Here is a 143,365-nt window from a genome sequence, read left to right as displayed (position 1 = left end):
TCGGTATTTGGCCGAATCTTTCGTGAAGGATTCGGTGGTTCGGCCCAATCCAAAAAAGTGGATTCGGTGCATCCCTACTTGTTTCCAATTATTTTCTATTTGTGACCATTTTTCTAATATCGAAGATTAAAGTATAAATTTTTCACCTTATGTCTTTCTAAAGCATCTTTGGGGGGAGGGTCGCCGATTATTAATTCTTCTAAATTGATATCAAAATATATTAAATTGTAACAGTTTAGAATCAGCTCCTGGATTACTGAGCTGCCAGACTGAAACACCAGAGACAGGAATATTTAACTTAAATTTTGGAAAATCTGTAATAAAAAAAATAAAAGATGGAAAGCAATTGAAAAATGTATTTATCTGAAAACAACTGAACTAAAAAAAGTGTTGTTAAACAACCCCTAAACATATTTCTGCTGCTGTTTCATACCTTGTTCTTTTGAATGAGACTGCTTCATGGTCCTTTATCTTCAAGCTATAGTCCCTGCATTAAATGAGAAAGTAAAAAAACGAATGCTAAGTGCCAAATGCTAAGTGAGGGATGGGGAGGGGGGGTTGACTAAACGCCTATAATTTTACAGTGGAGTATTAGCCCCTAGCAGCCAATTAGCAATTAGCTCTTATCAGCTGATCTGGGGTAAACTGGGTACAAGTGTTTTGTTATTGAGTGCTAGCATATGCAGAAGTGTTGCATAATATAAGGGAGTTAAAGTTGTCCAGTGATGTTCCACACTATATTGTTAGAAGGTTGATGGGTTAGCAGGATCTTACCAAGGCTAAATACTGTATTTTAAATATTTGAGTTACATAGAGTGAGTACCAGCACCCCCACCCACCACATCAGCTTCTACTCTAGAAGGACAATAGAACAGCTAGCCCTTCAGGTGCCGGTTGGTATTGGATTGCATTTGCACTCAGTGCCAGACATGTTTGGAACATTTTGTGCTCTCACTTTAGGGGCATTACCTGCAATGGAGGAGAGAAGTTTAAAGGTGCCTACATCAGCGTTGCCTATTCAGCCATTAGACTTTTGACACTTAGGCAGTATATTCCAGCCCAGGGGGCGGCCATTTCAGCACAAACATAAATCGTATAACAAACTCCTGCCCACCGGGCACTAACTTCTCACTTTTGAAGAGGTCCCTTACTAAACTGGGCCCCTTGTGGGCTGCCAGCAAAACTAAGAAAGTTTGACTCACCCTGAAACGTCGATCCACACGGTATGTTTTTAAGATTTTGATAATAAATAAGTGAACTTTTTATAAACTCCGGTGTGTGCTGCTTACAACAATATGATTTTGTTTTATACACACACACACGTATGTATGCATACATATACAGTACATACAACATAAGTTTTCTACATCAAACTGAATGTTTGTGTGACTATCATATAGGCACGTTTAAGGGTCCCACTGTCAATTATTTGGCAATAAAAAAGAAGTTTGGGTACCAGCATAAGATGTTGTGGGGTCATGTGCAGGACTGCCACCTAAAGTAATGGGCTCATACAGACGGCTCCTGCAATACCACCCCCTCACCCTCTTACCTGTCCGTAGGGGGGGGGGCGAAACACTACTGTGGAGAGCAAAATTGCGATGGGGGTGGGGTCACAGCACACTACGGTGTAGTCGAGAAATCAGGAGCGGAACTATAAGATCGAGAATGGCTGATCGCCGCATCAGTCATAGGGAATCCTGCCCAGTTTTCCTAATTTGGAAAACTGTGCAGGCAGTTTTGATCAGGGCAGTAGTGATGTGAGGGCTGGCCCGATACCCATGGGTCAATTGGGTTCGGGCAGACCCTAACACCCTATTTGCGGGTTGGGTCCGGGCTCTTCGTCCTGCTCTTCGTCCTGCCACCTTACACTCAGGGTCGTATCTACTGTTAGGTACATGAGGGCCTGTGGCTAGGGTGGCAAGATCTAGGGGTGGCACAACTAAAGATGCTTTTTAAAATTGTATTCATTAAAAAAAAAAATAGCATAGACCATCTCACTGCCATTATATTAAAAACCGTTGAGAAATGGGGGGGTGTGGGGGCATGGCCGGTCTTCTTAGGCTGATTGGGTCAGTACACCCACATTTATTTTTAAGCCTGGTTTTGCCCAAGCGCAGGCTGCACTGCGCACACAAGTATTGGTCGGCGTCAGCGAAACATGATGACGGCCCTCAACGCGACGTTGAGTATGTGGGTGGGATTGTTACCAGTGGTATATACTGCAGCCGCAGCCTAACATTCCTCCCAGGCAGCTGTCAGAAGTTATAGATGGCTCTCAGGGCAAGCTGGATATACATACACTATAATTTAAAAGCAATGCCTTAAGTCCTTAATGTGTTGTTACTAGCTGTAGCAGCAAAATCACAAAATCACTACAAAGATCAACGTTTTGGGGGGTTCAACCTCCCTTCATCAGGAGGCTGAACCCACCGATAGTTGATCTTTGTAGTGATACATTAATAAAAAGATGGGCCACGTCCCCGACTGCAGATATATAGAGTGTGTGCGGACCTGTGATTTTGCTGCTACTGTTGAGGGGCCTTGAAGGGGCCGACGAAGAACCAGCACCACCATTGCAGGAAAGTGAAGTGGCGGTTGGGCGGTAGATATAACACATTATTATATTATTATATAATAATTATATAGCTGTCCCTTTAGTGAAGCAAATCTAGTACGGGGGGTGGGACTTGGGCTACTACTGGAGAACTCTTGATTGTCACTCACAGTTATGATTGCTTCCTGAGGGAGACTGAAAGGACACGGTCACCTCTCATTGGAGAAACAATCTCTCTGCAGCTTTAGTATAATGGCAGGTAAAACATTTTGAAAAATATATATATTTTTTTTTTAGAAGCACTATACATTTTAGAGAAAGGGGAATATACTGCTTAAATAGGAGTATAATGCAATATATGTCCCTTAAAGGACCAAATATTCACATTCCCCTTACAATGATTCTGTGTAGTGTAGCTTCAGGTCTGCTGTAAATTTACTGTACTTTGAAGCTTATACCATATACCAAACATGCAGGTGTATAATGCAATAATGGCTTTACACTTTACATAATTGTCTTAACTAAATAAAGCTTTGCTTCTTTCTCCTGTAGAAGGCATCTGCTTTCTTCACAATTTTGGCCAAATATTATTCTCATTGTTCCAAGGTGGTATTTCCTACATAAGGGTAACTCCTCCCAGCTTGTGGATACTATGGGGATTTGGTGATAGTGCAGTTTTGTTATGCAATCCTTTATGGGACTTGACATTCTGCTATGTTGTGTCTAAGAGGATAAAGAAAATATAAATTGACTTAGAATTACTGTGGCACTGAAGGTTCTGAAATAAGATTTTTTTAGGGATTATTGCAATGCTTGTTTGATCCAACTTTACTTTTGCAATGGGCACCATAAAGCCTACAGTCTTGCCTGAATATGCCTTAATATAGTGATCCCCAACCAGTAGCTCATGAGCAACATGTTGCTCTCCAACCCCTTGGATGTTGCTCCCAGTGGACTCACATTGAGTGCTTATTTTCGAATTACTGATTTGGAGGCAAGTTTTTGTTGCATAAAAACCGCATGTACTGCCAAACAGAGTTGACAGTTGACATTCCACATAGGGGCTACTAAATGGCCAATCACAGCCCTTATTTGGCACCCCAAGAACATTTTTCATGCTAGTGTTGCTCCCCAACTCCTTTCACATCTGAATGTTGCTCACGGGTTCAAAAGGTTGGGGATTCCTGCCTTAATACATCACCCTACTTGGGTGTATAATTTGGGACCAAATCCCTTCAAAGAAATTGACAGTGCTTTTGTCATTCCATTAGGTGGGTCTCTATCACTGACCATATATGCACATGGCTTGGCACTTAATGTTTGGACATCCCAGCTTCACCCAAGTGAAGTGACAAACCATAAATATTTATAAATGGTATTGGCTTGGTTGGCTTTCAGTGAAAAAAGCAAACTAATCTGCTGGATTCTGAAATGGAAAAGATCCTCCATGTCACTTTCTGTCAAAATCTTAAACTCAGCCTTGTTGAATTGTGTTACCTCAGTGGTATGACATTTACAGTATGTCCCAGATGCAGTGACTAACACAATGGCTCAAATTCTGGACAAGGCTTCTCCTAACAATTGTGCACAAATAGTCATTTTTGTGGTTGTATTCAGTTATCTGTGTGAATAAAAAGGATTTTTTATTTGAAACAAAATTAATACTACTGCAGCTTGCCCCTGTAGGTTCATAGCTAAAAACAAAGTAAAACCTGGGGGTGGGATAGGGGGTATCATCAATCAGAGTGCCTAGGGCAGCACAAACTGTAAATACAGCCATTCTTCAGCCGTCAGTCTAACACTTGTTGGGCCTTGTGTTGTTTAGAACTGGCTTTAAAAGGGTTGTTCACCTTCCAACACTTTTTCAATTCAGCTGGTTTCCGAGAGTTCACCAGAAATAGACTTTTTACAATTACTTTCTATTTTTGACTGTTTTTTTTTTTTTGATTTTCAAATGTAAAGTGTCATTTTTCACCTTCTAAAGCAGCTCTGGGAAGGGGGGTCGCCGACCCTGTAAACTGTTCTTAATGGATACATTTAGTTGATACATTTGTTATCTTTGTCAATGCTGAGCAGAATCCATGAGTTTCATTAAAGAGGAACTCCGGCTTCCAAACCAAAATTTGATAAAGAGCCCTGCATAACATAGAAACCCCTAATATACCAATCACAGCTGAAATCCAGCTGTTTAACAGTTCTTCTCTTTCTGCATCATTTGAAATCCTGGCAGGGAAGGAGGGACTAAAACATTGATATTATAAATTGTAACAACTTCTCCATAGTAGTGATGTGCCCAACCCTAACCCACCCTAGCCGACTTCCTTTCCAAGGGGCAGGAGGCACGCGTCTTTAAAAAATGAAGTTGGAAGCCGTCAGTTCCGGTGCGGGGTTGGCCCGAACCGGCCGACCCGTGGGTATTGGGCCTACCCGCACATCACTACTCCACAGCTTACAGACAGCATGCAGGAACTACATAACCCACAATGCATTGCACTGTGATGTTCCTTTTCTTATTGAAATCACATGTGAAGGGAGTGGTGTGGGTCGGAGAATGCAGGCTAAGGACAGAAGGCTGTTGATACAAAGTAACAGTAGTCAGACAGCTCAGCAAAGTAGTCAGACAGATCAGCAGGGGGCTAGGTTTAGGGAACTGTGCCCTTTTCCGAAGGAAAAATACCTACAGTAGATCCCTAGAGTGTCCACAAGATACTTTATTGCAGAAATCCAGGTTTCATTGCAGGCGTTTGATCCAATGCCAAGATTCTCTTTTTCTGAACCCAAACTGTTAATCAGAGCAACAGAAACATTACATTCATTAACATTCATTCATGGATATTAAAGGAGAAGGAAAGTCTTCTTCCATTGGGGGTGCCAAATGTTTGGTATCCCCAAATGTTTGTATTTGCTTACCTGAAACCCCGGGCCAGTGGTCCTATCAGCAGAAAACTGCACCGGCCCGGGTGAAATAGCTGACTTTTTAGTTTGGCTTTCCGCTCTACTGCGCATGCCCAGCTGCGAGAAGAAAGAAGAAGCCGGAAGATGATCGATCCATGGTGATCGCTAGATGAACCCCGGGCCGGTGCAGTTAACACATTTAACTAGCAATGTATTTGCTCATGAATTTATAATTCCCTGATGTATCACCCCTGTCCTGTCCCTCCCCAATCCCTGCCTCCAGCACTGCTTCTTTCCCGTCTTCCTATAATCCCCCGCTCCTATATCGACCATATTTTTTCCCAATCCACCCCCTCATTGTCTCTCCCCTTTCTGTACAGCCAGATTTTTTTTCCAAAATGGTGACAACACTAGATATTGGTCAGGCAGGACCTTCTGAGGGTCCATGTATGATAATGTCCCTGGCACAGCACAAGCCCAGTATAATACCTCTTCGGAGCTGACTTGACTGTGCTGGCACCCAGCCTAAATCAGTGCAATGGACTGTGAAAACCTGTTGGTGGCGCCAACTCCTACGAGCAGCGTCGCCTATTTCCCCATCTCATGTATGTCAGTGGGCGTGGGTACTACTTTATTCTAAAGCATGGGGACAACACCATCCAGCAGGGAGGCAGCAAGATCAACATGTGATTCCTAAAAGGCCTAAGCCCAACAGAACTGACAGTCTTGATAAGGCTGTACCCTGCAATTACATAAACTTAACCCTTGCTCTGTCTACCCCCCATCCTGTCTCTTAAAGGGCAAGTAAATCCAGGGCTAAACATAAACTGCATAGATTAATATCAGGACAGGGGGGCTGCTGTACTGCCTCTCAGCCGTGTCATTGGTAAAGTTACACTTCAGCAGATACAGTTTATTTACACTATATGTCATTTGTGTGTGATTGATTGACCAAACCTCTGACATCAGTGCAGATCAGTAGGACTGGGACCAGACATGGCTTATCCCCTTCTTATATTTCTTCATGCTAAGCATCTCCTTTCACCAATTTCTCCCACCCCTGCCTCTTGATTCCACCTTTACTTTTCAGTGACCCTTTTCCCTTGCACTAGAGGTCTCCCTCCTCTGTAATGTTCCCTGGCAATACTATAGAACTATAAAAAAATGCAAGAACACCAATAAAATGTGTATTAACATATTTATTTATAAATTATATTTATTTATAGATGTTATATTTATGCATTTTAGATTAATTCATACTAATTTAAGTTGGGAAGGACTCGCATCCATTAGGTTCAAGTTTTAGTGTAAATGGGATCTTCCTATTTAGTAGTTGATCCAGAGGAAGGCAAAAAACCCCCATCTGAAGTCAAAGCCAATTTGCTTCACAGTGGGAAAAAATTCCTTCCTGACTCCCAAAGGGCAATCGGACAAGTCCCTGGATCAACTTGTACTATGAGTTTATGTCAGTATTAGTACTAAGAGTTTATGTCAGGGTTTAGAGTAGGAGATGTGACTGGTTGTTGAGTGGATTGAAAGGATAGGAAGACAATTTGAATAGGAAGAACCACTGAGGAACTGAGATTGCAGGGGGGGGAGGCAAAAGAAAAAAGAGAAGCCTCTGTGTAGGGGGCATAATTTTTAGCGTGTGGTGGTAACTAAATGTCTTGGTGGAATGGAAGAACCAATGGAGGTGCAGGAAGAAGAGCAAGGATTAAAAGATATTTTAAAGAGGAGAAACTCCTGACAATATGTAAATAAAAGAAGATATTGGTGGAGGTGTGTTAGCACAAGGACAGAGCTTGCTGGTAGAGGTAAAATATGGGATAAGGGCTGGTGGTGGAGCTAAAGTTAAATGAATAGTCCTTGGGTGGAGATTTGGTAATTTGATAGTAATGAAAACTAAGGTCCTAATAGTGAAACTATGGTTTGAAAAAGATGTTGGAGTTGCAGTAGTCTGCAAGAAAAGGAAGATGGATGGAACTATGGCAGTTGGAAAGTGAGGTGGAGATGTGGCCCTTGAATGTGAGACTTCTGGTGGAGTGATGTTAACTGAAGACACCACTGGTGGTGATGTGGTAGTCTGAAAAGAATATAAATATGGAGCTACAGAAGGATATGAAGTCCCTGCTGGTGGAGTTGCAGGAGTTGAAGTCACAACTGGCTGAACTGCAGTAGCCTGAAAGGAGATGTTGGTGATGGAGCTGTAGACATCACTGAATCTGTATGACAAAAAAATGTCAGTAATAGATCATCATGAATTCTCATTCAGAGGCATGGCATTTAAGCACAAGCCTTATTCATTAGGGGTGGCAACATGTTTTTCTCCCAGGCTGATGCTCCTTTTAGAAATAAATGCACTGGCTATGGGAATAGGAAATAATGCCTGAGACTTCTCAATCACATTCTACCCTGTTGTGTTATTGTGTGGCTGCTGCAGTGAGGCTAATGTCCATCAGCACAGAAAACCTTGATTCAGCCCCTACTGCCCGGTGTGTTTATTTGCTTCACACATGGGGAGGATTGTGACCAAGAAATGCAAACTTGAGCATCTTCTAGCCGAAACCCACCTCTTGTGCACAGTGAGAATTCGGGTCATACTAATGTATATACACACCAGGCAGCAGCAGCAGCAAATTGCTATTTGTCTTCCAGCTAAGATCCATTGTGCAGGGATACTGAATTGAGATGGGACCTTACCCTTCTGGGCTGTTGATGTTATTGGCCACAAGATCAATAACAGGAGAAGCCCTCCAGGGCCATTTGCAGAGCTGCTTCTTGTTCTGCCGATGTCTGTGCACAGAAGTCACAAGCATGCCGCAGCTGTTTCAGGGTCCAGAGAGTTACTCCCTTCTTGGCCGGCAGGTTCTGCAGAGTCCGGAGATGTTCTTCAATCTCAACCTTGATGATCTTCTTAGGTGGCAGTTGGGTGACAAATGGGTGCTGCAGGAGTTCTTCAGCACTCCCTCTCTCCGAAGGATCCTTCTTCAGACAGGACTCCAAGAAGGACACAAAACGTTGTGACCTGGAATAAAAGAGAAAATCCCCAGGTCATTATTTCCAGATTCTAGAAGCTTTTACCAAGTAACCATTAGCTATACCCCAGAATATACATATATTTTGCAGTATATCTATCTATCTATCTATCTATCTATTAATTATCTATCTATCCATGAATTATCTATCTATCTATCTATTGATCCATCTATCATCTATGTATCTCTCTCTATATCTATCTATCTATCTATCTATCTATCTATCTATCTATCTATCATCTATTTATCTATCTATCTATCTATCTATCTATCTATCTATCTATCTATCTATTAATCCCTCTATCTATCTATTAATCTCTCTATCTATCATCTATCCATCTGTCCCTCTATTTATCTATCTATCTATCCACTATCTATCTATCTATCTATCTATCTATCTATCTATCTATCTATCTATCTATCCCTCTATTTCTATATCATCTATCATCTATCTATCTATCTATCTATCTATCTATCTATCTATCTATCTATCTATCTATCCCTGTATCTATCAATATATCAAACTATCTATCCCTCAATCTATCATCTATCTATCCCTCTATTTATCTATCTATCTATTTTGATTTGATCTCTTTAGGGAGAAGTGAGACCCATAGTATTACAGCATTACACATTATAGAAATCTTTTCCCAAAGTCTTGTCCCTACTAACTATGCCTTACCTTGTGCACTTTTTCATCTCCAATTTGTATCTGTATGTTAGCTTCCCATCCACTTAGACTGTAAGCTCTACGGGGCAGGGACCTCCTTCCCACTATGTTTCTTACCGCATAGCACTTAAGCTCTTTGTCCTATGATTCTGTATCTATTCATTATGTGATTTGTCTCCCCCATGGATACTTTTATATATATATATTGTACTTTTATGCACTGTACAGCGCTGCGGCTCCTTAACAGCACTTTACAAATAAAGTTATACATACATACAAGGGTTCCCCAACCTAAGATTCCCCACCACTATCCCAAACTGGTCAACAAGGGTATAACAAAGGATATCAGTGGCAAATCTAGATGTCTATAAGGCTATGAGGGACAAGGTAAGGTCCTGTGATTTTCCCACACCCTCTCCTGACTGCACCATAGTGCACATAGCCTGTAATCTCACAGTAGTGGGGCCCATAGTTATACTGTTATGCCCCTAAAACATAGACAGTGATTATATACATAAAATAGATCATATCTGCTCTGCATTCACCTATATTTCCCTGAAAACACATATATCCCTGACTGCATCGCATGGGCCACATTTAAAGTCTGCAGTAGAAAAACCTCTATTGATATTTAGGAGTTTAAACAAAATACACATCCCCCTGAGCTGAGACTGAAATCTCCCATTATCCCAAATTTGTACAGACAAGGGGCATGGTGAGGGCAGACTGTGGAAGCGGCTAAGTGGAAATAGGAGTTGCCAAATGTCCTAAGTGTTAATATGAAAATGTGGGGAGTTCCATGTCTGCAAGCATAGGTACAATGTACAGTGACACAAGCTGGGACCGACTCACCATCGGTTTGACTGAAGCTTCGGTGGTTGGGCTTCTCTTATCAGGTGCTCCACTGGGTATTGATCTGCATATGCTAAAAGTGAAAAACATATATATCAGGCCCATCAAACATGTCTAGAAGTTATTTATTTAATCTATAGAAAAAGTTATTTTTTTGCTGGAAATAGCAAATCACCCCAAATTCCTCCCATTCTGATATAGAACCTCTGCTTCTCAAGGTATAAAATAAAGTAGCCACAATTGTTGTGATTCACTTACGTGGTTTTCCCTCGGCCATTTCGATGGCGGTTATCCCCAGCGACCAGATGTCACACTGCAAAAGACACACAACAGACCATTAGAAGGAGAGAATTTGGTTAGTGGGTGTTTAATAAAATCTATGTAAAAACGCTACACTTATACAATTCTCTTTTAGAAACATATATATATATAATACACAAAAGTCATGAATATCCTGTAAATTATATCCTTATAAACGGTGAGTTCTGATGTCATCAGTTATAAACGGTGAGTTCTGATGTCATTTCTGTCACATGACTCATTGAAACTTGTGTATTATAATAAATAAAGTACCCCCAGTTGCAAAATATGAGGATATTAGAAGTTACCTCGGAGTTCCATGACCATATAAAAACACTCGGCCGAAACTCCTCGGTAACTTATAATATCCCTATATTTTACAAGAGGGGGTACTTTATTCACTATATTATCATGGGTGCAAAAGTACACGCCATTCTCCTTAGCTCAATTATGGCCAAAACAGAACAGAATACAACTTCTAAAATAGCCCAATGCACACTCTAGTAAATGAACACACCGTGGTATATGTAAAAGTGAAAAAATGCTTTATTATATATAAACGTGTATACAGCAATACATCTCCATTACAAACAATAGCAGTTACAGTACATAACACCAGCGTCACAATGCAAATGAGGAAATATATTAAAGCAGACACATTGTGCAAAACGTTAAGAAACCCAACATTTTGGAAAAACTCCTTTCTCTCCATGAGAAAATGACTGCTTCTATGTCCCATTAACACTGATTTACTGAGTAAATGCTCGGTGTTGTTACAAGTATTATAAGTACAACATACTTTGGTGTCGTACGCCAGGCGCTGGCCCTTCTGCCTTATGGCCTCGGGTGCCATCCAATGTGCAGTCCCTTCCGCTTCGTAGCACAATCCAGTCTGCGGGTCCAGGTCCCAGCTGTTTCCAAAGTCGACTGAAATGACAAATAAAATCTATTAATGGAAAATAACTTGTTTAACCACAATAAGATAGAAACATGAATTATGAAACCCCCGACTCCATATTCACAGAAGCTCCTCACCATCCATTACTCTTATAAGTGTAAGTTTTACTCACTGATCTTCACTTTGGCCGTCTCTGTGAGCATGATGTTCAGGCTCTTGATGTCTCTATGAACGGCCCGGTTCTTGTGGATGTGGTTCAGCCCCTGGGGAGATTGAGATGTAGGTTATAAGACTATAACAGACATAAGACTAAACATTCCCAATAAAGAGATTGTATATATAAGTTATGCAATTAAAGAAGAGTAAATCTGGCCTTACCTTTAAAACCTCCTTGCAGACATAGCCAATCCAGGTCTCCTTCAGGGATTGGCCATTGGTCTTGCTGATGAGGTTGTCAAGAGAGCCTCCACCACAGTACTCGAGAACAATCTGCAATATATAGAAATTATTTAAGGTCATGTAGTCTATCACTTCCAGTGGAGATGGCTTTGGCACAAGAGGAATGAACACGATATAGTAAATAATTTCTTACTTCCAAGAGCTCCGATGAGCACTCCGTGAGTGGAGCCCTGTAGTAGGCTCCATAGTAAGAGGCGATGTTCTTGTGGCCTCCAAACTGCTGGAGAAACTTCAGCTCCCTCATGACTGACTCTTCATCCTGGAGTGGAATATTAGAAATCCCTTAAGCTCACATAGGCAACTACACAAATAGGATTGATATATAGAGAATGGAATTATAAAGATACAGTACTCGGCTGATGTTGGCGATCTTCACCGCTACCACGCCTTTACGATGGTGTCGTCCCTGTAATACAGACAGAAAGGTTGACTTGTATACAAGTAGGAAAGAGAGGGTCTAATGCAGCCCCCAAATCCGAAGCTTGATATGTCTGCCTAAATCATTGTGTGATTGTGTGTAGTGATCACTATCTTGTTCAGTTCCCCTACTCTCTAGGAATTGGTTGGTCCCTTACCTTGTACACGTCTCCGGTGCCGCCCACTCCAAGAAGCACATCCTTGGTCAGCCGACCATCAGGAGGCTGGAAAATAAAATAGGAAAAAGGATTTTATTGATAACATAATATTCCTCAGAGTACAAAATACGTCTCACTTCCGGCAGTAGCGGCGAGTGTTTTAACCTCCTTTCTACTCACCTTATGAATCTCGGAGAGGGATCTGGATTCCGCCTGTGGCTGAAGGAGAAGAGAAAGATTCTATTACATTCTATACTTTATCTGTTCTCTATACAGCAAAACCCTAAATTCAGATAAAACAATAGCAGTTGCCTTACCTTCCTCCAGGGGGTGCAGAATGTCATTGCGCCCAAGTTTTTTAGCTCTTAAAAGAGCTGTTGGGTTATAAAGAAGATATCAGCTGACGTCAAAGGAAGATGTTTTTTCCAAACGCCAAAAATCAGATGGAATATCGCTGAATATCTCTATAAAACAATCGCTGTGAAATCACTTGGAAAATCACTCTGAAATTCGCTTCGAAAACGCTATGAAAACGCTTCGTCGCTCGGCAATTCACTGTGTGGGGACACAGAAAGAAAGAAGAGATTGTAAGCTCACATGCACCAGCCCTCTCTGCTACACATATCAGGATTCACTGCCTTATATAAGTATTCACACCCTCAACCAATTCTCCCATTGTACCAAAAACAAACCCTAAACTTATATTTCTTCCCTCTATTATAATATGAGGCCCAGTCTCTAATGAAATGCAGCCTTTCAACATCATGATATCACAGTTAAAGGACGAGTAAAGGCTGCAGGTCTGACAAGGGATGCTGGGATTTGTACTATAGGCTATAGGTCTGACAAGGGATGTTGGAATTTATAGGTCAGTAACAGTTAGAAGACTAAAGGCTGCAGGTCTAACAAGGGATGCTGGGATTAGTACTACAGGCTGCAGGTCTGACAAGGGATGTTGGAATTTATAGGTCAGTAACAGTTAGAAGACTAAAGGCTGCAGGTCTAACAAGGGATGCTGGGATTAGTACTACAGGCTGCAGGTCTGACAAGGGATGCTGGGATTTGTACTACAGGCTGCAGGTCTGACAAGGGATGATGGGATTTGTAGGTCAGTAACAGCTAGAAGACTACAGGCTGCAGGTCTGACAAGGAATGCTGGGATTTGTACTATAGGCTACAGGTCTGACAAGGGATGCTGGGATTTGTAGGTCAGTAACAGTTAGAAGACTACAGGCTGCAGGTCTGTCAAGGGATGCTGGGATTTGTACTATAGGCTACAGGTCTCACAAGGGATGCTCGGATTTGTACTACAGGCTGCAGGTCTGACAAGGGATGCTGGGATTTGTACTACAGGCTGCAGGTCTGACAAGGGATGCTGGGATTTGTACTACAGGCTGCAGGTCTGACAAGGGATGCTGGGATTTGTACTACAGGCTGCAGGTCTGACAAGGGATGCTGGGATTTGTACTACAGGCTGCAGGTCTGACAAGGGATGCTGGGATTTGTACTACAGGCTACAGGTCTGACAAGGGATGCTGGGATTTGTACTACAGGCTGCAAGTCTGACAAGGGATGCTGGGATTTGTAGGTCAGTAACAGCTAGAAAACTACAGACTGCAGGTCTGACAAGGGATGCTGGGATTTGTAGGTCAGTAACAGTTAGAAGACTACAGGCTGCAGGTCTGACAAGGGATGCTGGGATTTGTACTATAGGCTACAGGTCTGACAAGGGATGCTGGGATTTGTAGGTCAGTAACAGCTAGAAAACTACAGACTGCAGGTCTGACAAGGGATGCTGGGATTTGTAGGTCAGTAACAGTTAGAAGACTACAGGCTGCAGGTCTGACAAGGGATGCTGGGATTTGTACTATAGGCTACAGGTCTGACAAGGGATGCTGGGATTAGTACTACAGGCTGCAGGTCTGACAAGGGATGTTGGAATTTATAGGTCAGTAACAGTTAGAAGACTAAAGGCTGCAGGTCTAACAAGGGATGCTGGGATTAGTACTACAGGCTGCAGGTCTGACAAGGGATGCTGGGATTTGTACTACAGGCTGCAGGTCTGACAAGGGATGATGGGATTTGTAGGTCAGTAACAGCTAGAAGACTACAGGCTGCAGGTCTGACAAGGAATGCTGGGATTTGTACTATAGGCTACAGGTCTGACAAGGGATGCTGGGATTTGTAGGTCAGTAACAGTTAGAAGACTACAGGCTGCAGGTCTGTCAAGGGATGCTGGGATTTGTACTATAGGCTACAGGTCTCACAAGGGATGCTCGGATTTGTACTACAGGCTGCAGGTCTGACAAGGGATGCTGGGATTTGTACTACAGGCTGCAGGTCTGACAAGGGATGCTGGGATTTGTACTACAGGCTGCAGGTCTGACAAGGGATGCTGGGATTTGTACTACAGGCTGCAGGTCTGACAAGGGATGCTGGGATTTGTACTACAGGCTGCAGGTCTGACAAGGGATGCTGGGATTTGTACTACAGGCTACAGGTCTGACAAGGGATGCTGGGATTTGTACTACAGGCTGCAAGTCTGACAAGGGATGCTGGGATTTGTAGGTCAGTAACAGCTAGAAAACTACAGACTGCAGGTCTGACAAGGGATGCTGGGATTTGTAGGTCAGTAACAGTTAGAAGACTACAGGCTGCAGGTCTGACAAGGGATGCTGGGATTTGTACTATAGGCTACAGGTCTGACAAGGGATGCTGGGATTTGTACTACAGGCTGCAGGTCTGACAAGGGATGTTGGAATTTATAGGTCAGTAACAGTTAGAAGACTACAGGCTGCAGGTCTGACAAGGGATGCTGGGATTTGTACTACAGGCTGCAGGTCTGACAAGGGATACTGGGATTTGTACTACAGGCTGCAGGTCTGATGAGGGATGCTGGGATTAGTACTACAGGCTGCAGGTCTGACAAGGGATGCTGGGATTTGTACTACAGGCTGCAGGTCTGACAAGGATTGCTGGGATTTGTTACTACAGGCTGCAGGTCTGACAAAGGATGCTGGGATTTGTACTACAAGGCTGCAGGTCTGACAAGGGATGCTGGGATTTTGTACAACAGGCTGCAGGTCTGACAAGGGATGCTGGGATTTGTAACTACAGGCCTGGCAGGTCTGACACAAGGATGCTGGGATTCTGTAGGGTCAGTAACAGCATTAGAAGACTACAGGCTGCAGGTCTGACAAGGAAATGCTGGGATTTGGTACTATAGGCTACAGGTCTGACAAGGTGATGCTGGGATTGTACTATGATGGCTAACAGGTCTGGACAAGGGATGCTGGGATTTGTACTACAGGCTGCAGGTCCTGACAAGGGATGCTGGGATTCTGTAGGTCAGTAACAGCTAGAGGACTACAGACTGCAGGACTGACAAGGAAATGCTTGGGAAATTTGTACTATTTACAGGTCTGACAGCAGGTGCGGGATTTGTACTACTCAACAAGGGATGCTGGGATTTGTGTTAGTAACAGGGACTACTTGCTACTACAGGTCTTGATACGGCTACAACTGGGATGCTGGGATTTTGTAGGTCTATGCGTGGGGTTTACAAGAAGACTAGCTACAGGCTGCAGGTCTTGTCAAGGGATGCATTTTAGGTATATGCTCACCGAACTGGATCTACTCATTTCAAGGATATCTGGAATTGTACTACAGGCTGCAAAGTCTGACAAGGTACTGGAATGTCTTGCGAGTGCTGTGGGATTCGCTGATTTTACTAGTAGGATGTGACTGATGCTGGGCACTTGTAGGAGTAACAGGGCTACAGGCTGCAAGGTTCTAACAAGGGGATGCTTTGTACTACAGGCTGCAGGTCTGACAAGGGATGCTGGAACTACAGGCTACAGGTCTGACAAGGGAATGCAGTCAGTAACAGTTTAGAAGACTACAGGCTTGTCTTCTGTACTACAGGGCTGCAATTCTTGTCGGGTTCTGACAGTAAGGTCTGGCTGTGGCAATAGGGACTGTTCATGGATGCCAGCTGAAGGATACAGCTGCCTGTAAGGGTAACCTACCAGGCTTGCTAGGGATTTAGAGTGTCTGGTTTAGGCAGGTGCAGGCAGCATGGAGATCAGGCTGCGGGCTGGCGATTTGCTAGGTGACTACTAAGGTACACAGTGCAAGAGGGTACTAGAGGCTGCTGGACATGGGTATGCATTTCTGCTGATGGTCTGGCCGGATATGTGTAGCTGGGATGTAGGGTATGATAACAAGGTGAGCTACACGGCTGGCAGGTCTGACAAGGGTATGACTGCGGGATTTGTACTACAGGCTGCAGGTCTGACAAGGGACATGCTGGTTTGGTCAGTAACATTGTACCTACAGTTCTGCAGGGATGCTGGGCTTGTACTACAGGCTGCCAGGTCTGACAAGGGTGCTGGGATTTGTAGGTCAGGTAACAGTTAGAAGACTACAGGCTGCAGGTCTGACAAGGGATGCTGGGATTTGTACTATAGGCTGCAGGTCTGACAAGGGATGCTGGGATTTGTACTACAGGCTGCAGGTCTGACAAGGGATGCTGGGATTTGTACTACAGGCTGCAAGTCTGACAAGGGATGCTGGGATTTGTAGGTCAGTAACAGCTAGAAGACTACAGACTGCAGGTCTGACAAGGGATGCTGGGATTTGTACTATAGGCTGCAGGTCTGACAAGGGATGCTGGGATTTGTACTACAGGCTGCAGGTCTGACAAGGGATGCTGGGATTTGTAGGTCAGTAACAGTTAGAAGACTACAGGCTGCAGGTCTGACAAGGGATGCTGGGATTTGTACTACAGGCTGCAGGTCTGACAAGGGATCTTGGGATTTGTACTACAGGCTGCAGGTCTGACAAGGGATTCTGGGATTTGTAGGTTAGTGACAGAAGACCACAAGCTGCTGGTCTGACAAGGGATGCTAGGATTTGTAGGTTAGTAACAGTTAGAAGTCCACAGGCTGCAGGTGTGACAAGGGATGCTGGGACATTCAGGAGATGAGTAACAGTGACTGGGAAGTTGCAGCTCCAAAACTTTTTCCTTTAAAGCTTTTTAAGAAGTCAGTTTTATATACAAAGTAGGATGCAAAGAGAAATATGGATATTAATAGTATTGGAGGAGAAACAGCAAGTGGCCAACTGTCACTCCAAACACTGGGTGAGCCCTGTTATATGGGAACATGGGGGATTTCAGACTTTTGCCCTTAATAATTTCTTGCTTTTAAAGAAGTAAATATTATATACAAAGTGAGATATAGAGAGAAATATAAATATTAATAGCATTAGAGGAGAAACCTGAACAGCAAGTGGCCAACTGTCAACTGTCACTCCAAACACTGTCAGTGACCCCTGTTTTATGGGAACATGGGAGATTTCAGACTTTTCCCCTTAATAATTGCTTAACTTTCCCTTAAAAGCTTTTTTAAGAATTCAATGTTATATAAAAAGTGAGATTCAGAGAGAAATATAAACATTAATAGCATTAGAGGAGAAACCTGAACAGCAAGTGGCCAACTGTTACTCCAAACACTGTCAGTGACCCCTGTTATATGTTAACATAGGAGATTTCAGACTTTTTATAATTTCTTACCTTGCACTTATTTTAAATATAAAGCAATTGGAATCCCAAATGTTATTTTATACTTTCTGTATTTAGCCTGACAGGTGTGTAGTCTCCCTGCATCCCTGTTCCTTCCCCCAACCCCAACTCTCCTATAATCTTTTAAAATGACAAAACCAAGGCTAATATCCCAGGCGCTACCTAGTGACTCAATTTAGTAGTGATTTTCTTCATTTATATCATTATTTTCCATAAATTGTCCCCCCAGTGTGTGATGTGCATCCACTCACCTCTGATCCCAGAAATGAAAGTGAGAAATCCGTTATTTAACTGTCACTTAGCCGTGCGGCCAAATGCCAGTATGTACTTCTGTGTATTTATCCTGAGTTGTCTGTAGTCTCCCTGTTTCCCCATTTCTCCCATAATGATATTTTCTATTAGAATATGCACAAAACCAAGGCTAATATCCCAGGCACTAGCCAGTGTCACAGTCAAATAGTGATTTCCTTCATTTCTGCCATTATTTCCCTTAAAGCCCCCGTGTATCAATGCTCCACTCACCTCTGATCCCAGAAATAAAAAAGTGAGTTTACAGCCAATCACGTTTTATGTTTATATCCTGATAGTGATTGGCTGCAAGTTCAGCACGTGTTTACATGCTGCTTAGATAAGTGGGACCTCAGTAAGTAGATGTGGGGTTTCAGCTCATGAATCTTTGATAAGGAATATTAATTCTAATGGCCAATGTAAGAAGTCTCAATGAGCAGTGTTGGACTGGCCCACCAGGATACCAGGTAATCTCCCGGTGGGCCCAGGTGTTGGTGGGCCCTCATGCTGCTAATTTGGCCTATTTCATGATCAATACTTATTTCTATGAGAACAAAGAGACTAAATAGATGGAGTAATAGGTTATAGTATGTAAAGAAAAGAGACTAGGAGAATAGAGGTTGAGTGACTAGAGGAAGAAAATAGTACTGAGGGTGGGCCCTCAGTCTAAATTTTTTTGGTGGGCCCCTGGTATGTTTTTTGGTGGGCCCTTGGTATGTTTTTTGGTGGGCCCTTGGTGTCCCAGTCCGACACTGTGAGTGAGCCCTATTGAAACCTCCAATGAGCCTCTATGGATACGAAGCTTACACAGAAGATAATTACCTCCCCTGGGATGTTGCACCAGCTGCTGACGGAGCCCCATTCTGCCATCTTTAATACTGGCATCAATATTCTCTCCCACTGTGCGTTTGCCAGTGACGGCCCCACAGTAGCCATTATGCTGTACTGTCGTAGATCTCCCTTTCTGATTGAAGGTCTCCAGTGGTGTCTCACCTCTACCAAAGGTTCCCATCCTTCTTGTACCTCTGTGCTACTGAGAGGTAAAGTCCTCACACCATTGGAGAGCAGGTCTGACTGAGACACTGGCAAATTGGGGTTACAACAAAGGTAAAATGTATAATGTTCATCTTTAATTCTTATCACACAGACCAACAGGGGCGTATCTACTGTTAGCCACATGAGGGCAGAAGATTTAGGGGGTGGCACAACTACAGATGCTTTTTAAAATATTAAAAAAAAAAAAAAAAAGCGTGGACTGACTCGCTGGCATTATATTAACAACTGTTGAGAAACGGGGGGTGTGGGGGCATGGCCGGTCTTCTTAGGCCGATTGGGTCAGTACACCCCCATTTATTTTTTAGCACGGTTTGGCCCAAGCGCAGGCTGCACTGCGCACACAAGTTTTGGCCGGCGTCAGCGACACATGATGACGGCCCTCAATGCGACATTGCGTATGTGGGTGGGATTGTTACCAGTGGTACCATATATACTGCAGCCACAGCACATACATCACGGTCGGCGCGCAGACTGCAGGAACAGGTACATTCAGTACACAGTGGGCATTCAGTTATGGAGGACTTGGGCTGTGAGGGGAGGGAGGTGCTTCTAGTGATATCAGCACTCTGCTCAGTGCTTCACAGCCTATCTGCCCTTACCCGCACGCTGATCCCCTCCTCAACCTCTTGCCTGCCAGCCAGCCCTGATCAGCTCTTACCCGCCTAGCCCTGAGCATTGTCTTGCTTTCTTGAAAACCATAACTTCTGACGGCTTCTTTTGTGTTTTTCATAAGAAATGTTTGGCTCCTTGCTCCTCTACTCAAAACTGTGGCTGTCTGTTTCTCGTCAAGGCTTCTGTTGAAAGGCTTTACAGGAGCAATATTCATTCTTTCAGACTTGAGGAGCACAGAGAAGAACATACAGTACCTTCCAGGCAGCAGTTACATACACTATAAGTGGCTCATGCTATTATTAGTTTGCAGGACTCTCCCCTCAGGGGGGGGCACAATTATTAGCCACTGGTAAAGTGTACGGAACACATTTTAGGACATCCTGCTGCGAAATACATCTCCTTCCTGCGATGTCCTATGCCTTTTGAAATGGCGCATCTGTTGCTTTTACAGTCACTCATCGTCCAAATCTGCAGTCACACCTCTGTCCTCTACCCTCCCTTCTCAGCCGTCAGTCATACAAACTCCGACCTCAGCCTTCTTCCCTCAGCCCTACATCCTCCTCCCTCAGTCCTCTGCCTTCCGCCCTCAGTCCTCTTCCTTTTAGTCCTCTTCCTTCCGCCCTCGCTGCTCAGCACTCCCCGATCAGATCTCTCTTTTCAGCCGACAGTCTTATCCATCAGTTTCTAAAGTGGTGAGCGAGGGCGGAAGGAAGAGGACTGAGGGAGGAGGAGGATGGAGGGCTGAGGGCAGAAGACTGAGGGTGGAAAGCTGAGGGCGGAGTTCGTATGACTGACGGCTGAGAAGGGAGGGTAGAGGACGGAGGTGTGATTGCATATTTGGACGATGTGTGACGATAAAAGCAACCGATGCGCCATTCAGAAGGCCTAGGACATCGCAGAAAGGAGATGTATTTCGCAGCAGGATGTCCTAAAATGCCTTCCGTACACCTGGCCCTCGGGCTGTGGGCCCTGATAAAGATTTGGTCCCACTGAAAAAAAATATACATCCCATTTACTGCTACACCCCCGGCAAATTCAACTTTTGTCTAAACCCCACCTACTACTCCCTGACAAGCCCCGCCCCATCTGCAAGCCACAAATCAGAGGCTTTTAGCGTCTCGTATTGGAATACATGTGGGCCCCTATGTTAGAGATTTGATGCATAAGATAGTGGGGGTACGTTAGGTAATTAGCGGCGGGTACCAGCGGGAGATAATGGTGTTGTAAGGAAAAATGGGTGGGGTAGGATCAGCAGCAGACATAGCGATATACGAACAAATATATATTTCCAACCCGAGACTGAATCTTCGTCGTCCAGTTGCCGCCACTTCCAGGCCCCACCCACTGAACCTAAACCCGTCCTTCCCTCGCTACCCAGAATGCAGTGTGGACTGTTCCCGCGAATTCAGTTCATAGAAGGGAAGGGGCGAGATTGCCGGCCGGGGCATAGGGATGGTTCCCAAGTGAACGGCGGGCGGTGCAACCAATGAGTGGTAGGCGGTGCGGAGGCATAGCCAATAGAGCACGATGTAGAGCGGGAAGGGGCGGGGTGTAGCGCTGAGGGAGGTAGTGCGCGCCATTGGGGACAGGCCAGACTGGAGCGCTCCGGGGCCCGGGATTATCACTCGTAGTATCCCGCATGGCTCCCCCTCTGGTCCGGTCTCAGTAATTACCCCGTATGGCCCCTCAGAAGCACGGGGGCAGCTCGGGACCCACCAGCAAATCCAACGCCACAGCCTCCCTCCTGCCCGTCCGGAAACCCAAGATGGAGCAGATCCAGGCGGACCATGAGCTCTTCCTGCAGGCCTTTGAGAGTGAGTATGGCCCTCAGGGGCCACTCCCCTCATAACTCGCTATCGGGGTCATTGTCAAAGGCTACCGGCGTGAGATATTGGTCCCAAGGGGCCACTTTATGCCTCCTTCACGCTCTACAGCCCTTTCTCTTGTCCTCGTGTAGTGAATATGTATAAGGGCCTCCTGGGCCACTCCCCCAGCCAGTTGCACCAGAGCCCTTCCTTGTTTGACTATGGCATAACCCTCCTCCCCTGCTGCTCTATTATTCCTCTTTTATACCAGATAAGGTTTCTTGCCCCTGGGATGTACAATTTACACTTTTGTCTATTCCCCCTCCCCTCATCTCTCTGGGGCTTTTTGTGTTGGAGAAAAGATATCCAAGTGTTCACAGTTATATAGAATAACAACGTATATTGATATTCCTGGCCCCTATGGTAACAGACTGAGAACTGATCTGTAAAGTAGCAAAGTATATTGGGTCCCAGAGTGCTGGGAAATTCTCCTTGTCCCATTGATAAGAGCTGGTTAAGAACTGATACACAGAGTAAAGGTGGCCATACACGGAGAGATACGCTCGTTTGGCAATGTCGCCAAACGAGCGTATCTCTCCCTGATATGCCCACCTTAATGTGGGCAATATCGGGCTGATCCGATCGTGGGCCCTAGGGCCCAACGATTGGATCCTAACGGTGGCTTTACAAGCGGTCGGATCGCAGGACTGCATCAACGAACAGATGCGGCCGCGATCTGACGAGATTTTTAGTCCCATCCGATTGAGATCTGCCCGACTTTCGGCCAGATCTCGATCGGGGAAGCCCGTCGGGGGGGGGGCCCATACATGGGCCAATAAGCTGCCGACTCTGCCTGTCAGTATCTTTTATCGGCCCTTGTATGGCCACCTTAAAACAGTGGATTTGTATTCTGCTCTCCAGGGTATACAGGCACACACAGGGTTACAGTGCTGGGAAATAACTCGTTGCTAACAACTGGCTGAGAATTGATACACAAAGCAAACAAGTGTATTTGTACTGCACTCCCCATGGTGTCCTCTGGTACCCAGGCACACAGTGGGTTATAGTGTCCCATTGCGAAGGGCTGGTCCAGGATTCATTCACAGATTTAAAAAAAAAAAAAGTATATTGGTACTACACTCACACTTTTACTCATTGCTATATACCATAAAATCTGCAGAGAACCAAACTGCACAAATATTCATTATTATCACATAAGCACCAACGTAACTGCACTGCTGTGCAATAAATGGTTCTATACATTAAACATACACATTTACATACAAAGTTGCCAAAAACCAATACAAAGGTAAAAAGGGCCCTTTAGCTTTACGCAGAACACACCAGGTCCCAATCATCTGGATAATAGATCCTTTAGGAAAGGGGGGAACTTATTGCTTTGTAACATGGTGCCAGGGACACAACTGTTTCCCTCTTGTGTAAAGCACTATGTATTTATTATTGTTTCTTCTTAGTCTATCTGTTTATCAGGATAGGAGAGTAACCATGTTCAGTGCTTTGCATAGATGTTCACTCCCCTTGGCCAATGTGCTCATGTTGCTCAATAACATTTACAGGACTGATGCTCGAAATTGACTTTCTTGGCCGTCCCCCGTCAACATGAAAATTCACTAATGGATTTTCATCTTGGCGATCAGGATAAGGTTCTTTCAGGTCCATAGTTGTAGTCCCAAGATCTCCCAAACCTTCCTCAAAAGCTCACTTACAGTCACTCCATCCAGCCTACCCCAGGTTGCTCACCTTTCAAGAAGTCTCGGCCAGAAAGGTTCAAGATTCATGGGTGAAAACTTTTGTATGTTTCAATTAGTGAATTTTCATGTTGACATGGAGGATGGCCAGGAAAAGAAAATTCCGGTAATTATGATATTAACTTTTTTTTTCCTGGCCGTCCCCCATCAACATGAAAATTCACTAATTGAAACATACATAAGTTTTCACTCATGAATCTTGAACCTTTCTGGCCAAGACTTCCTGAAAGGTGAACAACCTGGGGTAGGCTGGACGGAGTGGATGGCCAGGAAAAGAAAATTCCGGTAATTATATTAACTTTTTTTTTTCCTGGCCATCCCCCATCAACATGAAAATTCACTAACTGAAACATACATACGTTTTCACCCAACCTGGAGTAGGCTGGACGGAGTGACTGTAAGTGAGCTTTTGAGGAAGGTTTGGGAGATCTTGGGACTACAACTCTGGACCTGAAAGAAAAAATGAAAATCCATTAGTGAATTTTCATGTTGACGGGGAGGATGGCCAGGAAAAGAAAATTCCGGTAAGTATGATATTAATTTTCTTTTTTCATCTTGGTGCTGTGGCTCTGAGTTTCTATAAGTGAGAATCACTGGCCCCAATGCTTTACATTTGACCTCTGCCTTTTGGTTATTAAAATTTGTTGTGCTCCCTGGCCTTTATTCTTGTAATTAAATGTATTGGCTTTTGGATTCCATTTTACTCCACTTGGTTATACCCACAAGCATTCAGATTTGCTTTACTGCATAGTCTAATCCCTGTTCCTCGGCAGCACGCTACATCTTTATTCATTTGGCACATTTCACAATACCTGTACAGTAAAACAAACATACATGTAGGGATGAGTAAAGAACTTCCCAAAGCAGTTCCAGATAAGCGCCACAAAATTATGTCTGGTTCTTTAAATGAGCTTCACCCACTGGTTTTAACCAAACTGGATGGTTTTTAGATAATGGAACCTGTCAAAAGTCTCGGCGTAAACTTCTAGACCTACGAGAGAAGCCACAGGAAGACCTGCTGTTCTTTAGGGTAGGAGGTCAGACTTTTGCAGCTGAGACTGAGCTATGTTAACCATGCCAAGAATGCCACATATTTGCCTGTATTAGGAGAGTGGCACAAGAGAAGCCATTGCTTAAAAAACTAGACAAGCACCTCAGGAGTTTATCAGTATCAGTTGGACCCAGTTGTCCTATGGGAAATGTCTTGCAGGCATCTGGTTGAACAAGAAGGAAGAATGGCTGGTTTAAATAACAGTAAAGTATTTGTTTGAGGCAGCTAATAATCTGATGATTGGCCAAATATTCATCAATCAGCAGGAAATTGATTTTCAAAACCAAGGCCAAAGTAGCGATGTGGCTGAAGGTCAAAATTGGGAATGTCCTGCATGGCCCAGTCACAATGGAGAATCTGAGTTCAGGTGCACCATCTGGGGTAAATGTTTGGGAGGAAAGTTGGATGTTCCCCAGACATAGTGTGCAGAGTGGGACTGAATACTTACTGAAAGCAAGAGTAGATTTTGGAGGGGCAGGGAGTGCAGTTTTTCTTGCAATAAAGTCTGAATATCCGGGTACTCTGCTTTATTATAGAAATTGACATTTAAAAAGTGTTGGACTTGCATGCCTTTCACCGTCCCTCGCTATCGTTTTAGCAGCTATTTATATAAGCAACTGTGGATGCGGAATGAGATTACTGTTTGCCATGTAATGGTTACCAGCTTTGCATCTAATGCCTGATGTTCTAGGCTTAATGAGCACAACAGCATTTTTTTCTTTTTGCCGTATTTCCCCTTTATTTATATAACTGATAGGGATCTTAGTGACACGTGGCACTATAGTTGTAATGTGGGTGGCACAGGTGCTTCCTGTTCGACTCACTCCCTGTACTAAACTTAATCAGAATAACTGCAGTCTTGCTACAATATTGTCTGAGCTAGCATTCAAGCTGTAGGCTTGACCGCGGTTTTAACTAATATTCGTTTTTGGTATGGTGTCTGTCGTCTTTGGTATGTCTCTGATCTGTAGTGTTGACTATAACTTTGGGGGTTAGCCTTATGAAATTTCTTACTGTTGCACATATGCTGCCTGTATTCTCTACTCACTGTGTCTTGCTGTTGGACTAAGCATGCCATGGGTACAGCTCTATATCTTAGTGTGCTATACATCTATTTGATACACTTCTGGTATCCGGATATCCGTATCTCTGTAGCACCTATCCATGGCACTGTGAGTTATTGTTACTGGGAGCACCTAAATAGCCCATTACTATTCTTTACTGCTAGCCTCTGTTTGTATTTACCTAGTTTATAAGTCACATTTGTGTGTCTAGCTAATTAGGCTTTGTGCTGATGAAGAAGCATTTCCTAGTGCATTTGTTGATCACCCCATTTTGTCATTGGGAACGGTGGTGTGGCCTTCTGTCTCAAACAATCTCACTGTTTTGTCATTTTATATGTTACCCATTTTTCCAAGCACTGAGTCTGTTTTTGCATTTAAAAATGTTGACCACATGGATGCTGTATCTTGTGTTTTTGGTTCTTTGTATCTGCCGAAATGGGATGTATAGTTTTGCTGTGTTGGCACAAGTGAGTTGCCAAGGTTGCTTGCAGCAATTTCTCTGATAGTAACATTGCAAATAAGGTAAACATCCACAAGGCTGCTCATCAAGGCCCCCTCCTAAATTATGGCATTAGCTAACTTTCTAAGGCTTTTGTAGCCACAGACTTTTACCCATCTATAAAGTCTTATATTTAGCAGTCTCTCACTGTGGCAGATGTTCTTACTGTTTTCATACTTCCTTAAATATACATAATACTAAAGACAAAAAGCTAATAAACTTGCTATATGGGTTCTGCTATACTCCATGATTTATTAGCCCAGTGTGAGCATTCAGTCTCCAGTATACATACCACTAAAGAAATGGGTCAGCATTGGAAGTGCATGTCTCAAGGGCCTGTATCAGTAGTTTCTTCAGTTGGAACTTTGTCACATGCCAGATCATGTTTATGTCCTGCTTTTGAGTGATCTTCAGCCATTAGCCAAATTTTTAACAGGATATTGTGGTGTATTTATTTTCTTGCAGAACCAACACAGATTTATAGATTTTTGCGAACAAGGAATCTCATAGCTGTAAGTAACCGTGCATGTGTGTGTGGTTGGTTATGTAGCCTCATTATTTCACAATTAATAGCCCATTCTTTTCTTTGTAGCCAATTTTTTTGCACAGAACCCTCACCTACATGTCGCACAGGAATTCCAGATCAAATGCCAAAAGGTAATCATTCTGTTGATTAATTAGTATTTTGCCTGTATTTTTTAATTCAGTTCTAGCTAGTATAAATGGTAATAAACTATAGTCATGTAAGGATTCACAGTGCCGGCAGAGTAGTAGCCTGTACTTTTATTGTTCCACAACTTACTTTAGTGGTGTTCCCACAGGGGCATAAGTGCCTATTGCTGGATACATATGAGTGTGTATAGCAGTTCAGTAGCTGGCATGGAATATTCATGTGTAGGTCTGTAATTGTAAGCAGTTTTCCATGTCCTTATTTTGTCTTTACACATCAATTTTGTCCAAGTAAAATAATTCACCCCCAACTGGTTTATACTGACTCCTGAATTCTTAGAATTGCAAAATAACACTGGCCACTAGATGAAAAGTAAAGGCATTGTGTTGGAATTGTCTGTAAGGCTTTACTATGGTAAGAGCTGAGATTTATTTATGATTAAAGCCATGGCTACCAGCACTTGCTATAGAAATAAAATTAACCAATTCTGACCTACATTTGCTTTGGCTGATGTAACGCATGAGGCCTATGAGATCCTGTGACAGTAATATTCCCTGGGGCTCCGTGAGCAGGTGGTGTCTGTTGCATAGGCCAAGTGTAAAGGATATTTGTGAGTCGGCCATGTATATACAGTTACTCCCCAACAGAGGCTCATTACACATTCCCTTCTGTTGGGTTCAGATTAGCAATTCCCATAGTGTATCCTCAGGTGCAGGAACTGTATTATACTTAGAAGTACAGAGATGGCTGTAGTGGTGCCATTCATTGTCTTCCTGCTAATTTGGGAGTTTCCTGTGCTATTTGGTTGACCCACTCATACTTAATATTAACTGCTCTATGTGTTTCTGACATAGTGATTATAGCAGGCACGTACCTCCTGCCTGTAGATGTCCTTACTTTAGCATTTGCACCCCCAGTTATGAGGCACTGCCCACCTTCTGCTGGCTGACATTTCATAACATGCAGTAAGATTCCTATAGGAACCACAGGATTATGCCTCAGAGTAGAGGACACAGCCCAATTTATGGCAATTAAAAGAGCCACAAGCAGTTCCCATGTTTCCCCATGAGGATTTATGCTGCCTCCTTTAACCAACCCCAGCCTTACACAGTAAACTGGTTTATAATACAAAATACCAACATTCTATGCAATGGGTAAGCAGGATAATTACTACGATTATGTTTATTCAATAACCATGTTTTTATCTAGCATGCAAATGACCTGATACTATGCAATACCCTTTAATGTTTGCTTCAGTGCTTGCCTCGTTTGTTGCCTGATACACACAGTTAAGCAGGTGTTAAGTATGGCAACTTTATATTTCATTTTGTTCTTTCCGCTACTGTTTCTTTAATTTCTAGGAAAAGCTTCAAAGTTAATGACCTGCTGTTGAAAGTGGAAAAAATGAAGGGAGATCAGGAATCCCACAGGTAATGTGCTGAAATCTGTTTTGGCTGTAGCCTGTGGTATTTCTCCAGACAGATTCTTGATTATTATGAACAGATGAATTTGAATGTCCGGACTCTGCCATCATCCTTCCATGTTTCTTTTGCTAATAGCTTGGATTAATAGGTCACTTCTCTGTTCTAATAAAAACCTTTGTGACCCCTCCACTCCACAGCTATTGAGGTTACTGGAATTTTTTTTTAAAGCTGCTTAATGCTTCTAAACTGTACATTTGTGTTCTAGATTTACCATTATCAGTGTTCCTAACTGTATATAGAGTATTTCATTTTGCCAAACTGAAATTTATTTTATTTTTTTATATAGTGTATCCGCTCATTTACAGCTGACATTTACTGGTTTCTTCCATAAAATTGGTAAGTATGGTCCAGAGATGTTAGAATTGTCAATGTGATAATGCTACATCCCTGAAAAGCTTATGTAATATCCAGAGTGGCACACGGTACAATGTAAAAACCTGCCCCAGCTGAAAGTGTCCATTGCATACTTGCAGAAAAGTGAAATTATCTATTTAATTATCAATGTTTTTGTCCTACACAAAGGACTTTTTTTTTTTTTTTTAAATCGCTAATAAATGTCACTTCCACCCCCCATGGGTGCTGCCATCATTTACCATATGAATATATATTCACTGTGGATGCACCTGGAGAATTAATATTGTAATACTTTTCGGGAGTATGTTACTACTACTTCACACATTCATTCTCTCACTCTCTCTCTCTCGTCTGCCTTCTCTCTGCAGATAAGCCATCGCAAAACTCAGAAAATGATCAAAGCTCTGTGACTCTGGAGGTTCTGCTTGTTAAAGTTTGTCACAAGAAACGAAAGGTAAGCTTTTTGTCCAGTGTATTTAGGCTGCAAAAAACACTCACTGGATATTTATAGACGGTATGGCAGTGGTGAGTGCCCCAGTAAGGAAAGTTTTACAGCAACTGGGCCCGTATTTCTACTTAGAAGTGTCCAGTGAAAATATGGTTTTGTTTTCTCCCTCCAGTCACTCATCCTGGCATTGTCCATTTGAACCATCACTAGCAAAATTGCCATCAGGGTTACATTGCACTCATGAATGCAATCGTCCATAGGTTTGGTTGTATACAGAACAGTTGCAGTGCAGTATTTTGAATCTGTACTTTAGATTTGAGTAGAGTTTGTAGCCGTTGAATTAGGCAGAGTATTGCAAGTAAGCAATATTAAAAAAAATATATATATATCTTTTTTTTTTTTTTTAAATCACATGAAATTCTTGTCTTTGCATCTCTTTTGCTTTACATTGTGCAATACAGCCTTGTCTAAACCAGGATATCTATTGCTTTCCTTATCTTGCTTAGTGTGCACACATGGAAATGGCAGCAGCTCTTGATGAAATCTGATGGAGGTTTTTTGTTTTTAAATCCGCAGGGCAGGTACAATGATTCAGTGGCAGTGCAAGCTTCCCCACGCAGTGCTGGTAATGACCCCAAGCTGGAGGGCCAGCACTTTCTAGGGGTGAGAATAGTTACAGACTGATAGTAAAACTTGCAGCATATGAAGTCCTGGGCCTTAACCATATGGTTACACCCTCTGACCCTATTGCAGGAAGTGATTTCCCAGATGGTTAGACATTTTTACAAGTACCAGTAACATACACAGACTAGAACTAGTTTGTATCGATGTACCAGTTCAATGCTTGCAAAAATGTTTTCTTAGGAAACTAAATTCTTATTTGTATTGTAGAGCCTGCTTCTTGAAATGTCCATGCTTGTTGTGAAGTTTGTATTTCCACCTATGTTTCAAATGTGTTGTAGTAGGTATCTGTGGAAAATAATCAACATTCTTTAGAGCACTTTTCCAAGATTTAAGAAATGGGCTTAACAATGTTGACTGATTGCACTGTTCATGGACTAGCATGACTGGCTGGCACACAAACCCTGTCTGTGCAGGTCTTTGTTCAAGTCCTAAGCTATCTCTGTGCAGGGCATGCTAAAGGAAAAATGCCCTGCACAGCCTGTTTAGTGCTACTGACATAGTTGGTATCAAGTACCCCTTCATTAATTGACTAATTGATGTAAAAAAGATGTTATCTTGATAATAAGAAAGCACCTGCCCGGCTAATCTGTCATTTTGTGGAAATCTGATGTCTGTAACAGCAGCAAACCACATGTAAATTACGGACTGGTCTTTAAGAGCAGTAACTGACAGCAGTCCAGAGCAGGTGCAGTGAATCAGCAGAAAAGAAGATGGGGAGCTACTGGGGCATATATGGAGGCACAGATATTCACTACTAAAGGGCGGTGGTTGCCTTGGGCTGCTACAGAACCCCAAAACATAATGTACAACAAATCTTAGCCTGCTTCTTTGGTTAAGCTTTAGTTCTCATTTAAAGGCACAAATGAAGATGGCTTCTACCTGGCTAAAGGAGCAGCAGGACAGGAGGGTGAAATAATATAAATATAGCAAGAGCTAGCTGAAACCACAAATGAAAGTCATGGGAAGATTGAGAGAAAGGGACAAAGCAAAAGTAAGTTAAACAGCTGGTAAAAGGGTGAGACATGGAAGATCAGCAACAAGGTGACAGGCAAAGGCTGCAGAATATTAAGAGTCAAAAGTATGGTAGAAAACGCTAAAAAAAGGTAGACTTTTGATTTTATATATTTATTTAATGTTAACTGATGCATTTGATGTTTATATGAATTGTGCAGCTCCTAAACAGTGATTTACAAATAAAGTTATACATACATACGTACGTTTCATTATCCTGACCCTCAAACTATTATGTATTTTGCAGGATGTAAACTGTCCCATACGCCAGGTTCCTACTGGGAAAAAGCAGGTGCCTCTCAATCCAGAGCTGAACCCAGCAAAACCATCCAGTTTTCCTTCACTCGCTGTATCCAGCAATGAATTTGAACCCAGCAACAGCCATATGGTCAAATCCTACTCTCTGCTTTTCCGGGTGACCCGTCAGGGGCGAAGGGATTTCAATGGATTAACCAATGGAGAGACTAATGAAAACATAGGTATACTAGGAGTTAAACAAGAAAAGGGATATGGGTCCAGGTATCCGAACCTTGTATTGTGTGGGGATATAAGCCATTTAGTGTGTAAAAAATTACACAAGCACAGCATAATAAATGGTGTATGTTTGCTGGTAGGTGTATTCTAGAGGTGAACTTGTCTGTGTCATTGTGGAGGGATAAGGCAATTAAATGGTGTTATCCTCTCCGATGTTTAGATGTCTCTGAGGAGCTTCCAACTCGTAGAAAGCGCAATTCATCCAGCATAGATGAAGGAGAGAAGACATTTGTGGCACAGATGACTGTATTTGACAAAAACAGGTGAGTAACAGCATCTGTAACATTACCAGGTCCATACTTATATGCTGGAGGGGAAGGCAAAAACTGGTTGACATTGTTCTATGGTGAGTTCTAAGCGCTTATTATGCATTATTATAAATTCCTTCTGCTACAGGCGCTTGCAGCTACTGGATGGGGAATACGAAGTTGCAATGCAGGAAATGGAGGACTGTCCTGTAAACAAGAAAAGGGCCTCGTGGGAAACCATACTGGATGGAAAGGTAACAAATTTTTCCTGAGCAAGCGTGTTTCTGCCAACAAAATGCTGTAATATTGTTAATTCCTTGCATACTTATAGGCTACTTGATGGGAGTAGTGTCAGTGTCACAGGACCTTTACTATTGTAGTATATGCACCTATCTTTCACTGTCTGGGTGATTTTACCTGTTGGTCGCCCACCTACATTTTACAGGCCTTTAAAGGAGAAGGAAAGCTATGGAGGCATTTTATTGCCAATAGATTAGCTGCAATAGTGCAAGCTATAATGCTATATTTATTCTGTATAATGTTTTACCATACCTGAGTAAAAAGCTCTAGAAACTCTCTGTTTGTTTAGGATAGGAGCTGCAGTATTAACATGGTGTGACATCACTTCCTGCCTGAGTCTCTCCCTGCTCTGGGCTCAGATTACTGTAGAGAAGGGAGGGGGAGGGGGAAGAGGAGCAAACTGAGCATGCTCTTGCCCAGGGCAAGGAGGTATAAGCTGAAGGCAGGAAGTCTGATACAGAAGCCCATGTGTACACAATAGAAGGAAAGAAATGCTGTGTTTCTTTGGACAGGGGACTCAGAGCAGCACCACTTTGGGGGTTTACTGATATATATAGATGGACCTTTCTGATAAGGCTTACTTAATTTTAACCTTTCCTTCTCCTTTAATGTTGTTAACCAGGCTCTGTCTTCTTACCTGTAAGGGATGGGTTGAGAAGTATAATATACATGAATTAAAGCAGACCTGCCTATATAAAGCTACTCCGCTAATCACTTATTTAAATGGTGCCCCTGGCACTATCTCTAGTTTAAACTTCTGAAGTGATCCCTTGTAATGCCTCGGTGCGGAGGATCAAACGAATCAGAAAGAGACAAGTTTAGCGTGATATGTTTAGAACGTCTATACTAAATACAAAGAAAAATTATCTACTTACAAACTTGCGTAATAGTCTGACTATACAAGGTGTCTTGTGAATGACCACTTTGGGTGTTTTTTTTTTCACACTGAACTTTAGCATAATGTTGCACTACAGTGTTTTACACTAAAACTTGGGCACATAAAACCTCTCTTAGTTTTGCTTTTTATGTTTTTAATGCCATTGCACATCCCCACCTTTCATAGGTTTGCTATTAATATTTTACCTGGGAAATGGAATGATCCACTGTTTTTAACTTTTGGTTAAGCTTGTGATTGTTTAATGCTTATTGCATTGTCCTCTTAAAACTGGAACTTTAATATGCCCATAGAAAACAAATTTTGAATTTCTCTGCATCAAAATAAGTATCTAAGAGCAAAATGCAGTGTAGCATTTGTTGGCAAATTGAGAGAATTTGTCAAGGGTGTGAATATTTTTACATAGAGCCACCGTGTTATGCCAGTATTAACACAGAATTGTTTCAATCCCATCAGTCCCTGGCCCAGTTGAGCATACACTCTAAGGTCGCTAACATATATGGTAGGGCTGATTTCTACTGAAGTCCTTTGGCTTGACTATATGGCTTTGCATTATTGAGGGAAAAAACTGCACAGCCAACTTATAGACTTGATTTAGTACCCAATTAAAGCTCAGACTCTAACCAGTACAAACCCCTGAGACCCTGTGCAGCTCCCTTGTTCATTTAACTTAAGACGGCTTGGCTGATTCTTCCTCCATTTGCTTGCTCCATTTGGGCTCCCATTGAGTATTGTTGGAACATACCTACCAAATTTGTAAAGCCTTAATGAACCCGAAACTTGCAAATTAATGATGAAATGTCTCCCCCTGTAGTTTTGCTATACCTTCTCATGGTGTAATGTCTGCCCTTCTAGGCTTACAGTACTGACCCATAGTGTAATGTCTGCCCCTCCAGGCTTGCTATAGCCACCCATAGTGTAATGTCTGCTTGCTATACCCAGCCACGGTGTACTGTCTATTCAGTGCAATGTCTGTGAGCACTGTTGATCTGTGAAGCTCTGTCTGAAAAACTGATTGTAGGAAATGTATATTTGCAGAGGCTGCCTCCGTTTGAAACATTTTCTCATGGACCAACCCTTCAATTTACACTTCGGTGGACAAGTGACACCCCTGATAAATCTACTGCCCCTATTGCCAAGCCTCTAGCCACCCGCAACTCAGAGTCTCTCCCTCAAGAGCATAAACCTTCATCTGTCAAACCTGCACAGACAATTGGTAAGAGGAACATGTGCATGATTATATGTCAACTTCTGCATTCTCTTTGCTTGGGGACTATCAGGAATTTGCTGAAATGATTTGAGTTGTAGCATCCTTTGCATATTTTGAAATTTGATTCAGGCATCTGGCCATTCTTTGATCTGTTTCCACAAATATTTGTTCCTGCTGAATAAACATAACCAATGCTCTGTGTCAGTTATAACGCTATAATCAGTGTAAGATCAGTATAGAAACAATTTAGCAGTAGGGGACATTTCTGTTTTAAAGGAGAACTTAACTTACCCCCCCACACACACCCACCCACCAAAAGCCCTCCTTGCAGACATTTCACCCTTCACCTCGTAATGTGCTTTAGTTTAAAAAGAAAAAAGAGGAGGAAGATGGCAATGAGCTTTGCTGCGCTTCTCTCCATTTAAGGGTCTGAATTTTTTAAAGGTTTTTTTTTGTAAACTAAAGCACATTGCAGGGAGGGGGGCAATGCCTGCAATTTTAGGTGAGATATTGTTTAATCTTATGCAGGTGAGTGTTTTGCACTGACCCAACAGATCTACTGCTTAGCAGAATGCCCTTCCCTTGCAGATCCCAGATAACCAGACTTTCCTTGTAACCATTCAGCAGTAAATGGACAACCCCTGAGTTGGAAGTCAGGTCTTCAACCCCTGAGCATCAAACAAATGTAAAAAGAGTTGGGGAGCAACACGAGCATGAAAAAAATCCCATGGGTGCCAAATAGGGGCTACTAAAGCGCCATCACAGATGTTATGTGGACTGGCAGCTTACAGAAGTCTTTTAAGCAGTACACCTGTTTTTTATGCAACTTAAACCTGCCTCCAAGCCAGGGATTTAAAAATAAGCACCTGATTTGAGGCCACTGATTGCAACATTCAAAAGGCTGGTAGCTCACGTGCTACTGGCCACTGCCATAAAGTGATTGGTAGCAGTTGCACATATTAACCAGTTAAGTATATAGTTCATTGGAAATTGTTTTTGTTGTTTTTTTTTGTAAATCTTTTACAACAGTGCAATATTTATGAAGTTGCTACAGTAGCTGTACATAATCCTTTTGGAGTAGTTTGTTGTGGATATTATCTAAAAAAAAAAAAAACTTACTATAATGCCTTATAATAATTACAAAATGAGTGACCAAGAAAAATGAAAATATTATTAAATATGTATTATAAGTTGGCAGGGGGGGGCTAAGAAAATTACAACTTTTTAAGTAATAGCCTGTGGATAACAAATTTAAAAAGAGCAGAAGCCTCAATATCACCAGCCCATCTTCCTTTATTATTCATATCTTCCTGAATGAGGGTGGTAGTCTTTTGGCCATTTGCTACTTATCACTCTCTACCACCCTGTTTGACATGACCAGTATAATCTGCATGGTCTTGCCAGTTTCATTTAAGCAGTTACCTGTGAGGTTTGTAATGCCATGGCCATGCTTGGGCCAAAATCAGGGATCTGATTTCAGCCCTACCGCAGGCAATAGCCTCCTCACTTTTCTGCACTGAATCAGTTTGTCGTGAACAGCTACGAGTCAAGCTGATTTAATGCGGAAAAAAGAAAGGAGGCTACTGCCCACTGTAGGCCAGAAATCGACTAGCGGATTTCAGCTAGCAGATTTCGGTCACTGTGTTGCCTTAGCCTAAGGTCTCAAGGCCTTTAGTGAATTCTTGTCTTTCCTTCTAGGTTTCTGTATATCTTCTATTGGTTCCCTCTGATGGGGAAAAAAATAATTTCACCCATGGATATTTTAGGGTTAAAACACAGGAAGCCTATGAGTTTCCTTAGAGTATGTGTTCTACACTTCCATTACTATGCCACTGGATATATCTATTTATTTATGTTTTAAAGCTGTGAAGGAATCCTTTTCCTCTGATTTGCAAGCCAGAAAGGAACGTGACGTTTCCACTGAACAACGGCAGAAGCTAAGGATATTTTACCAGGTACTGTACTAGGTAGTCCTGGGTTATAGGCATATTTAGTAAATGTGCAATGAGCTGCCTAGTCAGTAATTTGTTACTTATTCTGCTCCCCTTTTTCTTTAGTTCCTGTACAATAACAACACCAGGCAGCAGACTGAAGCCAGAGATGACCTGCACTGCCCATGGTGTACATTAAATTGTCGCAAACTCTATAGTTTGATCAAACACCTAAAACTCTGTCACAGCAGATTCATCTTCAACTATGTGGTAATGTATTTGAGTGATCTCTATTTGGTATACTTTCATCCTTACTAGCGCTTTCCCAGAATAAGTAAACAAAAAATACTTTTATTCCCTACACTATGAAAGAAAGGAATAAGTATCTGTGGATACATCAGGTCTATGGCTGTGAGCTATAGGAATCAATTATCAGTTGGCATTTACCGTTTTCCTGAGAAGACTCTTTAACTGGTTGCTATGGTGTTCTAACCCTGGTCCAAACTTTGCCAAATGTATTATTTTAAGCATTTGTCAGCTTAGGTGCTAAATATTGGCCAAACACAATATGTAACTGTTGCATATATAAACATTTCACTAGAAAAGATGCACATGTATACACATACACATTTATTATGAAGCGACCAGGTATCCATCTCCAGTAGCAGAGACTGTGAGGCCACTTTTTAAGGGCTGGATCAATGATGCCACCAGAAATTCTGGGGTCCTCCATTAATGGTAAAGACAAAATACATTCAAGTAGGGTTATAGGAGGAATCCCATTCCTTAACTTACAATGAGCACAATAGCTCATTCCTCATATAAAGAGGGTAATTTGTTCAGAGGGTGATAATGAGCTGTAAATAAACATTTTTCCTGAAGCTGCAGCCTTTGTAACAAGGATCAGTTTGTTGGGTTTATGTGTAATGTCTCAGTAGTTCTACCTTTTGGGAACTCTGGATGGTGCCATCAGAAACATCTAGGCACTTAGACATCTATTCTATTACAGTATCATCCCAAAGGTGCTCGGATCGATGTTTCGATCAATGAATGCTATGATGGCTCTTATGCGGGAAATCCGCAGGACATTCATCGCCAACCAGGCTTTGCCTTTAGCCGCAACGGGCCAGTTAAAAGGACTCCAATCACTCACATCCTTGTCTGCAGGTAAGCGATTTGGGCCTTCTGAACTGTGGGAGTTACCAAGTAGTTTTAGGAACAGTCCACCAGCGCTTATCTAAAAATAAAGGACTAAAGAAATGCAGAGAGAGGAAAAGGAAAAGTTTGTAGGAAAATGTGAAGAGGCAAAGGGAGTTAGGGCTAAAAAAAGACATGGGCCCATAGAAATGAGAGAAGCAAATATTCAGGGAATGAGAGGAAAAAAATTAGGTTAGCAATGAATTGGGTGGTCATGTATATGTCAGCAGTAATGTGGCAAAGTTTGATCAGTGACACTGGAGATGCATGGCGAGCAATTGTCCAAAGACATTTGATAACATTTTAGCATGTGTGTTTGCTGCAACCTCAATCTCAAGTAGTATGAAGTAATATGAATACACTGACATATCTGGCAGCCAACATAATGCTCTGTAAGGAATGTGTACCCTTGGCTTTTCAAGTATTTTGAATGTAATGAATAAAACCTTTTCGAAATATTATTGATGAACGTTTAAAAAATGTTTACAATAGTAAACATTTAATATGTGGACATATTAAAGAATATTCTGTGTTTCTTAATATTTTTGCATTTATAAATTGAAAATTTTGCCGTTATACAGTTTCAAGAAGCAAGTTGCAAGTATGAGGTTACAGGGATTAACACTTTTCGATCAGTGTTGATCCAGAAACTGGTCATATTGTGAGCTCATTTCTCACAACACATTTTGGTTTGCATCTGAGCCTACACACACGTGGCTAATAAGGCTGGAGACTCTACCTTTCGGTGAAAATGAAACCGTAAACAGTGCGTAAGAAGGCAGCATGCATTTTTCTCCTTATTGTGGTGCTGAAGTGTTTTCTCATTCCCAGACCAAAGAGGACAAAAGCAAGTATGTCTGAATTCCTGGAGTCTGAAGATGGTGAGGTGGAACAGCAGCGAACATACAGCAGTGGCCACAATCGCTTGTATTTCCATAGTGACACGTGCCTTCCTCTCCGGCCCCAGGAAATGGAGGTGGACAGCGAGGATGAGAAGGATCCAGAGTGGTTAAGGGAGAAAACCATAACTGTAAGTAAACTCTTGCAACAGATCTTTATGAACTGGTGTATTAGCAGGAATAGCATGTTTTTATTCCTGTCTAAGAATAATAGCAATGGATGTTCTGGGTTCTGTTCCTTTGCACTGATTAGTATATTGCTTCACCCTCTACAGTCTAGAATCTTTGTCCATTTACAATAATTGTTGCTAACTGCATCATTGTTTCAAGTTAGAAACTAAGAAATGGGTATACTTCCAGTAGAAGCAGGTTACTGGTTTCTGGTAACATGCAGAATAGTATTATGGAAAGTGATTTTTTTTTTTATTGTATGGTATAGTAAAGCCCGTCTCTTCCTTGTGAAAGTGACAAATTGTTCTGCAGGGAAAGTGTAAAGTGATGAACAATTCTTTAGGGATAAATTACAGGCTAAAGCCATGGGCACAAACGCTGTTGGCTCTGGCTGTTGTCAGCCTGTGTATTTTTGCTGGCTGAGAAGCAATACACAGGCTGACAACAGCTAGAGCCAACAGCCGGTGTCCATAGCCTTAAAGGGGTTGTTCACCTTTAAACAAGAAAGAGATTTTTTTTTTCGAAATATTTTCTAAATTCTAAATATGTTAATGTAAAGTTTCATTTTTCACCTAAAGCAGCTGGAGGGGGTTGGCAAATCTTTTATTGTTCTAAATTGCTACATTTAGGTGATACATTTGTTATTTTTAGCCCTGCTGAGCAGAATCCCTGAGTTTTATTAAAGGCAGCTGTTAGAATTGATATAATAGTTGCTAATATGCCAGAGATACTGTGGAAAAATGTATCAACTAGTTATATAAACTAAATGTAGCAAATTGTAACCGTTCAGATGCTCCTGAATCACTGAGCTGCCAGACTGAAACACTAAAGACAGGAACATTCAACTTTAAACTTAACTTGGGACCGTCACCCAAAAAAATTATTCAAAATCCTATTTTATCACATTAGTCAAGCAAAATAAACTATAATTACACTATATACATTATTTGAATCTTGTTTCCTTCAGTCTGGGAATTCATAATTATAGCAAGCAGGCAGGAGCCATTTTGTGGACACTGTTATTAAGACAAGCCTTGCATATTCTTAAAATCTTGTTTGTGCACCAGAATAGGGGAGCTGATGTCCATCCCCATGCCGTGGCTACACAATTAAACAGTGAAGAGAACGGGGGAATGTGTAGAGAGCAGTGACATCTAAGAAATGCTAAATGGAAAGTGAAATAAATTTTCTGCCCTGCCTCTATGCCTAAGGCATATAGAAGGGTCAGACAATATTTGATTGACAGCTGAGATTTTGGAATGTGCTTACAACAGCTATGAATACTTTAATATAAAATAGAAATTGGATTTCATATTTAATTTAAAGGTGAGCCCCGTAATGCTAACATCCAGACTAACCTTTCAGCGTGAGTTTTTCTCAGTTTGGCTGTATAAAGTCTATTGATTCCCTGGGATGTACTGTATGTCAGCACCCTCCATTCTGGGACTGGTGTTGCTCCATTTCTCTATCATGTCCCTGGTCAATGTAAGACACTCCCCTCTTCAGGATGGCCAGCGGTTTCCGCATCCGTTGGATCACTTCAGTATGGCTGACGGGTTTCCCCTAACATCGCTTTCCCCTACTGCTGGGCTGTGATCGTGCACCCAGGTTTCTGGCAGTCACTGCTAGCAAAAACCACAGTAGGCGCAACTTCCGCCCTTATGCCGCGCCATTTCCTGTTGAGTCTGGCTCCAAATTACCTGCGCTTCTTCTTGACAGCGTATCGCGAGGTCACCACCTGATGATCAATCTATTCTACTGAATCAGATGCTGACCTAGATCATCCTAAATCCCTTTCTGCCATAGTCCATGATACACAAGAACCGACCATCCTGCCCCCCCCCCCTCAATTTTCACCTGGACCATCATGTCCAACACATAACTCTCCTCAAACTAAACCAACAGAGGCATCTATACCTACTGATCTTACTAATCACACTGTTTTTACAGTTTATGGGATGGTTGCAGTCACATATTCATTCCTTGGTACAGCAAGCCATAGCCAAGCAAACACAAGTCTCAGCACTGTCCAAAACCAAGCACAAGACCAACACTACTTTGTCGGATGCATCTGACTCTAACTCTTGAGTCTGGTTCAGTCTGACCCACAAGACCGTAATGCATCAGATTCAGATGATTCTATATCAGATGAGTGTACCTCTCCAAAACAGCCTGATGTGATCAAATTACTACTTAAATACCTTTGTGACATATTAGAAACCAAAGAGACACATATGCCCTTCTGGGTAACACTCCCAAAAGACCCAGATCTTTCCCTACTAGCAGATCTGTTACTCAAGTTACCTCTGGCGAATGGTCTGACCTGGACAAGCGTAATACTATTCCAAGAAATTGCACTGCAGCCAGTAGCTGAAGAGCTTAAGCAGATTTGGGGGAAATCTCCCAAGGTTGACTCAGCAATTGTTAACCTATCTAGAAATACCACACTACATTCTGAAGATGCTGGCTCATTTCGTGATCCCATTGACAAAAAGATGGAGTCTGCACTCAATCACAATTTAATTCACTCAGCAGCTATTCTGCGGCCAGCCTCTGCACTCGTTCGCTATAGAATCCCCAATGTCTAAATAAAGATAGAAATTCTATATAGTGTATTAGTTTTTCCCGACAGATAAGTAGGTTATTCGGATCTACTCACAAATTAGCTGCTTGATTTTATGCTTCTCACAGGGATCGTTGCAGCGTGCACTCGAAGTTATGTCCGGTATACCTAGGGGGAAACAGCAATAGTATAATGTCGCCGGAGCTTGTGTTTCGCCCTACGGGCAAGTTGCACTTACCGAGCCTTTTGTATGTAATGCACCTGGTTCAAAAAGATTTTTGTGTGGGAGGTGGACTGTCAGTTTGTGATGATTACAGGTAGAGCTCCTGTCTCAGCGTGTCTGGCGTCCTGTGTTGATGTCGGCAGGGGTCTGTTGCCGGACTCCCTTTAGATGTGTTGGTTCGGCAGTCTGGTATGCGACTTTGGGGAAAATATAATCTACTTCACTCGTAATTTGTAAGATAATATAATTTATTTAGTAGCAGAGGCCCAACGCGTTTCGTAAATTGAAAAAAAAAATCTGTATATGTTGAAGAACCTGAAAACAACTGAACTGGGAAAAAAAGGGTTTGGAAGGTGAACAATCCCTATAAACTGTAAACTGTTGTGCAATGTCATTAATGTCCCTTTGCTTTCCAAATGATATGTCGCACACTCACTGGAAAGCAGGCGGACTTCAAGTCTCAGAAACCACTTCACAATGGATCAAGGTGAGGGATGGGGCTGCCTTAAAGGAGCAGTAACATGAACAAAAAAAGTGTTTTAAAGTAATACAAATATAATGCAGTGTTGCCCTGCACTGGTAAAACTGGTGTGTTTGCTTCAGAAACACTACTATTGTTTATATAAATAAGCTGCTGTGAATGGTTGTAATGGGGACAGCCATTCAAAGTATGAAAGGCTCAGGTTAAACCGCAGATGAGCTCTGTAGAGCATAATGGTGTTATCTGTTATCCACTATTGAACCTGTGCCATATAGCCATTTTTCAATTTCCACCATTGCTACACAGCAGCTTGTTTATATGAACTATAGTAGTGTTTCTGAAGCAAATAGATTAGTTTTGCCAGTGCAGGGCAACATCACATTATATTTTCATTACTTTAAAACGCTTTCATTTTTTTGTGTTACTATTCCTTTAAGCGATGTTGATAACACATATTGAAAGGAATGTCCGTGTTAAAAACAGAACCGAGCAGAGAAGCTTTAGGAAACCTGAACACTGAAACTAAATTTTCGCTGTTGATTTTTGCATTTGTAACAATTTTTTCTGTTTCTACCATCTTGATTACTGCTTTACAATGCATCCTAAAAGATTTTTGTCCCCTCTGACTTGCTTGGTTCCTTCATAATAATGTCTTTAATCAAAGTAGTTGGGTTCTTATTGCCTTATCTTATTTTACCAGCAAATTGAGGAATTCTCTGATGTCAATGAAGGGGAAAAGGAGGTGATGAAAATGTGGAATCTGCATGTTATGAAACATGGGTAAGTGTTCTGTTTCTCTAAGCTCATATGTCAGAGGATTTTGATCTTTCTTATATATAAATCTAAATAAAAATGCTTCTCTACTATTCTGGTCCCCTGAATAATATCATATGAACCAATCAGTGGGTAGCATTTACTGATCAGCTTTTTGAAACATACCTGGTCGGTATATTACTATGCCGGGGGTAGCTTTGTACTTTTTACTAACATTATGTTCCATCGCTGTGACCTATGAGAGAATTTAACACTGATGCATAATACTCCTTATAAAGAGAGCAGGTGTTTGAAAAATGCAGCCAGATAGGAACCAAGTTTTGTTTATATGTTCCTCCCTCTTTCCCTTGAAAACTAAAAAAAAAAAAAAAAACTAAAAAAAAAAAAGGTTTCTGCCTAGCAAAGTGAAAGCTTGGCTTGCTGCAGTACCTGGCCACCTTACCTTAGCTTTATATTGTTTTTTAAAGGTAGATTTTTATTTATTTTCAAAACAACAAAATTACATTAACAAAAAGACAACATTAAACTCAAAATAATTATCAGTAAGGAGTATGTAGTTTTTAAGTCACGTATACAAGTAAGCAATTTGCCTGACTCTATGGGGGGAATTCACAAAAGTGGAGAGAGTTCATATTTGGTGGTAAACTGGTGTAAAATACTTTCTCCATATTCACAAACTGAAATCTGCCTAAATTCCGACTCAATTACAACTTTTAATTTTTTAGTGAAAAAAGGACAGTCTACAGACACTTTTATGAATTTGTCTTTTAAATTTGTCTTTCTCCTGACATTTTAGAAATGGATTAAAACTTACTAAAACCCTTCCCCATGTGTCAGATCAATTCTAAAACTATTTGCTCTGCTTTGGTTCACCCAATCTTCATTTCACACCTCTTGTAGGTGCCCCATTGGGATTGGGATTTACTATCATATTAACAGGGATTAGCATGTTAGTCGGGGCACAAGTTTCTGTCTAACCCTATAGGTGTAAAAGCCTCATTAACAAAACAAAAAAGTGTGTTTTATACAATTTTATGTATAAAAAGTTTTTAACTCACACTTGCGTTATTTTACTTGTTTTAGCTTAATGAATGAGGCAATATAAGCAATTTAAGTTAATATATTATCAAAAAGAAAAGCCTCCCAGACATTTTTTTTGTTTTTAGTTTTAGCAGCACTTAGACACTTGATGTAAGATAATAAAATACAAATCCCTATATTATGCAAAATAAAAATTTTTGTATTTAGACCCTTATATATTGTTACAGAAGTGGAATTACACAAACATGTAGGCAGATTTAAAAAGCCCAGGTTATCCTGAAAAAAAATGTATAATTTTCCTAGGTAAAATAACCCCCTCCCCCGTAAATTCCAATTTGATGGCTGACTCACAGGTTTAGTAAGAGCTAAAGACAAATTCAGAAGAAAATGTCTTTAAAATGTTGCGTGAAAGACAAAATCGGAAAACTGCCTGTTTTGTGAATTTGTCTTTTAAAGTGGAGAGGTTTGTGAATTTGGTGGGAAATCCGACATTTTTTATCTCCATTTCTATTTTGTCTCTTTCACCACTTTTGTGGATTCTCCCTATATATATCTTTTATTTTTTGTCAGTCCCTTCCCTGTTCTTCCCCTTAGTGGGAAATGCTAATATTGGGTTTTGCATTGGGAGTAGTTGTGCCCTATTTTAAATAATAATTCTGTATTTAATCTGATCTTTCCATTCTCTCGCTGCTCATCATGATTATACTAGGGTCCCCAGATCTTATCAAATTTTTTTAAAGGTAAAATTTTTATTGTTTTATAACACATTAAACATAAAACAAAGTATATGCCCTAAATGCAGTTGAGTTACCATTACAGATGGAATAAAACGTGTACATACCAATTTGTGTAGTAATTTGTTTGAACTGTGTTTTAACTCGAGTGTATCAAACAGTCATATAGGCTGATGTGAGTATTGCCTCCAAGATTCCTATCATTGACATTGACATCAGGTACTAACTAGGTTTAGGGATTTCTGCCTTTAACAGTATAAGTAAACGTTTCTTTTATGTTCGGGAGCCCTGGCCCCCAAGTCCCGCTTCCCACCATGGACTCCATATTTTCTCAAATCTTTTCAGTGAGCCTCTAGCTAGTAAAGTGAGTTTAATGAGAGGCAGATTCTGATTCACCAAAATTATCCAATTTTGTACCGTGGGCGGTTGAGGACCCATCCATGCCATAGCAATTACTTTCTTAGCATAGTATAGCAGTGTTCGGTATCTAACTCTGGCATGATTAGAGTATATGATTTCATCTATGACTCCTAATATGCACACCTGTGGGGTCAGCAGCCTAGGGAAATCTAATTTATCTGCTAAGATATCCATGACTTCGGTCCAAAACATGGAGACTGGTGGACACGACCAAGCCATGTGTAAAAAGTTGGCCCCTTCAGCCACGCACCTATGACATCTTGCAGTTGGGTTATTTCCCATGACTTTTAATCGCACAGGGGTGATATAGAATTGATGAAGCCATTTAAATTGAACCAATTTGTCGCGTATAGAGTAGAGATGACTATAACCTTTGTCTGTTGCTTCCTCCCATTCATCGTCTTCAAGGTCTGGGATGGCAGCTAGCCATTTTTGATATGCTGCCTTAAACGGGGGGGGGGGGGGGGCGTTTGTAACAAGGTCTTATATAAGGTGGATGTAATTTGGTTGTGGCAGGGGACCATAACACAGTTTCAAATTGTGGTTGTGAGGTTTGTATTTCAGATCCTCCAAATTGTGCTAGAAATACTTGCCGCAGTTGGAAATACCTAAAGTGAGATAGATTGGGCTCCGCAAGTTTTTCTTTAAAGAACTCATATGAGCCAAACTTGGCACCGTCTAGTACATCCTGTAATCGCCTAATGTGTTTACGTGACCAGTAGAGAAAATCGGGGAATTTATGGAATTGGGGAAGACTGGAGTTAGCCCACAACGGAACATTGGGTGTTAGAATGGGGGAACACTGGATACAGCTTGAGTGCCAAATTCCAGGCCTTCCTTGGGGTTGTTAGGACCGCTGGGAGTTTGTCATGATCTGCAATTGACTGGCTAGATAGTAGAGGTATAACTCTGGCAAGCCCAGTCCCCCATCTCCCGTGGCGGGAGTAAGTTTCCACCAGGCCAACCTGGGCTTTTTACCTACCCATATAATAAACCTTACCACAATTTGATGCACAGTCTTAAAGAAACTCTTTGGAATATGAGTTGGCGAGTTGTGGAATATGTGTAGAAATCGTGGCAGATACACCATCTTAAAAATGTTAATCCTCCCCCAGAGTGTCAATGGAAGCTTGGACCACTCAGACAGAGTAGTATTGAGAGAGGATACAACTGGGTCCAGGTTGCGAGGTATAAAGGTAGATAATTCTGGGTTAATATTAATTCCGAGATATGTAAATTCCCTCACCACTACTACTGGAATCTCCTGTGGCAAGGCAGGAAGGGGGGTTGGGTCTACTTGCAATAAGGCAGACTTATCCCAATTGACCCGCAGCCCTGACAATCTCCCAAAATCCGTTATAATGGAGGCTAACGTAGCTAACGATGGACCCGCATCTGCCAGATAGATCAGATCATCTGCATAAAGCGATATTCTCTCTTCCACTGGTCCCAAGCGCCATCCCTCTAATGTAGGAGCCTGTCTAATGTGGATTGCTAATGGTTCAATGGCCAGAGCAAATAGTAAGGGGGAGAGGGGCATCCTTGCCTTGTACCCCTAGCCAATGGAAAGGGTCCAGATGTCGTTCCATTTGCCCTGACCCATGCTACAGGAGCCGAATATAGCAGTTTGATCCAGTTTATAAAGTTGGGTCCAATGCCAAATTTAGAAAGTGTTGCCCATAGATAATTCCATTCCACTGAATCAAAGGCTTTAGCTGAATCCAATGTTAGTATTATTCTCGAGCCCGCATTGTCATGTGTAGTTTGTAGGTTAAAGAACAATCTTCTTAAGTTAATGTGTGTGGTTTTGCCCGCCATGAACCCAGATTGGTCTGGATGAATCGGGTCTGGTATAACTAGGGCCAGTCTACTGGCTAGGATCTTGGCCATTATTTTAGCATCTGTATTGAGTAAAGAAATCGGCATGTAAGAGCTACAGGATTGCGGGTCTTTCTGGGATTTCAGTATCAGGACAATGATAGCTTCTAGAAAGGAAGGTGGGGATAAATCTTGCGTCACCGTTGTGAGTGTATTTAGTAGGTGGGGAGTAAGCTTGTCCAAAAGACTTTTATATAGATCTGCTGGGATACCATCAGGACCCGGGGACTTACCAGGGGCTAAGGCATTGATGGCTTGCTGAATCTCCTGCTTAGTAATAGGGGAGTCTAGAGTATCCCTCTGCGCTGCCGTTAGAACAAGAGTGGTGGTTTGTGTAAGGTATTGTTGTATCTTTAAAAACTTTTTATTGTTGTATCTCCGCCTCTGTGCACATGCTCTGGGTAGCATACAATGTTTTAAAGTACGTTGCAAAGGTTTCTACTATATCTTGGGGCATGGATTGGAGAGTCCCGTCTGTGGTTGCTATGGCTGCAATTGCAGTGGAGGGGGCCTGTAATTTTGCTAAGTAGGCCAGTGTCCTGCTACTTCTATCTCCAGTTTCAAACGTACGCTGGTAGGTGTACAGTCGCGCTTTCCGCGTAAGGAGTGTTTGTTCTCTAGCCAGTGAATGGTGGGAGTCTACTAGTTTATTGTAGGTCAGTGGAGAGGGATCAGATACATTCAGATTCAGCCTCCTCTAACTCCTTTTCCGCCTCCATTACTTGGGCTTTAGATTCCATTCTGGCCCTAGCGACTGCGTTACTAAGTTGCCCTCTCATATAAGCTTTCGAAGCATCCCACAGTATACGAGGGGGGGCTGATCCTGCATTCAATTCCCAATAGTCCTTAACTGCTGCAATAGCCTTGTCTTTTACCACAGTGTTTTTAAGCCACAATGGGCTAAATCTCCAAAGATTAGTTTGAGGGGAGTTTACCACACTTAAAGTAAGAGCAAGTGGAGAATGGTCGGAGAGAGCACGTGGAAGATATTCTATCTTGACCACTTTGGATAAGAGGTCGGGTGTCACTAATGCCAAGTCAATCCGTGAGAGTGAGTGATGAGTAGCGGAGTGGCAAGAAAAGGCCTTTTGATTAGAATATTTCCACCTCCACACATCTGTTAAACCCAGTGCATTGGCCCATGTCATTAATTTATCTCCAGAAGGAAAGGGGGGGGTTTAATTTATCCATCTGTGGGTCCATTAGGGCGTTAAAGTCACCCATATAACAAGTAGGAGCCGTAGGAAGATCTGCCAACTTTTTATCAATTGTATTTAGGAGATTCATATTAAATGGAGGAGGTATGTACAAATTGACTATAATCAGGGGGAAATTGGCTATTGTGCAATGAAGGATAACAAATCTACCATAGTAATCCGTTTTGAGAGTAAGTAAATTAAATTGGAGAGATTTCTTTACCAAGATCGAGACCCCCCCTAGCATATGTTAAGTAGGTAGAGTGGTAAGCCTGACCTACCCAATGTCTTTTTAAGGCTAGTATTTTTTGGCCCGTCAGATGAGTTTCCTGAAGTAGGAGCAGGGAGGGAGGATGCCTTTTAAGGTAGTACATTTGTGCTCTCTTAAATTTATCATTTAATCCCCAGATGTTCCAGGAAGTTAGCGTAATGTCAGCCATGGATCAGCCCTGTATAGGAAGTGGCGGAGGAGTTTGTATATGTAAATGAGGAAAAAGTATAGGCATATACATATTTTTCTGTGTCGCTATTATAGTGAGGGCTGCACAGTGTATCAATCAACAATTCATAGGATTTCGGCATATTGACATAACAAAACCAATAGACAAACAAAAAACTTAATAGAATTCCCTTACCTTTACCCTCCCTACCCGCCCTCCAAACCTGGGCAGGTCTTGTACCCTGTAACATATTAAATTGGGGGAACATGCAACCAAATCATCACATATGTGTGCATTATACCAACCATTTTAGTATGAACTGTGCTGCGCGACTGTTAAGCAGCATTAACCAAGATAGTTCAAAGGTGATTGTGGGCGATCCCTTCAGTGTCCAACAGTGGCCTCCCCATCAAGTTATTAGGACTTATAGAGAGGAACCTGGGAATGTCATTTTAATAAAATACTACAATATAGGTAGCTATGAGTCCCTTTGCATTTCTGTAAAGCCATAGAACGTTGAGTCTGGGCTAGTGCAAGATAGTCCATAAGGAGTGAGAATTACGTATTGTGAGTGTAAATTGTAAAGTTACCTTCCTTGTGACCACTGTGGACCATGTATCGAGATCCGGGGAATCGCCCTCATTTCTGCAAAGAAGTTATATCCTACTTAGGGCTATTAGGAGGAGTTCTCCTCAGACCTTATCAAATTTAATGTGTGATCCTCTATTTTCATGTTAATTTGTACAGTGGAATCACATTGTTAATTAGTTGTTTACAGGCTTTCCGCGTCAGAGGTGTAGTGCCCATCCAATACATAGCTACGTTTTTTTTGGGTAGAAGAGTTGGTCTAAATAGCTTTATATTTAACTGGTATAAGATGCACTTGTTGAAGAATGAGAACTGTCCTGTGCAGGTTTTATTAGAGCTGGTAATATAAATAATAAATGTCCAAGCTCGCACCATTTAATAACTCGGGGTTAATTGCCTCCCATGAGCCTCTCAATCTGCATGTGTTTTTCTAAGCTAAAGCTTGAGAGCAACGGGATGCATATCCTATAGGCAGAGAGATCACCCATCTTATATCACAGTGGAAGAGTGAAAGAAATGGTGGAACAGGAGCCAGTCCAGTGAAATTCAAACTTTGTCCTTTAGTTTGTGCATGTATTAATAAGTAGTGTTTGTAGTGACACTGCTTTATGTGAAAGCTCATTAGGGCAAGATTTACTCTAATATACAGTCTCCAAAAGAATACAGATCTCAAGGTAAGGAGATACCAGTGCAACGTGTGTGGCGCCACTTAGTGAAATAGACTTTACATGTCTTTTTAATGGCTTGGTTCCCAGTTGGCCAGAAATTAATTCCAAAAAATTCTTTGAGTGTATAGGAGTTGAGGAGGCAACTGTAGTTGCATGGAGTCTTGCAGACATACAGATTTGATTGGTGTCTTTGCTGTGATTGATTGGGATGTTTTTCTCCACTGACTTTCTTTGGTATTTGCAGGTTCATTGCAGACAATCAAATGAATCATGGCTGCATGCAATTTGTAGAGAACTATGGACCCGAAATCGTTCAGAAAAACCTGTGTCGAAACTTTATGCTTCACTTGGTGAGCATGCACGATTTCAATCTAATCAGCATCGCAACCATAGACAAAGCAGTGACGAGATTGCGAGAAATCCAACAAAAACTGGAGAAGGATGTGTGTGTGGCTCCCCCTAGTGAAGAGCCCCCCGAAGAGCCAAACAGAACCACAAACAGCTTCATGGAATCGAATGGAAAAGACCAAGCACTAGAGAATGATTGTGTCTCAGGGCCACCCAAACACAGCAAAAAGCAAAAGCCCTGAAGGGAAAAGGTGCACTGAATGGGGGGTGGGGTGGATATGTGATCCAGCAAAGGGAATATCCAAAAGCTCTTGGCTCCCAGGGTTTGTGTGCAAACGAACTAACGGCTATTAGAAGAGCAATACCACCTACACCTTTGTATCTTTAGTATCTAGCGTCTTCTACACAGTTTATCAACTTAATTTAAAGCTCCAAGACTGTTTTAATATGACCTGTTTGCATCAGTGATCAATTTCTCCTCCTGCCACTAGGCGTGACTTTATATATATTTGACTATATATATATATATATATATATTTGACTACAGACTGTCCGTTTTTACTTTTGTTATATTTTTCCTGTGTTTTTTGCTTCCAGCCTGACTGCTCAGTTTGTCTTTCGCCACAGCACAATATTAGTGAAAGACGTAGGCGACAATAGCACTTGTACTGTGCATCTTCATATCCAAACACCGCTCTGTCAGTCTGTGTTGTACCCCTGGAGGAGAAAGGCACCTTTTCTCTCTATGCTCTCTTCTAAGGTGCTCCGAGCAGACATGGGCATTCGCTCCTGCTGAAGAACTGGATCTCCTGCCCAAGCTAGCAGGGGATGCTGGGGTTTGTAGTGTCGTCGTGTCTTTAAGGCCTTGCTTTTCTGTGGATGCTACACATTTACATAAAAGTGTATTTGAAAGGTTTTCATCTGCGCAATGAATTAGTATTTGTTAAAGGTAAAACGGAGCTGTAACAAGGTGATTTCTGACTGACCCCAGAACAGCACAGACCTGAGAAATAGTCTATTGTGTGCAAACGGCCACTGTTTCCGTGGCTGCCCACATGTGAGAGGCGTCTTCCACAAACTGCCACTTGGTATCTCCCACCAAACTATCCGGAATGTTCCTTTTGCAATGGAAAGTGCAGGGGGTTGCATGTGACCTGTTACAAAGATATTCGCCTTGGATGACAGAGCTGTTCATTGTATAAGAGATCTGTGATACCTTTAGTATGTGTCTGCAGTATGCAACCTGTCGCAGCAGGACTAGGATTTGGAGTTTAATAATGGCAGGGGCCATAAACTTGGCCCCCTTTCTCCAAGCCTTTCTGCACTGCCAGGTAGCCCCCCCCCCCATTCTCCATATGTGGCTGTGAGATAAGTCTGAGCTCCTGCCAGTCACATCGTTTGCGTTTCCTTTTCTCTGCATGTTTACAGAATGGTCTTTACTGGAAAGCTGGCTCCATTTCTTTTCATCTGCCCGTCTTCACACTCTTATTTATGAATCAAAACCATGCTGCTCTTGCTATTTTACAGGTTACCCACCCATGAAAGTGAGGCTCCAAGCTTGTTTTAATTCTCTGTGACTGTGACCATGAGTTTATACAACTGTACAGAAATATTCCAATGGTTTTAAAGATAAATGTTAATTGTCAGGCTATTTAACTAATTGTGTGGGCGTTTTTTGATTTATCATCGGTATGAATACCCTGCCGCTGTTACTTGTGTAATAGGAAGAAATATCGGCTGATGTTTGTTAGATGGATTAGATTTTCCTGCTAATTTTCGGTCATAGTGGCCTCAATATATTCCTCCTTCACTGTGGTCCCCCTAAAGGTTCTGGACAGTGATTTTTCAGTTTCTTACAAGATTAAATTTTTTTTCTGGTTCAGATCAGGAGCAAGGTGCATTTTTTTTTTGGCTTTGTTGGTTTGGTTATTGGGGCAGTCTGTGTGGCACATGAATACAAATGCAGTTTCAGAGCTGGATTTCATGCTACACCTGACTGACATTGTTTGCACAGCTTGTTGGGGTGACACCCTCCCCTACTCCCTTCATGAAATTTCGTCTAATGAACTTGTCATGTTGTCACTTTCTAATAAAAGCTGAAAACATCTGATTGCTTTCTTTCTCTTCTAAAGCCTGTATGTTAAATATGAACCTAAAATAAGCTTCCACCCTGAGCAGATGTGGATCGGATGCGCAATACAAGGGTTCTACCCCCCAAAGAGTTAAAAAACTAGTTTGAAATGAATGCGCTTCCTGTAATAAATAATCATACAAACTTTGAGTCTCTCCCAATCTGTACTGGCTTTTAGTGTCTCTTAATATGGCCATACAAGAAGAGATCCACTCATCTAGCGCCATCGCCAAACGAGCGGATCTTTCACCGATATGCCCACCAACAGCAGTATTGTATTGGGGTAATCCAAACATTTGACGATCGGATTAGAATGAGGGTCAGTCGGCAGGAAAATTAAACCTTCCCGATCAATATCGATTGGGAAGCCCCCGTACACGGGTAGATAAATTGCCGAATTGGTCTAAAGGACCGATATCAGCAGCTTTATCTGCCCATGTATGGCCACCTTTAGGCATGTAGGATTTATGTGTAGAAGCAGTTGCGAGCTGCTGTAATATCAACAGAGCCCTGCTTGATTTATACTCACAGGAGACTCCGGAGAACAACAGCATGTATATTCCAATATATGACACAGCTCCATTCAGGATATTGCATTTAAAAAGCCTTTATTAGCATGTGGCTTTTAGATCTTAGACGTGTAAATTCTACACGCCTGAGAGACACTAAAAGCCGCTGGAGAGTGGGAGAGACTGTTTGAAAGGTATGTGCTTCCTGAAAGAAATTTTCAAACTACTTTTGTATGTTAAATAATAGCACTTACCCACGCACTGAATATAAAAATCTACAGAAGATTCTACCCAAGGGCCAGACATTCTGTTCTTAGTGTGGTTTTGATATGGTTTCTCTGGGGATGCAGTGTCAGGGCTGGGAGGGGAAATATCCTATTGTTATTTACAACACTAGCAAACCCATCGGTCACAGTATGAACAATGTCCCCATCACCCGACTGTCCTTATTTCAGTTTCCGTGTTATTAAAGGAAATAAGACAAATGTTTATCCAGTTGTTCTAGCCCACCTCATCAATCTAGAGCAGTGCTTAGTCCATTGAGGGGAAGGGCAAGATCTTTTGCCCCCTTATTTTAGGTACTATTCACTAGTAAAGGAAGTCAGTTAATATTTGTATGATTTTGGTCCCTATTGTTAACTGCTTTGTACCAGTTGTACTATGGATTTTATTTGCTAACTCCCTTCAATGCTGGGGCCTGCTTGCTCTCTATCATATCTGTGCTTTTGCTTCCAGGGGTTTAGATGAAGCCACTTCCTGGTCCCCACTTTTATGGCACCTGCAGCGATTGTTTCAACATCTGTATATCAAAATATAAAGGAAACCAAGGCTCGAAAAAAAGCATTTTATTTATAAAATAAGAATGCAACACATGGAAAAGCTGTTTAAGTTTCTTGGTCTCCCTATCAAAACCTTACTTTTATATTACTTCTTATTAATGCACAATAAACAGCCCTTAACTTTGTGGTGAGGTTTTGGTTGATAGAAGCAATAATGGTAAAAGCTCAGAGAATGTGGAAAAAATATCACCTGTATGGCTTAGCACCTTCATCTTTGCATACTAAATGTCAGCTCTTGGGCAGAAGCACCAATCTGTGACTTTCAAATCCCTCTAAAGCTGGCGATAGATGCAAAGATCCAATCGTAAGAATCATCGTACGATTGGACTTTCCCATCTCCCGACCCGCCACTAACCATTCAGATCAAAGTCTTACCAGTCAGATTAGTTAAAGAACAGATCAGCAATGTTCTGCCCCTGACAGCAATCGTACGATATCTATGTCCGACCAAAGCTAGTGACAGTCTCCCACTGAAAATCGTACGATCGGCAATACACGCAGAGATATTATCGGCAGCCGACAGAAATTTTCTAACCTGTCTGATCGACCAAACGACCGATCTCCGCCGGACGAATGATGTCGGGACTCTCCACACACGGTCCGAAAATCGTACGAATCCTTGATTCGTACAATCAGATCTTTGCGTCTATGGCCAGCTTAAGAGAACAGACCTGTACTACTAATGCTACTTATTCTGATGAGCAATCTGTCACACATTGTTGTCTTCCCATGGTAGCAGTTGTACTACACTACATGCAGCAGGCACAGCCACTAAATACCCAGTACAACAATTTATCCCCAAACTTCCCCTGCTCCCTCCTTTGAAAAAGATGTACCCTGGAATATCACACATGGTAGATGCAGGACAGAATATTGAAGCATAGCAGTCAAACATATAAGGAAAGGCAATAGTTACAAAACTGTGATCACTAAAATTCACATTTAAAGGTTAATAAAACCAGGCACGAGTCTGTAACACCTGCAGCTAACACTGTATTAGGAGGCATCAAGAAGAAATGGAGTGATACTAACACACAGTCCAGCTTTCAGTTTGGGAAGCAGAAACAGCGCTGGCAGGGGCATTTACTACCCTTTAGAGCTTTGCCAGAGTGAAAATAGTCTGAAGATTTTCATGCTACAAGTGGAAGAACAGATGGCACACACAAAAGCATTCGTGCTAAATGGTTGTGATTTTATTGAGATCCCCACAACATGTAGGAACAATTTTTAAACCCTGAGCTGCACTCGCAAACAATTCATGAGCAAAGCAACTGGGCTAGCATTGTCTCATCCCGGGGGTCCCATGCAACATAGGGAGACAGAGGGAATGACCGGAGAGTGAGTTGCATAGTACCAAAAGGATTCATTAGCAGAGCTCTATTCACTCTACCAGGGCGTGGTACAGAACTACACCTCCCAGCACATCTACACTGAGCTAGAAGGCATTACTGAGACCTGTAGTTTTCTATATATAATTTAGATATGTTCGCAAGACCTTGGCCAGTCTGATCCCTGTTGTGTCCTTGTGAGGGTAAATCCCCTGGGATTCTCGAAACAATCTTCTTGTTTGGGGGGGTCACTTAAAACACCAGCACCTTCCAGCCAGAGTGAACAAACGAACAACCAAAGAAGAGGGAGTCATATGACTGTTCTAGCAACCAATCAAAGACCACCTCCCGATTGCTGGAACTGATTGTTACTCTCCGTTTCTGGGAGGGTCCCTCATTGGTTTGTCCCAAGATTTCCATATCAAACGTGATGGTGGATCCAGGGGAAACAGGTGGGAGCTGGTTGGTCATTTATTTTCCGTTCACATAAACAGCACCTGATGGGGAAAGAGGAGCCAATCATCCAGGAACAACACTCAGCATTAAAGGACCAGTAACAGCAAAAATACATTTTTAAAAATTCGTTAGTATGCTACGAAAAAAAGACACCAACACATATTAGACGTTAAAGTTGCTAAATCTTTATTAAGAAATAACTTACTGAAACTGCGCTTGCGCTCCTCTTCAGAAAATATATGGGATCCATTATCCGGAAAACCCTTTATCCAGAAACTTTCGGATTACGGAAAGGCCATCTCCCATAGACACCATTATAACCAAATAATCCAAATATTTAAAAATGATTTCCTTTTTTCTGTAATAATAAAACAGTAGCTTGTACTTGATCCCAACTAAGATATAATAAATCCTTATTGGAAGCAAAACCTGCCTATTGGGTTTATTTAATGTTTACATGATTATTATGGAAAGATCCGTTATCCGGCAAACCCATGGTCCCAAGCATTCTGGAGAACAGGTCCCATACCTGTAGTACAAAAAATATTGGCTCATTTTAAATGTGATGCCTGCGAAACATGTAAAAAAAAATAAGGGTGAGGGGCAGGTTTCCCACTGTGTTGCATCAGCTTTTCTTCTAACAACATCTGTGACTGGGACCAGAGGAGACCAATTGCTGGAGTTTTGTACAAAGGATTTCAGCTCCCCAACAGTTTGGGGACACCTTTGTTTTTCCTTTCATAATGTGAAAAAATGTTTGGGCAACAGGACTGGGCCACTTTATCACCTGGACTCACTTACTAGAAAGCAATGCTGGTATAATACATGCAGAATGCTGCACTTTTGAAAATAAACAAGGCCTTCCCTGTAAAAAGGGGGTTGTCTGGATGGCAACATATTTTGTTCCAAAATCAGTATATGTGGTTCTGTATATGCCATGTGCACTTATGCACCCCCATACCACCACAGACGTGCAAGCACCCCATGCCATATGCCCTAATGCACCCCCTATACCAGCACAGATGCAGCTGGCTTTTGAACTGTGCACTAACAAGACACATGATCCTTTTCCTTTCTAGTGCGACGTCCATGATTACAAAAAGAAATTCACATTTCGATTGGTCAGAGTACAGGATAGTTTCCCACTTGGCTTCACTCTGTGCATCAGGTATAAATATGGGATTTCTTCAGAATTTAAGGGGCCCCGTACAAGTAAAAGAAAAAACATTGGTGTCCAGGGACTGGTACAAGTTAAAAAAAAAACATCAGCTGCCAGCCCCCCCACCCCAAGTTTTTTTTTATTATTATTTTAAAGGAGAAGGAAAGCTACGGAGGCATTTTATTGCCAATAGATTAGCTGCAATAGTGCAAGCTAGAATGCTATATTTATTCTGTAGAATGTTTTACCATACCTGAGTAAAAAGCTCTAGAAACTCTCTGTTTGTTTAGGAGAGGAGCTGCAGTATTAACATGGTTTGACATCACTTCCTGCCTGAGTCTCTCCCTGCTCTGGGCTCAGATTACAGTAGAGAAGGGAGGGGTGGGGGGAGTGGAGCAAACTGAGCATGCTCTTGCCCAGGGCAATGAGGTTTAAGCTGAAGGCAGGAAGTCTGATACAGAAGCCCATGTGTACACAATAGAAGGAAAGAAATGCAGTGTTTCTTTTGACAGGGGACTCAGAGCAGCACTACTTTGGGGGTTTACTGGTATATTTAGATGGACCTTTCTGATAAGGCTTACTTAGTTTTAACCTTTCCTTCTCCTTTAAATTTAGGTAAATACAATGAAAAATGACAAACAAAAATCCTTATCAGGATAATTAAGGTAAGTAATACATACATTTTCAAGAATTATATAACTGTAAATAACAATTTAGTACAATGAGTAATAAGTTGGTAATAAAAGTAAACCTAGATAAGAATTAAATTGGGTTAGCTTAACTTGCAAATGATAGAATAGACTCCATAAATCTTTGGAATTTAAGAGAAAGAATATAGAATCTTGTCCAACTGTTCTTTGTCAATTTGAGATACAAAGTACATATAAATAATTTCCATTCAAACCAGAATTTCGATCGATGTTGTCAAAAGTAAAGTCAATTGCTTCATTAAAACAAAGGATTTTCAACTCAGAAGACATATATTTTATAGAAGGAGGGTTGCTATCAATCCATTTATTGAAAATGGCTCTCTTAGCTGCTGCTAATATTAATTCAGTATATCTAATCGAATATAATTTATGCCTTAAATTTAGGCTGCCGTAACGTTGATAGAAGATCCAAGCCATTAAAGTTATTCAATAAAGCTGTTTTAGATGACAATGTAACTTGGGAAAGTAGATTTGAATTCAAGAAATTTTCAATCTCCTTCCAAAATTTTCTAATAAAGGAACAATCCCAAATTAAGTGAAAAAAGTTGGGTAGCTGCGAATCACATTTAGGACATTTGTTTAAAAGATTTTTATTTTTTGAAACAAAATTAAAATAGTTTTGCTCTCTCCAAATTTCTGTATGTATAAGTTTGTCAAATCTATTTATACCATTTACTAGGGATTCAGGAGAAATTTCTGTTTGTAAATATTTAACCCACCCCAAGTTTAAAAAAAAATAGTGGCCGAAGGTTTAAAAAAAAAATGTTCGCCATGGCTCGGCTCCTACTTCAGCAGTTCAAGGGGGGGCCGACTAATCCAGGAAAGCAGCACAGCCGCCCCCCCCCCTTTAACATATAGAAGTCATTGGGTCTGGGACAATCGTCCCCCCAGTGCCCCAATGGTGGCCCTGGATTTCTTTGCATGGTGTGCAGGGCCACCATTAGAAATCACGGGGGCCCATACAACAACATTTTCAGGGCCCACCCAGCACCCACCCTGGCACCAAAACCCCACCCCAGATCCCGCCCTCTCCACATCACAGTTAATAGACCACACAGACATCAGCGCTAAAAAAGGTTACCACCCACACACACAAGTTATAAAAAGCTATTGATGGCCAGGGCCCCCTTATAAACATTGCACCAGGGCCCCCATAAAAGTTTTTTTTAAAGAGCATTGGTGCCAGAGCCCCCCTTACAAGTTAAAAAAATTGGGGCCCCAAAAAATATTTTTGAAAAAAAACATTGGTGGCAAGGGCCTATAGAATATTAAAATAATACATTGGTGGCCAGTGGATTAAAAAAAAAACAAATTGGTGTTCAGTAGAATTGAACTCGTGGCTTCAGGACTTCAACTTTGCCTCCTTTCGTGACTTTGGGATTTTTCGCCGCTTCAGGACTTCGGCTATTTTTGTGACTTCGGGTCTTTTTACCGCTTCCGTAGCTCGGCTGTTTTCGTGGCTTCGGGTCTTTTTGCGACTACGGCTGTTCGGCACTTCCGCATTTCACCTGTTTGGGACTTCAAAAATGGCCGCAAAGCTTTGGCGCTCTCAAGGGGGGCCCGGCTCTTTCAAAAGTGCAGCACTGCAGGGCCCGGGACACTTGTCCATCCTGATGGCGGCCCTGATGGTGTGTTCCCAGACAATGATTTTGGGAAGTATTCTGGGCCTGTACAGTGATTTCCACTACACAATGTCGGCCTTGTCCCATACAAAGATCTCTCTAGATTCTCTAAATCTTTTAAAGTTATTGTTAAATTGTTGCAATATGTGCCCCCAGCACAGTGTTTCACAGAGGTTCCCTTCCCCATCTGCTCTTTACACCCACTCATGTTACTGGCCTGTTACCAACTGCAGGGATGTGCCACCAGGTTACTACCTATCATTGCACTACTTTTCCAGTCTTTTGTTGGCCGTCCCATCTTTTTTGGAAATGTGTTGCTGGCATCCAATAGAAAATGAGCAGAAATTCTGCAGAAAACAATAAGATTTTTCAGTTTCAGTATTTGATAGGTTGTCTTTGTACTATTTGCAATTAACTATAGGATTTAATTGATTTGCAAATCATCCCATTCTCTTTTTATTCACATTTTACAGTGTCCAAACTTTTTTTCGTAAATGGCTTGTAGACTGAATTTGTGCATTACCTGTTCCTCATACCTACCGCTTGTACAGACACACACGGCCTTATCCCGTTGCAGTGATTCACAGTCAACTGCTCCTCCACACACACCCCGATGCCGACACTCTTATCCGTCTGACCGACAGTCTCAACCCTGCTCATCAAATGCTCCTTTCAAGTTACAGTACCCATGGTTATGTAACGTACCCACAAGGGGCCCTGTATTTATTATAGACCAGGCCCAACCTCTGGACGGACATCTAGATAAATGTGCTGCTCATGCAAGCTATCACTAGATCACCTAAGTTGTTTCTCAGAGATGATTAAAGAAAGTCATTCACAATATTGTGCTCAGGCTGGAAGAGTGTATTCTGTCAGTAATCTCTCCAAAAGGAAAGCTACTGAAGCATTGTATTTCCAATATATAAGCCACAATAGTGCAAGCTATAAAACTATTTATTCTGCAGAATGCTTTACCATACCTGGAAGGATATGCCTAAATCTATGATCCTTCCCTTACATAGTTAATTCTTACAAATCCCCTTCTACTTGATTTACCCTTTCTCAGAATCCCTTTTTAGCATACTAGTTTAATTATTACATAGTTATTGGCTTGTAACGGCTAAAGCAAGGTTAAATGATACTTCAGGCTTCATGGCTACGTGCAGCACATGACATGTCTCCATGAGAGCAGACATATGTCAACCCGAATATATCACACTTATGTTATTTCTGTAAGTCTGACATCCTGTTATCTCTCTTGCATACTCTTGTACAAGGACGTGCTAAAGTATATAAGCCTGTTTCACTGTACAATAAAGCGAACAAGTATTAGCATCACGTCTCGTGTGTATTCTTGTGCTTGTTCCCCGGAGATCTCTGGATCCTGAGTGGGGTACTCCAAGGGTGTGGCAGTTCTGAGTTAGCCAGGAACCCCAACAATACCCGAGTAAACCGCTCTAGAAATTCCCTGTTTGTTTAGGATAGCAGTTGCCATATTAGCTTGGTGTGACATCACTTCCTGCCCATCTCCCTGCTCACTCATAGCTCTGAGCTCAGATTACATCAGAGAGGAGCAAACTGAGCATGCTCAAGCCCTAGCCCTGGATGTTTAAGCTAAAAAAAACAGGAAGTCTGATTCAGAAGCCCATGTGTACACAATAGAAGGTGTTTCTTTTGACAGAGGACTCTGAGCAGCATTACTTTGAGGGTTTACTGGTGTATTTATATAGACCTTTCTGATAAAGCTTACTTAGTTTTAGCCTTTCCTCCTTTAAGCCATGATACTTAGTAAAAATGGTGAAACACGTGTAGGTGCAAACGCCAAAAATGGAGTGAGGAGCAAGTCTCAAGCTATCCAGCAAGAATGCATCATGAAGATGCCATGAAAATTTGGCAGCTGAATGGTGACCGGTAACAAAAGATTTGTGAGCCTGTGAGAGTATCGGATAGTCCTGAAGAACAGTGCAATTAAGATAACTTCCAAATAACAAAGCATGTGAAGTAAGGACACTATGCATTAAAAGGACGGATACTTTGAGGGGCAGATTTATCAAGGGTCGAAGTCAAAATATATTTTAAAAAATTTTTGTTTTTTTTTTAAAAACGGGTGAATAGGACCAATCTGCAAATTCGAATCAAATTCGAACAAATTCAATTCAAGGCTTTTCACCCCAAAAAAAATTATTTGTTTATCAAAAGTCCACCAAATGACTCCAAATTGATTGTAGAAGGTCCCCCATACGCTAAACCACCAGGTTTTAGATGGCAAAGTCGAATTCAAATTCTTAAAGGGACAGTACATGATAAATTTCAAAATTTGAATCGAGTTTGGACTATTCCCTAGTTGAAGTACACAAAAATAACTCGAAATTCAAATTTTTTGAATTCAAAAATTCCCCTCGACCTTTGATAAATCTGCCCCTGAGTGTACAAGCCCCAAAGAACGATGCGGTAATACTGACTTCAAGCTACAAGGACCGTTATGTTATCTCTTTCAGAAAGTTAATTTACAACTCTCTAAAGGAACTTTCTTGATATAGAACAGACGGGTTTGCTGACCAAAGGTTTTTTGAGACGTAACCTCCCACTCCTATTAGAATTTTTAACAGCAATTGGACAACATGGTTCATTAAATTCATTTATGGACAATTTGGTTAATCAATTCCCATTGAACGATTAAGGTTTTTTGATTAAGTTTGATGTTGTTTTTTTTTTTTGTTGAATTTTCTTGAGTTAATGTGTACTTGAATTTAACTATTTATAAAATTCGGCAGTCATTTATGATATTTAACTAAATGATTATAATAAATGATTTTTTTTGATTAATTTGGGAGTTCATAATAATAACATTTCATGAATTAAGACTTAATTCACTGAGTGGGGTTTTTGAGATTCTTTTTTCTAAATTTAATTCAGTTCATCCTTATCTCACGCACCGCTGGTGATTTGCCGGCTAATGTGAATGTCACTAATGCGGGTGAGTGCACAGCCCTTTAAATATTTGTATCAGTAAATAAGCATGTAATGCACTGATACAGTGCAACATAATGGTACCACTGCCAGCAAACACAAACAGTAGCACTGCAACTTCTAAATTTAAACTATGAGGAGAAGGTAGTCTGATTAGAGGGTATTGAGTAACAGCAAAGACCTACATACAACGAGAGCCCAAGGGACTGTCTGCTTTGTGCCTATTACATGCCAGCTATGTGATAGGAGAGTCTCCGTGTCAGCTCTGTACTGAGCCCCTGTGCTTAAACCAGTCACTTTAGATTCTGTTCTGTAACATGAACAGTAGATGGACGCTTTGTGGAAAGCCTGTGTGATTATCCAGAACAGCCATTTAATTGATCACATGAACCCCAAGCCTCTGTCAATATGTCATTATGAAACCAAAAGTCCAGGGAGCTTTTTTCTCTGTTATAATGAATTTTCCCTTAAAGGAAAACTATACCCCCAAAATGAACACTTAAGCAACAGATTTATTTAAAATTAAGTGGCATATTAAAGAATCTTATAAAACTGGTATCTATATTTAAGTAAATATTGCCCTTTTACACCTCTTGCCTTGAACCCCCATTTCGTGATGGACTGTGTGTCCCTCAGAGATCAGCTGACCAAAAATATTACAACTCTAACTGTAATAGGAAGAAGTGTTGAAGCAAAAGACAGAACTCTGTCCAATAACTGGCTCATGTGACCTAACAAGTATGGTATGTATATGGTACGATCCCAGGGGGAGGCCCTTATTCTTTAAAATGGCAATTTTCTATTTATGATTACCCAATGGCACACACTACTAACATTTATATTATTATGAAAATGGTTTATTTACATGAAGCAGGGTTGTTTTATGCAAAATATTTTTATAGAGACCTACATTGTTTGAGGGGTATAGTTTTCCTTTAAGTAGTAGTTTTGACAGACCACCCTGTGATCCCATTGGATCCCAATCATTCTGTTCACATTGAAGAGGTCATCAGCCAGTCTCACTGCTTAGCCCCCGGCCAATCAGGCAGATACCCCCAGCAAGTCATACATGGGGGATAAATTTGGCTAATAAATGCATGGAAACAGGTCAGGCTCTACCTTTTCCCTCAATCTCATCGCACAGTTTAGACTAGAGCTTTCTATAAGAAGAGACTCAGGGGATATTTCAGGCCACTATTGTTGCAAGTGTCAGTTGTACTCACACGAAGAAAGCAAATAAAGTTTATCATATAAATACTATCAATATGCTCTAGACCTAGCACTTTCCCTACGGCAAACCTAAGGTCCACATTTGCAGGATGCCTGATTCAGGGTGATAGGGTGCTAGGTCTAGAGCAAATGGGCTCACATTTACTCTTCCTCTTTCCTTTCAGCTAAATATCAGGCCGACAGGAAATGAGCACACTGATTACAATTGAGCTGCAGGTTGCACAGGTCAAGTCTTTAGTCAAGTTTAGCAGTGAAGCAGAATGAGTGCTGCTTTACTATTAGAGCAGGAAACGTTTTCCCACAGAGACACAAAGGGAAAACATGAAGTCCCGTGTCCTGATTGGCTTATGATTGAGGTGCTTGTCCCATACATGCAAAGTCCCATAAGAATCGCTGACCGCGAGCACAAACATTACTTGTCTTTCTATTTAAGTGGATGTGCCATTGTTATACCCATATTTAGCTACACTTTTGGGTACATGATACCAGCTTTTAGCAGATCAGGTCTCTCAAGAAGCTGATGAGATAACATTACAGTCCTGTGCCAATTGCCGAAGCTGGGCTTGACCCGCTACAAGACATAGGAGAGTTGCCCAAGAGCATGAAGTTGGCAGGGGAAGTGAGGCTGGAAGGTGTATATACAGGATAACTGTGCCATTAATGGGGAGACGGTTTCCCTCTGACTCTTCTCGATATAACGGACTAAAAAATAAACAGACAGACAAAATTGCCAACCTGGCTTTTGTTTCTGTACAAAGGGACAGCAAAATATAGGAGGTCAGCTCAAATAGAGGCAGTAAAACAATGACATGGTGGCGTATGTACACCCACAGCCACAGTACCATGGGGACTTGTTTTTAAGTCTCCAGATACAGCAGCATTCTGTCACAGCAGCACAGATCCAATCTGATACCCATTGTAAGCACCAGTCCTGCCCTACTTTATGGCTGGGATTCTAGCTATCTTTATAACAGAGCACTATGTCACAGTGGCACAAATCCTATTTGATACCCACTGTAAAGGCAACAGTCCTGCTCTGCTTTATGGGTGAGATTCTAGCTATATTTCACAGCAGCACAGATCCTATCAGGATACCAGTTGTAAGCAGCAGTCCTGCCCTGCTTTATGGCAGAGATTCTATCTTTCTTTATAACAGAGCATTCTGTCACAGTGGCACAGATCCTATCTAATCCCCTAGTAAGCAGCAGTCCTGTCCTGCTTTATGGCTGAGATTATATGTATAACAGAGCATTCTATCACAGTGACACATCTGATACCCACTGAGAGTGCTATTCATAGCCAGTGCTGCCAGTGTTTAGGAGTCCACAGTGTGCTGTAGGCATTTCCATCGTCGTAATCCCCTTTGTGCCATTAGCTGTACTAGTACCAATCTAATGCCAGTGGCGGTTTTTCCTAAACTAATACTGATGCTTGTCCAGTTCAGTCAAACTCCAGTGCTGCCATTTCTCACCTGCTTGTGAGCCAGTTCCAGTACGAGCATTCACTGCTGCAGTTCATTCTTGTAGTTGTAAGCTGCCTCTATACTTTCCCAGGCCTCTTGCATCAGGGTCCCTACCTCTGCCCCCTCCATGCCAAGCCCTGACAGCCCACACATCCCTCAATCCCCTCCCTACCCCAAGTGGATGTGGAAGCACCGGGAACTACAAGCCCCATAATTCCTTGCGCTGTTGGGCGGAGCCAGAAGTGCAGGCGCTTCACTCTACTTTATTTTGTTGGTGGGGAGGGTTTCCCAGGTAGAGTGAGGTGTTTTAGGATGGCAGAGCTTAAGCTGGCCACAGACGCAAAGATCCAATCGTACAAATCAATGTACGATCGGACTTTCCCATCTCCCGACCTGCCACTAACCATTCCGACCAAATAAAGTAGTTAAAGAACAGATCAGCCAATGTTCTGCCATTGACAGCAATCGTATGATAGACAAAGCTAGTGACAATCTCCCACTGAAAATCGTACGATTGGCAATACGCACAGAGATATTACCCACAGCCAACAGAAATTTTCTAACCTGTCCAATCAACCAAACGACCGATCACCGCCGGACGAAAAATGTGCGGACTCTCCACACGCGTTCCGAAAATCGTATGAATCCTCGATTCATACGATGAGGTATTTGTGTCTATGTCCAGCTTTAGACTGAGGGGACACTGTGTTTAATAGTATATCCACTAATTCTTCCCCCAAATGATCTCAATATATCCCCAGATCATGTGTTACCCCAAATCATTCCATGAAGTACACTTAGTAGTAGAATAAGAGCAGTGTGTGATCCAAACAGCAGGGTGTATTCAGCTAATGGCCAACTGCCTGGCCAGCAAACCTCAATCCACAAATTCACTTTCATTTACATTCTATTATTCACCCAAATGAAAGTGATACCCACAATTTATATATATATTGGTCACAGCACAATGTGGAAAGTGAGCTGAAAGCAGCACCTATAAATAACCAGGGAATAGCTAAAATGAGCTGCCATTGCCAGAGATTCCTTAGCTGGAAGGGGACATTGGCTTGTCAGACAATACAGAGGCCACTTAACATGAGGCTATTATTCTGAGCTTTATCCCTTTTCTTTCCTGATTACTACACGCTACACACGTCCTCACTGTACTGCACCACCCCACACATGTAGGCTCTCCAACTGACAATAAAAATAATGCTTGATGGAGAAGAAAATATTTTCTTCCCGAATAACTATGCATTTAGCCCTTCTGCACCTCTATCTTTCACACTTTCCACTACACATCACAATGCAATAGTTCCCCTCTTGCACCCCTATCCCATTCAGATGTCACTGCATATTAAAAAATCACATCATACTCAGCTTTCTGGAACATCGACCTTTAAGTCAACTCATTTCTGCAATTCTTCTTTTCAGCATACACGTCACAAGCAAATTTCTAATCCTCCTAGAGGTTTCAAGCCAATGAATGGCCCACAATATACACACCCACTGGTTATTACATCAGGAGTGACTGAAGTGGCCACTGCCACCCCAATCATCCCTTGTGTCACTGTACAGATCTCTGCACTCACCATATATCAAGTGAGCTAGGTAGTCTCTAGGTGCTGCTAACTCCCTGCATTCTGGCAAGTGCAGTAATACACTTATTGAATAAATGGACACAAGCAGCCCAGAATGTTACATTGGTAATTAATACACTAGAAAGCCTCCAAGTACACCTTCAGCTGTATAATTACAGCCACCAGTATTATCTCCCAGTACCTACAGCCATACACACACCACTATGATTTTATTTGATTCATATGGCATAACTAGACTTTAGTGGGTAACCGATGGCTTCTGTGTCAGCCCCTGTGCTAAGATTATAAGTACCATGGGGCACAGATCCAGTGAGTAGGGATATGTATATGTACTGCACTAATCCCTCCCAACTGTCTTCTTTTCAGTCCAGATTTTGACAGCTCAGTCTGCAGTGCCCAGTTTTTATTAAAAAGTCCAGAGTTTCTCTTTAATCTCCTGCACTGACCCCAGAAAAAGATACTGAAACATAATTAAATGAGTGGCTTTTTGGCAGAGTCCAGAACATTCAACACCTGCACTTTGATACATTTATAAAAATCTAATATAAGCAAAGAAACAATTGTAACTAGTCTCAAGAAACTAAGCAAGTCTCTTGAGAAAACTGTGACTCATTATTTAAAGGGCGATTCTCCTTCATTAGCAAAACTGTTATAATAACACAAAACATGGACCAAAAAACTTCCATAAATGTGTTCAGACTTTCATAACCTGCCAAATTTTGTAAAATGGACATGGTAATTAGGGTTCTGGCCACAAAACAGGCGTTGTCAATAATTCACTGCTAGTAAGCATATAGCGTGGCAGATCTTTTTGTCCCTTTTTCAAATGCTGGGAGGTTTAGGCTAAAAGCAATATAATGCATATGTACATATGGCCAATGGTTGCACTTAGGGTCGCCATCTGGCCGGTAAAAATGATGGCTGATCTCAATGTTATTAATAGGGAAAAAGATAAATATATAGGAAGGCCAGTATTTTTTTTCCAAAAAGGTGGCAACCCTAGTAATATTTTCTATTAGAATATGCACAAAACCAAGGCTAATATCCCAGGCACTAGCCAGTGTCACAGTCAAATAGTGATTTCCTTCATTTCTGCCATTATTTCCCTTAATGCCCCCGTGTATCAATGCTCCACTCACCTCTGATCCCAGAAATAAAAAAGTGAGTTTACAGCCAATCACGTTTTATGTTTATATCCTGATAGTGATTGGCTGTAAGTTCAGCACATGTTTACATGCTGCTTAGATAAGTGGGACCTCAGTAAGGATATGTGGGGGTTCAGCTCATGAATCTTTGATAAGGAATATTAATTCTAATGGCCAATGTAAGAAGTCTCAATGAGTGAGCCCTATTGAAACCTCCCATGAGCCTCTATGGATATGAAGCTTACACAGAAGATAATTACCTCCCCTGGGATGTTGCACCAGCTGCTGAGGGAGCCCCATTCTGCCATCTTTAATACTGGCATCAATATTCTCTCCCACTGTGCGTTTTCCAGTGACGGCCCCACAGTAGCCATTATGCTACTCTGTCATAGATCTCCTTTTCTGATTGAAGGTCTCCAGTGGTGTCCCACCTCTACCAAAGGTTCCCATCCTTCTTGTACCTCTGTCCTACTAAGAGGTAAAGTCATCACACCATTGGAGAGCAGGTCTGACACTGTGAAATTGGGGTTACAACAAAGGTAAAATGTATAATGTTCATCTTTAATTCTTATCACACAGACCAACTGCAGGAAGTTTATACTTTGCTTCGCTGCAAGTTGTGCAGATTCAGATATGAGCAAGACCTTTATAGAGCTGAATAAATAAAATAGTTAACATTTACTCCTCCGTATCCTTTCCATTGGAGTCAATAATCTCTCCCAGTGGGCTCCTAATATACTGGATTAGGGGATAATTTCCTATCCTGGGACTGTGGCAGCAAGCTGTAATGGGCATTTAATGCAGACTGACACAGTCAAGACCCCATTGCAAAATCTCCCCAGTACTCCAATCAATGTGCGGGTTATATTGCCTTAACCAGGGCAGGCCTAACAGCACAGGAGTGGATGCACAGTGGATAAGGTGGAAATCAATGTATTCAGAACATGTGCCTCCCACACACACCTCAAGTTTAGGGGTTACTGATGTAACTAAGCCATTGCCAAGGGGATTTCCATCTATTGACAGGAGAGGAATGGAAGGGACAGATGTTTTACCAGCAAAAGTTGTGTCAACAAAATTCCCAGCAGCCCCTGAATCAATGAAAGCCTTAACAGAAACAGGTGTGGTATTCCAGGACAGAGAAACATGAACACAAATCCTAGAACCAGTTTTACAGGGAGCAGAAATACAGCCCAAATGAATCTCCCCAACCTCATACAGGCTCAGTAGTTTTCCCAATTTAAGGGAAAACTCAGACGCTGAGGCAGTTCGGGGAGATAGTTGCGCAAAAGACGTGGCGATAAGTCGCCAGGCGACAAAATCTCCCCGAATCTCCTCGTCTTGCCTTACCCTTACTGGGCAGGTATAGACAAAATGGCCTTTAGTACCACAGTATATGCAGATGCCCTGGGAACGTCTGCAAAAGGGCAAGTGACAGCTCAGCGGTCCCAAACTGTATGGGATCAGGGGTTTGAAGAGTAAAAGATTCAGAGGAAATAAAGAACTTGCTGCTAGGAACATAACCAGGCTGTGAAATCTTCCCCTGATGCCTTTTCATTAATCTGGGATCCACCTGTATAGCTAGGTTAATTAAAGGGGAACTAAAGTCTAAAATAGAATAATGCTAAAAAATGCTGTATTTTGTATACTAAAAATAAACATGAACTTACTGCACCAGAAGCCTAATTAAACAAATGATTTATGTTTTCAAGGTTGGCAGCAGGGGGTCACCATCTTGTAACTCTGTTATACATCTTTGCAAGACATGTCGATCTGGCAGGTTTAAAAATCCCATCGGACCGCGGCCCCATCTGATCGTAGGTGCAGTCTGACCGCCTGTATTGGCAGTACTATGTTCTGATAGCCCACCTCAAAGTGGGCATATCGGGGAGAGATCTGCTCAGTTGGCGACATTGCCAAACGACCAGATCTCTCTGTGTATGTCCAGCTTAGACAGGGTAGGAATTAGCTGGTTCTTATATAAACTGACTAGTTTCTATCCCTGTACTGGACCTGTTAGGTATTTGCCTAATACAGATGGTCCCTGTACTGTTAGAGAAGGTCCTTAGATAGGATAGGAATTGGCTTGTTCATATATGAATGGACTAGTTTCTATCCCTGTACTGGACCTGTCAGGACTGAGGGCGGAGGGAAGAGGGTGGAAGGTGGAGGACTGAGGGTGGAGTTCGTATGGCTGACGGGTGAGAAGGGAGGGTAGAGGACGGAGGTATGACTGCAGATTTGGAGGATGAGTGACAGTAAAAGCACCCGATGCGGCATTCCTAAGCCATAGGAAATCGCATGGAGGACAGGTATTTTGCCGTAGGATGTCCTAAAATGTGTCCGTAGTACTGGACCTGTCAGGTATTTGCCCAATACAGGTGGTCCCTGTACTGTTAGAAGGTCCTTAGACAGGATAGGAATTATTAGCTTGTTCATATATGAACTGACTAGTTTCTATCTCTGTACTGGACCTCATATGAAGTAGAGGTAAAACAGCTGAACACAGGATGATGGATTTCACACATCTTATATATGAATAAGTACTGACTCTAAACACTGCAGAAATATGTCCTTTAATGAGTTTCAAATGAGTTTCTATCTATTTAACATACCAAAAGGTTAATATATTATGAGGGCCTTTACAAGGATGGGAAATAGCCAGCTCTATTAGAAGAGACTATATTCTATCCTTTCTATGCAATTTTCCAGCTCTTCCCTTAATTAAGTGGGCTCACCTTCTTGAGAAAAGGTCCTTGCTGACTCGAAACATGTTGTGTATTTTGGAAAAAAAAGTTTTGTAGCACAGTACTGAGGATGCTTTGTGGCCTCCTTCATACAACATGTATAGATTGTATCCTTTTTTGGGACCTTACATTGAAGGTCCTTGTACTGGATGGCATTTATTTAGCTCTGTCAGTATAGACTGGACTAATTCCTATCCTTTCCTGGTACCTCACCACTAGAGGCATTAGGTCCTTTCTCAGGATAGAAACCAGCTCACTGCCATGTGAATCGTCTATTTCTTATCCACTAGACCAGCGATCCCCAACCAGTAGCTCGTAACATGTTGCTCTCCATACCCTTGAATGCTGCTCCCAGTGGCCTCAAAGCAGGAGCTTATTTTTGAATTCCTGACTTGGAGACAAGTTTTGGTTGTATAAAACCATGTGTACTGTCAAACAGAGGCTCCTGTAGGCTGATAATCCACATAGGGGCTACCAAATGGCACTTATTTGGTAGCCAAAAAACATTTTTAGTAGTTTATCTCTTGTTATTGATCATTAACAACAGATTTCATTACAGTAAGTTATTTTTCAGTACCAATACAATAGAACAATTAAAGGAGAAGGAAAGGTTAAAACTAAGTAAGCCTTATCAGAAAGGTCCATCTAAATATACCAGTAAACCCCCAAAGTGGTGCTGCTCTGAGTCCCCTGTCAAAAGAAATACAGCATTTCTTTCCTTCTATTGTGTACACATGGGCTTCTGTATCAGACTTCCTGCCTTCAGCTTAAACCTCATTGCCCTGGGCAAGAGCATGCTCAGTTTGCTCCTCTTCCCCCTCCCCCTCCCTTCTCTACTGTAATCTGAGCCCAGAGCAGGGAGAGACTCAGGCAGGAAGTGATGTCACACCATGTTAATACTGCAGCTCCTATCCTAAACAAACAGAGAGTTTCTAGAGCTTTTTACTCAGGTATGGTAAAACATTCTACAGAATAAATATAGCATTCTAGCTTGCACTATTGCAGCTAATCTATTGGCAATAAAATGCCTCCGTAGCTTTCCTTCTCCTTTAAGCTATGTAGTTAAGTAAACATGGTGATGTCATAATATGTGAGATGTTATACAAACCATTGTCTAAATAAAAACAATCTTAATTACAACACAGTAAATGCAAATAAAATCAAGGTATAACAAACCTGAAATAAGATTAAAGTTTGAATAGAATCAGAACTTAAAATTAATGTTTAAAGACTATCTCTGCTCGAATTCTATTTATATTAATAATGAATTCACAGTTACTACATTCTCAGTATGAATGTGTTGGCTAATATGCTTATATTACAAAAGAAAATAACTCTCCCCAGAATCAATACAATTTAAAATAAACCCTTTCTTATTGGCCTCTATTGTTCTAAGATAAATGGCGAAAAACATTTTTAATGCTTGTGTTGCTCCCCAACTCCATTTACTTCTGAATGTTGATCAGGGTTCAAAAGGTTGGGGACTCCTGCACTAGAACGCAACCCTAGAGGGACGGTCCTTTCCAGGGACAGGAACTAGTCACTTCCATAGGCGCAAAGTCGTAGTTCCAGCAGTTCCGGGCGCGTACTGATGATCTCAGGCTACTGCCAGCCAATGGGGACGCTCGTTGACGTTTGGTTGGGAGCGCGCGCTGCCCGGGACTGTCTGATGGTTGGTGCGCGCTCGGGTGACGCTGGTTTGCGCGGGAAATTCTATTCTGCTTCTCGGCTCGGTTCTGGACAGGCTCGTCCCGTAATGAATTGCTTTCTGTGACGGTGGTATCCGGAGGGATGGTCGGGATACTCGCTATGTCTGCTTCCCTGGAGGAATATGGGAGCCAGGTGGGACCGCAGTTTTGTATGTCGCTGCGATTGTGTCACACTGTGTTTGTGAGGAGTGGATGCGCGCAGTTGTCTCTTTACCCCATGTCAGTGCGGGGTCATGATCTGACCTGGGCTTTAGATTCGCCTCCCAATGTGACCAACAATTCGCTCGGCCGGTATCCCCCGAACGGCAAGTAGCACAGTCTGTGCCGGGGGGAGGTTCGTGCCATTGTGTGGGGGTAGGGACAAGGTTTTTTTGGTTCGGTCAGTATTGTAGTGAGACAGTGGCTGACATTATAGTTGTGTGTGACATTATAGTTGTGTGTGACATTATAGTTGTGTGTGTGTGTGTGACATTATAGTTGTGTGTGTGTGTGTGACATTATAGTTGTGTGTGTGTGTATGTGTGTGACATTATAGTTGTGTGTATGTGTGTGACATTATAGTTGTGTGTGACATTATAGTTGTGTGTGTGTGACATTATAGTTGTGTGTGTATAGTCAGGCAGCAGAATAGAGGGGAGCTGTAAAGGAGCAGCTGTAGTTATGTCAGGAGCCCTGTGTGAGCTACAAACGCATTAGCTTTGCTTTCTTAGTTTCTAAGCCTTTTTGATAGAATATCGGGTCCTTTTGATGCAAATGAGAGGCACTATGGAAGGGAATATTGTGCTGAATGAACTGATCTGTCCTTTTGCCATAATGCAGAGCACCGTCTGCTTATCTGTTTGTATCCACAAACCCTATAGGATAGAGCCCTGTCCTTACTGTAAGTTTGCTTCATTCCCAGTCATTGATCTGCCTGTGTGCTGATGTATGGAACAACTGCAAGCGCAATGTGTGTAGTTCTTGAAATTGTCTGCATGACTACAACATACGTGAGTTGTCTTCTGCCTATTAGTAGCCATTGACTTGGCACAGTCATTTCATGTAAAGTCCAAAAAAAATCCTCTATATTCATGCTGTATTAAAAATATATAAATTGATTGAATCATCTAAAATGCATTACCCCCCATGGATGGTAATGTTGTATTTTAGATGATTCAATACATTTATATATTTTTAATACAGCATGACTTTAGAGGATTTTTTTTGGACTTTACATGTATTACCTCTGTTTGGTCACTAGAGGTCTCTGTCATGCTTCATGCAATTAATACTGCTTTCTAGTCCCAACATCCAAAACACTCTTTTCAACAGTTGTTTCGTACCACTATCATCATCATCATTATGCAGCACTGCATGGTTCATACATGTAGTTCATCCCCTAATTTAAAGGTTAATGTATTTCCTCAGGTGCACCTCCTAACCCTTTATTATGTTTCCTTCCCCAGCCATGCAAGAAATCTAGAAAGGACGAGGAGGCTCCCATCAAGACCATCACAAATTATTTCTCACCAGTGTCCAAGAACCCAGAGAAGGTGCTTTCATCTCCCAGGTCCAACAACATAGCAGACTACTTTAAGCGGAATTCTCCCACCAATGAGAAGGAGCAGACACCAAAAGCAAAAAAAGCAGCTATCCAGCAAGACAGCCTTCCGGCAGGCACGGTGGATTGTGCAGGAGCAAGCAGCAAGCCTTCCAAGTGCAGGAAAAGGACTAATTTAACGAGTAATCTGAAGCCAGAAACTGAGTACGACCTTGGTGTGCAAAAGGGAATCGACACAGATCTGGACAGTGAGAATGTTTGTGGGAAAACTGGCTTCATGGGTAGTGATACAGCAGCCTTGCTTGCTGAGATCTGCAGTAACAAAGAAGATCTTCAGTATGGGGTTGTGGGTTCCACTGGTCCTGGTACCCCAGGGTCCAAGGATGCTCTAAATAATGCTGCATCTAATATGGATCCAAATATTCCATCTAAGTTAAGGAAACAGGCCAAAGCTAAAGGGGCACAGCCAAACATAGTGCAGAGAAAGCAGGATGATGAGTTAGAGAAACCACTAGTTACTTCGGGCACATCTCTGGATAGCACAGGAAACACTATGGATTCAAGCCTTGCGGTAAATGTAGGGGACAGCTTGCATGGAAAGGACAGTGTTTTGGTTGTTTCTTTTGAAGAATTTATTAAAAATCAGGGTGAAAAGGACACTGAATCCAGTTTAGAGGGGAAAGATATAACACCCAATCTTTCAAGTGAAGATGTTCTGAACGAGAACCCTCTGAGAAATGAAGAATGGACCCGGAAGCCTTCTCCAAAAATTGTAACTGTGCATGCTCAGATTCACATGTCTCCACCACTGTCACATTCATGTTCAGCCACGGCAGTGCCAAAGAAAATAGCTTCCATCTTTTTGAAAAAAAAAGATTCTGAGGTTGAAAAAAAGACAGTTGAGCTTGTTTCTGAGCAAGAGCCTGTTGATCTCATAGTCCAGAAACGGAAATCAAACGTTGTTATCCTGGAGGATGATCTGCAGTTAGCAGTGGTCGAAGTGGAAAACCTTGATGACGCTAAACAAAAGAGCACAGTTGTGGAAAGACAGCAATTTATGAAAGCTTTCAGGCAACCTGGGGAAGCAGGGAAAAGTGTTGTGAAGAAATCTATCCCCAAAAACAAGAGTCTTGTTGAAATTCCTGCACAAGAGGGGCTTGATGAGGGGCAACAGAGTACCTTAGACAATAATGTAGGAACCGAAGGGCATCAAATCAAAGAGGGTGCTGATGATCAAGAAGAAATCCCAAAATCAAAAGATGCAGTGGGGATTAAGAAGAAATCTATTTCAAAGAATGCAGGAAAAACTACTCCTACACTGAAATGCAAAAAGCTTAAAGAGCCCAGCAGTGTCGCTTCTACAGCTAGTGGCAACCTGAGAAGAAGTTCAAGGCTTAACACATCTGAAACACCTGCTCTAAAGTCACCTGTCAAAGGACATTCTACAAATGACCTTCCTTTACAAATGACCACACCAAAAGGGAGAATCCCCTGCCAGAAAAGTGATATTTGCTTGGCAGAAGTCATTAGTACACCCACAAAGACAAATAGTCCAATACGGTAAGTAAATGTACAGCAGACCATTATTGTGATCAGCATATAAACATGAACACAGCACAGAGTCCCTCTTCTTCTGCTTGTTTACCCAGGGAGAAACCTCCAGGTGTGGGGTGTCATGTCCTGTATTTTTTTTAGTAGGAGGGTTGAGGCTAATGCTACAAAGAGAGGTTATATTTAGTATTTAGATACTTTGTGGGCAACGTAATGTGCAGATTTAGGCGTTTTTTGTGACTTATATATGATGAACTGGGAATGACATAAAACTTCCATTCATCATCTTCATTGACTGCTGAAACAATCCCATACACAGTCTGCAATCAACTCTGCCTTTACATATGCAGCTTAGTTGTTCGGCTGATACCAGGGGCCTCCAAATCAAAGCTTTACTCAGATCTTTGCTGGGAGCCCCTTTTCTGATATCTTACCCAGTGTTCACAGCATATAAATCCCCATTGGCATCAGTAAGGAGCACCACTTTGCACAGATGATTAGCTCCCACAAGTGCTTTCCAGTAGCTGGGGTAACCTTGTAGTTCTTATCATTTGTAGCATTTGGCTCTTGTCCAAAAAATGTGGTCCTTTCAGGTTGGCTGTCCATGACTTAAGCACTGGGTATTTGTTAATGGCCTTATAGCATGTTCCCTTAATGTACCCGAGTTTTGTTGTCTGCACATTAAGCCGTGGCATAAATTCTCTGCTTAAGTGTAAAAGGCTTGGTACAAGTTTTTATTGAGACCAGTAGATATATAATGCTATGTTTTCTTTTCTGTCACAGAATGAGATTTACCCACCTGAGTATCAGAGCTAGGGAAAGAAATCAAAGCCTTGGGGCAGATAATCTGTTCACCCGAAGAAGTAACATGGTAAAGAAAAATGTTTTTGCTTTGGTTATATATAAAGCTTGCAGGATCTCATCTTGCCTAGATTTGAACAAAATATTCTTCTATTTATGTAGTCAGAAGTTCAGTTGTTGGAATTTAATGGCAATTTCCTTAATACAGGTTTTGACTAATTCCAAAAAAATAAACAAGGCAAAAAAGTTGCTTGAGAAAGCAAAAGCCATTCAGCAGAATATCGCCAAGCCTGAGACCGCGAGGAGGCTGTCGGCAAGACAAGCGGCCCGTGCTGCAGACAAGAAAGTCTTGCAGGTTTGTTACAGTAGTGTGTGTGAGTTGGGCTTCTCCTTGACTGTTTCATTGTGGTCCTGCATTAGAGGGAGCTTTCGGAAGACCTTCATCAGAAAAAGTTGCTGTGGTATAAAATATGACATTTCAAATCTGTTAATATTTTTCAAATATAGGAATCCATATTAATTGTGGATGATTGCCCCTGTGAAGTGGGAAAGAAAAACAGTCTAAGGAGTTTAAATGATGTGTTGGGAAAGAAGGAGAAAATTCAGAAAACCGCAAGTATATCCATTGGTAACCACTGTAATATTTAGCTTTTCGGTGTCCTGTCCACAGACTGTTTTCACTTGATTGGTTAAAAGGCTCTAATTCTGTGTTGTTTATTCTTCCAGGAAGTTTGTTTGGTAAAGGGGTTAAATCATGTATACTTAGAGGGGTCATCAGAGCACTTTTATATTTATTGTTTTCAGCAGCTTTATACTGCTTCAACTCAATGGCTCTCTTTTGAAGGGCATGAGTGCCATTTGACCTAACTGTCTGTGAACTTCTGTATTCATTTAACTGTTGGGTTGCGTGACTCTTGAGTCAGAAGCCTTGTATGAGCAGTCTAAAACATGCAAATATCTGACACCTCCCCCCCAAAAATAAAAAATAAATTAATTTAAAATATAAAGGTGCTCTGAAAAGCACCCTATTTGCATCAATCCACTTTTTTTTTTATTCAGATCCCCCTTAACACTCTTTCCTAACTCTAATACTATCTGCTGTACCTGCCAGTTACACCATCTCTGGAAATCTATTCCCCCAATTATCTCCTCTCATTATAGTACTATCTGTGGTTGTGTCTGCCTCACCAGGAATTAATTCCCCAACTCTATTCCTTAATGGTAAACTCCTGAAATATTTTAGTGAACAAGGTTCCTGAAGTGTTGTTTGGGCCAATTACTTGGAGTAGTTTGTCTTCAGACCTTATACCCTTATTGTAGATAGTGGTACAACTTTGTGCAGTCTATACAAGAATGTGCAAATCAGGGAGCAATTGGCTGTGATGCTTGTGCTGACAACAAAGTTTGCTTGATGTCTTATGTAATGTATCTACCAACTAAGATGTTGACTGCATTACTGCAAAGATACATCAGAATCCATCTTACACTTGATTACTTTACACATGAGCTGATAAAGTAGGTGTTAGTGTGGTTATCCTATATAAAAAGGCATAATGATTCGATGTGCGGTGCACAATATTTTGCTGACACCTCTGTTGCTAACTGGCATTGCTTGCTACAGCTGTTTATTATCCACCAGGACCCCAAGGTCCTCCTACATTGTTTATGTTCCTGTTCTGCCTTTATTTTGGGGTTGCTGTACTGTTACTAGGGATGCACTGAATCCAGGATTTCGGTTCAGGATTCGCCCTTTTTCAGCAGGATTCGGATTCGACCAAATCCTTCTGCCCGGCAAAATCTGAATTCTAATTTTAATATTAGGGACCGGAAGGGAAATCGTGTGACTTAGTCACAAAACAAGGAAGTAAAAAATGTTTTCCCCTTCCCATCCTTAATTTGCATATGCAAATTAGTATTTGGTTCGGTATTCGGCTGAATCTTTCACGAAGGATTCGGTGGTTCGGCTGAATCCAAAATAGTAGATTCGGTGCATCCCTAACTGTTACCAAAATCTCTTTACCTCCTCTGCATTGAAGTTTGTTTTGCTAGGACAGCCATCCGCTCCCACATCCCCCACCCCCAGCTCTTTGTAAATACATGGAGGCTACTCTTTATCTGCAGCATTGTCAATGTGCCTCTTTTCAATCATTTCTTTCAAAGGGCAAAGTAAATCTCCTGGGAAAAAACTGAAGAAGCATCCTTCAATCACAGTCATCGATGAAGGGTTGGTTGTGCTGTTTCTTGCTTTGTTCATTGCTTGGAGACAATGTTTTAAGCTGCCTGGGTATCATATTGTATATAGCATCTTAGTGTGGGGAGATTGTCATTGGTGTATTTTGATAGTGGGGTCTCACTTATTCAAAAGAAAACCAAAAATTAATTTCCTTTAGTAACTTATGACCATCGATACCCTCTTCACCCAAATTTACATACACATGCAGTAACCACTTGGTAACAACTGTCATAATACAGGGCATGTTAACCCTTAAATGCCTTAGGACTTGATCCCCTGGAAGCCATACAATAATACCATTAGGTAGTGATCATGAATACATATAAAATGGCAATATTTATTTGTCTACCATGCCAACAAATGTAAATTATAACCACGTTAAAAACATTATGACACCTATAAGAAGCGGACCCCCTCCCTCCTAATAGTTGTATTGCAAAACTGAAATGCAATTAATATATTTTATATATATATATATATATATATATATATTATTATTATGGAAATCTATTATCTGAGCAGCATGAGTAATCAATATGAGCTGCATTAGTAATTGGTGTTACTTGGTAGTGATGAACTATAATGCCCCCCAGATGTTTGTGCCATGCGTGAAATGCCTTGTGGCTTATAAGATTTTATAGTTATTTTGTTAAATCTGTGGTGATTGTTTCAGCTTGTGCTTTATATGCCAAAGGATAGTCTCCCATTTATAGACAACCTCCCATCCTGGCGTCTGTTATCGATGTCCAGTGTCACTCAATATAATGTCAGTTGATTACCTTGTCTTTGAATACACTGACTTATTTGTGTTTGAGCTATAGTTCAGTACTTAAAAGCGTACTAAATCAAATCATCGCACACAATGTAAATACGCAATTTCTGCGATGGTGGATAAGTCGGTTCGATCTATAGTGTCGGGCGCTCCACACACCACTGTGATTACTGCAAGATTTCCCTTTCTTGCATCCAGTGAAAATCAGATCCAACTGACTCACAATGTGCTTGGACAAAGACAATTCAGTCCAAGATAAATCCACAGGATCAGATTGGTGCCCTTTCTCCCAAAGGCGTCCTTAATCCTCAACAGCCGTTTCGCTACCCAGTGTAGCAACAAAGCACGCTGAAGTATAGCTCACACACAAATAAGTCAGTGTATTCAAAGATAGGTTAATCCATTGATTATTTGGTCACACTAGACATCGATAACAGACACCAGGATGGGAGGTTGTCTATAAAGGGGATAGTATCCCTTGGCATTTAAAGCACAAGTTGAAACTTACCTATGGAACATTCACCACAGATTTTGCAAAATAACTATAAAATCGTATAAGCCACGAGGCAATATTCCCGTTGAGTGCGGTACTATGTCACTTTAAATATATATAGTATTTATCTCAGGTGTTACATAAATATCACTAAGGGCAGAAGAGAACTCTGTATTGGTCTATTTGTTTGAAGCAGATGAATGGGCTGCAGGTTGGAAATGATTCCTGGGGCTTAAGCTGGCCATAGACGCAAAGATCCGATCGTACGAATCGTGGATTCGTACGATTTTCGGACCATGTGTGGAGAGTCCCGACATTTTTCGTCCGTCGGAGATCGGTCGTTTGGTCGATCGGACAGGTTAGAAAATTTCTGTCGCCTGCCGATAATATCTCTGCGTGTATTGCCGATCGTACGATTTTCAGTGGGAGACTGTCACTAGTGTTGTCAGACATAAGTATCGTACGATTGCTGTCAGGGGCAGAACATTGGGTGATCTGTTCTTATTTGATCGGAATGGTAAAGACTTTGATCTGAATGGTTAGTGGAGGGTCGGGAGATGGGAAAGTCCGATCGTACGTTGATTCGTACGATCGGATCTTTGCGTCTATGGCCAGCTTTAGTCAGGAAGAATTCTGGCAGCATATATATGTTTACTGTCCTCTTTTCTGTTAAAGACCAGAAATCTCTGAAAACTCTGTTGATGAAGAGCAGTTCCGAACAAAACGGGAATTCCTCATGAGTGGTTTGCCAGACTCCTTAAAAAGGCACATTGCAAAAACCACAGCACTTATGGAGGCATACGCTCTGTCTGGCTCTTCCTTTCAGGCAGTAGTACATGTGCAGCAAAGAGATGGTATGTGTTTTTGTTTTTTTGTTTTTGGCTGTGAGCAATATCTTTGGGAATGCATGCAGATTATTAATGTTTTGGGAGAAATTGTGCATAATCTGCCAGATGCTTCAGACAAACTTGACTTTTATATGTAACAGGTCCTCATACTAATGTCTTCTTTCTTTGCCATATTCTTGTATAGACTGCCGAATGTGGGACATGACTTTTCCTCCCTGCCCTCATCTCAATTACTTAGTTGACCACAATCCTGCTGTGCCTGATATTGCCAAGCTGACCCTGTCTCTTGGCGAGTTCACCTCTGTGAAGGTCAAGCCTGCCGTCTGCATGGCTCCTATTATGGTTAGTGAGGTTTCTGGAATATTTACTTTTCTGAGACTGCAAAAGCCAAGGCAGAATAGAGTTTAAAATTAGGCAGTTGGTAACAGGTGGTTGTGATGTTTTTATGAAATTAAAGTGTTCTGCCTCCTAAGGTGTGTAGTTTTACCAAAGTTCAAATATACTGAAGGGTTTGAGTCTTCTGTAAAATGTCAGATAAGATTTCCCCCCCTTATTTTTCAGGTGAATAAAAGGTTGGTGTTATCTGATGCAGCAAGAGACTTACTTTTAGAGGAAATTCACTTTAGTAATCCTATGTTTCCTGCGAAGAGGTTTCTCTCCATATTTCTTAAAAAGCAAAGTGATGCAGTTGCCCTTCTGGACTCTTACAAACCAGGTTTGTGTTTCTCCTTACAGAGATTGTGGTGACTACACCTTTATCCTCATCTTCCTCATTATTAGCTATTGTCTGTGTTCTTACTTTGAGCACTTTCCACCTCTCCCCAGGATTTCAGTCTCAACTAACAGAAGCAGTTTTTCCGGAGACTGAAACTCGGGGCAAGAGGAAAAGAAAAGATTCTCCTGGCAATAAGTCAAAAAGAAAAAGATCTGATGGGAAAGCCGAAGAGCAGAATGAAATCTACGATTTAACATCCACTCCAGATGAGGCTTCCTCACAACCTAGTACCACAGCTGAGATTTGTGGTCTTGTTCAAAGGCAACAAAAGTATAAAACTACCTCCGAGCTGGATATACGTTCCCAGGATATGAAATCTGCTTCTATAGGTGCCACTGCCTCTGATAAATACATCTTTGTTAGATTAAATATTGGGAGACTTCTTCATATTGTGATTGGGTATGCAGCTGTGCTTAGTGTTAGGGTTTACCATATTTCTCGGTTTTCAATGAAGAGCAAACTTGTGGAACTGTGCACATTTTTCTGTTTGGCTAGCGTTTAAGGCTGCCCATAAACTAGAAGGTCCACTCATTTGGCAAGGTCGCCAAATGAGCAGATCTTTCCCTTAATATGCCAACCTAAGGTGGGCTTTAAAATATTAATGTACATTAAGTTACCATGTTGATCGTTTTTAGGTGAACTACTTTTGTAAGTAATTGTTGTTTGAAGTTCCTAAACTTGACTGTTTTGCCAACCATTCTCAACCTGTCAGTGAAGGTGGCCATACACGGAGAGATCCGCTCGTTTGGCAATGTCGCCAAACGATCGGATCCTAATGATGGCTTACGGGCAGTTGGATCGCGGGACCGCATCAACGAACAGATGCGGCCGCAAATTTAGTCTCGTCCGATCGACATCTGGCCGACCTTCGGGCCCTAGGGCCAAACAATTGGATTACAATTGGATGGCTGGAATATCAAGCAATGATGCGGTCCTTGATCCAACAGGAAAATCAAACCTGTCTGATTGAGCTGTTTAATTTTGACCAGATATTGTTCAGTCGGCTCATCAGAGAGTGCCTCACATGAGTTGGTCTAAAGGGCCTGAATCAGCAACTTAAATCTGCCCATGTATCGCTACCTATAGTCAGCTACTTTTAAGTTGCTACACCTGTAACAAAGACAGATTGCTCACCCCAACCCCTGGGCCACATCAGAATTCTTGTAATCTCTAACTGAATATCCAGATTGTCTGTTGTGATCTGAGGGGTAATGGGGGGGGGGGGGACAGAACAATGGAGAGCTTGTGCTAGAGAGGAAATACAAAAATCGTTTTATTAAAACTACTGTAAAAATGAGAATAATACTTGTTACTGTTGGTCGCATACATAAAATAGATGGGTCCAGGTACCCTTTAAATTCCTATCATTACAGATACATTGAAATAAAATATTGTACAGGGAAGATACTAGTTTTCTTTTCATGACTCGTGTCCTTTTTACTTTTCTCTCATTTTGGGCCAACCAGATCCTCTCCTGCCCCGAGACTTGCATTTATCTAAATATTGGTGGACAGTCTCATCCTTTCCATGGAATATTTTTTTATTGAGCAGTGTAATTATATAAAAACTATTAATAGCTGGCTCAGTGGGTGGTGTTTCAGCCCAACAATAAAGATAAGTAATGTAATATCTCTTCTGAATTAGATACCATCTGTGACGATGTTCTGTGGACAGAGAAGTATCAGCCCCAGAATACTTGTGAAATGATTGGCAATTCTGCCGCCATTCAGCAGTTACACAGGTAATAAATGATGCATTGTATTTGTTAGTGTATTAATTCATTTTGTTACTGTTTCATAATTGGTCTAATTTTTCTACAGCTGGCTTAAAGATTGGAAAGTCAGAGCTGAAAAAGACGAAAGAATGCAGATGCAAAAGAAAGAGAAAGAGAAGTCAGGTATTTCTAAGATTAACAAGTTAAGGCACCATTTTTGCAAAGTTGGCTTAGTCTGGTATTGTGGAGCTGATACATGAGAGTTTTTATACAGATTGGTGAGTGTTAAAGTGCAAGACTCACAAGGCCTCAAGCATTTTCTTTTTCTTATTGCAAAGACACATGGGAGCAGAGTGACTTTATGACAATGGACTCTGATAGTGAAGAGGAGTCTCTGTGTAACACTGTACTTATCACTGGTCCTCCTGGAGTTGGTAAAACCGCAGCGGTATATGCATGTGCCCAAGAGCTTGGCTTCAAGGTAAATAAACTGGTTGCTGTGTCAGGTTTATGCAACATCCTTTTATCTGTATGTGTGAGAGCCTTTCTAACCATCTTCCTAGGTATTTGAAGTTAACGCGTCCTGTCAGCGCAGTGGAAGGCAAATCTTGGCACAGCTAAAGGAAGCTACCCAGTCACACCAAGTGGATCAGCAAGGGGTCACTGCCCACAAACCATGTTTCTTTAGCAATTTCAGCTCCACAAAGTCTCCCAGTAAGTAATCTTATGAATGGCCCTGTTCTCACAGTAAGCAGAGTGGAAGAACAGGAGAACAAATTATGCACTATACACAATAAGTGATGCACAATAATCCAGCCTCCGAATTCATTTGCTTTCTAGATGTCAATTCAGCTTAAAGCCAGACCTGAAAGGCAAATAAATGCAAAGCCCAATTTCATAGTGTCTAAGAATATTAATCTACCCTTTTTTACTCTAAGGAAAACTAAACTCACCAAAGAATGTAGTTTCATCCCCAAGAAAACCGCCAGCCTCACCCAGAGGCACAGGACTTAGAAAGGGGCTGGCACCCAAGTCTCTGGCAAATTTCTTCAAACCGCCTGCTAATAAGAGAACTGAAGAGAAACCCAATGCTGCAGAGACTTCCAAAGGTACATGCTGAACAAGAGATTGTTGGGCTTAAAGAGGATGTAGCCATTTTATGCATTCACTGCTCTATGGGCTGCACTTAAACCATGGCCTCCAGTGCCTAATTGTCAGACATTGAACTGTAAAATTATGAAAGCCTTCTGCCATGTTTGTCATTTCCTTATTGCCTTTATATACATAGTTACTGAGCTTTATCTAAATTCTTAGAGCAAACTCCCCATAAGGTTCAAATGACCTTACAGTAAAGAGACCAGTACTGCCCACCAGTATGTCAGTAGTATTTCTTTTTAAAAGCTCCCTTATATAGAGAAACTTTCAATAAGGAGAATAGTAGAGCCCTCCATTATGTCTGTGTTTTGTTCTTTCTTCTTACTAGTCTCTTTACATTGAGGGACTTTAAGGATACTGGTAATGCCCACTGATTTCTCTGTTATGTAATCTGTAGGTTCCCTTATCCTTGTGAAAGTTGGTACATGGCAGTAATAATGATGACATCTGCAGTTAATGGGCCCATGTGCTTTTTGCAGGGGTTGGGAAGGGTGTGTTTGGTCTTGGGGAAGTTGAAACCAAGCCGAACAAGAGTCAAGATGCAGCTACAGAAAAAGAGTCTGGATTGGAGGAAAAACATCGAAAAACAGCAACATCACTTATTCTATTTGAAGAGGTATATTCACTCAATTTATTCATTAGACTAAGCTACCACACAGACCACTAATGCAGAGACTACTTTAGAAGTTGGTACCTGGAGGTTCTACTGCTAAGTGTTAAATTAGAATCACTTATTTCTTTTGAATCACAACAAACAACATACAAAATACCGTAAGTAAAAAATCATATTACATTGTAATAAAAATGATACAAAAAATGGGTACCGGTAAGCAAAACATTTTGCATTTTTGTACATTGTTGTTGGTACAAAGTACATACAAGGTCATACTTGTGTCATAGAACATTAATAGTCTTAATTACAGATGTTAATTATCCCCATTATTGTTCAAACTATCTAATCAACATTGCTAGACACGGTCAAATATGTCAGGGATTCCCCACTCGGTATATACCTGAAGTTCCAATGTAACATGTGATAAATAGACCCAACACCATAGTATGAGAAACATCCCCATATCATGATGCTTGTGCCACCATGTTTCACTGTCTTCACACGGTACTGTGACTTGAATTCAGTGTTTGGGGGCATCTGACAAACTGTCTGCGACCTCTAGACCCAAAAAGAACAATTTTGTTTTCATCAGTCCACAAAATGTTGGGCCATTTCTCTTTAGGCCAGTCAATGTGTTCTTTGACATCCTACGCATGTTTTTCAACAATGGGACTTTGCGGGGGCTTCTTGCTGATAGCTTGGCTTCACATAGGAGTCTTCTAATTGTAACAGTATCACAGGTAACTTTAGATCTTCCTGGTGCTGATCATTGGCCGAGTTTTTGCCATTTTGGCTATTCTTCTATCCATTCGGATGGTAGTTTTCCATATCTTCCACGTCTTTGAAGTTTTGGTTTCCATTTTAAAGCATTTGAGATCATTTTGACTGAGCAGCCTATCATTTTCTGCACTTCTCTGTATGTTTTCCACACTAAAAATAATCATTGTAATAATAAAAATGGGATATTCCATTTTCAGGAATACTTCAAGGGAGTACTGCCTCCTGACTCCAGCAAGAACAGAATGTTATAAGAATTATCTGTTTGATCAGGCTTGCAGAGCTACACCTCCTTGCAGTCTAATGATCTGCAATTGCTTAATAGGACAATCTGCTTTGTTTATACATCAAAAATGTGTTTTTTCTTTTGGAGTACTTAAACACTTATTCGTTCTGGGGCATTTGTGACCACATACAAAAATGTTTGGGTAAAAAGATCATATTCCATATTGGTACTCTCCCCCTAGGCTGATAAAGAAAGAACCTTCCATTGGGATCTGGCAATTGGATAGACTGGAATCTATATACTGATGTCAAATAACTGACTGGTTTGGCAACATTGCCCACTTTACTGTGTTCTCATTTCAGGTAGATGTAATATTTGATGATGACGTTGGATTTTTGAGTGCAATCAAGACTTTCATGAGCACCACAAAACGGCCGGTGATTCTCACCACAAGTGGTAAGTCAAACACCAGAGCTGTTGGGCACTGCCAGCATAGAGTACTTTTGCTGAAGGTGACAGATAAATCTGCTATAAACATTGTGCTTATGGATAAGATAAGATACAGGAGCTGTTCTGCCCAGGAATATAATTGTCACTCCAAATATCCCTTTGTTACACTGCACAAAGGCAGGATACCCTATACAGTGAAACCTCAATTTTACATCCCATGAGTTTGTTTTCCCTTATTTTACATTGTTGTTTTGTGGTCCCACCTATATATTATGCATATTACATTTCCCTGATTTTACATTTTCCTGGATTTTACACCATTTTTTTGTGGTCGCCTGAAAATGTAAAATGGGGGTTCTACTGTATATCACTTCATATAGAACCCATAAGCTCCTGGATTCTGCAGAATGGGACATTTTTTATTGAAAATATTATTTAGGCAGTTTCGATATGGGCAAATAAATCACTGAAACATAAAAGCTAGGATAGATACAGGGTTTGGCTGAACAGGAAGAAAGCTGACACATATTTAATTGCAATCTTATTGTGTTCCTCTCCTAGATCCTACATTTGGGTTAATGTTTGATGGCTTCTTTGAACATATTCACTTTAAAACCCCTTCAGTGGTAAGTTGCATCATAATGTCAGATCGTGGTCTCTCCTAAGGACGGGGGGTTAGTTTTGCCACAGTTTGGGTTTGGAAAATTTCTTTATTTTTCCAGACCAATGTTGCAACTTACCTGCAAGTTCTTTGCTTGGCTGAAAACCTTAGAACAGAAACAAAGGATTTTATAACATTTGTATCTGCCAATAAGTGTGACATCAGGCAGAGCCTTCTCCATCTTCAGTTTTGGGCCGGTAGTGGCGGAGGTAGATTGGTGGAAAAGTCACTGCAACTCTGTGGTAAGTTGATACCTTTCTTTTCTGTAATCTGTGTATACATGACAACAATCCGTAAATAAGATGGACTTGTGTAGTGTGAGGCTGTGTATCCAACGCATTGCTGACTATTGTCCCATTTAATGTTATTTTCTGTACAAGGCCAGGAGAGTGGCCCAAATGCCGAGGGCCTAAATAACCGGGCTGAGCTTATTGAGCTCCCAAAATGCAACATCGGCTGCACAGAGAATTTCATGGGTCTCAATAACATTATTTCACCCACAGACGGCCTTTTGTCATTTATAAAGGTGAGTGACTTTGTTTTATATCAGAATTAAACTTCATTATCTCTACTGAGAGGTGCAATATACAGTAAACATTTCTTTAGGCTTTCTGTAATTTTTGGAACTTTCTGTTGCCTGCTGTAGCTTTCATGTGTTGGTTTAACAGTGGCCTTAATTAACCGTATGTGCTAAGGAGGTGAGTGTCAATATACACGACTGAATACCCCTATAAATAAATCAGGGTGACCTCCAATGTTTCTCTATATAATTAACCTTGTTATGAGCTACGGTGTCCTAGCCTTAAGGCCATTTAGAGTGCTTGTACCTTGGATACTCCTGGAACTATAGCAGGGTGACTTTTACCTCAGTGTTTCTACATATCTGTATTCACACGCGTGTATATTATACACACTACCTGTATGTCATTTTATCTAGCACTTCTTTTTGTGCAGCTCATATTAATGTTTGTCTTTCTAGAATAACGTTCCCCAGACACAAGAAAGAAATGTGCTCCAGCAATTGCTTACTGAATTCCAGATGAACAATGTGTATTTCACACTGAGTAATTTGGAATTCCTACTTCCTCTGCCAGTTAATGTTCAACTGCCAACTCTGGCCACCTTGCCTGAGAATATCCCAGCAGGGCTTGAGAAGAAAGGCAACGCTGATGAGAGCCCATTGAAAGTGTCAGCGCAGATGAAAAAGAGAAAGAAGCTCCTATTCTTAAACAATAGTGATTTGTATGATAGTGATTCTGTTGATGAAATGCTTAACTTGGTATCTGGTGTTCAATCCCAAGAGGAGACAGGACAAGACCTTCCTGTAGCTGATAGAGAGAAATTAGGAGTACAGCCTGCCCCTCAAAAGCACAGACTCAGCCTGGAGGAGCAGAAAACCTCTCTGGTAGTATACCACTGCCTGGGGTCACTTGCAGACTTTGTTGACAATATGTCCCAGATAGATTGCTGTACATATAATCCCAGGGACCAAGCAGATTTTTGCAACGCCAACTGGACAGAAAGTCAAATAAAGGATGGACTGTGTGATGGACTGAGGGTAGAGACCAGGGACTGGAGCAACAGCCAGACCTCAGGGGAAGTCAGAGCAACCATCGAAGCACTTGCTTTTCAAAAATGTTTGTCGAAGCTCTCGGCAGCCATTGATACATCGCTGGAAGCATGCACAGCATCCAGCCATGACCTCATGGAGGCACTCACTTTGCATGTGTCTGAAGAGAGGGCTAATGCCTGCTTCTGCCAGAGTGCAGCCAATTCCAGGTAATTAATAACCTTCTGGATGTTACTTTTTAATGATATGCATCCTTTTTTAGAGATTGCCATTATTTGAAAAAGTTGGACGGGGCAAGCAGGGAAACAGTTTGGAGTTAAGATGTTCAGGTTTGAAGGCTAGTTAGCCATTATTGGAACTAGGGTTGTTTTGGTGCATGTGAAGAAAAAGTTGTGGCGTTGGCAAGACTATAGCAAGGGAAGGTGTAGTGAGATGTTGGTGAAGTGGGTGAAACAATACAAATGTAGGGAGAGACTGGTAGGGTGGGGTGAGAGAGACTATAGCAAGGGCAGGGGAAGGTGAGAATAAAGTGATGCTAGTGAAACTAGCTTGAAGAGACAGCTGGTGCATTGTTCTGTCTGTTTGTATTACAGTGTGGCAGAGAAGAGGCTGTCTGTAGTTAGGACAGTTCTGTCCAGCAGATCCTTCTTAAGCTTGGGCAACAGGCAAGCCAATGTAACAGAGTACCTTCCTGCTCTGCGCTGTATCTGTCGCTTGCAACGGCTGAAAGAGCAAGAGAAGACTAAAAGAAGGTGGGTGCCATATTCACATACACCAACTTACACTCTGCAGGTCACAGTAATAAGGTTGCACTTCCTGTTCACATTCTAGATTTTGTGTCTCCCAAATTTGACCACCTGTGGGGTTAGAACTAGAGGTTTTAGAATCAATGTTGCCAGCTTGGAAGAAAATAATTTTGTTTTCTTTTTTTTTTTCTTCCAGGTTTCTCCATTATTTTGAAGGCATTCATCTAGAATTATCTAAAACAACAGTGGGCAGCCTGGCAGCTGACTTTCCATAATGTATTTAATTATATAGGAACAATTGATGCTTCATGGGATCTGCATTAGGCTAAGGTCACACTGGGCGATAAGTCGCCCACGATTTTTAAAAGAAAGTCGCATCGACAAGGCGATCGCCTTTGTGCTGAAGGAAAGTTTAGAGCGACTTTTACCAGGAAGCGATTCTCATCCCATAGTACTGTGCGCTAAGTCTTGCCTTGCGTGTTTTGTTTGACTGTACTGGTGCGGCCTCTTGTAGCATCTTGACGTCAGCGCGAAAATTTCCTTATTATCATGGCTACTATTCTTTGTGTGTGTTTGTTTGTGGGAGATTTCTGTGCTTCTCTATGTATATGCTATTTCTCACCTATCGCTCCAAAAAGGGTCTCTGCACATTTTAAAGCTACAGGCAATCTCAAATCAAGCTGTGTACATATTAGCTCACGATTTGCATGCACTGTGATGTGTCGACAAAACGAACGTCTTCTCGACAGGACTCGCTTTTAAAAATTGCAGGCGACTTATCGCCCGGTGTGACCTTAGCTTTAGGGACAAAACAGTCTTTCTTGGGTGTCACTCAGAGCCTCTTGGGACTGCATTTTCTTTGCCAGTTCTGTAGGTTCCTATTTCTACAGTTCTCCAGCACCAAAATAGCCTTTCTTGCATACGTCCTTATTTTGTAGTTTTTCTTTACTCATTCTGGGTGATGCCAAGTGCTTCCAGAATTAAGGCTATTCATACAGAGCATCTGTTGCCTCAATTCAATTTTCAAAACTATCCATGTGTTATAACATTAAGCTTTATTCCCAAACTCACTGAACCATGCGCACCTCACACAGGATCTATTTGCAGCAGCCCCAGACAGTGTTATTAAATATAGTGTGGCAATGTGTCTGTCCCTATTATACTCTGTAGGCCTAGTACAAAGAAAGCCTGGTCTCCTAAATACAGCTGGATGTGTACGGATTCAACATTCCAAGTTGGAAACTAATAGTATACAGTGTGCCTGGTGGGCGAATGATGAGAAGTTGTAATATACAGAGTGCACTAAATGTGTATAGGAATGTAAAAACCCTTTGTACAGTATATAAAGCAGATCCTGAGCTGGGAAACTGTATATTATCCGACACACAAGTCTTGTATCATGCAAATACATTTTATGAAATCATGTGCAGCCTTTTAAATAATATTAAATGTTTTACAAAATAAGCTTTTTTTTTTTTTTTTCCCCCTCCTGTTGTGATTCTCCATACAGCAGACTGTGCCCCTCTGGATTCTTATGGGAGGAAGTGGGTACATGAAGAATATTGGCGATTACTGACTAATCTTCTGGAAGTTTGGGTGTGATTGCTGCAGTTCCTGTTCATGGGCAAGATGTTGTTTCTATGTATTAGAGTGTACAGGGGGTAGGAGTGAGCTACAGGGTTGTACTAGCATGAGCGAGCTCTACACCCACTAACCTCATACCATTAACCAAACTGTAGCGGCAGGTAAACACCAGTGCAGAACTAACATTGCCAACATCCCCTTGCTGGACAGCTTCTGTTTGTCCTTCAGATGCTTAAACATCTGTGTATGTGTCCCGAAAGAATGAACAACTTCCCTATAGGGCAGGGGAAGCCCCACCATGTTACGGTTAGGCTTTTGGGCACGTGTTTGGGAATTGTCACATATCCTGCTCTTTACAGTGCCTAGGAACAGAACTGAAGGCAGAGCGATAATCTTCATGGGTATAAGGAGACTTGTGGTTGTACACAAGTATGAGTGACTACAAGGCCAAGATGCCCTAAAATCCTGTGTGAGGTCCTAGAACACAGCAAGTTCATAGAAGGCAATAGCCGGAAGCAATGCATCACTCCTTGTTCCTGTTCTGCCCTCAGGGTTGTAAGTGGTTCCTGTAATGGAAGATTGCATCTTGGGGGAATTGAACTCTGGGCTTCTCCTGGCCGACAGTATGAGTCACCAGCTGCTTGGCAATCTCTAGGCCACTGGTGCGTGATTCCCCCACCATGATATCAGTGTTTCCCCACAGTGCTTCTTGCCATGCTTAGTACCCTGTGCTCTCCATCGGCTGGGTATTGTGTGTTTAGCATAGCTGTAAGAGCACTGTAAGAGCAGGAGGGAGTGTGCTAGCAACCTATACTAAGCAACCACAATTTCCTTTGTTGGCCGCAAACAGTTGCAGCACCTAAAAATAACCACACTTTGTTTGGCCAATACTATGTTTCCTGCAGTGTCCCGCACTTGGGATTTCCTAATTATAAAGTCTCAATGCTACATAAATTCCACCATACATGGGCCCGATAAAAGCTGCCGACAGGCCAAGTCAACAGCTTATTGGTTCGTGTGTGGGGCCATCCGAGGGGCTTCCCCGATTGATATCTTGCCTGAAAGTCGGGCAGATTGCGATTGGACAGGTTAAAATCCTGTTGCGGCCGCATCTGTGCATTTATGCAGTCCCGTAATCCAACCGCCTGTATCGGATGTGTTATGTTCCAATCGTAGGGCCCTAGGGCCTAGATCAGCCCGATATCGCCCACCTCAATGTGGACATATCGGGGAGAGATCTGCTTGTTTGGCAACATCGCCAAACGAGCGGATCTCTACGTCTATGGCCACCTTAAGGCTTGTGATGGTCAAACACATTGATGTACAGTAGGAAGTATGTGCAACCCCAGTGAAGTTCCAGGTAGTGTTCTGTACTGTGTTAGCCAGTTGAAAACTTTCTAGGGTAAATCTTTTTATATGAAGCCTAACTAAGATAATAACAGCAAGCTTTCAGAACATTTCAGTTCCATCTTACAGCTGGAAGACCACTCCAAGGAACTGAACCAAATCAGCATGTGCCCCAGAGAAAAAGAAAGATTCCCCCTTCTCCAAATTGTCTAACCCATCCTTAACTATCTACCGGCCAGTACAGATGCTTTAGGGAGAGAATTCTGCACCTTTTTTGATTGGTGCATCCAACAAAGGAACATTGCAAGTCACAATGTGTGGGTGATTCAGCTTTTTCTGTTCCACTTTACCATAGAACTTACTTTTAGAGCAGAAGTACTGAATACTATTCATCTCAGCTGCACCCCACTCTAGTCTGCTGTTACACTTAGCATGGGCACTGGGCAATATCCAACTCAGACACAACCTCCCTACTTGTACATTGACACTAGCCCTTATCGTTAAGCATGTGCACTGGGCAATTTGCTCAGTGACGCCGGCAACCAATGGGTATTTTTACTCTTCCAATCTAGTTTTGCCATTTCCAGAGATGCATCGCCTAGAAACGAAAGAGCCAGGTTGATTTTATCTAACGTGTCACAAGTATTCGTGTGTGATGGAGAATTATTTTAACTCATGACACCAAAACCTAGCTGTGCATGCCACACTAAGCTGCAGAAGCTGGTTGAAGGATAGCTGCTGAATGTAGGAAATCTCTTTTGAGTGCCGACTCCATCTTCTTATCCATGGGATCCCAGAATGAATCGTCAGAGGGAAGAGAGTATTTCTCTATAATCGGAGAATCGCTGAGTCTCCTTAGGGGACTTCTGCCAAAACTGCTCATGAGCATCAGCTACTGGAAATTTAGCATAACATTTTTGTGGAATGGTGTTGCGCTTATCTGGGTCTGACCACTCATTTGAAATGGTCTGAGTGATCGATTTACTTGTAGGAAAAGATCTGGCCTTTTTTGGTGCATTACCCAATACCTTATCCACTTTAGAAATTGGTGGTTGTGTTTCTTTAATTTCTAGTATGTCACAAAGGTGCTTTAGCAACAATTTGACATCATCAGGTTGTTTATGAGAGGTGGATTCATCGGAATCCAATAAATGGCTATCCTGGGAATCTGCACCTGACTCAGATGTGCTGAACTGTGAGGCAGCTGAGACCTTGGTCTTAGTTTTGGATTTAGTGGTAATCTGCCAGTGCTTGTTGAACAGAAGTATTGATATGAGACTGTAACCAACCCAGAAATTGTGAGAACTGCTGATTGGATTGCACATTGTCAGCAGGGACAGAAGAGCCTGACACTTTTATATCTGGATGATGCAATGGAGGGGATGCTGCGCAGGTGAGCATTTAGGAGGATTAGCCGCCAGTTATCCGAAATTATCAGGACCTTGCTAAACCTCTTGTATAGCAGAGCACATATATATATATACACATATATGGGGCTCACGCTGACAGGGGCAATCAACCCGCTGAATTAAGTGGAGCAGCACACCAAAAATGAATGGGGCTTACACTGATTAGTATAGTGGAAACAAGCCCACTGTACTTATCTAAGGAATTGCTTTTCTGGAATCCTTAATATACTGTGTGGCTCAGCTAGCGGAGTCAAAAAAAAAATACTTGGGGCTCACATCATTGCGGGAGCACACCAAGAGGGCTCGTCTACAACCAGAGCACACCTATAGCATAAAAAGTTGAAATAAAATAAATAAAAACTAATGAAAAAAACGTAAAAAAATTTGAGGAGGAATGTTTGTATGTCCACCTCAGGGCAAACAAAAAAAAATTGAGGATAGAGGTGACACATGAAGAGTAGGAGCCTAAAGAATTATTATTGTTTGTCCTGCCTCCAGGGAGGAGAACTTAACCCCAGATGTCCTGCACTGACAGGTAGGGCAATATGCATAAATAAGGGCAAATAGCATGTCAGTTCCATTGTCCCTCTCCCTGTATATCTGCACATACCTACTGAACGGGGTAATAGTGCAATTAGTATGCCAGTTCCATTACCCCTCTCCGCACATACCCACTGGGGGACGGGGTGGTTATACTGGGGGGGGGGAATAATATCTCAGCCTCATAGCTCTTGTTTCTATATATCTGCACATAGGCATAGCTTTTTTATATTAGGGTGCAAATAGAGGTCGCACTGAAGTAGCCAGATTTGCCCTTCCAGACCGTATGTATTTCTGTGACAACTTTCCCTCTGGTTCAGCTGCTTACTTCATCATCATCATCATCATCTGTTCCTCCGACTCCCAGTGGAGTATAGGGCATCCGTGAAGACTCTCCATTCAGATCTATTTGTTGCTCACTTGCATCAACAATATTTTACCCCTGAGGTCAGGACACAAGTAATAAGAGGAAGTGCTTGGCGCAGCAAAAAGAGAGAGAAGCCGAAAGCACTTACTCATCATCCCCATCAGGTGGATCACAGTAACTTCCGGTACGTCCAGTAACCTCCTCTACAAGGAATTGGAGCCGCGCGTATAAAGTTCCCCAGTGGGACGCTGAGAGATCATGCCCCATCAGTGGGTGTAAGAGAGTGTGTTACTTTCTACATGGGTCCCCAACCTTTTTATTACCCGTGAGTCACATTCAAATGTTAAAAGATTTGGGGAGCAACACGAACATGAAAATGTTCCTGGGATGCTAAACAAGGGCTTTGATTGACTATTTGATAGCCCAAATGTGGATTGGCAACTAAAACTTTCCTCCAAGCTATAAATTCAAAGTGAAGCACCTGCTCTCTGCACTGCTGGTCACAACTGCTTGTGTTGTTTGCAGTTGCTTTGACTGCAACCAACACAAGCAGCAGTCGTGCTTTGTCAGTGGGTGTTAGCGTGAGACAGGGAGGATAGGTACCAGTAAGTAAGTGACACCAGTACATCACTGTGCGACCTAGAAAAAGGGAAATTGCACAAATGTATTGGGACTGCCTGCTTGGCCTTCGGCCACAGGGGAGGAGTTAGGGCTAGATAGCAACACTGAATTTAGCAACTTCTTGATCACAAGTCAGCACAACTCCCAGCCACTGCCTAGCTAGCAACTAGCTCAGCTCTCAGGCACAAATCCAACTCTTGGGAAGGGCAACTAAGAGGCTTCACAGTTCTCAGGAACTAGCCCAACTTACAAGTAGGGCAACTAGTAGGTAACATTGTTCTTAAGTGACACCACTATCAGGTAGGTCAAATAGCAGGCAGCAGAGCTTCCAGGCACTAGCTCAGCTCCCAGGCAGGCAAACAAGGAGACAACAGAGCACTCAGGTACTAGCCCAGCTACAGGCAGGGCAACTAGCAGGCAGCAGAGAACTCAGACAGGGCAACTAGCAGGCACTCAGGCAGTGCAACTAGCAGTTGCCCTACCACTCACGCAGGGCAACAAGGAGCATAAGAGCTCATGGTCATGGTCACTAGCCCAGCTTTCACATAAAGTTCTTAGCAGGCAACAAGCCTCTCAGGCACAAGCTCAGCTCAGATAACTAGGAAGCAACAGAGCTCCCAGGTGACACAGTGTATCTGCGGAACCTACTTCAATTGCAATAGGATGGACAGGGATCTGATCTGAGTCCCCCACAAAGAAACCAACAATGGTGAACAGAGAGAGGAATAACCAACTGCTGGAGACACTAAAGCTGCCTGAGAATTCTGAGTGTGCAGATTGTGGACTGCCAGGTAAGAAACTCTCTGGGTGTCTGTCCTGTATATATACTTTTTCCACCATGCTGTGCACATACCTTGAATACCTGCAGAGTGCAGCCCGTGCTGTGTAATGTTTTTTTTCTGCCGTATAACAGCTTGTGACATTCTATCCCAGTACTGCACATATGGGAGGCAAACATATAGAAAGTATTGACTGCAAGAGGGCACCTCTGGGTCCAGAATTTCCACATTCCTGCAAAGTTGGGGATTTGTGTTGGGTCAGCCTTCTGGAAGAACTAAGAAAGTAATAGGTTCTCCCTGCGCCAACCGGGAAATGAGGGTTAACCATTGAATATAAAGTAAATTAAAGGGGCTGAGGAGGTGAATATCAACAAAAGAATGAAAAAAACATTACAAATTGCTCAGCATAGGCCATTCTTTAACATATAAAAAGTTATCAAAAGGGGTGAACAACCAAATACCCCAGTTCTTTCGCTATAAGCACTGCTGCACTACTCAATTACCTTGAAATACCTCTCCTTACCTGCAACTGCTCCTGTCTATGGTACAGCCCAGATACCTTACTTTCTTACATAACCTGCAATGAATCACCTTGGATAATCTGCAATAGGTAGGATGGGATGTGATGGCTCTGTGTATGTTTACTCACAAGGAAAGGATTATCCAGACAAGGAAATATGATGGGTCATTAACAAAGTCAAAACACAGTTCAAAATGACATGCCTCATTGCCATTTAATCTGTGTCTTGTTACCTGTCTGTGCTGTATGTCCTACGTTCATCATACCTCCCCAAGCAGAAATTACTTCCATGTTACTCTGACTCACGCAATTTACACCTGATGGATTCCCCGCTTATAGCATTTTCAATTCAATACTGTAACTCCTCCCCTAGACTGGTACAACCAAAACACAAACTTGAGTGCAATTTACTAAGACAAGCACAAATGAGATGCATGCTATTATGCTGGAATGCTGGGGGTAATGCTGCAATTACACTGCCATTGGGTCTCTTATTCCACTTGTGTTGGTAAATGGGCCCGGCAGCATTTTTTTTATTTCAAGTCTCCTTATAAGTGTTGGTGTCTGGTTTTGTCTGCCTAGACATTTTCTTTCTTTCCCATGTGCCTCTGTCTCTCTTCCCCAAAAATAAACCAATATCAGCAGAAATGGCAAGTTCTGAACTCGCTGCACCTTGCCCCTTCTGCTTTTCTCATGCCAGTTCTGCAAATCATTTCCCAAAGTCTGTGTGGGTACAGGGGGCACATGTCTTCAGTGGAACCCAACCTGCCTTATGACAAGACTGCTGGGAATCCCTGCCTTATTGTGTATCTGGGCCCTGTGGTTGGGACCTGTGCACTCCTGCTTTCCCAGAAGTCTCAGCTCTGCTCAGACATATTGAAGAATGAAAGAGAATTCTCATAGCCCTCTGACTAATGACAGCTCCTGCCTGTACTCCCAAAATACTGGGGCCAACATATACAACATATATGATGTTTTTATTTCACATAAAGGTCCAATGTTATCACGTTCCCAGTGTAGTATGTGAAATAAATACATTTCGTTGTTTTAAAGGGTTTGTTCACCTTGCAACACTTTTTTTTTTGGTTCAGTTGTTTTTAGAACACCAGAAATAAAGACTTTTTTTTAGTTACTTTTTTTTAGTTTTAAGTTTCATTTTTCTTATGTATTTCTAAATTAGCTGGGTGGAGGGTCAACTCTGAAAACTGCTTTAAATGTATACATTTTGTTGATACTTTTCTTATCTTTGGCCCTGCTGAGCAGAATCCATATGATTCGTCTTCACTTGGATTACTGAGCTGGCAAACACCAGAGACAGGAACATTACACTTTAAACTTTAATGTTGGAAGAATGGTAAAAATAAAACTTGGAAAAAAACTGAAAAAAATAAAAAGTTTGTATTTTTGGTTATTAATCTGAAAATAACTTTTTGAAAGGTGAACAGCCCCTTTAAAATCAAGAGTGCTGGTTCTTACCAAACATATGTATTTTTATTTGAACATGTGCTTAGACAGATTATTTGGAGACAAAACAAAGATGCAACTCATCCCAAAATTCCATTAAAACCAATTTCATCAATGTGCACTTAGGTGTGGCTTGTATCATATACACTTCACATTACCCCAGCACTCCACTATATTGCTTTATACACACACATACACTTACTTACTTATTGGGTCCATAGTGGGCTACACCTGTGTCCCTAAAAATGTGGCCTGGCCACTTTACACATCTCTGTCTCCCAGTGTGTGGGTCAGATTGTACTTATTATTCACATAATCATCCATTTATTGTCACTGTCTCTTTTCCTTGTTCCTAGGGGAAGAAAGAGTAACCCGTGGGAAAGGACGGTACATGGCAACTGTCATTTCATTCTTACCCACATACCCAGGCTACATACTATCTTGGCTTCACAGGCGGGTGTAGTATATAGTGACTGTCAGTGGGGGGTAGCAAATACTCACATGTGTGTGTGTGAATGGGGTGGGTTTTTAGGGTACACTTGCGTCAGTCCTGTCCCCCAAACCTTGTCATGCCTCCATGCGACACAGTCAGGCCTTGTGATTGCTACACTTCCTGTGCTCGGCTCTGAGCTTCCTTCATGCAGGAAGAGAAACACATAGAGAAGCGAGGGCAAAAATAGAACAGGAAACTGATGAGTTAGAAAGAGGAGAAATTCTCATATTGCACAAGACAGAACAATAGAATTCTGGCATTAATCGGTCCTTCAGCTGGTCTAAGATTGTCACATGGGCTTTTTGGATTCTATCTGCCCCTTGTATATTTGCATGAAATCCTAATGGCAAAACAAAGTACTGTAGCCTCGAACACTCTGTATGACCGTTTCATACATGCAACTCCCTTCCATATACTATATAAGGGGTTTTTGTACTTACCGAAAAACCCCGAACTGTCAGTGCAGTTTCCTATACTAAAATCAGTCTGGGTGGGACTTACTGCACTGACAGTTCGGGCCTACTAGAAAGGGGTTTTCCAGTAAGTACCAAACCCCCTCTTCTCTAGTCGGCCCTCCTGTCAGTGCAGACGTAGTGGGACGTCGAAAAGCTGTCCCTCTTTCAGGGTAGGTATAACTGTAGGCTGCGTAGCTTAATTTGCCTATTCACTATGCTACTGCAGCCTAGAGAACTTTTCGACCAAACTTGGCGCTTGTTAAGCAAAAACGATTAACTTGTAAAACGTAATAAGTATTTGGTGAGGCCCAAGTGACCGCATTGCATATCTGGTCTGCCGTTGCCAGATTTTGAAGTGCCCAAGACGTACTTTGTGCCCTAGTAGAATGGGCCTTTACTGAAAACGGTCTCTGTTTGTGTTGGTAGTCATAGGCCATATTGATTGTCTGTACTAACCAACAGGCAATTGTTCTTTTGGAAATGGCTAGTCCTTTATGTGTAGTAGCGTAAGAGACAAACAGGCTGTCTGAACATCTGTATGAAGATGTTCATTTTAGATAAATTCTAAGTGCCCTCACCACATCTAACATGTGTAACAACTTTTCTCGCTCATGAACTGGTTGTGGGCAGAAAGATGGTAGTACAATGTCCTGATTGATGTGGAATTCGGACACTACTTTGGGTAGGAAATCTGGGACAGTCCTGAGTACTGCTTTATCTGCGTGAAAAGAAGTCTATGGTTCTTTGCAAGAAAATGCAGCAAGTTCTGACACCCGTTTTGCGGATTTGATGGCCACCAAAAAAATAACTTTTAGTGATAAATACTTGAGGCCACATGATGTTAATGGTTCGAAGGGAAGCTGTCGGCACCAGTGGTAGACCCCAGGTTGGAAGTGGCTGTCTCAATGGAGGGCTTGCTCTGGCTACACCTTTAAAAAAGTGTTGGATTTCTGCTCTGTCAGCCCACCTTGTGTGGGTTAGGACAGTTAGTGTGATACTTGTGTTTTTAGTGTATGGAGGGCTAATCCTTTTCTGAAGCCATCCGCAAGGAAATCAGTTACTACAGCTGGGGAAGCACCCTCCTAATGAAGTCCCTTTTGGTAACATCATGTAAGGAAAGTTTTCCATACTTTGTAGTATAGTTTGGCTGTAGACTGTTTTCGTGCTTGTGGTAGGATGTCTATGGCATTCTGTGAGTACCCCTGATGAGTCCACCATCCGGTCTCAATATCCAGGCCGTCAAACAAGTAGAGGCAAGTTTGAAGGGTCCCTGAGTGAGTAAGTCAGGATTTAGAGGGAATCGCCAAGGTTTGGATATGTACCATAAGCCTGTGTACTATACCCTGTTCGGCCAATCTGGTGCAATCAGAATTGTGGTGGTCCCGCTTTGTTTTATTTTTCCTATTCCTTGTGGTTCTTGTTCCACTGGTCTAGAAAGTTGTTCTGTAGTGGTCAAAGATGAAATTTGGAGAACGGGATTGCTTCCAAGGCCGACACCATGAAGCCCAGAAGTTGTAGGAAGTTCTCTGCTGCGACTGTTTAAGTTGCTTGAAAATCTGTGGTTGTTTGTATGAGTCTGTTTATCTTGTCCTGAGGCAAGAACACTTTCTGTGCTCGAGAGTTGATGTCTAGGCCTAAGAATCGAATGGTCTGGCTTGGCAGTAGAGCACTTTTTCGGTTATTTATGAGCCAACCGTGTTGGGTCAGTACTGCAGGTTTGAGTGTCTTTGGCTACTTGGACTGCTGATGGTGCTGTGATCAGAAGGTCGTCCAGATAAGGTAGGATTTTTATACCCATTGCTCTGATGTAAGCTATGATCGGGGTAAGTACTTTGGTAAAAATGCATGGCGCAGTACAAAGTCCAAAGGGTAAGGCTGTAAACTGGTAGTGGTGGTCGCCAATAGCAAAGCGTAGGAATCTGCGGGATTCGGGACAGATGGGTATGTGCAGATAGGCATCTTGCAGGTCTATTGATGTCATGAAATTGTTTGGTTCCATAGTCGCTATGACTGATCAGACATTCCATTTTGAACTTGTGATTGGTAACCATTGGGTTCTGGGTTTTTAAATACAGAACTGGCCTGAAGATGCCTTCTTTTTTTTATTTCCAAAAAGTTTGGAATAGAACCCCTTGTATCTTTGAGTTAGTGGAATTTCTTGTATCACCCTTGCTTGTAATAGTGAGAGGACAGCTTGCTGTAAGGGGTGTTCCCTGTTGGGGGACGTTGATGAAGTGTGGAACCTTCTTGGTGGTAGGTGGTGGGAAAAGGGAATTCTGTATCCCTGATAAATTATGGTTATAACCCATGTGTCTGTCACATGGGTTTCCCATTCCCCGAGATAATTTTGCAGTCTCCCTCCTGCACTCGGCCCTTGCTGGGCCGAGTCAGGCTGGTTCTGTTAGAGGTTTGTTTTTTGGTGTTGGGGGTGAGCTTGTTGCTGCCAGGGTGCTTTGCGTTTTTGTTCGTGATCTGCTGAGTTTGCCTGCTGAGGGACGAAAAGGTCTACTTTGAGATGCCCAAGGTTTTCTATTGGAAAATATATTTGGTGTGTCAAATCTCTGCTTCTTTCCTGTGAAGAGGAAAGTGCTTTTCCCTCCTGTAACCTCTGAAATTATCTGATTTAGATCCGGGCCAAAGAGGCCAAAGAGGGATTCTCCTGTAAATCGTAAGGATAACAACCTTAGTTTGGAAGCTGTATCTCCTGACCAGTGTTTGAGCCACAAGGCTCGTCTCGTGACTACTGCATTTGCTGTTGCCTTGGCCGCTCGCCTGGTGATTTCCATACTGGCCTCTGTGAGAAATGCGAATGTGGTGACTAACTTGTCTAGCTCACTTTGTAACTTCTGTCTAGAAGACGGTGGATGTCGATTGAGTTCCTGAGCCCAATATTTTGCTGTGCGGGCTAAGCCTGCAGAAGCTATGGCAGGGCGTAGTATTGCTGCTGCTTGTACATAGGATTTTTTTAATGTGGATTCCATGCGGCGATCTAAGGGATCTTTAAATGCCGCCTCTTCGGCTTGTAATGCTGTGTGTCTGGAGAGACGGGCTACTGCCGATTCTACGCTAGGGGCTTTATCCCATTTCTTTTGGTGTTCATCAGGCACCGGATATGTTTTAAAGAATCTTTGAGTTAATGCGACTCGTCTCTCTGGTTGATTCCATTCTGTTTCTATGGCTTGTGTTACAGAATTAAAAATTGGGAATGTTAATTTGGATTTCTTCTGAACTCCTTAGTAGTTTTTTGTCAGCTTTAGACAGAGGGACTGTCTCATTCTTAATCTCCAGTGTTTGTAACATCTCTCTAAGAATTTTTTTTGATACTTCTGGATTTGTGACTGACCCCTGCTCATCGTCTGAGTCTGAATCAGAATGTATATGGTCAGAAGAATCTATATCTAAGGGAGGAACACCTTCCTCACCTGAGTCTGAAGCTAAACCATCCTCTGAATCTGAGAGGGGATTCGCTGTTAAGACAGCCCTATGCATCTTTGTTTGCTTATTTAAGTGCGTATTTTCTGCCGAGGTTGGGGGAACTGGTTGGGCAGTGCGCATAATCCACTGTAAAAATTCACTAAACTGTGGTGGCACCTGAGTTGAGGGGCCTGGTGACATTTGGTTCCAGGGTGCAGGGCCAGAAGCATCTGATGTGACTGTATGATTGGTGATGGTGAGGCAAGTAACATTGGACCAGGTGAAGCCCCTCTTTCATCAGTGTTAGGGGTTAATACAGGCCCGTCTGCTGCCTGTGATAAGGCGGGTTGTGGGGACAGTACTGGTGGTTCAAGTACATCTGTTGATTTAGAACTGTGCTTACAATCAGAAACAGAACAGAAAGTTCTCTCTGACTTTCTTAGGGATTGTTTGCATTTCCTGCACTTCGGTAACTTTTCTGATCTTTTTGCGGTCTGTATGTCTGCCCTCAGATCATTTAAAGAATCAGCTTTTTCCATCCTAATTAGTAAGTGGCAACCGCCAGTAATAGTGCTTACACAGTTATTTTCTGTAGGAAGCCCGTGTGGTATCACTGTTTGCGATCGGTATTATAATTGAATACACCAGTGTCTTCCCTTAAGCTTACTAATGTCCGCGTGGGAATTACAGTATATAACTTGTGTGTGTACTACACAAGCGCTGCTGCTCTGTCCCGTCTTGCTGCTTGGAGAACTGGTGCGGCTATGCGGCTCAGCCCTGTGCGCCACGAGGGTAGCCCTGCGTACCCTTAAGGTATGAGCAGTTCTGTTCCTTGTCAGATTCTGGTATCTGCCTGCTCTGTACACCCGATGGACAGTCTTTGTTCTGAAAGGTTTAATATGATCCAGAATAAAAAGTAAAGAAAAAAATTAAAAGAAATGTATAACTGTAATAAAAACTGTCCTACACCTCCGGAGGCAAGACAAAGAACTGAAGAGAGAAGGTGGAGCCAGCTACATATAACTAGGAGGAGGAGCCGAGAATTAACAGTTTCTGTCCTGCCTCCAGAGGTCAAGGCATAACCCACTAAGTCTGCACTGACAGGAGGGCCGACTAAAGAAATATAAATACAAATATACAGTTCTGGGAACACAATAATTTATACCTTCATACTGTACTGTCTAGGTAAGCCCGAGAGCCACTCAGTATCCTAGAAATACCCTGACCAATATTTTCCTTGTAGATCCTGACTGGGCCTCGTGCAAAGTGGGAGTATTTATCTGCTTGCAGTGCTCGGGGGTGCACCGTAGTTTTACGGAGAGTGGCAAAGTCAAGTCGATACAATTGGATAACTGGGAAGATGAGCGGCTGGTGCAGGTAACATGGAACAAGGTTTAAAGGCCAGATTGAGATATTGTTAATTTGGGGGATCCACAGATTTTTCAGTTTTTCAGATTCCCAGCTTTGTTCGTTTTCTTCATTACAGTTCATGATTGGGAATGGAAACCTGAAGGCAAAAAAGAAATATGAAGCTTTTGTTCCTCCCTTCTACTATCGGCCCCACGCCAACGACTGCATGTGAGTACAGCTCTACCTATTACTCGCATGTTCCTAGGTATTGCCTGGGACACACAGGCTTAGCAGGTGTAAATATAGAGGAAGCTGATGCAGCCTGATAATATAGTACCATCCTTCCCTGAGTTTAGGGAGGGCCTCAATGATTTTGTGGGACCCAGTAACATCTAATTACCCCACTATGGACTATCGGAGGGATACGGTTATTTGTAAGGGTGACTTTTCTGGTACTTTGGTGGCTATGGTATTAAGGGTAGGTTTACATGAGTTAGAGCAATGATCCCCAACCAGTGGCTTGTGAGAAACATGTTGCTCACCACATGGATGTTGCTTTCAGTTCTTATTTATAAATTTCTGACTTAGAGGCAAGTTTAGTTGCATAAAAAACAGATGTATTGCCAAATACAGGCTCTTGTATGTTGTCAGTCTATAAAGGGTTACCAAATAGGCAATCACAGCCCTTATTTGGTACCCCAGGAACTTTTACTCCTTTTACATTTGAATGTGGCTCACGAGTACGAAAAGTTGGGAACCCCTGGGTAAGGATGACACTGCAGTCAATAACGCAACTACCCATCTCCGGGCCGGGTGCGATCTCCACAGCGGATTTGCATGCGCACGACCCGCCAGTGGGCCCCAAGTGCGATTGCACCTTCCCTGCTCCCTCAGTAGTTTCACTGCTTGCAGTACATTGTTCTGGCCCAGTGCAGTACTACAGTAAGTGATGTGTCTTCTTTATTTTCAGTGCATTAAAAGAACAGTGGATTCGGGCTAAATACCAACGAGAGGAATTTATGTCCAATAAAGTTACTATGCACACTACAGGTACATCAGCATCATCCTATTGCTCCATTCTGGGAACCTTCTTTCATTCTAAGTGTGTCTCTGCTTTCTTATTGCTTACATAAATAAGTCACAGGCTGCTCCAGCCAGCAGTGCTGTAAATGAGCCTTTTAGCTAATGGATCATGCCATGGGTTGTGACACTATAACTATAGTGTGTCACCCCAGACTAGGAGGATATCAGTGTAGAAATACCGTATAGGGGTGCCTGGGAGGGGGTAACTAGGCGCTTGGCACTAAGGCTTGTCTCTTTTTTTTCCCAGCAGACCGGGAAGGCATCCTGTACAAAAGGGGTAGAGACCGCAAAGGATTCCAGGAAAGAAGATTTGTCTTATCTAGAAGTGAGGGACTGCTAAAATATTACACTAAGGACAATGTGAGTATTTCCTCTTCCCCATCTCAACATGGGCACCATTTCATGTTAATATCTGGGATTTGGGGATGTCAAAGTGGGGCAGAAGAAAATGTAGAAGGAATTAGGAGGGGTGACAAGGCGAGAAGTAGGAAGTACAGAAAACAGGATTTTTGATACTCACCGTTAAATCTGTTTCTCTGTAGTCGATAAGGGGGACACAGGGACAGATGGGGTTAAGCTCCACCCTCTAGGAGGCAGGACACTTAGAATAAAAAAGGAAAAGGGGCGTGCCAAGACCATGGCTTAACCCAACCTAGAAATAAACCATTCAGTTTGTACCAAAGAGACTGCTAAGTAATAAACAAAAAACCGCAGAACTGGTAAACAGGAAAACTTTTCACTTGCGGACCAATAGATCCAACTCGCTGAAGGGCGGGAAACCCTGTGTCCCCCTTATCGACTACAGAGAAACAGATTTAACGGTGAGTATCAAAAATCCTGTTTTCTCTGTCGTCTCAAGGGGGACACAGGGACAGATGGGGACTTAACAAAGCAGCCCCAACAAAAGAAACAGGGTGGGAGCGAGATAACGACACATCATTGCACCACAGAGTGCAGTACCTTACGGCCAAAGGAAGCTTCGGCCGAGGAAAACGTGTCGAGACAATAGAATTTTGTAAATGTGTGAACAGAAGACCAGGTAGCCGCTCTGCAGATCTGGTCTAAAGAGGCTGAATTCCGCCATGCCCAGGAAGCAGCCACTGATCTCGTAGAGTGGGCTCGAATACCTGCCGGGGGATTTCGACCCTTGGAAACATAGGCTTTCGCAATGGTTTCTCTGATCCATCGGGCAATGGACGCCTTAGATGCTGCCAAACCTCTCCGAGTCCCCGAGGGCAGAATGAACAGGGACTGTGAACGCCGAAAAGATTTGGACCTTTCCAGATACCAACGGAGTGCTCTTACGACATCCAGGCCGTGAAGTCTGCGTTCCTTGTCATTCTTGGGATCCGGGCACAGGGAAGGTACGATGATCTCCTGATTGATGTGAAAAGAAGTCACCACTTTGGGGAGGAACGACGGAACAGTGCGCAGCACAGCCTTGTCCTTGTGAAGAACGAGGAAGGCAGGATCACAGGACAATGCGCTGAGCTCCGAAACTCTCCTAGCAGAGGAGATAGCCACAAGAAAAACGACCTTCCGAGTAAGCCAGTCATCCGAAATCGTCCCAAGTGGTTCAAAGGGAGGATCCAAAAGAGCATCCAGGACAAGATTGAGATCCCAACCTGGAGTCGGAGAGCGGAAGGGAGGGGCGACATGAGCCACTCCTTGGAGGAATGTACGGACCGAGTCATCCATGGCCAGACGGGATTGAAGCAAAACCGAAAGCGCCGAGACCTGTACCTTTAAGGAGCTGAGTTTCAGTCCCAACTGCAGACCTTTTTGAAGAAAGGATAACACTCGAGGAATGACGCAGTCCATGAAGGAAGAGTCTGCTGAGGGAACAGATGTCTCCCTGCACCAGGTCCAATAGCTACGCCAAACTCTGTGGTATGCCTTTGAAGAAGTGGATTTGCGGGACTTCAACATGGTGGTGATGACATCTTCCGCTATCCCCTTTCGTCTCCAGATGGCTGCCTCAACAGCCATCCCGTCAAAGCGAAGAGGCCCGGATTGTGATGGACTATAGGACCCTGAAGTAGCAGGTCGGACCTCGGGGGCAGTCGCAGTGGTTGAGCTACGGACATCTCTTGAAGATCCGAGAACCAAGTTCTCCGGGGCCAAAAGGGGGCTATTACGATGACCGTGACGTGAGACTGCCGTATCTTCTTCAGCACCCGAGGAAGCATGGGAAGAGGAGGGAAGACATAGGCGAGGTCGAAGTGCCAGATCTGAGTCATGGCGTCTATTCCCACTGCTAGTGGATCGCGTGAGCGGGCGAAGAAGGCTGGCACCTTGCGATTGACTCTGGACACCATCAAGTCGATCTCGGGTACACCCCAATGGCCGACAATCTCCGCAAACGTTTCCGGGTGAAGTTCCCATTCTCCCGGCTCTAGTAGATGTCGACTGAGGAAATCGGCCCTGGTGTTGTCCACTCCTGGGATGTGAATGGCGGAAAGTCTGACGGAGCTGGCTTCCGCCCAGTGTAGTATCTGCTGAACCTCTGCCAAGGCGGCCTTGCTGCGAGTACCGCCTTGTCTGTGGGAGAAAGGTGCTCTTTCCCCCAGTTGCCTGAGAAATAATTTTCTCGAGCTCCTCACCAAACAGTCGTTGTCCCTTGAATGGGAGCGAAGTCAAAGACTTCTTAGAGCTAGTGTCGGCTGCCCAATTTTTAAGCCACAGAGTCCGACAAGCCGCTACAGCTAGAGCCGAAGTGCGAGCAGTGATTTGAGCTGTATCAAGGGTAGCGTCAGAAAGGTAGGCTGATGCCTCAGCTAGAGAGCGCACAGATTCTATAAGGTCGGCCCTGGGAACGCCATCCTGAATGTCGGAAAAAAGGGATTCGGCCCATGCCTGGATGGCTCTGGCCACCCAGGCTGAAGCTAGTACAGGACGAAGGGTAGACCCCGCGGAAGAATAGACAGCTTTGAGAAAACCCTCGAGACGTCTGTCGGACGGGTCCTTAAAGGCTGCCGCGTCGGTGACTGGTAGCGTTGTGGACTTCGACAGTCTGGAAACCGGAGCGTCCACAGTCGGAGGCATTGACCACCTGTCCACCAGATCCCTAGAAAAGGGATAGGATTTTGAAAATTTCCGAGTAGCCTGAAATTTTCGTTCTGGGAAGTTCCATTCCTCTTGAACAATGCTGAGAAGTTGTTCATGAGAAGGAAAACAGAGAGAAGACTTGTGTTGTCTCTTAAACAGGCTGGGTGTTTGAGACTGTTGTTCCGTGGAAGGGGTGACCTTAAGAATCTCAATAACCCCTTGAATAATATGGTCAATGTCATGCTGGACATCACGACCCGCGGACTCCTCGTTGACCTCCTCTGCGTCCGAAGAAAACTCGGAAGGGAGCAGTTCACCGTCGGAATGAGATGACTCCCCTCCTGAAGCGGAGTCGTCAGACGGAGTATGGGTACTAGTGTGGCCCTTAGACTTCTCCGATCTTTTGCGTTTGCCGCTGGATTTATGGTCCAGCTTGGCCAGGGCTTTACCTAGAGTATCTGCAATGGAAGGAAGGTTCTGTAAGGAGGCTAATGACTGAGAAAGCTGAAGCGCCCAAAGAGGGGCTGGGGGCTCAGCAGAGGGTCCGGGGGAGGGGTCTGGGATAGAAACCTCCGGAGTGGGGGACCCACAAGGAGCCCCCGTGGATGTGTTGTCACTAAGATCAGGGTTGGCAACCGGAGCAGAGGAGGAAGACAACCCCTTTTTGCAAGACCTGCAGAGGGGCTCACCTTGACCTCCTTGTATTTTTGCTTGGCATTTTTTGCAGGCGAAATAGGTAATTTGTGCTGCTGCTTTTGCTGGTACTCTCCCCCCTGCCCTTGGGAAAAGTCCCCCTGACTTACCCTCTGCCATTATAGCGGTGTCTGTGTTACCTGCTGAATGGTAGGAGAAGTACTGCTTTGAGGCAGAAAAGCAAGGGCTGTAAGGCGCTGTACCCTGGTAATCGAAGGGTTAACTTGCGCGCGTCCTGTAGGGAGAGCTTCTTCTCTGTCCTGTGGCCCCCTGAAGTTAATGTCCTCAGATGCGAGGAGTAGGCAGCGTGAGGCGAAGGGGAAGGAAGTCGGAGGAAGGCAACGCCTCCTGTAAAGCGCGCCTAACCATGCGTTCCACCCGGAGCGCAAAACAAAATGGCGCTGGAACGCATGGCGCGTCCCTTCCGCCTCTGCACCACAATGCCGGCTAAAGGAGAAAAGGCGCGGACGAGAAATGGAAGCTCCAGACCGCAAGAAGAAGCCCCCCAGATAGCAGAGAGAGCCACAGGGAGTGTTGAACCGCCTTAAGAGGTAGAGAACCGGGGGAGGTATAGAAGGGAGCCGCCTCACGTTCTTATTTCCGGATGAGGGGGGGGGGAGAGCCAGCAGAGATTAAACCATTGAAAAAAGGGGTCATACTCACATTTTCGCCGCACCGGTTAGACCCTCTGCTCTCCCATAGCGGAATGCAGGCATGTCTAGAAAAAAAAAAACAGTCGGTATAGCTAAATGCTAGATAGTGACTCCGGTGGGCATCCCTCGTAGGAGGCACACCACAAAGGATACAGGTAGCCCTGTTCCGGATGAATACCTCATTTGCCAGTATTCTGACAAAATAATTCGTGAGATGAAAATTTGTCCATCCTCCTTGGAAGCAGGACACTTAAAAACTGGATGGTTTATTTCTAGGTTGGGTTAAGCCATGGTCTTGGCACGCCCCTTTTCCTTTTTTATTCTAAGTGTCCTGCCTCCTAGAGGGTGGAGCTTAACCCCATCTGTCCCTGTGTCCCCCTTGAGACGACAGAGAAATCTGTGAGGCTTGAAAGCTCAAAACAACAGGTTTAGGAAATTTAACCAACCAGTTTATGAAGAATGGGTATTCTCCCAAGTGGTACATGAGGAACAGGAATTCTCCCAGACGGTACATGAGAAACAGGAATTCTCCCAGATGGTACATGAGCATTAGAAACTCTCTTATCAGTTTGGGATGCTTGGCCCTGAAAGCTGCAACATAATTCTTTGTTCTGCAGGGTAAGGGTCCAAAGGGGATAATTCCAATCCAAAGCCTGAATGTCATGTTCCAAGGAGAGAAGATCGGACACCAGCATGGCCTGGAGATCACCTACATGAAGGATGGCCAGACCCGGAATATCTTTGTGTATCATGATAGTGCAGAGGTAAAAGGGGACTGTAGATACTTGCACTGATTGTGGGAGGAAATATGCCACTAGGTAACTGTTTGATGGAGATTTGGCACATAGGTCATGGAAAGGGGTGGGGGAGATATAGAGCAGAACTGGGAAGCTGTTCTTTCTCTGAAGTGGCTGTACTAGCAGCTAAATTAACTTCAACAAAGGATTGGCTGCCTTTTTAGCAAGGGAGAAAGTACAGGGTTATTTTGTGTATCTGTGCAGGAAATCGTGGCCTGGTACAATGCCCTACGTGAAGCTCGGCTCCATTATCTGAAGACAACCTACCCACAAGCTTCAGAAGCAGAGGTAAGGATTGGGCATTTCCCTCTATCTGATTTATTTATCCTGCTTTGGGCCCAGGTCCAGGGAATTACCCCATGGCAAAACAAACCCCTTCAGGTTTGTGTCATAGTGTAAATCAACTGCTGTGTAACTATAGACATATAGACCAGGAAATTCCTTCACACACACCAGGAAACAAAGCCTGTAAATCCCTCCCCATCAAAACAGTTCCTGGCCATCCCTTTTCCCAACCATGGCCTAGAAACAAACCACAAGTGTCACTTAGCTAGGTGCAACAACATGGCCGTTTGCACAGTAGGACAGTACATTGTATATATTGAGTGTAGTGTATATTTATACTTATGGGAGGGAGGGACCATATTGCTTCCATTAGACAGTACAATATGAGGATACAGCTTATTGTGTGCCCATGGCATAACTTCTCTTTAAAAATTTTATTTATAAATAGGGGAGGGAGAGGTCATATTGTTTCCTACAGTAGGAGAATATAGCAGATGGGTGGTTAGGAGATGGCATACTGTATATGAGGTGAAACCATGAGTTCCTGACATAAGAATGACACTGGTGTGTTCCTCTATATTTAGCTGATACCCAAGATCACCAGGAATTACAGTAAAGTTGGCTACATGGAAAAAACTGGCCCCAAGGTAAGTTCCTTTCCATATGTGGCCCCCGGGGTAAGGGGGTTGACATGAACAGAGCTGCTGGGGCTGAATTGGCTCATTATGTAATTAAAGGCACACTATCACTTATTTGTGTGTTGTGGGAATTCTCTAACTAATCCCTATTCTCATTCCCAAAGAAAAAAGAAGCCTTTAAGAAGCGATGGTTCAACCTGGATTCAGGGGGAAGAAAACTTCTTTATTATAAGAATCCTCTGGTAAGTGCCAAGCAGACCTTCCTGTGTCATATACAAGGGGAGCTCCCTTGGTCCTGTATGTGAGAGAATATATGCGTGAATCATGGGAGGAACCCGCTCCCAGGTGATGTAGGGGAGGATCTAACTGGGTGATGTGTGTGGAGATTTAAAGAGCCAGATTCACAGCTCACAAGTTATATTCTATTTCTCAGGATGCCTTTGAAAAGGGTGGAATCTTTATTGGAAGTAAGGAGCGAGGATACGCAGTCCAAGAGGGTTTGCCACAAGGGTTGAAAGGAAACAATTACGATTGTGGGATTATCATCCAGACCCCAGCAAGAGAGTTTGTCTTGACTTGTGAAAATGTGAAAGAGCAGAGGGAGTGGCTAAAGGCACTTAGGGGTGTTGTATCTCAGCCAATGACAAAAGAGGATATTATAGGTAAGATAAAGGGATGCATCTGAATGGTGCAGTTTTGCATGGCTGCTGTCTTGACCTTCTCATCATGTTGTCCTTCTGTCTCTTTTACTGTAGCATCTCAGTTTTGCCCTAATGTATACATCTTGCCCTACCAAATCAATCTTTCCCTACCATATTAATTTTGCCATGCTTTCTCCATCTTGTCCTACTGTCTCCATCTTGGTTTACCGTCACCATCTTGCTTGGTTCTTCTTTGACTTTGCCTCCATTAAGTCTGCAGTTCTTTTATACTTGCCTGTTCCATGGGATCTGTGAGCACCTGCCATTTTCGGTCTTCTGGTTTGATACATCTCACCTTTGCTTCCATCTTGCTCTGATGGCTCCTCCTCTCTACTATACTTGTCACACTTTGGGATGTCCTTAGAGTCCTGATGTCCTAAGAGTTGCGCCATTTTTTTGAATTTAATTCTACAGAAGAGGCCAATTTCAGGAGAAAGCGCCCAAAATAACATCCAGAGACCGTGAGAGGAAAAGACAAGCCAGCGATCACTGAATGGACTTGACTTAGCGACTTCTTTACTACAAGACTTTATTTGTGTGTAGCAGGACTTGGACCTGCCCTCTATCTGAAGCTGTTATGGGACTGGGAGCAGGCCCGGACTGGCAATCTGTGGGTTCTGGCAAATGCCAGAGGGGCTGCCATAAGATGCCATAGAAAGTCACTATTTATTGGGCCGGTGGGGAGCTGATTGGGCCTCTCTGTACTTGGAATGCCAAGGCCTGTTTTGACTCCCAGTCCAGACCTGACTTGGAGCATAGACTGTATTTGAGGGAGGGGAATGTCCTTAACTTATTGGGTTGCACCCTCTTTGGTTTTACACATAAGAGGATCTGTTATTCAAGGACCACACGCTCCTGGGCTCATGACATATTTTATTTCTGAGATATTTTTGTACAGAAAATGTTCAACATAAAATGTATTTCCTAAGTGTCAAATGGTACAAGTACTGTGGTAGCTGAGCTAGGAGAAAGACCCAAAGCTGGCACAATGAGACTTGCGCTGTGCATTATGGGAGGAAATCTGAGCAGCACAATGTCCGTAAATGGGAGGTGGAGGGGATCCCCCCAGCATGACAGATAATAAGTGAGAGGGCACATTTACATGTAAATTAATTTAAGTACCCCAGCTGCCTTCCAAAACACTCTCCTGTTGTAAATTTCTCTGCAGTCACACAGCAAGCTACCGCTAGAGGAGGAACCAAAGAGAATAAAATAGGCTCAATGGCAAGGAGCAGGCATTGTTTGTGGGCAATGAAAGCCTCTGGGCCTGTACTACCTGTAATAACCAGGAAGTTAACACTGGGGGAATATAAACTAGGCTAAATAGCAAGGAAGGTGCACGGTTTGTGGCCTGGGAAAAACTTCCAGTAATAAAAAAGGAAGTTACCGCTGGGGAGGACCAAAGAAAATAAACTAGTTTGATGAATACCCAGGAACCCCCAGAGCTTGTGGGCAGGGAAAGGAGTCCTGTTATAACAAAGAGGTCACCACTAGGGGGAAGTACCAAATGAAATAAAGTAGGCTGGATAGTCAGGAACAGGGTGGGCTTGTGGGCCAGGAAAGACCAGGAAATTACCAGTAGGGGTTGCATAACTCCAAACTGTCCCATTTTCTGCTGGACAGTCCCAATTTTGACAGCTCAGCGCACAGTCCCGTATTTTTATTAAAAAGTCCTGAGTTTCTCTTTGATCTCCTGCACTGATGCCAGAAAAAGATACAAAGTTTCTAAAATCTAATTAAAATAAGAGGATTTTTGGCAGAGAGCCCAGAACACTCAGCACCTGCACATAGATACATTTGTAACAATTTAAGATAAGCAAAGATACAATTTTAACTATTTAAGATAAGCAGATCTATTGTGTGAACTGAGAATCTTTTTATCCCTCTTTCCAGTTTTCAAATGTTGGGAAGTATGGGGTGAACCGCAGAAATTAAACTTGGCTGAATAGCCAGAAACATTCGGAGCTTGTGGGCTGGCAAAGAAGTCCTGTAAGCCAGGAAGTTACCACTAAGGGGGGTGTCAAAGGGCATAAACCAGGCCGAATAGCCAGGAACAGGGAGGGCTCGTTGGCTGGAAAGGTTTATTGTAATAACCAGGAAGTTATTAGTGTAAAACCAAAGGGAATAAACTAGGCTGAACAATTTAATGGCCCTCCCAGTGATTTATGATCATGTCTATACATGTAAATCTTTCTTCTCATTAATTTTCCCTGGACCTTGCTACTCCCCAACACACAATGATTCTTCAGTGAAAGAGTGCATTGCTCTGGGGCCCCGAGATCCAGCAGGATGTGATATTTGGGGCCCCTGGATATGACATGAGTGGGCGCTAGGGGCATTACTATAAGGGAAGTGGCAAATATTTATAATCCCTTTATCCCTGTTGTCCCAGAGCTCCACCATGTATCCATAAATTGGCAGCAAGATGGAAGTGGGGAGGTTATTGGGATGCAGAGTTACTCGAGGACAGTAAATAACTTTGCTGCTAAGACATTGAGTTGGGTAATAGTAGAAGCCGGTGATCATTTTTACACCTTTGCTGCTCCCCCACTCCACCTTAAGTTCCCTGAAGCCTTTGTCACACCCCCAATTCTTCTCAGCGGTCTCCATTCCAACCTCTTTCACTAGCACCTGCCACTGCCCTCTTGCATGAAGTACTGGAACCCTGGGCCTCACTACAGCCAGCGCCAGATTTACATAGCGGGATCCCCTAGGCCCGCTGCCATATGTCACCCCTGTCCCCTCACCTTCATTTGTGCACATGCACAAATTTTCATCATCAGGTTGGGAGCACTGGGAATTGGCGCATGGAAAATTTAATAAAACTATGATCAGCCCCAGAGCTTCCGAACCAATGCCGGAGTGGTTGGGATTCAAGCTGATAGCTAAAATCCTGCCGCCCTAGGCCCGGGCCTTGGTGGCCTTTTCATGAATCCAGGCCTGGATGCCCAATGTGCCAGGCAGAATTTCCTATCATGCCCCAGCTGAATAACACCACCAACCATGCCTCATAGCTGGACTCCCTGCATTCCCCTACACCCTACCACCATTGCCCAACTGCAGAGGCACCGGGGTCCTCCAGCTTTGCCTTCCATGCTCCACACTTCTATGCCCTGATCACCTTCCTCTGCATCGCCAGGACCCTAAACATCAGCGCCAGCTGTTGGTTACTGTACCAACAACAAGTAGGGTTGCCATCTTTTCCAGAAAAAAATATATATATATTTATAGGAAAACCAATAGAAGTCTAAGAGAAAGAATAAATGAACATGTTAGAAAAATAGAAAAAGGATTGGATGACCACAATGTATCAACCATTTTAAACATTCTCATAATAAGAGCGTTAAAGGACTAAAGTTTTAGGGTATCACAGAGGTAGCAACAAATTGGAGAGACAGGGACAGGGTCAAAAAACCCTACAAGAGGAAAGCAGGTGGATCTATAACATGCAAACCCTTGCCCCGCAAGGATTAAATACAGACATGAACTTAAATGACCAGTAACACTAAAAAAGTGAAAAATCCACTCTACGCCATTCCAGCAACACTTCTATCCTGGAAAAAGTTAAATATCTGCAATGTTTAATAAATAAATAATGTGATAAAAACCAAGTTCCAGTTGTGTACTGTGCTTTAGAAAAGGCGATGTGGCGACATTCACTTACGCGCGCACTCTAGTCTCCTGTTTGCCGACTTTCTTTTTAAAATTAATTGTCCAGGCTTCATCGGGGATTATCAGACTGCTCTGCCTTTTCATCAGTGTGATTTTTTCACTAAGAGCTGCTAGCAGTTAAGCAGGGGAATGTGAGCATGCCAACTTAGTTGGCAGGTCTTCTCTGGTCCTTGAAAGATTTATGGCTGACCCGGCTGCTGTCTTCGCTGCTCACAGAAAAATACATGCTAGTGAGGAAATAAATCTAGCTGCACACACTCTCTACCTGAACATGATTGTTGGAATGCAAGCAAGGGGGGAGAACAATGCAGGTTGAAAAGCCTCCGTGAAGCTGGGACAACAAACTTCCAGTTTTAAATAGAAAGTTGGCAGGAGACTAGAGCGCGCACTTAAGTGAATGTCGCCACATTGCCTTTTCTAAAGCACAGTACTCAACTGGAAGTGGGATTTTATCACATTATTTATTGATTAAACATTACATATATTTAACCTTTTTCCAGGATAGAAGTGTTGCCTGAATGGGGCAGAGTGAATTTTTCACTTACAAACTTTTTGTGTTACTGGTCCTTTAAAGGGCATTTTTCTAAAAACACTATGATATAATTTATTGCACACAAGCACTTTATTAAATAGATATTATTATATAGTTGATACACAGATAACACATCATGGCATACCTCATAGAGCACTAGCACTTTATTAAAGGGGAACTCCACAAAAGGACGTATCTTAAAGCTTTTTGAAAAGTAAACATAATTTCAAGCAACTTTGCACTATACATCAATCATAAAATATTCAGACTTGCAGTGATTTCTAATGATTTCTGACAGTTACCTAAGCCTAGCCCCCTGCTGATCTGTCCGACTACTTTGCTGAGCTGTCTGACTACTGTTACTTTGTATCTGCAGCCATCTGTCCTTAGCCTGCATCCTCCAAACCCAGCAATTCCCTGCACACGTGGTTTCAATAAGGAACAGAACATCCCAGTGCAATGCATTATGGGTTATGTAGTTCCTGCATGCTGCCTGTAAGTTGTTACAATTTATAACATCAATGTTTTAGTCCCTCCTTCCCTGCCAGGATTTCAAATGATACAGAAAGAGAAGAACTGTTAAAACAGCTGGATTTCAGCATAGAAAATGGCATTTGTTTAGACTTTTGGAAGAATCAGGTAACAGTGATGGATATCAACCCTACCGCAAAAATGAAAAACACAGCACAAAGAAGCAGACTCCAATAAGCCCCTGTTATTAAGGGCACATACCTAACAGAGACCAGCAAGTATATAACTGAATAAAATCCTGCCCCAAGAAAAAAAAAACCTAATGCTACCCAGGGTAATCTCAGTGGAGCACTGCGGACATTCTCCTCCTGCCAATCCTTCAGTATCCGCTATTTGAAGATGGCGCCGAATACGCGCCCATTGTCACGTGACGGAGACGTTCACGTGCTCTAGACGTCACCTACGTCCTCTTACCAACTGGGAACTAGCCGTGAAGTGACACCGGGGTCCCGTCGGGAGGTGCAGGCCGCGAGGCCCCCCGAAACACACCGGGCACCATGAAGAAGGACGTGAGAATTCTGCTGGTGGGAGAACGTGAGTGTCCTGGATCTCTGTGTTATAATACTGCCCCTCATAGGCCAGCTGCATGTACTACTCGTCTCTCTGCTCTTCTTTGCAGCAATACATCTGTGAGCATACAGTAGTACAGAATACATTTCATGGGGCACACTTATATATCAATGTATATTGCAAGTTGTACCCGCCTTCATTTGGGAGATAATCTCTCTGTCCTCTATGGGGTGAGGAGGCACAGATCTGGGGCAATAGGAAATGCCTCCTTTAATTCTAATATATCTATGTTTGATCTGGTGCAATTCTGCTCACATATTTTGTGGGTTAAGACTTAATGATATAAGCCTCTCTGGTGGCTGCCCTGGAGGGGAAAATTATATATGAAAGGGGAAAAAAAGATGACAGTTGTGATGGGCAGAATTTTCCATATTAATAGCAGAGTGCTGCTGATGGAGCCGCCACCTTGGTAAATGGCTGTAAAATGTGTTGTGTATATATTGCCATTTGGCTGCCCTGATAATGCATTCCTAGTCAATATATTTGGGTGCCTGTGTCTTTTTAAAACAGTCGTTCCCCCTTTATGATATTCATCTACAGACAACTTGCAATTAGGCTTTTTATTTTTGTGTGTGCGTTTTTTGAATTACTTAGCGTTTTGTTCAGGTTCTCTCTCCAGTTTGGTGTTTCAGCAGCTATCTGTTTGCTAGGGTCAGTTTTCCCCTAGCAACCAGGCAGTGATGTGAATGATCCAAAGAAATTAAGGTGACGGCGCACCCTTATGTACCCAGGTATCTCCTCTTGGTGCTCAGTGATGGGGTAATCGGCAGCTTCCAATACAACGTATGAACAATTCGCCAGCACACAAGACATCCTTTTAGCAGGGCAGGCCCTTGCAATTTTATTTTATGCATGATGCTCCACGCACCATGCATTAAAGGAGAAGGAAAGGTTAAAATGAAGTAAGCTTTATCAGAAAGGTCTATATAAATACACCAGTAAATCCTCAAAGTAATGCTGCTCTGAGTCCTCTGTCAAAAGAAATAAAGCTTTTCTTTCCTTCTATTGTGTACACATGGGCTTCTGTATCAGACTGCGCGTTTTCAGCATAAACCTCCAGGGCTAGGGCTTGAGCATGCTCAGTCTGCTCCTCTTTCCCCCTCCCCCTCCCTCCTGTAATCTGAGCCCAGAGCTGAGTGAGCAGGGAGAGACTCAGGCAGGAAGTGATGTCACACCAAGTTAAAATGGCAGCTGCTATCCTAAACAAACAGAGAGAGCTTCTAGAGCTGTTATGGTAAAGCAGACTACAGAATAAATATAGTGTTATAGCTTGCACTATTGTGGCTAATCTATTGGCGATAAACTGCTTTGGTAGCTTTCCTTCTCCTTTAAAGGGGTGGTTCACCTTTAAGGTAATTTTTATTATGTTATAGAATGGCCAATCCTAAGCAACTTTTCAATTGATTTTCATTATTTATTTTTTATAGTTATTTGCCTTTATCTTCTGACTCTTTGCAGCTTTCAAATGCAAAAAACAAATGCTCTGTAAGGCTATAAATGTATTGTTATTGTTACTTTTTATCCTTCTTTTCAGGGCCTCTCCTATTTATATTTGTTTCTTATTCAAATCAATGCATGGTTGCTAGGGTAATTTGGACCCTAGTTCCCAGATTGCTTAAGATGCAAATTGAAGAGCTGTTGAATAAAAAGCTAAATAACTCAAAAACCTTCAATAATAAGAAATGAAAACCTTTTGCAAATTATCACTCTCTATATCACACTGACCGTTATCTCAAAAGTGAACAACCCCTTTAAATAAAATTGCAAGGGCTTGCCCTGCTAAACAGATCTCTTGTGTGCCAGTGAATTCTTCATACCTATAGTGATGTGAATCAGAAACTGGAAGGTGAGTAGATGACCAGTGGAAAAGTTTCTAAATGTAGGCCATTGTATAACAAACTGACAATTAACTTAAAGTGGTTGCTCACCTTCAAACAACTAGTTGTTTTCAGATAGATCACCAGAAATAATTACTTTTTCCAATTACTTTTTATGTGTCACAGTTTTTGTGTCATTTTTCACGTTTCGCCGACCTTGTAAACTGTTCAAAATTGATACATTCAGTTGATACATTTCTTATATTTGTCCCTGTTGAACAGAATCGCTGGGTTTCATTACAGGCAGCTGTTAGAATTGATACAATAGTTGCTAATACTCCAGAGATGCTGCTGAGAAATGTATCAACTAAATGTTGCAAAATTGTAGCAGTTTAGAGTCTGCGTCTGGATTACCGAGCTTCCAGACTGAAACACCAGAGACACGAACATTCAACTTTAAACTTAGATTTTGGAAAAACAGTAAAAAAAATAAATAATGGAAAGTAATTGAAAAAAGTCTTTATTTCTGGAACAATCTGAAAACATCTGAACTGAAAAAAGTGTTTGGAAGGTGAACAACCCCTTTAAAGGTGAACTTTTTATGTCCATAATTTATTGTTCACATGTAATATGACATGTTATAATACAGTTTATGTGAACTGTATGCAAACTATTGCCCCCCCCCTCCCATCCTGCAAATCTCTAACATTTCACCTTGTGCTTTGCAGCCAGGGTTGGGAAGACCTCTCTTATTATGTCCCTGGTCAGCGAGGAGTTTCCAGAGGAGGTAAGTTCTGCTGCATAAGTCAGGGGACAGTAAGGCATATGGGTTTCTAATAGTCCTATTTGCTGCCACCGTGCAGGGTTTGAAGGCACAGTGATAATTCCCTTACAGGCTAGATGACTTCCTGTAGTTCTGGGGGAACAGAGTGTAGTCCATTAGGGACGAATTCCCTTAATTAATTCACTGTAGGTTGTTACTGAGATCAGCTATGGCAGGAGGTCATTCCGGCCAAAGCCTGGTTTATATTTATCTCCTTATGTGATAGGTTGTACTGCAGGATAAGTTGGACTTCGTTGCAGGCTGTACTAGGACCATGGCAGCCTACCCTGAAACACACGGAGAGCCATTGTTGAGTTAAAGGGATATTGTTGTGAGGATTTTTCAAAACGCATCAGTTAATAGCGTTGCCCCAGCAGAATTCTGCACTGAAATACGTTTTTCAAAAGAGCAAACAGATTTTTTTTATTAGGGATGCACCAAATCCACTATTTTGGATTTGTCCGAACCCCCTGAATCCTTCACTATGCAAATTAGGGGTGGGAATGGGAAAACATTTTTACTTCGTTGTTTTGTGACAAAAAGTCACTCGATTTCCCTCTATGCCCCTAATTTGCATATGCAAATTAGGATTTGGTTCGGCCGGACAGAAGGATTCGGCCGAATCCTGCTGAAAAAGGCCCAATCCTGGCCGAATCCTGGATATGGTGCATCCCTATTTTTTATATTTAATGTTGAATTCTGACATGGGTTTAAACATATTGTCAGTTTCCCAGCTGCCCCAAGTCATGTGATTTGTGCTCTGATAAACTTCAGTCACTCTTTACTGCTGTACTGCAAGTTGGAGTATCATCCTCCTCCCTTTCCCCCCAACAGCCTAACAACTGAATAATGGGAAGGTAACCAAGATAACAGCTGCCTGGTAGATCTAAGCACAGCACTCAATAGAAAAAGCCAGGTCCCGCTGCATGACATTCAGTTACATTGAGTAGGAGAAACTACAGCCTGCCAGAAAGCAGTTCCATCCTAAAGTGCTGGCTGTTTCTGAAAGCACATGACCAGGCAAAATGACCTGAGATGGCTGCCTGCACACCAATATTACAACTTAAAATAAATACACCTACTGGCTCTGGAATTAAATTTTATATTGTATAGTGAATTATTTGCAGTGTAATTCAAAAATAAAAAAATACATCATAAAAATCATGACAGAATTCCTTTAAGAAACTCTTAATCTTAACTCTGTGGAGGTCTTTCCCTTGCATGTAGGCAAATCTATGCTATACACAAAATCCAATTCCGTTCTCTGTCTATGTGTTTCAGGTTCCTGCTCGAGCAGAGGAGATTACAATCCCCGGAGATGTCACCCCTGAGAGAGTTCCAACGCACATAGTGGATTATTCTGGTAGTACATATATATTTATATCACACATATATACACACACACACACACCGCAGTGACCAGGAGGAGATTTGAAATGTTGCATTCCTGACTAAAATTTAATGATGCAGGGGACTCGGTATTCATGTGTTGCTCTCCCCACATTGCCACTGAGAGAAGTGACATTTAGCATTCTTCAACCTAACAAGCACCATTCTTAACCAGAAATAATGACTTAAATGATAACATAGTTGTGGCTACGGCTATTACTATCTGTAACCTTTACGTGATTGTATAACTACATCAGCATATTATGGGAACCATTTTAATAGCAGGTGACTTTTTTTTTTTTTCTTCACAGAAGCAGAACAGACAGACGAACAGCTGTATCTGGAAATATCGCGAGTAAGATTAGTACCTGTGTGTCCCACCATGAGTGTGTGTGTATTGTTCACTAATATTAGAACTACCCGATAAAAAAACACATGCAGTGAGAGCTCTGCTGGCAACTTGGAGCAGGACAGTGCAGGGGAGAGTAATTGGGATACAAAAAAAGGGGGTTGTGGGAGCACTCCAAGGCTAAGTAGATTTTTGCTGTACAGTGCTTTGCCCTCAAGGAGCGCTATACAAATAAAAATATACATACATACATACATACATACATACATAAATACAATGAAAGTAGTTGATCTGGCCAAATTAGCTACAAGCAAACAAAAGAGAGATGATTGATCAATGCAGATTCCCTGGTCCCGTTTCATAAATAATTTTGTATCTATGCAAGTGCATGTACTTTCAAGAACAGGGGTTTTTAGCTACAAAGTTATAATCATAAAATTGGTAAGCCACCATCCCACATCAAGGTAAACACCATATAGTGGTTCTAATTACCTGCCTAACTAATTACCTCCGGGCATATTTTTCAAAGACTGGCACCTTCTTGCATGGTAGCATTTCTTGATATAAGAATCTCCCCAACGGAGCATTGGTTTCAGTCAGATGGCTTAGTCCTCTCACGCCATTGGCTTTTACAGGTGATAGATTGCCAAGACGATAGCATTCTACAGGCTTAATCCTCCCATACTTGCAGCCTTTAAGAGTGAGAAACTGCTCAACAACCATTTTTAAAGGCATAAGACCACCATTTAAAGGTATGGGTGTGGGGTTGCTACAACCACTTGGAAGCCTGCTCTGCTGATGAACTCAAAATACAAAAAGTAATTACAGCAAAACTGTGCAGGGGATTGTAATAAGTAGCAGGGTGATGTGGGGGGATAGTAATATAATACCAAGGCGTTTTGTTTCTTTTTTTAATGCGAGAAGCTGATGATTGGCTTTTAGCAAATTCAGTTCAGGCTGTTTCCTATCGGTCAGGTTTGGGGCTTACGCACTCTACTTAACTTTTCTTTTCTTCTAGGCTAATGTTATCTGCATTGTCTATGCTGTCAATAACAAGAACTCAATTGAAAAGGTAAGAAGGAGTACTGCCCAACAATCTATTCCTGACAATCACACTTAAGAAAGGGCCTTGGTGCCCGAAACATGTTGTGTGGATACTTAATAAATCCTAAATGCAGTTATTCTGCCTACAGCGTGTGATTCCCATACTTTGACAAAATCTATTCCTGAGGGTTAGGATTTCTGTAATTGCAGTCTGATGGGCATTTCTTCACTTGGTTGTGTTTTGTTACCCTTTAATAGGGTGTATCTATATAATTCATATGAAGTGTATTAAATGGCATGTCATGCATTTTTCAGGTCACCAACCACTGGATCCCTCTTATTAATGAACGAACAGACAAAGATAACAGGTATGTTTAATACTAGGGTAAGGGAACCTCGGGCTAATGTTAAACACACTGCTACTTTGTCTTAGTCTTAAAGGGATTGTTGCTCCTTATAACACTTTCTTCAATTCAGTTGTTTTCAGATTGTTCACCAGAAATAAAAAAACATTTGCCCCGATTGCTTTCCATGTTTTTTTTTTATCGTTGTTTTGAAAATGAAAGATTAATGTTCTTGTCTCTGGTGTTGCAGTTTAGTAATCCAGCAGCAGGTTCTGAACTGTTACAAGTTGCTACATTAGTTGATACATTTTTTCCCCGAAGCATCCATGGATTATAATCAACTATTGTATCAGCTGTAACAGCTGCCTAATGAAACTTGATTCTGCTCAGCTGGGCTAAAGATAACAAATGTATCAACTAATACATCAATTTAGAACAGTCTTCAGAGCTGATTCAGAAAGACCATAGGAAGGTAAAAATTGAAACTTCAATATTACAAAAAAAGGTGCAAATAGAAATTGGGATTAGTTGAAAAAGGGTTTTGGTTCTGGAGAAGTATCTGATAACAACTGAACTGAAGAAAAATGTTATAAGGAGAACAATCCTTTTAGAGATAGCCATCAATTAATGTGGGGCTGCATTTGGAATCTTATTGGACTGGCTAAAAAGCTGCAACTACACCTGCTGCTTTCCACTCATTGGCATATGCAGTGATCCCCAACCAGTAGCTCGTGAGCAACATGTTGCTCCCCATCCCCTTGGATGTTGCTCCCAGTGGCCTCAAAGCTGGAGATTATTTCTGAATTTCAGGCATGGAGGCAAGTTTTGGTTGTATAAAAACCAGGTGCACTGCTAAACAGAGTCTCAATGTAGGTTGTCAATCCACATAGGGACTATTAAATCACCAATCACTGCACTTAGTTGGCACCCAAAGGAAATGATTCATGCTAGTGTTGCTCCCCAACTCCTTTACGTATGAATGTTGCTCAGGGGCTCAAAAGGTTGGGGAACCCTGTAGGGAATCCATGCCACGACTGCTTTCTCAGTGAATGGAAAGATGTGATGGACAGAGGGCAGTATTCCTGTTCTACATAGCAGTCAGCATTTCTATTACAGATACGGTATGTATACACATTTGCAGTCATTTTGGCTGCAAGGATGTGAACACCCCAAGCACACTGAGCCTGATTCATACACACATCTGATGTGCTTCTGTAGTGCTCAGAGTTATTGTAGGCTAAACTCTAGTTCAGTGATGTCCAACTTCTGTGGTACCGAGGGACGGATATTTTTCTGGCCTACACGAAGGAGTTGTTGACGACTCCCTGTTTTTAAACCACACCGACATTACCACAAGACAATGTCCATATTGTGGTAGCACACCAAAAAACCAAATGGTTAGTGCTCACTGCAGGGATATCACTTATCACTCATATCTGAAAAAGTTGTCATATTAAGACATACCCTTAAATTCATATGCCTCCTCCTCCCCTGTGGATAACCCAGCACATGATTAAACACCTTAGGGGCCCCTAACAACAATTTTCAAATGCTAACAAATCACCAGAACAAACCCCTACCAGGCTTATGTTCCATAGACAGAGCAGGGGACACACGGGCAGAGTTTGGCACACACAGTGAGCATGGGAAAGGCAGAGTATGGCACACACAGGAGCATAGGAAAAGCAGAATACAGCAGGAGACAGGGAAACCTATCAGGACCACTCTAAAATGTACTACATACAGTAACACAGTGCTGGTGTGAATAGGTGAACAAAGTTGGCAGTTTCATTCTGGGTTTGAAGTGTGAACAGTACGGGGCTTTAGGGGTATGAACAATAGAGGTGTTGCATGTGTGAACAATGCAGGAGTTTATTGTCTGAATTTGAGGTGTAAACAATGCAGAGGCCAGTTAATCTCTGTAGTGATACCCTTTAAATTTTACACATGGTAAGCAGACACAGCAGGCAGACTTTCATGTGGGGAGCCATGGGCCGCATGTGGCCTAAAAAGCTGCCAGTTGGACAGCCCTGCTCTAGTTAACTGATTATGGCATTTTATGCTCCCTCACTTCATTGTCGCTGTGGGATACAAAACCAGCAGTAATATAGAATGTACCCCCGGTAGTAATATCATTTTATTATTTCAGAGTTCCGCTTATTCTGGTGGGGAACAAGTCTGACCTGTTGGATTATAGCAGCTTGGAAACCATCCTGCCTATAATGAACCAATATTCGGAGATAGAAACATGTGTAGAGGTGAGTAAAAGTTTGTCAGAATGCTGAACTGATTTCTAGAAAGAGCCATCTTTTTTTTTTTTTTTTATAAATTCTTTATTTATTTACGTGTTTTGCAAAATACAAAAAGTACAATGGCATGAGATTCCTGCAATAAAGAATTCAAGTAGAAGATGCATTGTTTGAGCATACAGTATCGCAAAATAAAGAGTATAACAAGATACCAGCAGGTTACATATCACATAGTCGTACTTTGTGTGTAAGAAACCATTGAACAAGAAAAACAAAAACAAAAAAACAAAAAAAAAAAACAAACTATGTTGGACACATCTACAGTCCTGTATATAGTAGCAAGACGGTGTGTGGAGGGGTACGCACAGAGAGGGTACGGTGATAAGCATCATGTATTAACTGAGTGTCGTGATCTTATATCAATGAGGTAGCAATTGAAGATCAATTGAATATCAATTGAATATCAATTGAATATCAGGGGTCTCTTGTAAGCAATGGACCAATAGTGGCCGTGTCAGGAAGTAAGGGTCCGGTATTCCTGCGATTCGGTGAACTGGAGCCAGTAGAACCATTTCTGTGTCAAGTTTACCAGGCATTGCGGATTACTCGTCTCTGTCTTGTAGTGTTCAAATTGGTAAATTTCGTTTACTTTAAGCGCCCAGTCCTTAAGCGTAGGGATTGTTTTAGATTTCCAAAATAAAGGTATCAAGGATTTAGCTACTGTAATTAAAGTTGAGATGAGCGATTTGCGATAACGTGCGGGAGACATTTCGTTGCAATGCAACAAGAAAAATGACGCCGAATCCGGTATTGCCATATCAGTGAATTTGGGCAGTAACTGTTTTATTTGAGTCCAGTACGGTTGTAAGTTGGGGCAATGCCACATAATATGGCTAAGAGTTCCATTGGATTGACCGCATCTCCAACAGGTGTCAGGAACAGTTGGAAATATTTTAGATAGTATGCTTGGCACCCTATACCATTGCGAAAGCAATTTATAGTTGTTTTCCTGTAGCCTGGCACATATAGTAGATCTATAGGAGTTTGTGACAACGGTCTGCCATTCCGAGTCAGTAAAGGTGCGTTGCAGTTCTCTTTCCCACTTACGTTTGAAATCATTTGCCGGTGTAGAGGGGCGACTTAGCAACAGTTTATAGATTAGTGCAATTGCATGTGGGGTGTGTTCAGTTCTGATGAACAATTGTTCAAACAAGGTATCTTCGGAGAAAGAGCCATCTTGTACCTTTGGCTTGACTTATGTTGTACGGGATACATGACACTAAGCACAGAATAGAGTATTGGTCTCCTGATCTCTATTTTCCTTTCAGTGTTCGGCTAAAAACCTGAAAAACATATCAGAGCTTTTCTACTATGCTCAGAAAGCTGTGCTGCACCCTACCGGGCCCCTGTACTGCCCTGAGGAAAAAGAGGTATGGAATTGTGATTCTTGTATTATCTATTGATGGCTGTGTGGCTTGTACAGAAAGGAAACAGCCCATGGCATCCTGAATTGTTCTCCGTAAAATAACTCATTTATTCCTGTTGAACTGAGATGCAGTTATGCTTTAGAGATGGAGCGATGGAATGAGCCTGGGCTTTGGATTAATCCTGACCTTTCTGTGCAACTGTTCATTTGGATCCATTTGACATTCAGTCTGGCTGTTTGCAAAAATGAAGATGGACAACAAAACATAAATGAAGACCACGTGCAATTAGTCTTAGAATATTGCAGTCTGCTTTGTACTAAGAGTTATTGTTAAAGTGAACTACCCCTGTGCTCATAAAGCTATATTAGGCAACAAGTTTATAAGCTGTTCTGTTAATCAAATGACTGTGTCTCACTGTCTCATTCTATAATCTGTCTGCACCTTTGAGCACCATCATTTCTGTGGACCTTGGGGTATGGTGCCTTCTCTGGGTTAGTCACATCCCTACCAATGTTTCAGGCCAGAGTCCACTGTTTAGGAGTGTGTCTAGAGAGAGCAACCCTGGCGGTTTTCCAATTCAAACCATGCGGTGAAAAGGCTGCCTGCCTCAACTATTCATCTTATGGAGCTCTGTGTAAAGGACCTGGAATACATTTATATGTATAAAGTAGTACATAATTGTTCACTAATAGCAAAATGTGGCAATAGGGCTCATAGAAATGGAAACTAAACTGGATACAAACCAGTACATTTACCCTGTTTAGCCCTGCAAGTAGCCCATGACTAGTGAATAAAAGTAGCCAAACCGCTGTGTTTATTTAATTCCTTTAATATAATTTAACGGTTTCTCTCTTTTGTACTCTCTGTAACCAATCATTCCTCCTCCAGCTAGATTAACTCTTTATATACTAGACTGAATTTGTATTGTGAATTAATAATATATAGAAAGTATGTGCTTTTGTAGCTGTATGATTCCTTGTGTGCTTCAGTATCCTAGTTTGCAGTTCTTGTGCTGTGCTGTGCTGCCTGCATGTCCTAGCCTGCAGCTACAGTGGAAAAGAAGAACTAGTTTGGCGCTATTGCTGTAGGCGATATTCTGCAGGACCTTTAAAATATTATCTTCATTCCTTCTCTATATCACTGCGGACTCCATACTTTTGTTATGGTGCCCCTGAAGAATTTGAATAGCAGTGTATGAAGAACAGACCTCCTATTTACTAAGAGGTTGAAATTAGAAAAGGACTGTATCTTTGTACCTTTTATGATGTTTCGAGTGTTAAATGATCACTGCAAGTCTGGCGCCCCCTTTCTATATGGCACTGTAACTGCATGGATTAAACACCCCAAAGAGTATCCAAAAACACTTCATCATCTATAATTTGGGTTGAAAAAAGACAGGTGTCCATCATGATCACCCATTCATTGTACCCAGTAACAAAATAAAAATATGCCTAGTAATGTGCACGTTTGTGACCCTGTGTCTCACATGGTTTTACTATGTTTTTTACCTGCAGTTGAAGCCAGCCTGTGTGAAAGCTCTGACACGCATCTTTAAGATATCAGATATGGATAATGACAGAATTTTAAATGACGCTGAACTTAACTTTTTCCAGGTAAGAATAATTTGATTTCTTAAAATGTGAGATTAGAACTCATCACAGAAAAACTCTTTCTGTTCAATCCCATTGGATTTTTAGAATCGTATTTATCAGTGGAGTTAACTATTTGGTAAATATGCTTTTAAAAATCCCATAGGATTGAATAGAAAGTGGTGAGTTCTAATCTCACAGTTTGATAAATCTGCCCCATGTTTATGTCAGGTGTTCTTGGCATTGTGAGCCCAAAACAAACAGTATTGCCATTGTTATTTTTCTCTTGGCTTGCAGAGAATCTGTTTTCACATACCGCTGGCACCGCAAGCCCTAGAGGATGTCAAGAATGTAGTGCGAAAGAATGTCCATGATGGTGTATCTGGCAATGGCCTGACTCTGAAAGGTGGGAGCTGAAAATAGACTTATTAGTAATCCATGTAGGCAGGGAGTTTTATGTCATTGCTCATGCTGTGACTTTCAACCTGATTTTTTATTATGAGGGAAATGTGGCTTTTGGCATTTGCCCCCCCAAACAGGCATAATGAAACCCATATTATGCAAGTTCGAAGGAAACAAATATTCAAACATTGAACATATTTTCCTCTGTTCCCCCCCATTGTTCATTTGGGATTTGTGTAGTCCCCATGTTGTTGCTGTATATGCTCATTACCCCAGATATGTTCGTGAGAGGGTGGTTTTTTTCTTTTTTTATATTGATTTGATCTATTATATCCTTATACAAAATGTATTCTGTAAAACTGATATGTTTATGGGGATGCTCATTTATTGGAAGGACTGCAGGGAAGATCTATAAGCCTGGAACACACTGACAGTGTTGCAGTCCTTCTGTTTGCAGGTTTCCTGTTTCTGCACACGCTCTTTATACAGCGCGGGAGGCATGAGACCACCTGGACTGTACTACGGAGATTTGGATATGACGATGACCTGGAACTGACTCCAGAATATCTGTTCCCTCAGTGTGTAGCCTTTCTTTATACTCACTAAATGTATATTTATATATATTTTTAAAGAGCAAAAAAAGCCAGCACAGCTCGTTTAAAAAGTCTTGTTGCCTGGGTGCTAACAGCAAAATAGTAATGTATATCTGGAAACAGGCGAGCACACACAGGTCTTAATTGAAAAACAAAAGGTGTTTATTAAACAAAAAACTGACGTTTCGGCTAGCACTCTAGCCTTTCTCAATAAACAAAAAACTGACGTTTCGGCTAGCACTCTAGCCTTTCTCAAAGTACTTTGAGAAAGGCTAGAGTGCTAGCCGAAACGTCAGTTTTTTGTTTAATAAACACCTTTTGTTTTTCAATTAAGACCTGTGTGTGCTCGCCTGTTTCCAGATATATATATTTTTATATATTGTTCTTAGATTTCCGTTGCCTCCTATAGTAAAGCTATGGGACCCAATTTACTGGGTGGTGGCAGTATGTTAGGCACCCCCAGTGAATTTAAAGGAAAACTATTCCCCATTGAACAATGTAGGTCTCTAAAAATGTATTGCATAAAACTGCTCATATGTAAACCCTGCTTTGTATAAATAAACCATTTACATAATAATATACTTTTTTAGTGTGTGCCATTGGGTAATCCTTAATAGAAAATTGCCATTTTAAAAAAAATAAGGGTCACCCCCTGCAATCCTAGGATTCACAGTGCACACAAACAAACCATACGTGTTAGGTCACATGAGCCAATTAACAGACAGAGTTCTGTCTTTTGCTTCCACACTTCTTGCTGTTACGTTTCCCTGATAGATAGACCACAGTCTCATTGGTTGCTAATGACTGCCGTTCCATCATTGTGCAGACTATGCTGTATTTAAGTCATTAGGAGTGTTTTTGTATATTTAATGAATTAAATCCTTGGAAATGGCATTGCTGCCTGCAATTGGCTGTTTCATAATCTACTTCAGAAATGTTTAAAACCATTGCCATTGTTACCAAGATTTAGTCTGCCAAGACATGGACTACATTATACTCAGTGGGAACCAAGAGACAGAGTTTGGACCTTTGTGGTTTCAAGTACTTGGCAGTGTGGGTGTCTTTGGGTTGAAAGGTTATTCCCAGACCTTTTAGATATATAGGTGTTCAGGTTGCTAAGAAGACAAGCTAGCAGGGGCATAAGCAGATTGGATGATTAGGTGACATTGCATTGGCAGAGGGTACGTTGAAATTACATGTGTTTGTGACACTAAACTGTTGGTTGTTTGATTCAGGTTAAAGGTTCACATAGATTGTACGACGGAGCTGAACCATCATGCATATCTTTTTCTCCAGAGTATATTTGATAAACATGATCAGGTGAGTGCTACATTATATTTAGTAGAGAGTAGAACTCTATCACTGTATTGCATTCATCACACAAAGAAAAGCTGCACGTTCATTGGGAAAATTACACTTAAACACTGGGAGATTTTTATTTGGCTGATAGTGCCCCAGTTTCACAGTATGTGACACAGACCTGTTCTGACTGCACTGCACATATGTGTTGGACTCACATGATGTTTTGTTGCAGGACAGAGATTGTGCTTTATCTCCAGAGGAACTGAAGGATCTGTTTCAGGTTTTCCCTTATATGCCTTGGGGTCCTGATGTTAATAACACAGTCTACACTAATGAAAAGGGCTGGATCACCTACCAGGGCTTCCTGTCCCAGTGGACGTGAGTAAAATGTGGTCTCCCTGCTGGTTGCATCCCTTTGTCAGCTGTACTTTAAATAAAATATTAGTTTTTAAGGGGCAAGTGTATCTGTATGTGAGATCTATACACACAGATCTTTCCTAATTCCTGGGGTCATCATAGTGCAGGCTCCTCAAGATCCAGAACAGGCTACCAGACAGGGAATCGGTTAAAACATTTTTTTGATGAAAGAGGGTATACTAAACCCTGAATTCTGGGGCTTTTTTGCGACATATCAGTATCTATTCCTATTCTCCCCTTGCGGATGCATCTTTACAACCTGCCCTGGGTAATTGGGCATATTAAATGCCATTGGGGTGGCCTCTTTTAAGGTGGTATTTACTTTTTCTGTCTGGAATTTGGCAGGTTAACAACGTACCTGGATGTGCAGCGGTGCTTGGAGTATTTGGGCTATTTGGGCTACTCCATACTAACAGAACAAGAATCCCAAGCAATGGCAGTCACAGGTAACCCAGAACCAAACTCGTATTTGAACATATAAATGTATGTAGCAGTTCGGCCACAGGCAGAATCATACTCTGCAGCTACATACAGGCTAACATTTGCTGTAGTTGTAGGAAATGTTGCCTGTGGGCTTGATCGTCCTAAATGCCATTGAGAATTTTCCAAAGCAGGGACTTCTATAAGTATAGATGTTTGAGTTGTAGTTTGTCACCTCTGGTGGCATGACAATTATAATTTGCAAATCATTTAAACCATATTTAATTGCAAATAGTACAAAGACAAAATGACAAAGGTTCAAGCTGAGCAGGGTAATTATTTTCTGAAAAATGTCTGCTCAGCAAAACCTTTCCAAAAAGTTAGGACAGGGGAAGCAAAAGACTGAAAAGTGTGTGTAGTGCTAAACAAAGCTGATCTCCGAGAGGCTGAATCTGTCAGGAGTAAAGAAGGGAAGCTGTACCCCACTCTGTGACATACGGCATGTGGGCAAATATTGCAACAGTTAAAAAAATGTACAGCAAAATTTACAATGTAAAATTGCAAAGATTTCATCATCTACGGTACATAATATCATTAAGAGATTCTCGATACCCAAAAAATGATAGATTGATATGACTTGACTAAAATCCTCTCCCTCAAGCAATACTATTCCTACAAGCTATATATACCTACCTCTCCTACCCTTCCTTACCTTCTTTACTCTGTTTTAACCCCTTCCTTTTTTTCTTCCCTCTTATCTCTCTCTGTCTGTTTCTTTTCCCCATGTCTCATAATGTTTTCCCTTTGGGTTTTATGGAAAATTTTCAGTACGATGCAATATATACAAAAACTGGATATTATAAATAAATGTTTAAAAAAAAAAAGAGAGATTCTTAAGGGCAAAAAGCAAATAGCTTGGATCTGGGATGTTTGGACCGCAAGTGGCCCTGCATTAAAAACAGATCCATTGATTCTGTAGTGGAAATCTGCATGGGCTCAGGAATACTTCCCAAACCATTGTCTGGGAACACAGTTGGTCACTGCATCTACAAATGAAATTCTACCATGCAGGGAAACATAAATAAACCTGATTCAGAAATACCACTGGACTTATGACTTGTGAAAAACTGTCCTGTGGTCTGACAAACCAAAATTTAAATTGTTTTTGGAATTCATGGATGTTCTGTCCTCTGAGCTAGGGAGGAGAAGGGCCATTTGGCTTGTTAACAGTGCAAAGTTCCACAACCAGTATCTGAGATGGTAGGGGGGTGCATTGGTGCATTAGTGCATACGACGGGTATCAAATATACCTGTTTTGTAGCGAAATAGGCTGCTATCCAGACAATCTCCTTTTCAGGGAAGGTCTTGCTTATTTCAGCAAGACAATGTCAAATTGCATTCAGCACTTAAAGGAGAATTCAATAGTTTACCAAAAAAAAAAACCCTAACATCCACCCCATGTAGACCCCCCTCCCTTCTCCCCCCCCAGCCTAGCTGTCCCCGGGGAAATGCCCCTAACTTTATACTTTACTCCTCGGTCCAAATTCAGGCATCGGAGTTCACCCCAGCCATCTTCCGGGTCTTTTAGGGGCATTTCCCCAGGTGGGCAGGTGGGCAGCTAGGCTGCGGAGGGAGGGGGTCTACTTGGGGTGGGGGGATAGGGTTTTTTTGGTAAACGGTTGAATTCTCCTTTAATACACCAGATTGGTTCCCTAGTAAGAGTTCATGTTTTTAACTGGCATGCCTGCATGCAGTCCTGACCTGTTACCCATTGAAAATATTTGGTGCATTATGGATTGAAAAATACAACAAAGGAGCCCCTAAACTGTTGAACAGCTAATAACCTACACCAGGCAAAAATGGGACAACATTTCACTTTTTAAAACTAAAGCAACTGGTATTCTCAGTTCCAAAATGGGTAAGGATTGTTTTCTAACAAAAAGCTAATGCAACACAGTGGGAAATATTCCCCACGCTTTTTTTTTTTTTTTTTTAAAGAAACCGTTGTTTGAAATCCATAAAATGTCTTACTTTCAACATTTGATATGTGGTCTATACTATTTTTCAATAAAATATATGGTTTACATGATTCATTGCTAATCATTGCATTTTGTTTTATTCATATTCTAAACAGCGCCCCAACTTCTTTGGAAACGGGTTTGTAGATAGACTTGCCTGTTGCATCATACTTCAAGGAACAACTACTCCTTAAAGTAGTTTATGCAGCTAGGAAGTGGTGGGTTATCAAATGCCATTTTATTAGCCTTTCTATTTATCCTAAACTTTGTATCTTTTCTAGAGCCACTCCCAACATGTCCTGAGGGGTTAATATCCAGGGCCAGTAAGAGAAAGGGTTATATTGGCTCCCCAGCTATTACAATCTAGCATGTTAGCTGGCACTTCCAATCTGTTGTTTCGGTACGGCTTGTGCACACCAATGAGGTTGCCATTTAATTTTTTCTTTTCTCCAAGTGACTAGAGATAAGAAGATTGACTTGCAGAAGCGTCAGACACAGCGGAATGTGTTCAGGTGCAATGTGATTGGTTCCCAAAGCAGTGGAAAGAGTGGGATTCTCCAGTCTCATTTAGGGAGGAACCTGATGGTGAGCAGTTTATCTCCTGTTTCCATTTGTACCCAGCTACTAGATCTTCAGCTCCTACCCCCTTATCTTCTCCTGAGTTTAGGCAATTAGGATTTTTATTACTAGTTTCAGTTCAGCCTTTTTATCAGTTTTTTTTGTAACCAGCACCACCAAAAAAACCCAATACAGACCCACCAGGGTGCTAGACATCGCCAGATATGGTAGCTTACTTGATTGCCATTTTGGACCTACCAGTACAGCTGCTGGTCTCTCCTACATTGGCCTGACCTATGAACCATAAATATATACCTGCTTGCCTTACCTTGATCCTTAGCTGCAGCTAATGACCCATGTGCTGTTTGCTTCAAATTACAGAGACAGAAAAGAATCCGAGAGGAGCACAAGTCCTTCTATGCAATTAATCCGGTATATGTGTATGGCCAGGAAAAGTATTTGCTGGTAAGTTAGACTGCATGTTCGTTACTAACCCGAGTTCAACTTGAGGAATAAACCAAAATGTGCTTCAAAACCAAACTCATACATACCCTCATTTGGTGTTTGTCTGCTGGTGAATGAAATGGAATAATAATAGTGGTACAGTTTCTGCCCTCAGGCAGAATAACATAGTACTTTGCACAATGTGAATGCTGCCTACCTAGAAACAAGGCCCAAATTGGGCCTTGTTTCAGAAATATTTATTCCCATGTCTTTCAGCTGCACCACGTGATGGAGTGTGAAGCCTTGTCTCCCACCGATACTATGTGTGATGTAGTCTGTTTGGTCTATGATATCACTAATCCCAAGTCATTTGACTACTGTGCCAGGATATTTAAGGTTTGTGCTTTCTGTTGGCTTTAATTAAAGGGAAATTTCACCCCAATCTTATTTTTTACATAATAAAAATAAAGTGTAATTCTAAGCAAGCTTTGTAATACATGTGATTTTGTTGTGCTTATAAAGTTATTTCTAAATGTAAATACAAGTGAAAGCAGTATTTGTATCCCTTTCTGTAGTTCTGACTCGTACTACAGTGTAGCAGATAGCCTCCTGAAGTTTTAACTAGAAACTCATAGTTTGTATTGCTAATTGTCTGGTGTTTGGCATCTGTAGTGTGGTATCTGATCTCTAGTACTCTGTACACTGTCTGTGACTGCTCATCAATCATAGGATTTCTATTCATGCAGCAACACTTCATGGACAGCCGGACACCCTGTTTGCTTGTGGCAGCTAAATCTGACCTTTCTGAGGTGAAACAGGAGAGCACTGTTTCTCCAGCAGAATTCTGCAAAAAGCACAAGATGCCTCCACCCCAAGCCTTTACCTGCAACACTGCAGAGAGTCCCAGCAGGGAGATCTTCATTAAAATGACTACAATGGCCATGTATCCGTGAGTACCAAGAAAACTTCTGTAAATCCTGCATGGTGCCCCCATAGTGCTCACGCTCAGCTGAGCAATGCACTCCTTCCCAGAAACTAAGCATTACTCTTTTACTGAATCATCATTTCGTGCACCAGTTCTCTTCTGCCTGTATGGCATGTCTCTGAACCGCAACCCTGCAAAGCTTTCCTTGAATGTATCAGGGTGACATGTTTCTCTGCTTGCATTCTCATTGTAGGAAGAGGCTTTGTTAGAAGCTTTATTTGCTGTTGTCTTTGCTCCTAGCATTAAACCTCCCAGCAGGATCCCATGTAATTGGTTCATGGCAGATACGTAGGATCCCCTCCTAGAAGTCTGCATGTAGTGGGTTAAGGCACAGAGTTATAGGGTTCTATCCCAAACACCAAAGAATCAACGTGACATGATAGCACTCATAACCTATACAGTTTCACTGACTCCTGGAGAGAAGTCTCTTTCCCCCTCCATGATATATATATTTTATCTATGAAATGGTCTAGGTGGAGTAAAGGTGGGTGGGATGACATTGCTTGTCATGTCCTGTTATCTAGAAAAATTGATTATTAGGGTGACTGCTTAGACATGCTGCATTCTGCTTGTGAATTAAGTGCTAGTTTCTAGCTGGTTATGTCTACTGCTTGATGCATGGCATATTGGCCACCCAAAGGGTAAAGGTTTGATGCCCCAGTTCCAATCTCCCCTGAATATCATTGCCATTGCATGTGTTTCTTTCCTGGATAGTAAAACTGTGCCAAACATCCGTTGGCTGTGACCCCACAGCTATGTTATTATCTGTGCACACATTGTCCTTACCCACACATTCACTACTTTAAACACAGCCATTATATTGTGGGTTAGCAATATTGTTAGGAGTGAATACTCCTGTATACAGGCCAGCCAGAGTTCTTTAGTCCAGAAAAGAAACCGTACAATGTAAGCAGTAAGAAGGGCCGCAGATCTCTGCCACAGATATACCACTACATTTGGCCAATTATCAACCCATCTCTCATGTAGTACAATACCTGTGTGTGTCTGGGAAATGCACATTCAGTTCTTAACGAAGTGTATGAAAAGTTGCACCTTCTGCATGTTTATCTATAGACCCCACACACAACTCTGCTGCTCTCCTCCATACTGTCTCTTTGTACTAGAACAGAACCCTGTGATCCAGTGACTGACACTGGCTGGGAAGCCTTACTAAAGGCCTATGTTGAGATTGACCTATTACAGTGTTGGAGTAGTCTGGTAAGCTGGTTAAATAGCTAGTTAAGTCTCCTATCCCTTATGAGCTGCTGATATTCTTCACTCTCTTAGGTCTGATACCTAATGTATTTTCTCTCCCCATGGTTTCATGACTAATGTGCCCCCCCTTCCCCAGGCTGATTCCCAGTGTGTTTCTTTTATCATGCCTGATACCCATTGATTTTTGGGCTTAGCCTCACTAAAGGATAAGGGGTGTCATGGGGGTCCTTAATCACCTCCCTTGTAATAAAGATTGAATGGGTGTTATTGTGGCTTCCCTTTGATTTTTGTAGAAGACCTAGAGGGTGACGTTAGATATTAATTCTGTCCTGGGTCACATGACACACAGTCTGAAATGAAGGTGAGATAATGTGGGTAGGCAACACAATTGGCCATGTTTACACGTACAACTAGGATACTGAACCTGTGTCCTTCTGTGTGTCTCCGCAGTCACGCCCGGTTACGCTGCCTCTGTACCTGCAATAGGTGCACTTTCTGCCTCTGTCAGAACCTTCTCAACTCAGACCTACTCCAGTCTGTAAAGAACAAAATCTTCACTGCCGTTGTGAACAGGTTGTTCATTTTGTTATCCACAGTTCCTGCTTCCCTAACATACTAATAAAACTATCAAGCATTGACATTCCAGGACATATCCACTGCTGGAAAGGGATAACTGACCTTGGCCCTTACCCCCTGAGAATGTCCTCCTAAAGGATTCAGGGATTGGCTTCTACTAAAGGCCTCTGAGTGCCAAATCTGCTAGGAAATTCACTTGATCAGTCTGACATGTTAAATTCAATATTGCACTTTACACCAAAGCATTACATAGAAAAAAATAGCCATACACGGTTAGATAGGAGATTGAGATGGGTGGATAGTCCAGTTGGGTGAGGATTTCATTGGCTTATGGATGTGGTCCTCTTACAGTGCATCTGCATGAGACCCAAAATCAGATCATCCAGTTGGTTTAAAACCTGAGCCTATTTTCATTAGCCCCACCTCAAACTTCCCCATGGTAAGTAAATCCTTGCTCCCAGCAGTTACCAATATACAACTGTTGGATACTTCCTACTCCTGGGCTGCTCTCTTCCAGATATTCAGTAAAGGCTACCTGTAGAACGGGGGTCCCAAAAATGTTTCATCCGTGAGCAACATTCAGATGTAAAAAGAGTTGGGGAGCAACGCAAGCATGAAACAAGTTCCTGGGTGGTGCCAAATAAGGACTGTGATTGGCTATTGATGGCCCCTATGTGGACTGGCAGCCTACAGGAGACTGTTTGGTAGCGCATCTGGTTTTTATGCAACCAAAACTTGCCTCCAAGCCAGGAATTTAAAAATAAGCACCTGATTTAAGGCCATTGAGAGCAACATCCAAGGGGTTGGGGAGCAACATGTTGCTCCGAAGCTACTGGTTGGGGATCGCTGCTGTAGAAAGTCAGGCTGGGTGGGGCTATACTATTGCAGAGCACTTTGGAAGATTGGCCTCCCTTAAACAGATTCCTGCCTGAACATTTGGAAGGGAGCAGGCAGTATACAGACCTAAACCTCTGTACCGAGTAAATATTGGAGGAGAATTTATTTTGCTTATGAAATGGGCACAAGTTTTATCTGATGCTGAATTTGCTAATCCAAAAAGTATATTTCCAGTTTTGGCTCAAATCCGATGGAGAACTAATTGGTGAGAGGCAAAAGCTTTGGATATGTCTGCCTTATTGCCCAGCTTGGATTTAATAAACTAACATAGATTAGAGTTTGTGTTGCTAATTTGCTTACAATGTGCAGTTATAGAAGCATAATCTTTACAGTAACAGGTGTGTTTGTGTCATTATGTCCCCAAGCAAAATGTATCTGGCCCCTTGGAAGGGCATTATTATTATTTTGTTTTAGAGACCTCCCTTTATAATATGAGGTTTTTGTAAAAGAATGCAAAGAAATGTTGTTCTTTTGGACTCGCCGCCCACTGAACCCCTAGCAGATGCAGTGCTTCCCAGCATTCCATGTCTGTGCAGCTTCCTGGTTCTGTGCAAAGCTCTGCCCATATGGATACGTGATGATAGGCTGGCTCCTCCTCCTCACTATGAACGCCAGGGGCGTAACTAAAGATGAAGCAGACCCTGCGGCTGCAGGGGGCTCAGGAGATATAGGGGCCCCATAAGGTCCTAATTAATAACAATTTAAATAAATATTGTTAAAACTTGTCAACCTGGGGGCCTGAGAAATAATCTGCTGTGGGGCCCAGTATTATCTAGTTATGCCACTGTATGACTCCTAAGCCTTTGCTTCTGCTTAGTGCACTAGGCCTGTTATTAGTTGAACTTCACTTATAAACCATGTTCTAGCGAAATTGGCTTTTATTGATATAGTGCGGACTTGTTTCTAGGTACCTGCATATAGATCAATCTTTTCAGCCCCTGCCTTCCTCATAAGCACACAGCAGTGACTTTATTAATAGTGAAAGGACAAGTCTGTCTTCATCCCAAGTCAACTAAAATCAACTAAGGGCTTGAAGGGGGAGGCATTGGGCATTGTGGCATTGCGCATGATCTATATTTTATAAAGATTGTCACCTACTATATCCCTAACCCAGGATTATTGTGTGTATTGAATCTCATGAACCTGCAGGTTGCTTAATCTTGGATGAGTGAACATAGCCCCTTTATCACTATTTTTGGCACTGCCTTGTTAATGGCATTGACAGGCTACATGTAATGATCTTTAGCCTGTCCTGACAGGTTCCTCTCTTACCCTCCAATGATTGGAACTCCTGTCTAACCATGGTTCTCTCTTGCCCCTCTGCTGGCTAGAACTCTGAGTCATGACTACCAATATTATTTGTGGGCTTCTCCTATACCCCAGGGACCCTCTCATGTGGGTGTGAATATATAAACCATGCCTCTCTTTTGATCACTGCATTTATCTCATTAATTTTCCCATTTGCTGCTTAATAAAAATATCTGCTGGGTTAGTAGTTCTCAGCCATTAGCCTAGCATTATCCTTGGCGAGTTAGTAGTACTCCGTCATCTTGCCTAGCATTATCCTTGGTGAGTTAGTAGTCATCTCCATGGCTATGAGGGTTTACTCTTATTGAGTTGAATTCCAATACATGGCTTTCTTGATCTTCCCTGGGACTAATATGGATGTTTGTGGTAGCAGGGCAGGTGGCTGACTCACAATATCTGAGTAGCAAGCCATTTTAAAGTCACAGAATGAGCCCTCACTCACACTACATAGGCCACATGTTTTACTGGGCTGAAAATATTTGATAATCTCTTTTGGGGTTTGACTTTGGAGGAAAAAACATACTTGTCCAACCAAACAGAACCTTTTGGACCAGGGTGTGGAGTGTCAGGCCCACCGAAGGTAACAAGTATTGTGGAAAGGAACATTGTTTTATATACCCCCTGACCATCTGAATACCTCAGCCTGACCACCCCAAAAGCCATGTATGTATGAATACACTCTATCTAACCCCAGAATATCCATGTACAGACCCTGCTATGGCATATAGACTGTGGCCAGTGAATGAATCTATGATTGTATCCATATGACAATTCTTGGTTGGACTCCATTTAACCCAGAGTGTCTGCACCCATTATGACTAACCGGGATATTTTGTGTTGTTTGAGAAATGGCACAAATCGCATGGTATTATGATTGTGCTGGTTTTTCACAAGATGTCCTAGTGAACTGGCCCTAGAGACCGCCTCCTCTTTAAAGGGGAACTATCGCGAAAATGAAAATCTAATATAAGCATCATACTGAACTTACTAAATCAATCAATTAAAAATTCTGTACCGTTTCTGAAATAATCAAGTTTATTTTCACGATCCCTTTCTCCGCATCTGTTTCCTCTTCATTCTGTCTTCTTGCAGCAGTTGGGTGTCAGATGAATTATCCAATATATCTTATAGGGGAGCTCTTTTTGCCTAGAAGATGCTCACTATTAAAATCACCAGACATCATGTCTCTCTACATGCAGATTTTGTGCAAAAGGCAGTTATTTTGTTTGTACTGGAATCCGTTATTTAAGTGAGCTCTAATACATCTGCTAGGAAAGGAAGCCCCCCTATAAGATATATTGGATCTAACTGTCCATGAATATCTGACACCCAACAGCTGCATGAAGAGAGAATGAAGAGGAAACCGATGCTGAGAGAAGAATAGTGAACATAAACTTGATTATTTCAGAAACAATGCAGAATTTTTAATTGTTTGTATTTAGAAATTTTCCTTATCTCGATGATGAAGCTTATATTACATTTTTTTTTTTTTTTTCAGGTGTTTGTTCCTGTGTAACATGGTGTCAGAACTTACTGTAGTTACCCGACAGGACAGGGCCTCCCATATTACCATTTCAGGCACTTGTGTATGATTTTGTTGGCTTTCAATATGTTCCTTTATGTGCCTGGTATTGCAGTGGTTTCTTGTATAGGTGTGAATATACACCAGTTGTGTAATATTGTACTAAATTGTTTCACAAGGAGAGACCGTTTAGATAATATCTGCCATTATACATAAATCTCATAAACAGATTTCATGAATGATAATCAGAAAGGTACCTAGAATTATATTTTTTTCCGTTACACAATTTTTTTTTTTTTTTGGGTAACATTCACCTTTAAGTATTTCTTGCGAAAGTCTCTTGAGAAGTCAAAAACATTTCTAAGAATATTTTCCTAGGACAGGGATATGTTCAATCTCCATAGTAATGAAGAAAATAATTACTGTAATAGTTACTGAAACCCATTTTAAAGTAAAGCTTTAAGAATATGGTTATAAGTGCTGTATTTTATGTAATGGACTGACTGTACCAGCCCAGAGGTTTAGTAGCCCTATGACAATTTTGATCCAGGCCTTCAAAGTTGCCCCCAGCAGCATCTTGGACTGTGTTAGGTCATCTTTTGTGTGTCAGCGGCACTGCACGTGCTCAGTGTGCTCTTGGCTGCTGGTGAGGAGCTAAGCTTAGGGGCATCTGTCATAGAAGCTAAAGCTAAAGGGCTGATTAGTTACAAATTCTGAAGCAGACTGTGCTGGTTTCCGAGCTGCCGTGTAATGTGAATCCGAATACATTTTTACCTTGAATTGTGACTGTTAGAATTTTTTATATACTGTATATTGTGATTCAGTCTCTAAGCGCAGGTAAATGACAGGAGCCCAGAGCACGTCAGGAAAGAAGATTGGGAGTTACTGGGGCATCTTCAGAACAGATCTTCCTTGCTAAGGACTGTATGGGTGCTAGCTTGTAGGAAGAATGATTTCCCTCTTGGTGTGTTTTATCCACTCTTTTAGATGCACCTTCAGAAGAGATGCCTTCTGCCCATGTTTGTGGCAGGGACAACATTGGATGCATTATTTCACTTGTGGGAGACAAAGCACCTCATCTGCCCTCTTGCTAAAAAAAATATAATAATTAGGGATGCACCGAATCCACTATTTTGGATGCGGCCAAACCCCCGAATCCTTTGCGAAAGATTTGGCCGAATACCCGGCCGAATCCTGCTGAAAAAGGCTGAATCTTGAACCAAATCCTGGATTCGGTGCATCCCTAATAATAATTTGGCTTAGAGATACGCTGGTTTACTAGGCTGTTGAATTAGGGAGCAGCATGATTTATTGACTCTGAAAGAAAAGATGGCGGGCATCTGCAAGGCTCAAGGGCTGATAGAGATGGCTTCTGAGTCACCAGTGACTTGGTTAATATTCACACTCACTCATGAGTCGCTTTGCAATATTAGGCAGTGACAATGTTGGGTAAATTCTAGCAACTCAAAGCCTGGCACTATTTGTTTAGAGCAGTCATTCCCCAGGAAAGCATAACATCTTATTTGATGACATCAATTCATGATGCTAAAAATGGAATGCTGGGGATTATCGTAGAGTTTACCTTTACATGGAAAATCCATGAGCCCTATAATAATAACAATGTGTCTGTTTGCTGACTTGTACTGAAAGAAGATCTGCATGTAACCCTTTCCTTGTCCATCTTTTCTTTCATCTCAGGCACCTGTCGCAGGCGGAGTTGAAAAATTCAACCTTCTGGCTGCGGGCAAGCTTTGGTGCAACCATCTTTGCCGTTCTAGGTTTTGCCATGTACAAAGCTTTGCTAAAGCAGCGGTGATCTCTGAAGAATCCATTGCCCCAAAGCCAACACCCCCAAGTACCTCTTTTTTATGTACGTTATGAGTGCGTTCCATTCTGCTTGCACAGATCTATTTAGAACATTATTATCCATTGGAATGTCCACTACAAAGAGGAATTAGGATTTGTTGGCAGTATTATTCAAGGTTCACGTGTGAAACTCCCATGACAAAGGACAAGTACGGTAAGAATTGGGGCGCAGACCTAGAGATCCGGCCAATAATCCAGGGCATTTTCAGATGAGAGAGCTCTAGCCTGAGATTTATAAAGCAGTGCATACTGTAGTAATGCCCCAGTCCTTTGTACGAGGAGATCTGACTCAGTAAGTACTAATGTCCTAGTCACTACTCCTCTTACTCTCCTCTCTAGTGTACGGGTGGGTTTTGGCGAGTAATCATTGGGAGAATTTGTACTTCAGTCCGCAGTGTGTGTTTGCCATAAGGTCAGACTGACTAGCCACAAAGTATTCAAAGCATAAAAAATACATCTATGCTCCAAACATGATTGCCTTAGCTGCTACAGAGAGAGCATTCAAGTGCATTCACCTAGTAACCACACAAACTTGACAGGTAAATACGCTCCCAATACTAATACAATATGGTATTCCCGAGCTCAAGTCAAAAGGAGGTCCCGCAGGCCCAGTCAGAGTGCATTATCTGGGCAGCTTCAAATGCCCTTTTGTACTCTGACTGAAGTAGCTAGTATGATGCATTAATGATCAATGTTACTGGTCACACGGCTCTGTGTTTTAGGGTAAAGTGACGGTCTCCCCAACGTCAGAGGGTGCATGTAAGCAGTCTCTTGTCCGGCTTCTACACTACATTCATAACGGCTGTAAATAGTGTATATACAGGTGAACCTAAATGCCTTCTTATTAAGGTGAAGCCTCCTACTAGCACCTGTGCGTTCCCCTCCAATCATGTGTACCATGAGATCTTTGGTGCGACTCTCACACTGCTCCCGTGACATAACCTTTATGTGAATTAGACTGACTGAGGACAGGCTGTTCTTTTAAAGGCACATGATGAACCATAAAGGCAGTACATTTCTGTTCAACCCATGTTTCTCAGCGGCTTCCAGGTATTATTATCTAAGGATGATATCTATGTATTTTTGTGGGTTTCTATTTATTTTATTATTTCAGACTTGTTTTATAAATGAAATGTCATTTCTGATTGTTCCTCCTTTTATTTGTCACTAAATTCACCGGCGTCCTATCGACCCTTATCTCCCAAGTTCTACTAGACTCACAATGGACAAAGGGAACTCTGTGGGTAGCACCTTTTTCTAATTAAAAATTCAACTAACGGGGGAAAAAAAAGAACTCGTGTATAACCTCTATTTTTTTCATCACTTGCCAACTAGTGGTTTTCATTAAAAAAACTGTATCTCTTTTATGCCTCTTGTTTAATTTACATGTCCCATAACCTTGTTCTGCATGATTGCAAGCCCTATGCTAATTAGTAGGGATGCAAGATGCTGCATTTGCCTCAGTCGTACCTTATTTCAGTGTTTTTAATCTGTCTGATCAGTATCATTTATTCCCTAGAACACAGCAGTCATGCAGTTAGACTGAAAGGTAAATAGGAGAGGGCCTTACAGTCACCCTTTTAGTTATAGGCTTGAAACCGGCAGATAAGGAAAGATGATTATGCCCTACACAAAAGTCTGAGAAGCTCATAGGAAGGCTGAGATATATGTATGTAATAGTCTTTGAAATAGCAAAATGCCTCTGTAATGTATTTGAAGTCACTAAATGTTTGTTTTTAACAGGTAGAAAGGGGACAGTCAGATAGCTGAGCTACTGTCCTTGCTTTTTATTTTTTTGAAAGTATGTAGGATTTCTCCTTTGCAACTATGCTCTTTTGAGAAGGCTACCGATATACATAGGAAGGCATGGGATTTTGTGGTATACTGATCTGATCTGAAAATCAGTACCCATTAAAAACACATAGGTGAGTGTTTTGTTGCATTTGGTCATACTATATGGAATGCTGAAATATTATTGGTAGTATAGATTGGCCAATTCGGGAGAGATTTGCCTGTCTCAGATATTTCTAATCATGTGAACTTGATTTGAGCCCTGACCGAAGCTGACATGGGACAATATACAGTTGTGTTCAGAATAATAGCAGTCTGACATCACTAACTTCATCAGTGTTAAATATTAACATTTATATTTCACTATTAATCAACTCAAAAACAAGTGTAAAGACTGAGTTCACACTTCTTGCTTTCTGCAACATATAACAAATACAAACTAATACATTACTGGATAACGCATCTGACAACTTATTATTATAGTTCTAAAACATGCTAACTTTCTCTAAACCATTTCCTTTGTGTTACCTTATTACCATATACTACCAGAACTGTAGTGTGTCCTTCGCTGT

At 42.1% G+C, this 143,365-nt stretch overlaps 5 protein-coding genes and 1 long non-coding RNA gene across 14 annotated transcripts; 5 read left to right on the top strand and 1 right to left on the bottom strand.

Moving 5' to 3' along the window:
• Nucleotides 1–6,643: 6,643 nt before the first annotated feature.
• Nucleotides 6,644–21,147, bottom strand: LOC108702866 (traf2 and NCK-interacting protein kinase). 5 transcript variants are annotated; one of them, XM_041578385.1, is made up of 9 exons: nt 21,075–21,147; nt 18,936–19,195; nt 11,800–12,796; nt 11,586–11,696; nt 11,380–11,470; nt 11,109–11,236; nt 10,268–10,322; nt 10,010–10,082; nt 6,644–8,477 (listed from the first exon to the last, which is right to left on the bottom strand). In XM_041578385.1, exons 3-9 carry the CDS (start codon nt 11,908–11,910, stop codon nt 8,186–8,188), a joined length of 861 nt encoding a protein of 286 aa, XP_041434319.1. In that variant the 5' UTR covers nt 11,911–12,796; nt 18,936–19,195; nt 21,075–21,147; the 3' UTR covers nt 6,644–8,185. The 5 variants fall into 5 exon arrangements, with proteins under 5 accessions (XP_041434319.1, XP_041434321.1, XP_041434317.1 ...); XM_041578387.1 differs by lacking the exon at nt 21,075–21,147 and having other exon boundaries at nt 11,800–12,307; nt 12,422–12,796; nt 18,936–20,349; XM_041578384.1 differs by lacking the exon at nt 21,075–21,147 and having other exon boundaries at nt 6,646–7,674; nt 8,153–8,477; nt 18,936–20,347.
• A 156-nt stretch (nt 21,148–21,303) lies between these two features.
• On the top strand, nt 21,304–51,466 carry suz12 (suppressor of zeste 12). 2 transcript variants are annotated; one of them, XM_018237129.2, is made up of 17 exons: nt 21,304–21,595; nt 26,435–26,481; nt 26,562–26,626; nt 28,001–28,069; nt 28,410–28,459; nt 28,846–28,931; nt 29,502–29,588; nt 30,868–31,099; nt 31,315–31,417; nt 31,551–31,656; nt 33,636–33,813; nt 35,671–35,762; nt 35,865–36,008; nt 36,748–36,905; nt 37,767–37,965; nt 41,973–42,052; nt 49,256–51,466. In XM_018237129.2, exons 1-17 carry the CDS (start codon nt 21,460–21,462, stop codon nt 49,599–49,601), a joined length of 2,178 nt encoding a protein of 725 aa, XP_018092618.1. In that variant the 5' UTR covers nt 21,304–21,459; the 3' UTR covers nt 49,602–51,466.
• Nucleotides 51,467–55,096: 3,630 nt separating this feature from the next.
• On the top strand, nt 55,097–59,585 carry LOC121399112. Its single transcript, XR_005964760.1, has 3 exons — nt 55,097–55,790; nt 56,397–56,446; nt 58,587–59,585. It is a non-coding gene; the product is annotated as an uncharacterized LOC121399112 (long non-coding RNA).
• Nucleotides 59,586–70,848: 11,263 nt separating this feature from the next.
• LOC108702864 (ATPase family AAA domain-containing protein 5) lies at nt 70,849–89,366 on the top strand. The gene is made up of 23 exons (XM_018238612.2): nt 70,849–71,110; nt 72,423–74,077; nt 74,852–74,939; nt 75,078–75,224; nt 75,377–75,497; nt 77,030–77,093; nt 79,043–79,221; nt 79,400–79,557; nt 79,777–79,930; nt 80,041–80,319; nt 81,635–81,731; nt 81,811–81,887; nt 82,043–82,185; nt 82,268–82,418; nt 82,643–82,813; nt 83,339–83,475; nt 84,838–84,931; nt 85,487–85,551; nt 85,648–85,828; nt 85,967–86,112; nt 86,566–87,365; nt 87,750–87,908; nt 88,099–89,366. The coding sequence occupies exons 1-23, from the start codon at nt 71,060–71,062 to the stop codon at nt 88,175–88,177; spliced, it is 5,196 nt and encodes a 1,731-aa protein (XP_018094101.1). The 5' UTR covers nt 70,849–71,059; the 3' UTR covers nt 88,178–89,366.
• Nucleotides 89,367–92,944: 3,578 nt separating this feature from the next.
• Nucleotides 92,945–111,071, top strand: adap2.S (ArfGAP with dual PH domains 2 S homeolog). Of its 3 annotated transcripts, none has more exons than XM_018238614.2 (11): nt 92,945–94,561; nt 102,139–102,272; nt 102,382–102,473; nt 103,216–103,295; nt 103,576–103,688; nt 108,340–108,486; nt 108,724–108,807; nt 109,389–109,451; nt 109,607–109,684; nt 109,876–110,104; nt 110,357–111,071. In XM_018238614.2, the coding sequence occupies exons 1-11, from the start codon at nt 94,477–94,479 to the stop codon at nt 110,458–110,460; spliced, it is 1,209 nt and encodes a 402-aa protein (XP_018094103.1). In that variant the 5' UTR covers nt 92,945–94,476; the 3' UTR covers nt 110,461–111,071. The 3 variants fall into 3 exon arrangements, with proteins under 3 accessions (XP_018094103.1, XP_018094104.1, XP_018094105.1); XM_018238615.2 differs by having other exon boundaries at nt 92,947–94,561; nt 103,579–103,688; XM_018238616.2 differs by having other exon boundaries at nt 92,953–94,561; nt 110,558–111,071.
• A 4,122-nt stretch (nt 111,072–115,193) lies between these two features.
• rhot1.S (ras homolog family member T1 S homeolog) lies at nt 115,194–142,369 on the top strand. 2 transcript variants are annotated; one of them, XM_041579198.1, is made up of 20 exons: nt 115,194–115,412; nt 117,994–118,052; nt 119,370–119,451; nt 119,789–119,832; nt 120,845–120,898; nt 121,186–121,238; nt 123,364–123,472; nt 124,792–124,893; nt 126,405–126,503; nt 126,777–126,885; nt 127,339–127,459; nt 128,710–128,794; nt 129,009–129,154; nt 129,539–129,639; nt 132,086–132,216; nt 132,571–132,654; nt 132,910–133,029; nt 133,380–133,582; nt 135,284–135,406; nt 140,835–142,369. In XM_041579198.1, exons 1-20 carry the CDS (start codon nt 115,376–115,378, stop codon nt 140,950–140,952), a joined length of 1,980 nt encoding a protein of 659 aa, XP_041435132.1. In that variant the 5' UTR covers nt 115,194–115,375; the 3' UTR covers nt 140,953–142,369. The 2 variants fall into 2 exon arrangements, with proteins under 2 accessions (XP_041435132.1, XP_041435133.1); XM_041579199.1 differs by lacking the exon at nt 135,284–135,406 and having other exon boundaries at nt 115,202–115,412.
• Nucleotides 142,370–143,365: the final 996 nt, after the last annotated feature.

Source organism: Xenopus laevis, chromosome 9_10S (genome assembly GCF_017654675.1).
Source record: "Xenopus laevis strain J_2021 chromosome 9_10S, Xenopus_laevis_v10.1, whole genome shotgun sequence".
NCBI lineage: Eukaryota > Metazoa > Chordata > Amphibia > Anura > Pipidae > Xenopus > Xenopus laevis.
This window is presented reverse-complemented; position numbering and strand designations above follow the sequence as displayed.

Excerpts from the sequence above, each read along its gene's own strand:
- LOC108702866 (XM_041578385.1), bottom strand. The coding sequence starts at position 11,910 with ATGAGGGAGCTGAAGTTTCTCCAGCAGTTTGGAGGCCACAAGAACATC. Across the intron at positions 11,471-11,585 it reads TCTGCAAGGAGGTTTTAAAG|GGGCTGAACCACATCCACAA; the intron begins GTAAGGCCAGAT and ends CAATCTCCCCAG. Across the intron at positions 8,478-10,009 it reads AAGCTTCAGTCAAACCGATG|GTCACAACGTTTTGTGTCCT; the intron begins GTGAGTCGGTCC and ends CTTTTATTCCAG.
- suz12 (XM_018237129.2), top strand. The coding sequence starts at position 21,460 with ATGGCCCCTCAGAAGCACGGGGGCAGCTCGGGACCCACCAGCAAATCC. Across the intron at positions 26,627-28,000 it reads TCCAGATCAAATGCCAAAAG|GAAAAGCTTCAAAGTTAATG; the intron begins GTAATCATTCTG and ends TTTAATTTCTAG. Across the intron at positions 33,814-35,670 it reads CAAACCTGCACAGACAATTG|CTGTGAAGGAATCCTTTTCC; the intron begins GTAAGAGGAACA and ends TATGTTTTAAAG.
- LOC108702864 (XM_018238612.2), top strand. The coding sequence starts at position 71,060 with ATGGTCGGGATACTCGCTATGTCTGCTTCCCTGGAGGAATATGGGAGC. Across the intron at positions 71,111-72,422 it reads TGGAGGAATATGGGAGCCAG|CCATGCAAGAAATCTAGAAA; the intron begins GTGGGACCGCAG and ends TTCCTTCCCCAG. Across the intron at positions 87,366-87,749 it reads CAGAGTGCAGCCAATTCCAG|TGTGGCAGAGAAGAGGCTGT; the intron begins GTAATTAATAAC and ends TTTGTATTACAG.
- adap2.S (XM_018238614.2), top strand. The coding sequence starts at position 94,477 with ATGGTGAACAGAGAGAGGAATAACCAACTGCTGGAGACACTAAAGCTG. Across the intron at positions 94,562-102,138 it reads TGCAGATTGTGGACTGCCAG|ATCCTGACTGGGCCTCGTGC; the intron begins GTAAGAAACTCT and ends TTTTCCTTGTAG. Across the intron at positions 103,689-108,339 it reads AATATTACACTAAGGACAAT|GGTAAGGGTCCAAAGGGGAT; the intron begins GTGAGTATTTCC and ends TTTGTTCTGCAG.
- rhot1.S (XM_041579198.1), top strand. The coding sequence starts at position 115,376 with ATGAAGAAGGACGTGAGAATTCTGCTGGTGGGAGAAC. Across the intron at positions 121,239-123,363 it reads CGAACAGACAAAGATAACAG|AGTTCCGCTTATTCTGGTGG; the intron begins GTATGTTTAATA and ends TTATTATTTCAG. Across the intron at positions 135,407-140,834 it reads TTCACTGCCGTTGTGAACAG|GCACCTGTCGCAGGCGGAGT; the intron begins GTTGTTCATTTT and ends CTTTCATCTCAG.